This window comes from Microcaecilia unicolor, chromosome 3 (assembly GCF_901765095.1).
Source record: "Microcaecilia unicolor chromosome 3, aMicUni1.1, whole genome shotgun sequence".
Classification (NCBI taxonomy): Eukaryota; Metazoa; Chordata; class Amphibia; order Gymnophiona; family Siphonopidae; genus Microcaecilia; species Microcaecilia unicolor.
In genome coordinates, this window is record NC_044033.1 from 487,397,523 (window position 1) to 487,541,701 (window position 144,179).

At 45.1% G+C, this 144,179-nt stretch overlaps 1 protein-coding gene across 2 annotated transcripts; it reads left to right on the top strand.

Moving 5' to 3' along the window:
• Window positions 1-30,797: 30,797 nt before the first annotated feature.
• SH3BGRL2 (SH3 domain binding glutamate rich protein like 2) lies at window positions 30,798-103,002 on the top strand. 2 transcript variants are annotated; one of them, XM_030199067.1, is made up of 4 exons: window positions 30,798-31,024; window positions 67,996-68,181; window positions 98,517-98,597; window positions 99,994-103,002. In XM_030199067.1, the coding sequence occupies exons 1-4, from the start codon at window positions 30,980-30,982 to the stop codon at window positions 100,006-100,008; spliced, it is 327 nt and encodes a 108-aa protein (XP_030054927.1). In that variant the 5' UTR covers window positions 30,798-30,979; the 3' UTR covers window positions 100,009-103,002. The 2 variants fall into 2 exon arrangements, with proteins under 2 accessions (XP_030054927.1, XP_030054928.1); XM_030199068.1 differs by lacking the exons at window positions 98,517-98,597; window positions 99,994-103,002 and adding an exon at window positions 95,936-97,931.
• The last annotated feature ends 41,177 nt before the right edge of the window (window positions 103,003-144,179 follow it).

Here is a 144,179-nt window from a genome sequence, read left to right on the forward strand (position 1 = left end):
ATCTCCTTTTTAAAAGTTAGCAGCAGCAGCAGCTGGTCTCCCCCTTTCCTAGAATGCCACCCAGTTCCTAACACCATCGCCTCAAACATGCATTGAGACTTCGGAGCTTTACCTGCGTTTTGGGTCCTGCATGTGGAACAGAGAGCATCTCTGAAAATGCTACCCTGGAGGGTCTGGACTTCAGCTTTCTACCTAACAGCCTAAATTTGGCTTCCAGAACCTCCCTCCCACATTTTCCTATGTCATTGGTACCCACATGTACGAAGACAGCCAGCTTCTCCCCAGTACTATGTAAGATCCAAAACGTCCAAAGTCCAACATAGTCATATCGAAAATGCTCCTCGATATATCTCAATATTTGAGTCTGATTTTATCTATTGTGAGGAATATGAGGGTGAGAGGGAGAATGAAGGCACATGGAGGAACGAGGAGGCTCGAGAGGGAGGGAAACTGGGTAGAGAAAGGAAGGAGTATTTTCCCCTGGGGGATTGGAGAAAAGGAAAAGACTACAATTCCCAGCAGTCCCTGAGTAGGTCCCATGGTAGAAACAGGGACTTCAATCCCCAACAGCCCCCAGAGGAGGTCAGGAGAAGGGCAAGAGAAGGGAGTTGGAAAAACCTGTCCCAGAAAGCCAGGATGAGGGAAGGAATTCTGAACCTGCCCAATCAAGCAAATGGAGAGCAGCTGAGCAATGGGTGTGGGGAGGAACCTATGGACTGGCAAGAAAAGGGGGAGGAACTAGAGCAAGGGGAGCAGATGGAGATTGCTGCTCTGACTAAACTGGAAGGAAAGGAGGTGAAACAGGAAAGGGCTGCTCGGGAGGAGAGCCTGGTAGAAGGGAAAAGGTGGCTATCCCATGAGGGGAGCTGAGAGAACAGGTTTACCACAGAAGGGTCATGCGGGTGGTAGTCAGGGTATAATGCTGGCATGGTTGGGGAGGGACCCTTGCCACTCTCCCTAGGTTGATTTCTTTTGAAAGGGAGAGAGGAGGAGTGGTGGTTTTGGGCATAACTGCTATACACGAACTGCTGGGAGTTTGAACCCTTTCTGAACTGCTGTGTTTGGGCAATTGTTTTGCCTAACTGCTAACATGAACTGCTGGGGAGGGTTTGAACCCTTTCTGGAGCTACCGTGTTTGGAGAATGACTTTGCATACCTGCTATACATGAACTGCTGGGAGTTTGAGCCCTTTTTGAGCTACTTTGTTTGAAGAATTGCTTTGCATAACTGCTTTATATGAACTGCTGAGATTTTGGAACCTTTTGTTTTTGTTTTGTTTTGAATACTATGCTGTTGAACTGCTATGCTGTGGTGGGAACTACCTTTGGAGGAGCAGTTGACACAAAGGGATTACAATAAAGTATAATGATCTGACCTTGTGGATTGCCGTGTGCTGTTTAGCAGTGGATTACAGCACACAGCTCAGCTAAAGGGCCGAGGGACTCAAGAGTCTCCCGGTGGTGGAGACCTTACACTATATTAAATTAAAGTTATTTGGAACATCAATTGGAATGGGTGTGTTGCTTTTGATGAAGGAGAGTTGCTGCAGTAAGTGTTTCTCCTGAGTTCAAGTGAACAGTGTGATTCCATTTAGATGCTATCCCAGACCCAGGTGTTACACATACATATTAACAACCTTGGGGGGGGGGGGGGGGTGTTCAATGTGGGCTACTGTTAGTTGGGTTAGTTTAGCACAGGGTCTCACTGCATAAAATGGAAAAGCATATAAATGGAATTATTAGGAAGACATTTGCTAATCTAAAATTTATTGCGTAAATCAAACAATTTTTGGATCCATTTTATCTATAATTAGTATTGCAGGCCATTAATGCTGATGCAATTGGATTACTGTAATATAGTTCTGTTAGGTCTCTCAGATCATCAGTTACGTAGACTTCGGATTGTGCAGAATGCTGTGGCCAAAGTGGTTGGGGGGGGGGGGGGGGTAAATCAGCTGATCCTGCTATCCCATTCCTCTTAAAGCTGCATTGGATCCCTAAAAAATTAAGAATTGAGTTTAAGCTCCTATCATTTGTCTTTCAAATCTTACATAGCCTAGCTCCAGAACACTTTTCTCTGTGTTGCTCAGTTAAATTTTTACATTCATCTCAGGAAATCCGCTTAACTATTCCAACAAATTCTTTGTAGTAAAACTACTACCAGACTAAGATTGATTGATTGTTGGTAGAAACCCCAAGTTATGGAACAGGGTACCGGGTACTCTCAGAGGAAGTGACTATTATTTTGTATTTAGATGTTCTTTGAAAGCTTACTTCAAGAAACTGATGTAATGGACTCTTTGGGACCTGGCAGTATTTTCAATATATATATATATATATATATATACTGTATATATATATATTTTTTTTTTTTTTTTTTAATGAGCAGGAAAAACTCTGTATAGATGTTATGATTCTGTTAGAATTCTGCTAGTCAGACAGGGGAATGCTTGGAACCGCTCCTGATTGGTCCGTCAGGGGCTGAGCTGATGTCAGTCTGATCTACTTAAGCTCACCTTTCCCTACAACCCCTGCTTTGGCGTTACTTCAATTCTGCTGAAGCCTTACCTTTGCTCCGTCTGAGCTATTAGCTCTGTGCTTGTGTGGAGTTATTACTCCTTTCCTTGCTTGCAGTGTCTGTTGCTCTGTCTCTGTCTGCCGGCTGCTGCCTGCGTGTGTCTAATTACCTCTCTCATTGCACCTGGGTTTCTCTGTTTGGGCTGTAGTGCTGTCTGGTGAGTTCCTACCTCGATTCTGTTCCAGTTTGTTTGTTTTGCTTCCCCTTCCTTCGGAGTTCCCTTTGTGCCCTGTTTGTTTTCTGCTTGGCAGGTCCTGCCCCGGTCGCAGACTTGGGACCCTTTTGTTTCTCTCCGTGGGGGTTGTTTGTTTGCTGTTTCATTGTACTCCCAATGATTAACTTCTTGTCTGCAGTCTTCACTGCCTCTGGTTGCTGTGTGTGTGCTGAGCTTGGTTTAACCCTTTGTCTGCAGAGCTTCTCTGCTTCTGGCACTTGTCTGTTTACTGCAGTCTTCCCTTTGTGACTTGTTTCAGAGGCAGATGCACTAAAGCTTAATGAGCCTTTAATGACCCTACAACGTTTGGTTGCTGCATCTGCCTCTCAGTCCTTTCTTTGCTGTACTTCCTCCTGTATTACAGAGCACTGTCCCTTTCTGTGTGTGTGTGTGTGGCTCCACACTCCGTTTTGCGGACTTTTCCCTTACCTGTCTGCTGAGGGTCTCTGCCTACAGTATCTTTTATTCCAGTCCCTCTCCTTCTTTGTGTGTGGTGGGCTACGGCTTGATGTGTTTCTGTGTAGGCTTCCCTTTCTCCTTGATTACCAGCGCCGAGGGTGTTGCTGGTGCTCTGGTCCCCGTGGGGGACCCCTTGGTTAATCTCTTTCTCCCCTCCCTAAGTATGAGTCGGTTCCAGTTAGGCCGTGAGGCCCGCATGCTTGAATTCTGAGTGAATCGGTTCCCGAAAGGGCAATCAGGCGGGCCTCACAGCCTCTCTTCCCTTTTCTGGAGGTGCAAGTTGGTTGCTGCATGTGTGTACAGGGCTTGGTAGCTGGGGTAGTGTGTAGTGCCTGCTCGGCCCACCCTTGGCCTTGGCATAATCCCTAAACTAGGCCTTGGCTGGGGCCCAAGGGCTCACAACCAGACTAACAATAATCCAGAGGGAAAAAGGAGAAACAACAGCTTCAGCAGCAAATTCTATTTTATCCTGCCACCAGGCAAGTAGTGTGACCTGACCAGTGTCAATGCAGACCAGGACCAGAACCTGGGGATTGTTCTTGTTATTGACCTCTGTCTCTGCACACTGTAATTTTATTTTACTGTTGTTGCAATAATAAACTCCTCCTTTTTTCTTTCTTTAAAAAAAAAAATTTGCTTTTTAACCTTAACCCATAGATATATTACTTTGGCAACACATGTAATATCCTATATAATAATTTGTACCTCCGACATTCCATGGCTGGCTAGCTGTCTGGGTTCGTAACATCTCCTGATATCAGGCAGCCTGCAGCGTTCCATTCCCTCTCACTGTCCCGCCCTCGCATCAAAATGTAATGACATCAGAGGAGGGCAGAACAGTGAGAGGGAAGGGAACGCTGGAGGTGAGCTGCCTTCCCTACCATTTCGCCAACAGTTCTTTCACATCCTTGCTCTCCAACCAGCGACACACTTTAAGTGGGAGAAAGCGGAAAGTAAACTTTGCAGACAATTTAACATCTCCCTCTGTCATTTTACGCACCACCGCGTTCCGTTGTTATGGAAACTTGCGGGGCAGTGGTTAAACCGCAGAGTAGAAGATCTGTACAGGAAGGAACAAAAGTGAGACGAAAGTCCCTAAAGCCTGTTCAAACTGTCCTGTGGGTTCAGTTCTGTTGGTTATGGTAGCTTTATTATCCCATTTGAACAGTTCAACAGGTTGAGCAAAGCAATTTATAAACACTAGGGCCTGGGAAGACATTGAACCTATGTTTAAATATGAAAGGTATTTGTGCACAAGAAAACAAAAAGTTCCCAAAAGAAAGGAACCTGTGCTGGCGAACATGGGGTGAAGAGGAAAGGAAGTAGATTCAGGATGAAATAATGTCAGGAAATATTTTTTTTCTCTCCAGAAGGATGGTGAATACCTGGAATCCTCTTTTTCTCTCTTAACAGTAACTACCTTAGTAGAGGGACAGGGCTCTATCTAGTCTATCTATATATATAATTTGTACCTCCAATGTTCCATGTCTGTCTGTCTGTCTGTCTGTCTGTCTGGGTTCGTAACATCCTGATGTCAGCCAGCCTTCAGCGTTCCATTTCCTCTCACTGTCCCGCCCTCACGTCAAGACGTAATGACATCAGAAGGCGGAACAGTGAGAGGGAAGGGAATGCTGGAGGCAAGCTGACATCAGGAGGTTACGAACGCAAGCAAGAGAAGTGAAGGCAACGGAACGCTGGACATGGAGGGGAGGACAGAATCGAGGGACGGGGAGGGGAGGGCAGGGCAGCGGAGAATCGACATGGATGGGAAGAGAGGAGAGCAACGCGGGACACGGATGGGAGGGCAGGGCACACAAGAATCGCTGGACATGGAGAGGATGGGAGGCGAGGGGAGAATCGCGGGACATGGAAGGGAGGGCAGGGTACAGGAGAATAGCTGGATATGGAGGGGATGAGAGGAGAGAATCACGGGACATGGAGGAGAATCTACGGACATTGGTGGGAGGAGAGGAGAGAATTATGCAACATGGATGGGAGGGCAGGGTAGAGGACCATCACTGGACATGGAGGGAAGGGGAGGAGAGAATCACGGGACACAGATGGGGAGGGCAGGACAAAGGACAATTGCTGGACATGGAGGGGACACCAGAATCGCGGGACACCAAGGGCAGGGCACTGCAGATGACAATTGCTGGACATGGAGGGGAGGCCAGAATTGCGGGACACCGAAGGAAGGGCAGTGCAGAGGAGAATCACTGGACATGGAGGGGAGGCTAGAATCGTGGGACACGGAGGGAACGGCAGGGTAGAGGACAATCGCTGGACATGGAGGGGATGGAAGGGGAGGAGAGAATCATAGGACAATTGCTGGACATGGAGGGGACGCCAGAATCGCGGTACACCAAGGGCAGGGCAGAGGACAATCGCTGGACATGGAGGGGAGGCCAGAATTGTGGGACACCGAAGCATAGGAGCCGACTCTGTGGGTGCTGTGGGTGCTTGAGCACCCCCAATATTGAGAAAATTCCTTGTATGTGTCCAGGGAGGGGTTATTTCCACTGGGCTTAGCACCCCCAATAATTTTGAAAAGTTGGCTCCTATGCACCGAAGGGAGGGCAGGGCAGAGGAGAATCGTGGACATGGAGGGGAGGCTAGAATTGCGGGACATGGAGGGAACGGCAGGGCAGAGGAGGATTGCTGGAAATGAGGGGAGGCCAGAATCGTGGGACACGGAGGGGACGGCAGGGCAGAGGAGAATCGCTGCATATGGAGGGGAGGTCAGAATCGCAGGATACGGAAAGGATGGGAGGGGAGGGATTGCTGTACATGGAGGGGAGGGCAGGGGAGAGAGGAGAAATCGCTTCAACGAGAGCCTTAAAAACATAATCACCATTACAAGATAGCCTTGCTAGTGCCCGTTTCATTTGTTTGAGAAATGGGCCTTTTTTTTTTACTAGTGATGTCAATAAAGTCATCTTTGAATCAGTTACACAAAAGGACACTAGATGGCGCGTCAGCACTGTAGTTTCTGCTAAAGCCAGCATACGTGGAGAAGGAAGAAACTGAAGTTGTAAAACAGAAGGAAAAAATTCTTTAAATATTTAAATCAGCAAACAAGGAAGAAAAAGTAGCAAATGTACCAGTACAGTGGGAAACACATGAATGGTTCAGGAGAAGTGAATTGAAACCTACAGATCGGCGATGAGAAATTGATCCAGCCCAGGACAGTGGACTAGAGGAAAAATGGTTCACAGCAAGCAAAGAAAAAAAAATAAAATAAAAGACATACCTAGATTCTATAAGGAAGAGTTTGAAGTGGTTACTCATCTTGTATCTGGCTTTGAAGCTCTGATGGGAGAAAATTTGTTTTATTAGGATTTGCAATACTGCCTTTTCTGACAAGCATGTCAAAAGTGGTTTTACATTACATAGAGGACCCTCAGGCTTCCAAATATTGCTCAGCAGAGACCTCTGAACCTAGCAGTAATATGTATGTGACCTTTTGACAGAGAAATTTTTTTTGTTACATTTGTACCCCGCGCTTTCCCACTCATGGCAGGCTCAATGCGGCTTACATGGGGCAATGGAGAGTTAAGTGACTTGCCCAGAGTCACAAGGAGCTGCCTGTGCCTGAAGTGGGAATCAAACTCAGTTCCTCAGGACCAAAGTCCACCACCCTAACCACTAGGCCACTCCTCCACTCTCTCATACCTTCTGGAACAGAAAGCAGCTATCCTGCCTTTGATTGACAGTGGTAGAAGGAGATACCTTTTGGAGAGAGGCTATGTTGGTGTGCATGCCCTGCCCAATAGGAGTAGCTTTGTCTTTGTCTGTCTTTTGCTCCCTGAGCACCATGGATTTAAGGAAGCTTGTGACTGGCTAGTGCAGCTAGTGGACAGGGAAAGAGAAGGAGCATGGAAACAGTAATAGAGCCAATTCAGCTGCTGCAATGATTCCTGGTGGAACCTGGACAGGGTGGGACCAGATCACTGTCACTACACTACCAGGAGAGGAGCAGTAAAAAGATCAGCCTGAGACAGCAAGCAGAGGACCTCCCAGAAAATCTATAAAGATAAAGGAACCAATAGCAGAATTCCATTTATCAAGGACTTTATATTTGAAGGCTCAGAGAACACTACTGAAAGATGAAGGACTTACAGAGGCACTTAACACCTGGGAAAGGGGTCCTAGATAGGGTTAGGCTGTCATGCAGTGTAGTAAATTTAAAACAAATCGGAGAAAACTTTTCTTCACCCAACGCATAATTAAACTCTGGAATTCGTTGCCGGAGAACGTGGTGAAGGCGGTTTGCTTAGCAGAGTTTAAAAAGGGGTTAGACGGTTTCCTAAAGGACAAGTCCATAAACCACTACTAAATGGACTTGGGAAAAATCCACAATTCCAGGAATAACATGTATAGAATGTTTGTACGTTTGGGAAGCTCGCCAGGTGCCCTTGGCTTGGATTGGCCACTGTCGTGGACAGGATGCTGGGCTTGATGGACCTTTGGTCTTTTCCCAGTGTGGCATTACTTATGTACTTATGCATGGCCAGCGTAACCACTGGACCAGGTGAGGCACTGGTTCAAGACACCAGTAATAAAGGGTGCCAAAATCCCCAAGCTCTGATGTCACCTGGTCTAATGATTAAGCCTTCTCTTTCCCCTGCTCTACATAAGAACATAAGCATTGCCATCCTGGTATAGACTGAAGGTCCATCAAGCCCAGTATCCTGACTCCAACAGTGGCCAATCCAGGCCACAAGTACCAATGGGTCCAATATCTCTCCCAGTGGCGTTCCTGGGGGGGGCTGACACCCGGGGCGGATCGCCAATGCGACCCCCCCCCCCCGGCAAAAGGACACCTCCCACCCCGGCGAAAGAACCCCCCCCGGGTGCACGCCGCTGGGGGGGTGCCGCGCGCCGGTCAGCTTCGTTCGTTTTCATGCTCCCTCTGCCCCGGAACAAGTTACTTCCTGTTCCGGGGCAGAGGGAGCATGGAAACGAACGAAGCTGAACTGGCGCGCGGCACCCCCCCCCCTCAGCGGCGTGTGCCCGGGGCGGACCACCCCCACCGCCCCCCCCCTTGGTATGCCACTGATCTCTCCCTACCTCTTTTGGTCCATCATCTCTCCCCAGCTTCCCAGCCCAGTCTTCCTCTCCCTCCTCAACACATTTTCCCCATGGGTCCGGCATCGCTTTTTCTTCTCTCAACTTGTCACCCTCCCTGCTGTGTTCTGTAAATCGTGTTTCACACTTCTTCAAGCCAAGTATCCCTTAAGTCGAACAAATTTCAACCGTGTATCCCTGAGCTCCAAGCAGCAGAACTTGCCCTGAAGTTAATCAATAGAAAGGAATTTCCAGTATTCTTCACTGTGTATTGTGAAATTATTTGATGCCTGATCGGTCACTGCCTTACAGAAATAGAGCTTGTGTAAGGATTTTGTAGAACAGACCAGTTGGAGAAAATGTGCTTTGCAAGTAAGTGGTAAAGAGTAGAGAATGATACGGGGACCCACAGTAACCGTGGGGATGCGGACGGAGAGAGAGTCCGCGGGGATAGGGATAAATCCCACGGGGATGGGGCGGGGATGAGGACAGAGCCCATGGGGACGGGGACAAACTTTGTCCCCATGTCATTTTCTACTTTGAAGCCTGTTAATGAACTGAACTGTTATTTATGTCTGAGTGATGCAGACGACGATATTTTGATTTTTTTGAAAAACATGCTGGCCACAACTAGCAAAATTCGCATGGGGGAACCTGTACATTCCTGCTACCAGCACATCTAAGAAGACGTTGCTCATTTTTATTATTATTTCCTATTTGTGATTACAAACAACAGTTGCACAGCATATTGTTCCTTTTATACCTATAAAAATATTTTAATATAAAATTATAAGTGTTTGAGGATTCTGCAGATGAGGACAGAGCCCACAGGGATGGGATGGGGACAGGGGCAGAACCTGCAGGGACGGGGTGAGGACGGAGACAGAACCCATGGTGACGGGGTGGGGATGGAAACAGAACCCACAGGGACGGGGCGTGGACAGGGCCAAACTGTCACTGTGCCATTCTCTAGTATAGAACTTTGGAGAAAAGTCTCACCCCTGCTCTCAGGACACTTTTCAAAAACTTATGTAGCCCCACAAATCTACTTCTACAGCAATGGGCTCACTAGGAAACCCTGCTAGATAAAATTAAGCTTTTCAAGGACAGCAAAGGCTTTGAGAATCTATAGAACAAAAAGGGGTTTTGGCTTTTAAAAGTAGCTGGTGGAGAAAGTTTGTCCTTTGACCACATGATGCAGATTGAGCAAAACTCAAGCCAGTATAAAACTGAGAAACAACTCTAGGCGAGGAAAAACATTCTTTTTCTGGTGGTGGTGAATTCTTTTAAACTATGTTTACTCAACCATTATTCCAGCATGTCATCAGTACAGTAATGGGGGCAATGGAGGGTTACATGACTTGCCCAGAGACACAAGGAGCTGCAGTGGGAATCGAGCCCAGTTCACTAGAATCAAAGCCTACTACAGCTAACCAGTAGGCTACTCCTCCACTCATCCCCTATCATCTTCTCCCGCTATCCCTACCCTTGCCCCAGGTCAAATATTAATCTCACATAACCAAGGAGTCCTTGTGCTAAATTAAACTCTTTTCCCTCACTTGTTGTGGCTTCTAAAGCCGATTTGTTGGATCCCTGCCATGCTGTATACCTACCTAATTCTCTGAGCCAGAAAACATGTTTTCATGAGAGACCAGAATATAGCTATGAGTCAGCACAATTTGCTTACTTTCTCTCCTTTCCTTTGCTAAAAGCATATTGATTTTATGTTTCTACAATGTGATTTCTGGCAAACTGCTTGGAACACAGCACATGCTTTTTCACATGGAGAAAAATGCATCCAGTGCTATCAGTCTACAAATTCAGGAGCAGTCTGACTTTCTGCAGGGACTCTTTCACACTGTTTCCCCTTGGTATCTATCTCCTCAATAGATCAGGCTTTCAGACAGCTTAACTTTATAAAAACGTAAGAAAAGCCATGCTGAGTCAGATCAAGATCCACTGAGCCCACCATCCCGTCTCTGACAGCAGCCATTCTGGACTGCAAGTACTCAGCAGATCCCAAAAGTAGATTGACTCATTTCCACAGTTAATTTCCAGGGATGAACAGTGGTTCTCCCAAATCTTTACTAGTTGCATTATTGAGATGGTGTGACCGGAACTATACCAGTATTGAACGTGTGGATGAACCAGGCACAAGAAATGTCATCATTATAAAACGTGTACCATGAACCTATACAGAGAGATAAGGAAACTGTGTGTGAAGAAAATAAGAAGCAACATAAGCACTGGCAAGTCAGATGCAAAGCATTAATAAAGAAGGCTAAAAGAGAATATGAAGAGAAACTTGCCAGAGGCTAAAACTCACAGTAACAACTTTTTCAGATACATCAGAAGCAAAAAGCCTGCAAGGGAATCCATGGGACTGTTAGATCACGAAGAGCAAAAGGGGTGCTCAGGGAGGACAAGGCCATAGCGGAGAAAGTGAAACTGAATGAATTCTTTGCTTATGTCTTTACGAAAGAAGATGTAAAGAGATCTGCCTGTACTGGAAATGGTTTTCAAGGATGATGATGCGGAGGAACTGAAACAAATCTCGGTGAACCTGGAAGATGTACTGAGTCAAATTGACAGATTAAAGAGTAGTAAATCACCTGGACTGGATGGCATACATCCAAGGGTACTCAAAGAACTGAAGCATGAAATTGCTGATCTGCTGTTATGTAACCTGTCATTAAAATCATCCGTAATACCTGAAGATTGGAGTGGGGCCAATGTGACGCCTTTTAAAAAAAAAAAGGTTCTAGGGGTGATCTGAGAAATTACAGACCGGTAAGCCTGACATCAGTGCAAGGCAAAATAGTGGAAACTATTATAAAGAATGAAATTATAGAACACATAGACAAACATGGTTTAATGGGCCACTGACCTAGCTGTAAAGTCTCATGCGGTAACCAGGCGGTAATGACTTACACGCGTGAAATCCCACTTGCTGGCCTCCCACTTAGTCACCTCTCCCCTCTCCCGTCAGTTCAAAACTCTGCTGCCCGTCTCGTCTTCCGCCAGGGTCGCTTTAACTCATACTACCCCTCTCCTCAAGTCGCTTCACTGCTCTCTATCCGTTTCGCATCCTGTTCAAACTTCTTCTACTGGCCTGTGGATGTACTCACTCTGCTGCTCCCCAGTATCTCTCCACACTCATCCTTCCCGTGCACTCCGTTCCCTGGATAGGTCCTTCTTATGTGTTCCCTTCTCCGCTACTGCCGACTCCAGACTTTGCTCCTTCTGTCTTGCTGCACCCTACGCCTGGAATGGACTCCTGAGCCCCTACGTCTTGCCCCATCCTTGACCATCTTTAAATCTGGATTGAAAGCCCACCTCTTTGACATTGCTTTTGACTCGTAACCACTTGAATCCATTCGACTCCACCTACCCTCCTCTCCTCTTTCCTCTACACATTAATTGATTTGTTTGCTTTATTTTTGTCTACTAGATTGTAAGCTCTTTGAGCAGGGACTGTCTTTCTTCTATGTTTGTGCAGCGCTGCGTACGCTTTGTAGCGCTATAGAAATGCTAAATAGTAGTAGTAGTAGATTCAGCATGAGTTCAGCCAAGGGAAGTCTTGCTTCACCAGTTTTGCTTCATTTCTTTGAAGGCATGAATAATATGTGGATAAAGGTGAGAAAGTTGATGTAGTGTATGTAGATTTTCAGAAAGCTTGTGATAAAGTTCCTCATGAAAAAATTAGAAAGTCAAGGTTCTGGTGTGGATTAGGAATTGGTTATTGGACAGAAAACAGAGGGTAGGGTTAAATGGTCATTTCTCTCAATGGAGGAGGGTGAACAGTGGAGTGCTGCAGGGATCTGAACTAGGTGAACAGTGGAGTGCAGCAGGGATCTATACTGGGACCGGTGCTATTTAACATATTTATAAATGATATGGAAATCGAAATGATGAGTGAGGTGATTAAATTTACAGATGATACAAAACTATTCAAGGTTTTAAAATATGTGCGGAATGTGAAATATTGCAGGAAGACATTAGGAAATTGGAAGACTGGGCATCCAAATGGCAGATGAAATGTGGACAAATGAAAGGTGATGCACATTGAATAGAATAATCTGAATCATAGTTACCTGATGTTAGGGTCCACTTTGGGGGTCAGCATTCAAGATCTAGGTGGGTTTGTAGATGATACGCTGAAATCTTCTGCTCAGTGTGTGGCAATGGCCCAAAAAGCAAACAGGATGCTAGAAATTATTAGGAAAGGGATAGCGCAGGGTTTCCATGTGAAAATGCCGTACTCTTAGTGACTCATTGACTTTCTTTAAGTCGAGAATGGGCCAAAAGACCCGCCTTTTCACGGCACCACAGAATAAATGGAGTAACTACTGCAGCGCTCTACTTGGTACAAGAACTCACGGGTCTGACAGAATCAGAGAAAATATTTTTCACTCAATGTGTAATTAAACTCTGGAATTCATTGCCAGAGAATGTGGTAAAGGCAGTTAGCTTAGCTGGGTTTAAAAAAAGGTTTGGACGGCTTCCTAAAGGAAAAGTCCATAGACCATTATTAAAATGGATGGGGAAAGTCCACTGCTTATTTCTGGGATAAGCAGCATAAATGTTTTGTACTTTTTTTGAGATCTTGCCAGGTATTTGTGACCTGGATTGGCCACTGTTGGAAAGAGGATGCTGGGCTTGATGGACCTTTGGTCTGTCCCAGTACGGCAATACTTATGTATTTAAGACCCTAAGGTGGATCTTAGCCTGAAGTAAATATGATCTGGAATACTCTTGTCCCAGCTTTCTTGAAGTCAAATAAGGTTTTTGTCGCCACCACCTCCACTGGAAGGCCATGCCACAAATTCACCACTCTTTCCATGAAGAAATATTTCCTCAAGTTACTTTTGAGTCTATCCCCTTTCATCTTCATCCTGTGTCCCCTCATCTTGAATCTAGAGAACATCTGTGCAAAGACTAGAGTATCAGACTAAGCACAGAGCCAGGGGTCTTTAGAGAGACTCTTCAAGTAAATAAATAAATTAGGAAATAAGTTGATACCTTTGTTATTAGACTAACAATACATTTTTGACTAGCTTTTGAAGACAATACCTTCTTTTGTTACCACACCATTTTACAATATATCCCATTGATGCTGTGAGCAAGATTATATATTTTTAATCTGCAGTGACACTCTGCTCCCTGGCAACATGTATACTGTATATATATCTCAAAAGGGAGACTAAATATGGTATAGACAATACACAGTACATTATAGCTAACTCCTGCATAAACTCTCAGACCTTTCATCAAACAAGGCTCATCATAAAAAGCCTAATACATGATCCCAAAAACTAACCTTCCAAGGTTTAATACAGCTTCTATTCAATCAGTCTGATGATTTCTTATCTGTCCTAGGTCATATTAAATTGTATTTAGGCTGAGCCCTCTTGTTATTTCTATGAGCTCCTCACATAAGTCTGGCAAATAGTTTCAGATTTCAAATGTCTGTTTTAATAGTCTAACCAGTCTTTCCACCCACTCCATTTTTACAAACCCTATAATTAAAATTCAACATAACCCATTTTTTAATTCTTTCCAAGCCAATATGTTGGAAAAAAAATATACATGAATGGTTCAGAATGCCTGTCTCTATGCCTGGGGGCATTACATTTTCAAAGAATTATTTTTAAGTGGGACCTAATTTGATGTGGGGGAAAGACTGGTGAAAAGACACATCAATGGGATAGGCCAAAGTGAGCGTTCCACACAAATAAGCTCCCCTGAAAAAAAAGTCCCAAGTATTTCTATGGGATAAACAGTTCCATCTTCAGCAGCATAGAAACTTTGATTAAGTGAAACACAGCAGTTAGCGACCTGAATGGAGGGGGGGGGGGGGGGGGGGGGGGGGGGGACGCAAATTCCTGTTTTATAGAGTTAAAACATATCTTAACTGTTACTATACACACAAATAATAATACACTACTAAGGTTTGGAGAGAGAGAGAGAAAGAGAGAAAAATGTTGGTATATTGGCCGAGGATGCTGAGTGGTTTTTCAGGAATCCATTTCTGAGAAGATTGATTCTCGCTCTGGCCACCAAGTGAAGAATTCAACCCATGGACAGCTATGTTTCAGGCTAGAAAAGAGCTAGGGCAAGAAAAAGTTTATATGTTTTCTTTAGTTCTTGGTTTTATGTGTATGGGAGGAAGAATTCTTCCAAATCAGGAAACAAAACTGTAAACCACAATCTCGTAAAGCTATAGTCAGTGAGAGCTGTAGAGGAACTATAACTTCTCAGCCATGAACCTAGGAAGAATGTAAACCCTGGTAATGAGCCCCTTCCAACAAGGAGAGTATTCTGGGATTTTTAAGTAGTAGTGGCTAAAACTGTGAATGGCAGTTTTATCTGTTACGTCTGGACAGATGAATGTATGGGAAAAGTCATGAACAAAGACGCTGAGAAGAAGGAAGGCATGGAAAGAGCTAATGGATACTCTGTAGGAGGTTCAGAATAAATGGGGGGAGGGAGGTCCATGGTAGGGAGTACAGTAAAATCCACTCTTTGAAATCTGGTCAATGACATCTAATGATTTCATATAGTACCACACTTGGTTTAATTTCATTATTTTTTTTCCAAACCAACAGAATATTTGGGTACTGTACCACTTACGCTGCCCCTTACTCTCTCTTTAATAAATAACACACACACTCATAGATCTGAAAGAATTTCATGAGCCATATTCCGCAGGCTTTGACATTTTTGTTTTGATGTTGATAGTCTTTATTAATATTTTCAAAGGTCCTTTGAAGGGGATATTTTCACCAAAATGACCCCATTGGAGTTTATATTTTGATTACTATACTATCCTATCTATGGTCTTATATTCCGCTTATTTAATTAAAATTCTAAGTGAATCACAATAATATATGTTTCAACATTTTTTATTGATGACAATTCAAAATAAACACATCCAACAATATGAGTAAACAGAAATTTAAATATCAAAACGTACACAATAAAGACAGAATATAAAGGCAGTCATCAAACTTTTAACAATTTTATCCACCCACCCCTACCCTCTCTTTAGTTGAAACAAATTTTATTGAACAAATTAAAAATGAAAAAATGTAATAATCATAGATACATTAGTCAACTGTACAATTCCTAAACAAATCTTTCCTCCCGTTCCCCCTACAATCAAAGAAATGCAAAGAATTAGCAGAGTCTGGAGTGCCCGTACTCTTATACCATTCCAGAAAATCATTAATCAAGACAAAATCTCATAATCCCACCCCAGCTCTAAAAAAAAAAAAGAAAGAAAGGATTTGTTCAACTAGTGAACCCATGGCGTGTGCTGTACAAGGAAGCCCCCCCCCCAAAAAAAAATATGAGAGATAACAAGAAAGTAGGGAAGAACGTTACAATGAATTAACAATTAAACTCTGGGTTCTATGAGTCAGTGATTGAAGATGCACATCCTAAGTGGACAGAAACAGTTTTTTTCCATTTAAGATAATATTTTGCGTGCTTCTGTTCAAGCAGCATCAAAGCATGAAAGCAATTCTTCCAGAGCCAAAAAGATGGGGCTTCATCATTGATCCATACTCCCAAAATGACTTCCTTGCCCTGCATTCCTGCCTTCTGGAGCAAGAGATCATAAAAATGATTGTTAAGAGAAAAGGCCTCATATTTGTCCAGAAGTAACACCACTGGAAAGGACTGAAGAGAACATCTGAATAGATTCTCCATATAACATAATAGGGCCCTCCAGAAAAGCTTTACTTTCAAACAGCTCCACAAGGCATGAAAAACAGAATTAACCCGCTGATGACATTTCCTACAAATAGGTGTGTCCTGCCTTAAATACTCATTCTTGTGTAAAATGCGCCTGATGCAACAAGTGGAATTGACATTCACGTAATTCAGCACTAATGGAGACCTCTGGTATTTGTCGAATTGACCAAAATCTAGAGAATCTGTAGGCAACCCTAAATCTTGACACTACCTAGCCTGAAGCTGAACACGGACTTCTGAGTGGAAAAAGCACTTGCAATGCCTGATGGAGAGGCTACTGACAAGCCGCCATCCTGAAAGGGCTCAAGGAATGCCATCCCTGCAGAATCTAAAGTATGAACATAGTGATGCAATTGTCCGTAAGCAAATAAATCTTGTGGTTCTGCCACTCCTGTAGCAGGTAGGTCCTCCCAACAAGGCATCGTACTTCCATTTTCTAATACTTGCGGCAAATAAAGTACCCCCTTTGCTGCCCAATGGCAGAAACTAGCATTATCATTCCCAGGAAAGAACTGCACATTACCTAAAATAGGTAATGATCAGATACCCAAGGACTGCCTCACAGGAGCAAGACAAAATCCTGCCAAGCATCTCTCAAGGAGTGTAGTGAAAACAGTTTTGTGGAAATACTGTGGTAAGGTTCGCAATGGGCTGTACAAAAGAGAATAAATAGCCACGTATGATAGTAAGCCAGCTCATAGGTGTATAAATCTATTCTCAAGGAACCAATCTCCCAAATGCTGAGCAAACAAGCCAAATTGTATTTCTCCAAATCAGGAAGGCCTAGACCCCTATGTATCCATTAACCCTGAAACTATTTAAAGGGTGTTTTCAGTTTCTTACCATTCCAACAACATTTAGATACAAGTTTCTGCAGAGAGAGTAAAACTCACTTCAACCAATTAGAGGTAAACAATTGCAGAATAAATAGCCATTTGAGAAATAAAACCATATTAAAAAGTCGAATCCTGCCATGAACAGAAATGGGAAGGGACAGTCATCTAGTCAAGCCTTCCTTCATATGGTCTAAAAGATGCAGATGTAACATCTCAAAGCAAAGAGGTTTTATAAGGCAACTGAATTCCTAAATAGCAAAGTCACAGTTGTAACTGTATCCCAGAAATGATAAGTAGTAGTAGTAGTAGTAGTATCCCATGCCTACACTCACCTCGCCTCCTGGTGACCAGGGCCCTATGGCTGCTGTGGACTGTCTTCTTCTTGTTTCCCCAACATGTTCCAGAGTTCATTCCAGTCCTATTCTGATGTTCAGCATTCCAGACTTGCTTTGGGGTTCCTGCAGCCAGCCTCACTTTGGTGCTCTTGCAACCAAGTCGTGCTCTGGTGTTTTTGCTGCCAAGCCTCACCCTTACTTGTGACCTCATCTGCAATTGCCTTTATTAAGCACCTGGGAACTCTCAGGCTTGCTTTTGCAACTGAGGTCTTCAGATGAGTTTTCATCTGTGTGTGTTTGTTGCAGTTCCAGCCCTGCTAGTTCTTGTCTTGCCAGTCTACAACTTCTACTCCAACCCTGCTTGTTCCAGCCCTGCAAGACTTCAGCTTCAGTTCTAAGCCTGCTTGTGTCTGCCCTGTTTGTCTTCAGCTTCGGTTCCTCCACTGTTTGTTCCAACCCTGTCTGCTTTCAGTTTCCATTCCAGCCAGCCCATTTGAGAATCCTGAATCCTGTTCCGCCAAGCCCATTCCAGAATCCGGTTCCAGCCAGCCAAGTCCATTTCAGCATTCCCGTTCCAGCCAAGCCCGTTCCAGAATCCAGTTTTTCTAGTCCTGCTTATTCCAGCCATACTCATCTACCGCTTCAGTTCCCATCTTGCTAGTTCCGATCCTGGTTGTACCAGCCTATCTGTGTTCAGCCTCGCTTCCTGTTTGGGTGGTTCACTGCTGCTGCCGGTAACTGTCAGTGGCCCAAGAGCTCACTATTCCGGGCTTCGTGACAGCTGTGACACCCACTTTAAGGGAAAAAGGGCCCTCCCAACAATGTCATACTGAGGCAACAGTAGGTAATGGAAAGACTTGTCTAGATTAACTTAATGTATTCAGTAAGCTGTCCATCAGCGCTAACATAGAAAGGTGGGGCTCCACAAGGTGGCCCAAGAGATTGTTTGCAAAAGCTGAAAGTTTTGAATTTCTGAGTACCAATTCTCTCCATGTCTGGATTATCCAAAATCTCCTGAATAAGGGGATCTAACGATAGGACAATAATAGTGAGAGCAGACACCCATGATGCATGCCTTTCTGAATGTCAAAGGATCCAAAGAGTTCACCCAGAGTACAGCTATGAGTGACGCATAAACAACCCATACTGCATCCACAAATATCCCTCAGTACCATACTTACACAAAGTAGCAAATAGGAAGTCCCAGTTCATGCATTCAAATGCCTTCTCTGCGTCAAAACTGACCAACAGCGAAGGCAATGCCAACCTCTCCACCTGCTCTGTGGAAGCAAGAAGCATTCTCATATTCTTTGTGATATATCCCCGTACAAACCCCACTTGTGATCAGCCACTTGGTAATACTTGTGCCAAACGATTAGCCAAAATTTTGGCAATTTGGCTTCAACATTTAAAAGAGAAATAGGCCGGTAAGAATTGGTCCAGGTGGGATCTTTCCCAGGTTTCAAGAGCACCACTATCCAAGTGAGTTTGCAATGAATCTGGTAATTCACCATTCACCACAAACTGCATAAACAAGGTGGGTACAATCGAGGAACTTAGAATCTTATAGAATTCCACCTGAAATCCATCAGGGCCCAAAGCTTTATATAAGGCACTCTGCTGAATAGCCAGGCAACCTCATATGCTATAATTGGGGCATTGAGCTCATCTTAGAATCAGTGGAAATTAACGGTAAATTACAAATTTCCAAATAAATGTCACTCTCCAGATCTCCTCCTGAGGGACAAGCATACACGTGTCTACAATAATCCTGAAACAGTATGGCTATTACTCAGTTCCATGCGTATTAACATCTCTCCCATTTATCCACTTGCGCGATGACTCGCGGCCCTTTAGACTTGCCTGATGAGGTTGGCCAAAAGCCATCTATGTTTGTTTTCATGCAGATATAGCTGATACTTGTAATATTGCATGATTTAATAGTACATGCATGAACAAGCTCATTAAGGGCGGCCTAGACTGCCAACAGATAACTTTTTTGCTGAGGAGTAGGGCGAGTGCCATAAAGAATGAGTGTCACAGTGACTTGACGCTCAAGATGTAAAATTTCCCTATCACAGGCTTTCTTTTTAAAACTACCCTGTTTCCCCGAAAGTAAGACATCCCCCGAAAATAAGACCTAGTAGAGGTTTTCCTGAATTGGTAGATATAAGGCCTCCCCCGAAGTAAGACCTAGCAAATTTTTGTTTGAAAGCAGGGCCACCGAGAGCCGGACAAGGCTGCCCCCGGGCCGCCCTCCCACCCGAGGCCACCGGGCCCCCCCTCCACCCACCCTCTGTCGCTCCCGGAACTAACCTTAAACGCCTCCTTTCACCTTTGCAGCAAGCAGCAGCAGGACAGACCTCTCCTTCCTTCCGTGTCCCGCCCTTGCGGACGTTACGTCAGGCGAGGGCGGGACACGGAAGGAAGGAGTGGCCTGCCCTGCTGCTGCTTGCTGCGAAGGTGAAAGGAGGCGTTTTAAGGTTAGTTCCGGGAGCGACGGAGGGCGGGCGGGCCAACCCCGATCCATCCCGATGTTTCCCCCCGAAAATAAGACAGCCCCTGAAAATAAGACCTAGCGCATTTTTGGGGGCAAAATGTAATATAAGACAGTGTCTTATTTTCGGGGAAACACGGTAGTATAAACTAGTATTGTACCCCTGAAGCACCGCCTTAGCAGCCTCCCTGTAAAGAACTGGATTATCGCACTGGATTATCTTGGTAAACAGTGTTATGAAATTGTTACTCAGACCACTGACGTAAGAGGTAGTCTCAGAACGCCAACCCCAATATAACTGCATAGGAAACCTCCACTAATATGTTTTTTTTTTCTGTAGGAGCACCAATCTGCAAAGAACACCATACCAAAGCATGATCAGAGATGCTATAGGGGCCAATTTCCACATCTCGTACGTTAGAAACAAGTGTCTGGAATAACAAACCAATAATCAATTCTAGATTGTGAAGCATAGGCCTGAGATAAATGGATATAGTTCATGTCTTTCAGGATGTACAGTACACCATCCCCAGGATTCTATATATCATGCCAATGATTTCTGCATGGAATCGAAGCATATTCCATAACAGTGTGCATAACTCATGGGGTCTTTTACTAAAGCTCAGCTTGAGTTATCTGCAGCAGGGCCCATAGGAATAAAATGGGTCCTGCTGCAGATAAATCGAGCTAAGCTTTAGTAAAAGACCCCCTTAATTAGTTAACAATCTAATCAGTGCTGATAATTGGATGTAACGAGCAATTATCAGCAGTAATTGGCATTTATTAGAATTTACACGCACTACTTGCTAACCATATTCTGTAATGTGGTCACGTAAATTGAAAAGTAGACGTGGGAATGGGCAGGTCATGGGTGTTTCTAAAATCTGTATGTGTTATAGAATACACCAGCTCCACGTTTAATTTAGGTGTCAGGATTTATACCAGGTTTAGTTCGCATAATTGACCATGACTAAATTTTGTCACGTGGACTAGCGCTCGGCATATTCTATAAAGTACCTCTATATTAAAGCGTACTTTATAAAATACACTTTGATTTCCTGGGATATATAGCACCTAGTCCCAAATGTCTAAAAGACCTAGAGTGGAGCAGAGTAGTGGAATGCCCTTACAGAGATTCAGACTTTCTTGACCAGAGATAGAGGTTCTATCTAGGGTGCGATCATGAATAATATTAAAATCCTCCCCCCACCACACAATAACAGGAATGCCTAGATGACACAGCAGAGTGTGAATCAATGTTCTTATAATTGATATCATTGACATTAGGGGCATAGATGCTGCAAAGGAGTAACTGTTTATTTAAAGTAACTCGTGCTATGATAAAACGCCCCAAAGGAATCTTTCCAACTCTTTGCACCAATACATCCAAGTTCTTATGATAAAGAGTTAAAACTCTGGCTTTACAATGCACGGCTGGAGCCTCTATCAAATCCCCATTCATCATTTTTTTAAATTTCTGATGTTCTGCTGTAGATAAATGGGTTTACTGTAGGAAAACCAGATCTACTTTATGATGATTTAAGATTTGTAAATTTTTTTGTCTCTTAATAGGAGAAGTAACTCCATTAGCATTCCATGAAATAAGTGTAACTGATATCGAGACTAGCTTGAAAAATAGTAAATGAACTAGCCCAGAACTTAGTCATAGATCAAGAGGACTGTCCCAGCCAGCAATCCTCTCTCCACATCCTGATAACTTGTGTGTAGCCGGCAGGAGAGGCCCATTGCACAGCGCAAGCAATATCTCCCCAAAGCAAGAGAATAAAATGAAAATAATCAACTATCTTACCTTAAGGAAAAAAATATAAATAGAAAAAGAAACCCCCCCCAACTGATTCCCCATTCATAGTCATTACAACCTACTACCCCAATGAATTTTCTCCCATCATCCATGTCTAACAGTTACGCCCTAATTAGGACCTAGGTCACTGTGAGATCCATAGCCCCCCCCCACCCCCAACACCTTCTCCCCAAAAGATGGGGCTTCACTGTGTCTGAAACAAGATATAGTGGAATTAAAAAAAGGTACAGAAAAGGGTGATATAAATAATAAAGGTGATGGGAACAACTTCTCTATGAGGAAAGGCTAAATTGTCTAGAGCTCTTCAGCTTGGAAAAGAGATAGCTGAAGGGAAATACGAAATAGATGTCTATAAATACTAAGTAGAGTAGAATGGGTAGACGTGAATCACTTTTATACTCTTTCAACAATACTAGGACTAGGGGGTATGCAATGAAGCTACTAAGTAGTAAATATAAAACCGGGAGAAAATATTTCTTCACTCAATGTGTAATTGAACTCTGAATTTGTTGCCAGAGATGTGGTAAAAGCAGCTAACTTAGTAGGGTTTAAAATAGGTTTGGATAATTTTCTAAAAGAACTCCATAAGCCATTATTAACATGGACTTGGGTAAATCTACTTCGTATTTCTAGGATAAGCAGCATAAAATCTGTTTTACTATTTTGGGATCTTGCCAGATACTTGTGACCTGGATTAGCCACTGTTGGAAACAGGACACTGGGCTTGATGGGTCTTCGGTCTGTCCCATTATGGCAACACTTATGTTCTACTTCTTCTTCATTTAATTTTAAAAGTTGTCTTACCTTGATTCAATAAACTTTGGAATTTTTAGAAAAATTTTAAAATGAAGTGACATGACCAGATGATAGGAACCCATTTAACACCTTTGAGTATTGTGTTCAATTCTGGTCACCGTATCTCAAAAAAGATATAGTAGAATTAGAAAAGGTTCAAAGAAGAGCGACCAAACTGATAAAGGGGATGGAACTCCTCCCATATGAGGAAAGGCTAAAGAGGTTAGGGCTCTTCAACATGGAAAAGATACAGCTGAGGGGAGATATGATTGAGGTCTACAAAATCCTGAGTGTGTAGAACGGGTAAAAGTGAATAAATTCTTCACCCTTTCAAAAAGTACAAAGACCAGGGGACACTCAATGAAACCAAATAGAAATACTTTTAAAATAAATAGAAGAAAATATTTTTTCACTCAAAGGTGTGGAGCCCAAGGATATCCCAGATACCTTAGTTTTTCAGGGTAGGTTCTGGACTGATCTAGCAAAATTCAAGGCAAGGTCATTATCAGGTATGAGTAAATTTCACCTTCCTTGTTCTGCTAAATCAGCACCAAAGCTTATCCCTCAGGGTGATAAAAAGCAGACTTCCTCTAAAATGGCCTTACTAAAATTGCTGTCCCCTCTGGCTCAGACATCAATATTATATCAAGAATGAATGCATGTAGTAATGACCAAGTCACTGCCCTAGAAATATCATCTGGAGTCTCTGCTGTGGCTTTTGCCCAGGAAGTCAATTGAGTTCTCATCAAATGAGCACAGCGACCTTGTGGGACTACCTTCTGGTTGAGAATGTATGTCACTTCAATTGCTGTCTCAGTCCAATGTACCAGAAATGACTGAGGCCACTAACCTCTTATCTGGCCATTAAAAACCCCCCAAAACAAACAAAAGTACCTGCAACTCCAAAATTCCTCTAGTCGAACAGACAGCAACTAGAAAAACCATCTTGAGAGACAGATCCTTTAACGAGGCTGGACAAAGAGGCTCCTAGTATCATCCATTATCCTTTCCTTAATGTTTTTGGTCTCATGCATTAATCTAATGGTCTGTAATGTTTCTCAAACCTCACACTAACACTATTTGCTTTTGTCTCACCTAGGATATAAACCGCACTGAACCCTGGAAAGGGGATATTAGCAGTATACAAGAATTGATTTGAACTGAATTGAACAAGACCAACAGCACTAAATTCAGAGCCCATTCTTATTGAAGGATGAATGAGCTTGAGTGCCTAAAAAAAAAAAAAAGAACCACATCTTGCCCCTGCAAGAAGAGTATTCCACCACTTGTACCTTAAGAGCCAAACCTCGCTCCAATTCAAAAGGAAAATCAACTCTCCAAAGGGATGAGTTTCGAGCCGACCACCAGCATTTAAACACTTTGCAAACCCTCACATAAAAAAAGGAAATAGACTACTTGTGGGCTTTCAATTTAGTAGCAATGACAGAGGCCAAAAGCCCTTCCAGTTGAAATAATGCCTGTCAAGGGCTAAGCTGTAAACCCAAAGGGAGCTGTATCTTCCATGAACCCAGATGGAGGAGGCCTGGTCCTTCTGGCAACAGTAATGGAGGGCCTACAAGGAGATACACTAAACTGAGAATTACCAGGAATGGATGTTTCACTATCTTGCACACTACCCGAGCAATGAGTGACCATGGCAGAAAGACATACAGCAGCTGAAATTCAGGCCAGGGCTGCAGCAGCGGATCCACTATTCCTGAGTGAGCATTCATATTCCGCTGTGCTGCCATGAGGTCGAAAGCTGAAGTTCCCCACCATTCCACTGCTAAGTGAAAAGCTGCTGGACAGAGTTTCCCACTGTACTGGCCCAACAGATGTCTGCTGAGGAAGTCTGCTTTAACAGAGATTAGTCTCTGCTAACTTCAAGCACAAAGCTCATTGATCTGCATTGGTGCCATTGTAGCTTTCTTAAACAACACTCTTAATGCCTCATTTTCCAAAAGAGTCTGAAAATGCAATAAGGTCAACCAAATTGTTCTCACCTCCAAATGACTACTGATAAGCCATGAAGCTTTTTGACTTTACCATTTCCCCTAAATCGACTTCTTCAGGCAATGGTTCCCTAGCTATGCAGCCTGCATCTGTTGTCACTAATATCCAATATGGAGGTTCCAGAGGGACACCCCTCAATAGATGTGGCAGAAGAGACCATTAAGCTAGCTGGCTCTTGAGATTTGCTGAAAGGGGAAGATGAGTCTCAAACATAGTAACATAGTAGATGACGGCAGAAAAAGACCTGCATGGTCCATCCAGTCTGCCCATGACAAACTCATATGTGTATACCTTACCTTGAACTTGTACCTGTCCTTTTCAGGGCACAGACCATATAAGTCTGCCCAGCAGTATTTCCCGCCTCCCAACCACCAGTCCTGCCTCCCATCACCGGCTCTGTTACAGACCGTATAAGTCTGCCCTCCCCTATCCTCGCCTCCCAACCACCACCCCCTCTTCCCCCCAATTGCTCCGCCACCCAATTTCAGCTAAGCTTCTGAGGATCCATTCCTTCTGCACAGGATTCCTCTATGCATATCCCACGCATGTTTTAACTCCGTTACCGTTTTCATCTCCACCACCTCCCGCGGGAGGGCATTCCAAGCGTCCACCACCCTCTCCGTGAAAAAATACTTCCTGACATCTTGCCTGAGTCTGCCCCCCTTCAATCTCATTTCATGTCCTCTCGTTCTACCGCCTTCCCATCTCCGGAAAAGATTCGTTTGCGGATTAATACCTTTCAAATATTTGAACGTCTGTATCATATCACCCCTGTTCCTCCTTTCCTCCAGGGTGTACATGTTCAGGTCAGCAAGCCTCTCTTCATACGTCTTGGAACGTAAATCCCATACCATCCTCGTCGCTTTTCTTTGCACCGCTTCCATTTTTTTAACATCCTTCGCAAGATACGGCCTCCAAAACTGAACACAATACTCCAGGTGGGGCCTCACCAACGTCTTATACAGGGGCATTAAAACTTCAAAGACTGTGAAGACTACCTCAAGAGCCAGGCATATTGAAGCAGCCTCAAATAAGCCCTTGACTACGGCACTATCTCCACTGCCGCTGCTGTGGAGCCATGGAGTTGCACTGGAATATTGGCTTCCCTCTGTTGGATTAGAAATACAGCCCTGATGGATGTTGAAGCAAACACTAAGGTACTCAAGACCTTGTGAGGCAATCAACAATTCCTGATAAAATTCATAACCCTGCTGAGTCATTGCAAAAAAGTGATGGTGTCTGAGGATCTCAAGGTGACGAAACAATGTGACAAGGTGGCGGCCATGGCCAGAAGGATGCTGGGCTGGATAGAGAAGGGTATAACCAGAAGAAAGGAGGTGTTGATGCTTCTGTACAAGTCATAGGTGAGGCCCCAGTTTTGGAGGCCTTATCTCACTAAGAACATAAAAAGACTTCAAGCAGTTAAGAGAAATGCAAGGAAAATGGTATGGGGTTTCTGCCACAAGACATATGATGTAAGACATGATGATCTGACGATGTATGCCCTAGAGAAAAGGCGTGACGGGTAATATGATAGAGACAATTCAAGTAATTGAAAGGTATTAATATACAAGCCTTTTCCAGAGACAGAAAGGCGGTAGAGCTAGAGGACATACAGTGGTGGAAATAAGTATTTGATCCCTTGCTGATTTTGTAAGTTTGCCCACTGACAAAGACATGAGCAGCCCATAATTGAAGGGTAGGTTATTGGTAACAGTGAGAGATAGCACATCACAAATTAAATCCGGAAAATCACATTGTGGAAAGTATATGAATTTATTTGCATTCTGCAGAGGGAAATAAGTATTTAATCCCTCTGGCAAACAAGACCTAATACTTGGTGGCAAAACCCTTGTTGGCAAGCACAGCGGTCAGACGTCTTCTGTAGTTGATGATGAGGTTTGCACACATGTCAGGAGGAATTTTGGTCCACTCCTCTTTGCAGATCATCTCTAAATCATTAAGAGTTCTGGGCTGTCGCTTGGCAACTCGCAGCTTCAGTTCCCTCCATAAGTTTTCAATGGGATTAAGGTCTGGTGACTGGCTAGGCCACTCCATGACCCTAATGTGCTTCTTCCTGAGCCACTCCTTTGTTGCCTTGGCTGTATGTTTGGGTCATTGTCGTGCTGGAAGACCCAGCCACGACCCATTTTTAAGGCCCTGGCGGAGGGAAGGAGGTTGTCACTCAGAATTGTACGGTACATGGCCCCATCCATTCTCCCATTGATGCGGTGAAGTAGTCCTGTGCCCTTAGCAGAGAAACACCCCCAAAACATAACATTTCCACCTCCATGCTTGACAGTGGGGACGGTGTTCTTTGGGTCATAGGCAGCATTTCTCTTCCTCCAAACACGGCGAGTTGAGTTCATGCCAAAGAGCTCAATTTTTGTCTCATCTGACCACAGCACCTTCTCCCAATCACTCTCGGCATCATCCAGGTGTTCACTGGCAAACTTCAGACGGGCCGTCACATGTGCCTTCCGGAGCAGAGGGACCTTGCGGGCACTGCAGGATTGCAATCCGTTATGTCGTAATGTGTTACCAATGGTTTTCGTGGTGACAGTGGTCCCAGCTGCCTTGAGATCATTGACAAGTTCCCCCCTTGTAGTTGTAGGCTGATTTCTAACCTTCCTCATGATCAAGGATACCCCACGAGGTGAGATTTTGCGTGGAGCCCCAGATCTTTGTCGATTGACAGTCATTTTGTACTTCTTCCATTTTCTTACTATGGCACCAACAGTTGTCTCCTTCTCGCCCAGCGTCTTACTGATGGTTTTGTAGCCCATTCCAGCCTTGTGCAGGTGTATGATCTTGTCCCTGACATCCTTAGACAGCTCCTTGCTCTTGGCCATTTTGTAGAGGTTAGAGTCTGACTGATTCACTGAGTCTGTGGACAGGTGTCTTTCATACAGGTGACCATTGCCGACAGCTGTCTGTCATGCAGGTAACGAGTTGATTTGGAGCATCTACCTGGGCTGTAGGGGCCAGATCTCTTACTGGTTGGTGGGGGATCAAATACTTATTTCCCTCTGCAGAATGCAAATAAATTCATATACTTTCCACAATGTGATTTTCCGGATTTAATTTGTGATGTGCTATCTCTCACTGTTACCAATAACCTACCCTTCAATTATGGGCTGCTCATGTCTTTGTCAGTGGGCAAACTTACAAAATCAGCAAGGGATCAAATACTTATTTCCACCACTGTACATTTAGGCTGCAGGGGGGCCGACTCAGGAATAACATCCGGAAGTACTTTTTCACAGAGGGCAGGGCATGGTAGATACCTAGAATGTATCCACTGAAGGCCCTGTGAGGTAGGATTACTCCTTTGCACCAATCGTGCTGTCTGCTCTGTTGTTGACAAAGGAAAGGACCACCAGGATCAAAGGTAAAATAGAATGTTAGGGCTGTGCTGGGGGATTCTGTGAATACTTGAAGGCCCTGACTGCAGTCCACTGATGGTAGCCTAGGGAGACAGCTTCTGGAAGAGGGCAGCAGAGCAACAAATGCAAAAATATTTAATTCAGATATTATGTCCAATTATGTACTTTTTTAGGATTGTTGTGGAAGTTGTGAAACGATTCATAATTGTTGAGTAAAGTTTATCAAAATATTGGGGGAGGGGCAGGATCTTGTAGCCTGTAATTTAAGTCAGAGGGACACATCTGAAAAGTCACCTAGGACGCTTCCACTAGCCCTGCCCAAAATCACATGCAAATATCAGTCTGGCCAGATGATGTTTAATGAATAATGTTTATTTCCCCCAATATAGGGGGATTACTGAGAGTATGAGTCCCTGTTGAGAGTAATTGAGGGGAGTAACTGGGATGTCCTTGGGTAGGAGGAAGGCTCAGCCCATAAGGAGTAGTTTTGAAATAGAATGCAGAGAAATAGTGATGGGGGGAACAGTAGGAAAGTATATAAAGCTAGAGTTATGCCCTTTGGAGGGGGGTGTCTTTGGTTACCTGCAGGTCTGGAGCATAGGCGCCAACTCTGTGAGTGCTCAGGCACCCCCAATATTTTGGGACCCAACCAGAACGCATCGGAACTATGGCTGCCGACCCCTGTGGCAATGTTGTAGTTGCACTCTGAGTCCCCGCTTTGCTCGAAGCGAAAAAAAAAAAAACAACAACCCAAAAACCCCCCAGAGCGGCCAGAATACTGTAGAATGATCATGTGATATCTGCAGCCAATAGAAAAAGGGCAGGAAGTGGGAACCCAATCTTCCTATTCCTGCTGCCCATTCGCTCCCTTCTTTACTTACCCGCCTGCCCGACTCGCTACCTCCCTGACTGCAAATGAAGAGAAACCGCACACGGTGCCATAGAGCTGTGCATACTGCTGCCTCTGTGGTCGGTCCTCCCCAAATAGGAACTTACATCATAGGGGGTGGGACCGGCAGAACCAACAGCAGCATTCACAGCTCTATAACTCTGCATACGGTATCTATTTGCAGTCAGGGAGGCAGCGAGTTGAGCAAATGCAAGCAAACGAGTGAGCGGGTGGGCGATGGGGTGGGAAAGCTCACTGGTGAGGTGCCCATGAGTGAGTGTTCAGGTGGGGAGGAAAATGAGAAAGTAATGGGGTGATACTGGAGGTGAGAAGTAGGAGGTAGGTGAAGATGGATAGTGAGGTGAAGGGAGAGACAAGAGCAATGCTGGATAGTGAGGGAGAGACAGTGGGGTAATGATGGATGGAAGAGAGAGAGAGAGAGAGGGAGGGAGAGAGAGGTGATGATGGATAGAGAAGAGAGAGGGGGCAAAGCTGGATGGTGGGGGGGGGGAGAAGGGTGTAATGCTGGATGGTGGGAGGAGAGGGGCAGTGCTGGATGGTGAAGGGAGAGAGACAGAGGGGGCAATGTTGGATAAGTGTGATGATGGATTGGTGGAAGAAAGAGACAGTGGTGGTCTGGTGGGGGTTAAGATAGAAAGTGGGCAATGTTGGATTGGGGAGAAGAGAGACAGAGAAGACATCCTGGAAGGCCAGGGAAGGGAGAGAAAGACAGAGGTGAGATGTTGGATGGGGAGGGGGGGACAGAGAAGAGATGTTGCATGGCCAGCATGCGAGAGAGAGAGAGAGAGAGAGAGGGGAGATGATGCATGGCGGGGGGGGGGGGGGGGGGGAGGAAGGGACAGGATATCCTTGAATGCAAACTAAGACTTTTTTTTTGTGGCGGCAGATGGAGGGAGAATATTGGGTTGTGTTCAGCACCTCCAATCATTTTGAAAAGTTGTCTCCTATGGTCTGGAGTTGCCTGAACATCCCCTGCCGTTGACTGGGAAGAAAGAGAAGGGAGTTCTGAGAAATGGAGAGATCTACTGGCTGTGAGAGGCAGGCTGCGGCTCTAATAAGTGGCAACTAGGAGACAGTCTGCTACGGGTGGGTAAAAGGCGCCCAACCTGGGAGCTGGGGACCGGAGCCACGGACAGCTTGTCCCAAAACCAGGGTAGACGAAAGGTGAGGGTCACTGCTGGAGGGGGGTCAGATTGAGGGGTGGGGGGTCTGAACCCGCAGAAGTGAATCAGCCTTTGGGGACATCTCCCTACAGGACTGGCATGAACAGGAGAAACTGTATTTATAAATCGCCCTGAATCAGAATTCCCCCTGTACATACACCTGAGGGCGATAGTGGCAAAGGTGTTCCCCCTGGGAACAACAGAAGTTGGAAGTTAAGGTTGATTTGGAGTTTATCAAGTGACTGTACTGGAAAGGAAGTTAAAGTCTGCTTGTTGCAGCAGTTTGCAAATACAAGTTTCGTTATTAAACCTTTGGAGTGCTGTGTGGTTTCTGGACTGAAGAGCTGAGTGGAACCAAGAACTGGTGAATCTGACCTCCCAAATCCCTGGACTGCTATTCCGGACCATAGACCCACTCCCAAACTAGACTGCAGGCGAACTAGGATGGATGAGTGAGGTGTGAGTGAATGGCCCTGAATGTGAGACTGAACTAAACTGAATTGATCTGCTTTGTGTCCCTGGGCCAGAGCTAGCGAAAGAGACCCAGCTTACAAGAGGAATTTTGGTTTGGAAGTGAAGACTTGCTTTCTTGTAATTTCAGTAGAGGAGTGTGGTAGCCCGTGTTAGTCCACTCTGAAGGTTATCAATAGAAATCAAACATTCTATTGTAATTTCAGAGAACCATTCACTTGAAACTTCGTTTACGTGACCTTACCTGTCCTAAATATTTTCTCAAACTGCCCTCAAGAAACTAATCTCTCCAACAGTTTCCGAACTGACGCAGCTCCCTTTGCTACCTGACAAGCCTCTTTATACAGCAGCATGGGTTACCACCACGACTGTGCAAGATACCCTGCTTCCCTCCCCATCCACGCAGGTCCTCCTAATCCTATGCTAAAAGAGGCGGAGCTCCGTTTTGCTCTTATCCTCGGACGCCAGGCAAGGCGGGGCAGCCAGAGCTCGAGGCGGCTGCGTCTTGTGACGTTCTGGTGGGGAAAGCGCCCGCAGCAGACCTTAGCTCGAAGCCGAGACTGCAACGCAGTTTACACCTGTCTGGTCGGTAATTGCGAGGGGCGGCGCTTTGCTCTCGTCCTCGCGCCAGCAGTAGTAGCTGCGCGCGCAGCAGGAGGTGGCAGTTGCAGTGATAATGGGCATCAGGGTATTTGTTGCTTCTTCTTCGTGTTCCGTGGCGGTGAGTGGTGCTTCTTCCTGACCCCTTGCTATTATTCCCGCTCCCTCTGCCTCTCCGTCTCGTAGGGTCCTGTTAACTGTTTTTAGTATGTGGTTGTTCTAAGGAATGTTTGAAGCATAGTAGGTACCAGTTCTGTGGATGCTTGAGCGCTCCCAGTATTACTCAGACTGGTGAGTTTTCGTTTGTGTTTTGTGTAGTATTTTCAATCATTTTGAAAAGTTAGCTCCCATGGTTTGAAGATACTTGCTGTATTGGACTGGCACGCGTGTAGAATGTACTATTTTGGTGGCGGAGGTGCTAACTTTTCATGGGGCAGGTCCTCTGTGCCACTCACTGCCTTCTTGTTTGCACATCTTGCATGACAAACCCTGCCCTAAGTTATATGATGGGGAGCAATAAAACTTGCATGCATAGCCAGTGGTTTATTCACCGCCTTATCTTTTAGTGCTGTGAAAATAATATATTGGAACTCGTTTTCTTTGCTCTTGGCTTTCAGTTATGGAATGTGGAGTCATAGTACAGAACAGCAACAAACTGTCCCCTCTGTTTACAAAGCTACGTGCACTAGCACAGTTTAATAAAGGGAAATGGGACTTAATATACCGCCTTTCTGAGGTTTTTGCAACTACATTCAAAGCGGTTTACGTATATTCAGGTACTTATTTTGTACCAGGGGCAATGGAGGGTTAAGTGGACTTGCTCAGAGTCACAAGGAGCTACAGTGGGAATCGAACTCAGTTCCTTAGGATCAAAGTCCGCTGCACTAACCACTAGGCTACTCCTCCACTCGCCTGACCAAAGGGGTGGGGGGTGTTTTTTCTTTGTAGGAGAGTTATGGTTTTTTTAAAAAGTCTCTCTAGCCCAGTTAGGCAAGAATGTTTTGCTGGGTTGTGGTTCCCTATCTGAAAACACAACTTGTCTGTGGGGAAAGCACACAAACTTTTTATTGATTTTTAGTTGTCTTAAGTTCTGAAGCAAATAGAGAAGTACATTACAGATATGCTCAAACCCAAGGACATGCAGACATATATAGTTCATCTCTCTTTTGTTTGCAGAAGTAGGGTAATAGTGGCTTTGACTCATCCCCATCCGGTGCAACAGTTCCTGGCAGTAAACACAGGAGAGTGTTGATTATGCTGGTTGACCAGCATATTTTTTATTTTGTTTATTTCTTTATTTTGTTTTGTTATCAATCTCCATAAGGTTGTCGATTTAAGGACACTGTAGTTCCCATTTAATTTTCCTTACTGTATAGGGCGTTTAATTTATTAAATGGAAAACATTTTGAAAAACCTAAGGGGCTTTTTTCCTGGGGAGCTTGGTCCCTCCAGGAAACAGGTCTTCAGATCAATCTCCTGGAGTTGCGAGCGATCTGGAACGCTCTAAAGGCTTTCAGAGATAGGCTGTCCAATCAAATTATTCAAATTTAGGCAGACAGTCAGGTTGCCATGTACTATGTCAACAAGCAGGGGGGCACCGGATCTTGCCCCCTGTGTCGGGAAGCCGTCCAGATGTGGCTTTGGGCTCGCCGTCACGGCATGTTTCTCCAAGCCACGTATCTGGCAAGCATAAACAAGTCTGGCCGACAGGTTGAGCAGGATAATGCAACCTCACGAGTGCTCGCTCAACTCGGGCGTGGTTCGCAAGATCTTCTGGGAGTGGGGCACCCCCTCGGTAGATCTTTTTGCCACTCAGTTCAATCACAAGGTCCCTCAGTTCTGTTCCAGGCTTCAGGCCCACGACAGACTAGCATCAAATGCCTTTCTCTTTCATTGAGGGAGGGGCCTTCTGTATGCATATCCTCCCATACCTCTGGTGGAGAAGACTTTGCTGAAACTCAAGCAAGATTGCGGAACCATGATTCTGATTGCTCCTTTCTGGCCGCGTCAGATTTGGTTCCCTCTTCTTCTGGAGTTATCCTTCGAAGAACCGTGGAGATTGGAGTGTTTTCCAACCCTCATCACTCAGAATGAGGGGGCGCTTCTGCATCCCAACCTCCAGTCTCTGGATCTCACGGCCTGGATGTTGAGAGCGTAGATTTTGCTTCCTTGGGTCTTTCTGAGGGTGTCTCCCGAGTCTTGCTTGCTTCCAGGAAAGATTCCACAAAGAGATGTTACTCTTTTAAATGGAGCAGGTTTGCCATCTGGTGTGATAGCAAGGCCCAAGATCCTTGTTCTTGTCCTACACAGACCCTGCTTGAATACCTTTTGCACTTGTCAGAGTGTGGTCATGGGATCTCAACGTCATTCACACCCAGCTGATGAAACCTCCTTTTGAGCCACAGAATTCCTGCCATCTGAAGTATTTGACCTGGAAGGTCATTTTCTTGGTGGCTGTTACTTCACCTCGTGGAGTCAGTGAGCTCCAAGCCTTGGGTAGCCCATGCTCCGTATACTAAATTTCATCATAACAGAGTAGTCCTCTGCACTCACCCTAAGTTCCTGCCAAAGGTGGTGTCGGAGTTCCATCTGAACCAGTCGATTGTCTTGCCAACATTTTTTCCCCGTCATACCCGCCCTGCTGAACATCAGTTGCACACATTGGACTGCAAGAGAGCATTAGCCTTCTACGTGGAGCGGACAAACCCCTTCAGACAGTCCGCGCAAATGTTTTTCTTTCGACTCCAACAGAAGGGGAGTGGCTGTCGGGAAATGCACCATTTCCAATTGGCTAGCAGATTGCATTTCCTTCACTTACGCCCAAGCTGGGCTGACTCTTGAGGGTCATGTCATGGCTCATAGTGTTAGAGCCATGGCAGCGTCAGTGGCCCACTTGAAGTCAGCCACTATTGAAGAGATTTGCAAGGCTGCGACGTGGTCATCAGTCCACACATTCGCATCTCATTACTGCTTTCAGCAGGATACCCAATGCAACATTCGGTTTGGGTAGTCAGTGCTGCAGAATCTGTTCGGGGTTTAGAATCCAACTCCACCCCCCTAGGCCCATTTTTGTTCTGTTCCAGGCTGCACTCTTAGTTAAGATGCTTCTTTGTAGGTCAATCTCTGTTATGTCCTCATCGTCGTGAGGTCCAATTGACCACTGTTTATTGTTTTGAGTGAGCCTGGGGGCTAGGGATACCCCACATGTGAGAACAAGCAGCCTGCTTGTCCTCGGAGAAAACTACTACTACTACTACTACTATTTAGCATTTCTATAGCGCTACAAGGCATACGCAGCGGGATGGGCGGGAAGATGGCTGCGCAAGTGCGGTGCGCGCACCCATGCGCTCGAACGCTCTAGTAAGCTTTGCTGCTAGGAAGATTTTCCGGACCTGGGGCTGCCGTGGACATCGCCCACTTGTGAGAACAATCAGCCTGCTGTCCTCGGAAAATACCTGCTACAGATATGTATCTTCGCTATGTGTGATGCTGAAAAGAGGATGTGGCTATAGGCGTGGAATGGGTGGGTCATGTGTGTTCCAGAGAACTACACGCAGGGTTATAGAATACACCTGCTCTGAGCCTAACTTGGTGCTGGTATTTACACCAAGTTTTGCTTGGCGTAAATGGCCATACCTAGAGTTAGGTCCTGTCATGGCCGCTCACCGTATTCTATATACTGCATGGAAATTTAGGCTTATTCTATAAAATATGCCTAAATTAAAGTGTACTTTATAGAATGTGCTTAGGTGAATTTCATGTTGGTGCCAAACTTTAGGCGTCATACATAGAACCTAGTCATATATCCCTTTTCTCTGTTCCAATTCTGCCAGGTTGATGACCCACCCCTTTTCCTCAAAGGCAGCAGATTAGACCAGTTACTTATATCTTGTTTAATTGTACAAAGAACTTGCCTAGAGTTCAGCCACCTATCTATTTATCCCAAATGTACCATGCATCTTATCCCCATGTATATATCTACACTTGGTCTCTCGACTACATGGTAAGCTGTTTTGTAGAAAAGCATTAGCATCATGTTATTTGAGTGGTCTAATGTGTGCTTATTAGATGTTTCATTAGTATTATGCTGGCATTATATATCTCTTATTTGAATTTCAGTGCTGTTAAATGTGTATATTTTTGATAGTGTTTCATAGTCCTGTTAGGCTTTAATTTACTGTTCTCGTTTACCTCCTTTATGGTATTCATGTTTATATTTGGCCATTTTTACTATTGTTATGCTGTTATCAAAATTGTAGTTTTGTGTTAAACTGTACCTGCTGTACACTGCCTTGTGTGAATCTGTTTATAAAGGCAGTTCCACTTTCAGGTCCTATTAGTCAAGAGCTTAATGTACTTATGTTTTAAACTGGAAAAGTATGATGCTTTTCTGTATGCTATGGAAGAGTAGCCTGATGGTTAGAGCAGTAGGCTGAGAACCAGGGGAGCCTGGGTGAAATCCCTTTGCAGCTCCTTTTGAGATCTTGGGCAAGTCGCTTAACTCTGCTTTGCCTCCGGTACAAAACTAGATTGTGAGCCCTTCATCTACAGTTAGCGCGTTTTTGTAAACAGGGCACAAAGATTTCTGTTTTCAGAGGGCTGGTTAGCCTTAGATGTTAATCTTGTATGGTCCTCTGTTGGGGAATCTTTCAGCCTTTACAGTTGTATTCCTGTCTCCATGGTGGCACTCTGAATTGTTTAGGGAATTCTTGAGTTCATCTAAATCTACCTTTCTAATGAGGAACTAATGAGCTTCAGTCTAACTGCTGTCATTGTTTCTGTCCACGAGGAATTGCAACTATAAAAGGTAATAGGGTCTTTAAAGACATACATTTTTTTTCTGGGACCCCCCCCTTTTTTTTTTTTTTAAACATTTGCTTTGTGCAATTTTATGTATAGGTCACGTGCTAGCTGACCTGTATCTGCACTGATAGGCACAAACATTTTACTCAAGGTAACAGAAACCTATTATTAATTTTAATAGAACTCTATATAAACAGAGAAGCCTTTCAGACCCTAAAGAATTCCCAGACAATGAGCTTTAATAGTCAGGACACTGCTTCTATTAAAGGGATGACAGCCTCCTCCCCTCCTACAGGAACTTGGATATTTTTATACTTGCAGGTTTACATTTTGCTATAAACAGATGAGTAATGTTAGCGTTCTTAGGAGAAAGCTGGTGTGCAGAAACATTTAAGATTAAAACAGATGTTGAATGTTGGACTTGATTTGCTCAAGATCTCTTTTTAATTTTTACACCGCTTATACTGTATACCTTGCCCAATGCTAATGTCATCTGGATCACAAGTCCTGTTAAGTTGGAATCTGCCACCCTGTACACCTGTGGGATTTTATTTTTTGTTTATTTTTTTGCTTTTCTTGCTTAAAGACAGGTATAAGTAATATCCACTTTTTTCTATCATATTATATGTATAGATTAGTGCTGAAATACAATTAATTTCCAGTAAAAACAAAAATACCCCCTCCCAATTTAGGGCTCCTCTCCATATTATAAGTAATGCCCTTCTAGTAAATGACGGCAGATAAAGACCTGTATGGTCCACCCAGTCTGCCCAACTCATTATATCACTATAGAAATAAGTAGTAGTAGAACAAAATCCAGAAGGGGATAGCTGGGGGCACCCAACACAGGGAGGGGGAGAGACTGAAGCAGCCGGGGGAGAGCCCCATACCTCACATTGGCAGGGAGTGGCGGCCAGAGCGGGAGTGAGAGGAGTCTCCCGCTGTCACTCCTCACCTTCATGGGATCTGCCTGGTACAACTTCTCGGCCACCCGTGTAAATTCCTCCCAGGTCTGGTAATACGGCATAACGACAAGAAGCAGCAGCAGCAGCAACTGACACCTAGGCCCTTATTTGTTTGTTAGTTTTTGGGTTTTTTTTTTACAATATTTCTGAAGTGCTCTACTTTTGCTTAAGTTGTGATTAATGTAATGTATTTCTAATATTTTTAGTTGTGTAATTTGAAAACTGCAATAAAAAATGTTAACCTCAAAATAAGTAAAAGCCATATTTTTGCTGGCACATCAAAGCTATGGAAATTTTACCTCTTGTCTGGTGTTCTGAGGGTTTATTTATGGACAGACACAAGTTTGTATACTTAACAATCATCATTTAAAGGATCAAGGGGGAAGAGGAGTAAGAGAGGAATTTTGTTCTTGATTCCCACTGTGAGGCTGCCAACAGGTCAGGTTGATATCCATAATGAATATGCATGGTATAGATTTGCATGCCTACTGCCTCCATTGTATGTAAATCTTTTTTTTTTTTTTTATGCGTAGTCATAAGGGATGTACCAAAAAACTTGACCTATCGGTGAACCTTGAGAACTGGGAGTGAAGACCAAATTACAGGGTCATAATCAACAGTAAACAGTGTTACATAGATGTCCAATGTACAGCTTACCTAATTTAACACACAAGGACATAAGAATTGCTATAATGGGTCAAACCAAATGTCCATCTAGCCCAATATCTTGTTTCCAAGAGAGGCCAGTCCAGATCACAAGTACCTGGAAGAGTCCCCAAAGCAGCAAGATTCCATGCTACTTAACACCTGGGATAAGCAGTGGCTTTCCCCAGGTCTACCTTAACAGTTTATGGGCTTTTGGGTCCAAAAATGTGTCCAACCCCCCCCCCCCCCTTTTTTTTTTAATCCAGCTAAATTAACTGCTTCTACCACTTGCTCCAGCAATGAGTTACAGAGCTTAACTACACATTGAGTGAAAAAAAATTCCCTATTTTAAATGTGCTACTTCCTTGTCATCTATACCAGACCAGTCCACACTAATGGATTGTGTCCATCTACCAGCAGAAGGAGACAGAGAAAATAGTTCCAAGTAAACTGCCCCTTAAGGGTATCGTGCAGCCTGGAATGGTCAGTATTTTCTCTGTTTCCTAGTGGATGATGGATGGATCGTGCAGCTGCTCTAAATTGCTGGCTGGTAGCTCCTTTCCCAGATTCTTCTGGGGACAGTGGAGCCAGGGGTGTGCTGGTAGCTATGTTGGGGCTAGTTTTAGATGATACTCAGTGGTCCTGAGTTCCTCATCTGCCAGCTAGGGTGATATCCAGTGACCCTGGTTCCCTCCCCTTCCCTACCTCCCCTGGCTCTTTCTAGCAGGGTGATGGTTGATTGTGGCATGGAGTAACTTGTCTCCCCTGTGGGGGTTGTTCTCTTCTGTGGTGGTAGGTATATCTGAATTTCTGCCTCTGAGGTAAGCCTTTCTTTATTCCTGTAACTAGTGAAGAAGGTTGTTTACAAAAAAAAAAAGAAGAAGAAACTTTGTTTTACCTTCTTTCTCTTGCCTGTTACCTGATTTATTTTCCCGCCTTTGGCAGTGTATTCTAGGGGGCCGCTTGCGAAGTTTCTATGAATTTCGCTGATTCTGATCTAGGACCCTTCCGAGCTGGTTCCAGTTGCTTTGATTTTTTTTGTTTGTGGGGCACGGCTCGTGTCTGGATCATGAAACTCAGTTGTTTTTCTCCTCTTCACGGTCCTAGACGGCGGCTGGTTCAGAGGGCGGCCCCGTTGCTGGAACTTGTACCTTTGCGGTTCGGAGGTCTTAGTCTGCCATTTCCAAAGTGGGAGAAGTCTCTCACTGGCTCCGTTTGGCTGCAGGCTCTGTCTTTTTAGTCCAGGGCTATTTTTTCATTCCTGTCAGCGGCTATTGGTCAGTTCTTTTTCAGACCGTCCGGTCCCTGCTGCTTCAGGCATCTTGCTTGAGATGCACGCCCCTGCTATTTGATTCTTGTTTTGGCAGCAGTTTTTCCTCCCTTCTTTAGGGAGATTCTGGTTCTCTCGTACCCCTGGATCCCTCCTGTCTACTTTGATTTGTCTGCAGGGTACTTTCCTTCTGGCGGGGGTCCAAGTTGTCCTTGGTGTGCAACTGCTAGCTCAAATCCCTTTTCTGAGTACCCTTGGGAGTGCCATTCTTGCCAGTCTTTTGCTTGGATTCAGTTCACTGTCCCTTTATAGGAATGTGCCTTTTTAGGACTAGTTTGCCACAGCTCTTCCTTGCTTTCCCTTGCTTTCATGCGGGAATTTTAGCCTGGCACAGGCGGATTTTGCCTTTTCTAGTTTCAGGCACCTCTCTCCTGGCACATTTGGCACTCCTTCCTTTTTCTGTAAGGGGCGCAGTTCTTTCCTGCTGAGCAGATCTATTGCTGTGCATCTGGATTATCGTCTCTTAGCTCTACGCTTTTCTCTACTTTTCTGCAGGGAAGTGGCTCTGTTCTAGGTCTGGAGTTTGACTCTCCCTTAGCTGATTTTTCCTCGGTTTGGTGTTAGTGGCCAGCTTCCTCTTTGTACCTGGCCTGGCGAGAGGAGTTTCTTCCTCACTGCCTTACGGCTGCATTTCGCTCCCTATGGTAGGAGGATTCCAGAGCTGTGATGCTTACCTCCCTCTTGGCGGGAGTTTTCTCTACGTTGACTGCTGCTCCGTCTCGGTTTCCTAGGAGGCGGTCATTGTGACTTGAGACCTCTTAGGGGCCGAGTGTCTCTCTTGGGGCATGGGACTTTCTCTTCTTTTAGTTTTACTCCCTCTGGGCCAGGGGAGTGCAGCGCCAAGTCTGCATTTCCACAAGTTGTGCTCCTTTCTTGTTGGCCTCCTGGCAGCACCTTCTTCTCTGGCTGTTCCCTGGGGCTCCGTCTATGCATTTTGCTTGTTGAGCACAGCTCCATCGCTGCATGTTGAGCACAGCTTCATTATTCCATGCAGTTCCACCATGTTGGGCGCAGTTCCATAGTTCCAGGTTGGCTTGAACTCCATCGCTGTATCTGCAGCCTTTCATCTCTGCATGTTAAGTAGAGGAGTGTGGTAGCCGTGTTAGTCCACTCTTAAGGTTATCAATAGAAATCAAACAAAATAAAACATGGAAAAGATGATAAGATGATCTCCAAGAATATTGCCTCCTCCCTCAAAACACCCAGGGAGAATCTGCTACAGTACAAGGAGAAAAAATCCACAGACAGAATCCCCCTTGTAGTGACATACAATCCAGAGCTGGAAAAACTGAGGAAAATCATAAGAGATCTACAACCTATACTCTAGGAGGATGAATTACTGAAAGAGATATTCCCATCCCCACCAGTACTGGCCTTCCGACAGCCACCCAACTTAAAACACAAGCTAATCAGAAGTAAACTTCCATCACAGACTGAAAAGGAACAGAAGGGCACACTTCCCTGTAATTTATCCAGTTGCAAACTATGCCAAAATATTTCACAGGACCCCACAGTCATCCACAAAGGAAAGATATTCAACATAAAGGAATCTTTCACTTGCTCATCTTCCAATGTGGTATATATCATTCAGTGTAAAAAATGTAACGAAGGATGCTATATTGGAGAAACAGGCCAGATGCTTAAGACAAGATTCAATTTACATAGACATCACATGAACAATACTGGTGCCAGTAGGGCTCCCACCCCTGTTGGTCAGCATTTTACAGGACCAGGACACTGTACCAGTGACTTCACAGTGAGAATCCTGAAAGGTAACTTTAAAACCATACAAGAACGTAAGACCTTTGAAGTCAGAATGATTGAATATTTTAACACCCAACAGAAAGGACTTGACTTAAGGATCTGGGGTTCCTAGCCCATTATAAACCATAAAGCTGTATTTCTCTGTTGATCACCCCACCCCTCACCTATCCACACCCATCCTGTTAGAATATCAATGATATGCTTTGATGTCCCCATGCATACCTCCTACCCACCCCCATCCTCCCACCCTGTCAGACTGTCATAGTAATGCTTGAATGTTTTCACTTATATACACTGTCAGCTAGCACATTTGCTTATTGCCAATCTGACTAAGAAGGGCAACCTTCGAAAGCTAATCAAGAAATGTATTAAGTTATGTCCAATAAAAAAGGTATCATCTTATTTTCTTTTCCATGTTTTATTTTGTTTGATTTCTATTGATAATCTCTGCATGTTGAATACAGCTCCATTGTCACATGTTGAGTGAAGTTCTTTCTCTGCAGGTTTCAGTGTGGGGTGCAGTCCTTTGTCTGTGTGTAGAACACAGCTCTGTGTCTGCCTGTGGAACGCAGCTCCTTGTCTGTGTGTGACACGCAGCTCCACCGCCTGTTGAGTGTAGCTCCATCTCTGTGTGTTTAGCACAACTGTTCTCTGCAGCTTGGGTGCAGTTCCAGGGTGGTATGTGGAGCACAGCTCTGTGATTGCAGGTGCTGCACAGCTTCACGTCTGCGTAGGAAGCATAGCTCCTTGGCAGCGTCCGGAGCGCTGCTCCTTGGCGGCGTTTTATACACAGTTCCATTGCTACCACAGCTTCAGTTCAGTTCTGCAAGTACCTCTAACATCCGGCTCTTTCAGTGGGGCACTGCTCATCCTCTGTCTGTTACTCTCAGCTTCTTTTCTGCTTGTTCAGTGCATTTCTGTCTTTGCCAGAGGTGTGCAACTCTTTCTTTGCCCGTGGTGCGTTGCTCAGTTTGTGTGCTTTGAGTGCAAATCCGTTTGTTCTCGTTGAGTACAGATCCTACTCTGCCTGATGAGCGCAGCTTTGTTTCTGTCCCTTGAGCACAGTTCAGTCTCTCACTGTGGAGCGTATTTTCACCTTTGCCTGTTAGGCACTGTTTCACCTTGTCAGTCAACCCCGGCTCTTTTCTGTGGGTTGGATACAGTAACTTTTTTGTTGTTGTTGTTAACATTTGTACCCCGCGCTTTCCCACTCATGGCAGGCTCAATGCGGCTTACATGGGGCAATGGAGGGTTAAGTGACTTGCCCAGAGTCACAAGGAGCTGCCTGTGCCTGAAGTGGGAATCGAACTCAGTTCCTCAGTTCCCCAGGACCAGAGTCCACCACCCTAACCACTAGGCCACTCCTCCACTCCACTTCTCGGTAGCTGTGGCATACCGCAGTTTAGATTGCTAGACAAGACTGTCTTGTCTCCTGTTAGCTACCATTCCTGTGGCACCTTTTCTTGCCGTAGCCTCTTGGTGGCTGGCAAGAAGCTTCTCCATTGCTGGAGTTTTAATTCGTCTCTGCTCCTTTTGTGCTACTTGGCACCTTGGGGGTCTTTTCTCCACAGTGTGGCTCTCAACTCTTTCTTTTTGTCTCCTTTTCTTCTCTTGGCTCTGTTCTTTCATCCCTAAGTCCAGAGTGAGCTGGTTGAGGAGTACTCTTTCTACGGTTGTACCCTTGTATTCTGCTGCCCTTTTCTTCATGGTTCTCCTGGAGAGACTAGCGCTCCAGTTAGTTGGTTCTCTCGACTCTGGAGTCTCTTCTTCTGTGGAGTTTTTCTCTCACTAGGCGTGGGTATGGGTGGTTCCTGGGCCTTGCTTCCTTTATTCTATGAACTGTGGCGTACTGTTTGGGGTTGCATACTCCTAGTACTTGTTAGGATCGCTTCATCCGACCATCTTGTACTCAAGGCAGGCGGCAGGTTTGGGAGTGAGACTTTGTCCTGCCAGGGTTCGGAGAAGTGGATCCTGGTCTTGGAGAGACAGTTCTTCTCCTTGTTGCTCGGATATGACTGTTGCCTTCCTTCCAAGGGGGGTCCTTTGGCATGAGTATCTTTTGCTGCTTCTATTGCTACTCTTGGGACAGGGGTACGTAATTTTTTTCTTTTGCGCAGGACATTTGTTTTACGTCCTACGGCTTCAGTTCCTTTTGTAGTGTTTAACTCTGTTCCATTATGGTAGCCTGGTAGTTTGGATATTTGAATCCTTTTCTGTTGATCAGTTTTTGCTGTGTATAGCTTTGTTGATTTTTCAACCTTTTGCATTCTACTTTTCTCCCCTCCCTCTTTGGGAAACTGCTTTGCTACATTAGTCTGGACTGGTCTGGTATAGATGAGAAGGAAGGCCCTTGAAGATCTGACAGTTTTAAGTTTTTAGCCCTGAATTTTGTTTTTTGCAGAAATAGTGGGATGGTGATCACATGGCTTACATCCACCTATTTCAGGATTCAGGATTAAATTTATTCTTGATATACTGTTTACATAGAGGCTCAGTTTTCAAAGTACATAGACTTACAAGGTTACATATGTTACTATGGAATTTTGTAAGTCTGTGCTTTGAAAATGAGCAACATAGTAACATAGCAAAGAAGAAAGCCCGATACCGAGTAGACTCCAGTTGTGCTGTTCGGGGTCTAGGGAGATATAATCGATGGTCGTTTATAGAACAAGGAAGACATACTAGGGAATAAGGAATAGTAAGGTTAGAGAGATATGGGGGGATGTCCCAACCATGTATTATGTGAACAAGCAGAGGGGTCGGATTCCTACCCCTTGTGTCAGGAAGCAGTCGGGTTGTGGACTTGGGCCACCAGTCACAGCATGGTGCTTTAAGCCACATATCTGGTGAGGAAACTGAACAGTCTGGTGGACAGGCTGAGCAGAGACTTGCAAACACATGAGTTGTCTCTGAACATGGGCATTGCTCACATGATCTTCTGAAAGTGGGGCACTCCTCAGTGGATCTTTTTGCCAATTATATCAACAACAAAGTCCCTCAGTACTGCTCCAGACTCAGATCACACAGCAGGCTAGCGGCAGATGCCCTTTCTCCTCCATTGGGGAACAGGTCTTCTGTATGCCTTCCTCCTGAGAGTACAATTTGCCTCCTTGCAGCTGCCAGAGGGTGTCTCCAGGGTCTTGCTGACTTCCAGGAAAGATTTAGGAGTTATTCCTTTAAATGGAGGAGGTTTGCCATCTGGTGTGAGAGCAAGGCCCTAGATTTTCTTGCCCCACACAGAACCTGTTTGAATACTTCCTGCATCTTTGAGTCTGGTTGGAAAACAATTCTGTAAGGGATTACTTCAGCACAGTTAGTGCTTATCACCACCATGTAGGAGGTAAATCCATCTCTGGATAGTCTCTAGTTTGCTTCATGTGAGTTTTGTTGTTAATAAAGCCCCCTGTCAAAATCTCCAACTGTATTATGGGACCTCAATGAAATCCTTTCCAGCTGATGAAAGCTCCTTTTTGAGCCATTTGATTCCTGTTATCTGAAGTACCTGACCTGGAAGATCTTGTTTTTGGTGGCGGTCACTTCAGCTCATAGGGTAAGTGAGCCTCGGGTCCTAGTAGCGGATCCACCTTATACAGGGTGCATGTGGAGAAATACTCTGTTCTTCCTAAGGTGGTGTTGAGTTCCATCTTAACCAGTCAGTCGTCTTGCCAACATTTATCCCAAAGCCACATGCCCACCCTGGCGAAAATGCACTGCACACTTTGAACTGCAAGCAAAACTTGGCCTTCTGTCTGGAGCGGACTAAAGCCCTTAGACAGTCCACCCAGCTTTTTGTTTCTTTTGATCCGCATGGAATGGAGACAGCCGTTGTCCAAATGCTAGCAGATTGTATCTCTTTCACTTATGCCCAGGCTGGGCTGACTCTAGAGGGCCTTGCCATGGCTGCAACGGTAGCCCACTCGAGGTCAGTCTATTGAGGAGATCTGCAATTCTCCAATGTGGTCTTCAGTCCACACATTCCCATCTCACTAATTCCTTGAACAGAATACCCAACGTGACAGCCAGTTTCGTCAGATTTTAATGCAAAATATGTTTGGTGTCTAGAATCAAACTGCGCACTCCTAGGTCTGTTATTTCTGTTCTATGCTGAACCTTCAAAACCAGTCTGTATATAGTGTTAGATTGATTTGGTTTCTTAGGCCTTTCCATTGCAAGTCCCTGTGGTCCTAGGGTTTAGTGAGCCTGGTAGCTAGGGATTCCCAATTGTGAAGTTATTATGGCCTGCGTTTCCTCAGAGAAAGTGAAGTTACTTACCTGCAGTAGGTGTTCTCCAAGGACAGCAGGCCAATTATTCTCACAAACCCTCCCTCCTTTTCCCGTTAGCTGGAAAAGACATGTTATAGTTCTGGTCCTGTGCGTGCATATTGGGATGCTGCCAAAGCTTGTTAAAGTGACAGTACACAGGGTAATGTCCAACCTGGTCTTTGTCGGATGATGTTACTCCGTTGTGAGAATAATTGGCCTGCTGTCCTCATAGAAAACCTGTTTTATTGATTTAATATACTGCCTTTCCTTACTAGATAGCAAGGCGGTTTACAGATTGAACTAATTAATCAAAGGAATGACATTGTCGATAGCAACAGAAGATAGAGAAACAGCGAGTTCTAAAAGTCATATTAGTTTTGAAGGTAGCTCTGGAGTAAAGTAGCTTAGTGGTTAAGTAGTGGGCTGATAACTGGGAAAGTAAGGGTAAAATCTCATTGACACTTCCTTGTGACCTTGGGCAAGTTTGTTCACCCTCATTGCCTCAGGTAAAAAAAAACCCAAAAAACATTGTAGACCTTCCAGGGACAGGAAAATATCTGAGTATACCTGAATGTAACTTGCGTGCGCTATATCCAAAATAACTACTAAGGGGTCAATTCTATAAATTGTCACCTCAGTTTAACTACCCCATTGTGTGCTTAGTGACAATCCTATAAAAACATTTTGACACCAAGATTCTGTTATAGAATGCTAACATAAGGTTGGCATTTGTGTGCCCATGTGTAGATACACCCTCATGCCATGTTACTAGCAGGCGTAAGTTTCTACACCTAGGTGTGCCAAGTGACGCACATAGTTTATAGTATTTTATAAACTGCAGTCATACCTGGGAAACATGCCCATGCTGTGTCCAGATGTATGCTCCCCCTTCCAGTTAGGTGCTACCTTTATATAATAGTGCCTAGTGCACACATAGGCATCTGCCTGCCAATTAGTGGCACCTTTTGACGTGCTGAAGTGGTACCTTCCTCTAGGCACCACTTTATAGAATTGCCACGTATGTATCCTGTGATTTTGTTCACTTGGCCAACATAGGAATTATTCAAAGATGATAATACTGTGTTGGTTTTCTCTTCGGAGGTCAGTCCACTGTTTTTTGTTTTTTAATGTGTTTTCACCCATACTTCTCTTTTATGTGGAGTAGATGTGTATACTTGTCTATGCGTTATTGAACTTAATTCAGTAAGCCTAATTAGTAAAGACACCAGTGCCTAGATTTCCTTTATAAAATATGCTTAAAATGGGCTCCTTTTTGGATGTCACATAGGCCTCCTGTTATATAATTACCCTTATAACGCCAGAATCGGTTATCCAAATTTGGGTGTGGATTCCAAATACATGTGTAACCTGATTAGCTAATCCTATATAATAAGCACCTCCAACATTCTGAAGCTGACTCTGTGGCAGTGTAGGGTTCGTAAGTCTCATTAAGCGTTTCATTGGCTCTCACTGTCCCCGCCCTCACGTCGAGGAAACGGAACGCTGCATAGTTGCCAAGCAAACAAACACGACATCACAGGAACGAAGAACCAATCAGACAGAACGGAACTTGGAGGAGGGAAGTGGAGTGGATTGAATCTCTAACAAACAGTCATATACAGGGAGGTACGAACATCAGTGGAGGCAAATGCACAGAACGGAAGGGAAGACAAACGTTTAATCACTTTGTCACACACACACACAATCACTCTGTGTATCTCTCTCTTACACTGTCTGTAGAACACACTGTCACTCTGTCTCTCACATGGGCAACTGTATGTTGCATTCTCACGAGTAAGGAGCTCTTCTGATGTGATTGTTAAACTGATTGAAGGGCCTGAACAAGGAAAACTTTTACCACATTGTAACACAGTTTACACAAAAACTATTGTATATAAAGAAATCTTACACATGTAAACAACAATTATATTCCGAATACAACCGTGGAAACATTAATGGCAGTAACTCATTACATTGCTAGCGCCTGTTTCATTGCGTTAAGAAACGGGCCTTTTTTTACTAGTTATACAATAACTAATTATAGGTGTTAAGCACTTAAATGGAAGTAGTTAGGAATTGTGTCAGATCTACCCTACACCCTATTCTATAATGTGTGCCTAAATTTCATAGCATGCAACTCCAAAGGGGGCGTGGCAGTGGGAGGGGTATGAGTAGATCAGGGATATTCCCGGAAATTTGGCATGATTTTATAGAATACCTGCATTTGTTCACCTAACTTCATCTGGGCACAAGCATTAATACCAGCCTTTTGCAAGCATAAGTGCCCGTGCCAAACCGTAGGTGTGCTGTATGCTAAACTAGTGTTCTATAAAGGTCATTCCATGCAGAGTGCCATTTACAGAATACTAGGTTAGTGCTGATCTTCCCAGCGCTAACTTTGAGCATCATTTTTTAAGAATTTCTCCTTTTTAAGATTCTCAGGTGATTTTTAATCTGTTAACCTCCTGTATTTTGGTTTCAGAATTGAACTAACAAGCAGTTTCATAGATCTTGCCTTTTTCTCTTCTGTTTTTACATTTTATATTTTTATGTATTTGATAATTATGTACTATGTACTCCACCTAGAATTGGTAAAAGAGTGGAGTATGAATGCTGAAAACAAATAAATATTTATGCATGAGGCTCGCCCTTTAAAAAAAAACGTAAAGCAGGACTTAATAAAAATTTAACATTTTACTTTAATTTTAAATTTTATATTCAGAAATACAAATATATATATATATATATATATATATATACCCATTTTTAATCCATCTTTAAATGTTTATGATGTATTTTACATCTAATGAGATGACTATTCTAGGTGTTTGAGTGGCATTAAGTGATAAGGTCAAGAGAGAGAAAGTTAGCTAAAGGGCTGAAAGTGGCTAAGATTACAGAGATGAATGGTAAAAACTTGTGATTTGAGTGAGTGGAAGAAGATTTTTATATTGGCAGGAAACTACTGGAAATGAAAGTGGGGTAAGGAAGGAAGAAAATCGGAACGCATGGATTGATTCCATTCACTAGACTTATGGTCAGGGCTTTTTTTGAGAGGGTACTCGGGGGTACTGAGTACCGGCACCTTTTCCAGTGTCTGCTAAAATTGACCCATGGACCACAAGTTTTAATGAAAAAGCTCAGGCTCAAGACACTAATTCTGCCTTGTCATAGATTCTGTGACTGGTTGCAGGGGGCCTGGCTATTGTGGAGTCAGTAACTCAGTGATCACCCCATCCCTGAAGGGTGGCCTGGCATTTGAGTACCGGCACCTTTTTTGCTAGAAAAATTGCACTGCTTATGGTGCAAGTAACAGAACCATGCTTGATTGGCCGCATGGCAGAGATGAGAGATTTCTTGAGTAGGAAAATCATGTAAAAGTCCATACAAAAAATAGGTCTTGATAGAAGATGCACGAGGGAGGCTTTCCTTTGGGTTAAACTCAAAAATGTGCATAGATTATTCCTGACTTGGACTTACTGAAAGTCACCCTTTGTTATCAGGTGTTAGAGTAATACAGTTTCATTTTTTTGAAATCTGTATGTTAATCTAAGAATATGAATGAATTAGATTCATTTTTACTCTTTTAGGCAAGCATATAAGAATATTCATTTAAAATACCTAGGCATTTTTTTTTCCTCTCTGGAAGACACTACTTCCTGTCACTTGGGATAAAGCATTGCTAAAACTCCAGATGCTATGGCAGGAAATAATCTGTCAACAATGATGCAATATTTTCCAGAGCATTATATTTTCGACCTTGCCTGCAGCACTCTAGGGCATCTCATAGCCATACTTGACCCAGAACAGAGGCTAGCGTCACATACCATTTATATTCCAGTTTTTCTTGATGGATTTTTTTTAAGAGTATGCATTATCCTTTGTTTGCTCTCTCATGACATCTGTTATACATAAGCCATTGCTTACCACAGAGAAAAGATCACCAGCACAATAGCCAGTGGAATGGGGTAGACCACAAGAGCGAAGTCCAACATCTCATACACTGATGCCCAAGGAGTGTTGGTGGAATCTGAGCCCCAACTAACCTGGTTCTTAGCCTTTGCTGCTGCTCTGATTTGTCTTTTCAGTCTCTGGATTGATTTGCTGTTAACTTTCACTATCTAAAAATGTACTATAAAATGACCAGATCTGCTTTTTACCATTTATGGGGTTTTTTTTTTTATAATCTTATGTCAGTTGCTCCTTGGTAGATGAGTACATATTCTTGGCCATTCCTAGCTGATTTGTGCTTGAAAATCTCTGGGAATGATGTTCACCTAATGTATGCTGTCCTTACGAATTTTCAACCAGGGAAAATATTAGCACGAATTTTCTGCTGCTGCAGTGTAAAGAAGAACCCAACTACCAGCCTGCACAGAGGACAAGCCACCACTGTGCCTGTCCCAGAGGCAGAAAAGGAAGCAGACTAATAGGTGGACATAGCAGGAAAAATAATGCAGCAGCTTCATATTTAGCATGAGCTAATTACTACTTTGACAAATATGGAATAGAGTAGAGGCAGGGGCACAGGAATATGCAGTACAGTACTGCATGTTAAATGTTAATGCAGCAAATGCAGTGCAATTACCACAATAGGTGGCATTAACTGATTTACAGATAATGTGGACATACTTAACGCACAGTACTTGTATTGTCTATGTGTTGACTGTATGGAACGATGATGGTTATGCTCCTAATAGTTACCGTTGAGGCTAGATAGAAGATTATAGGGGGGGGGGGGGGTGTCAGGATATTGCAGGCATAGAGCACGCACAGGTCCTCAATGGTCCTATACTGCTTTTCAGAGGATGGAGGTAGGGTGATGGCAGCAATAGGGTGAGGAAAGGAAAGATTATAGATTCGGGGGGGGGGGGGGGGGAGGTGGCGAAGTAAAGATGGACACATGGAAGGAGGTGAATAATTATTTATTATACCACCTTTTGTAAAATCGATAAAATCAATTGAAATAAGGAAAGGAACTCCAACTATGAAGAAAAAGAGAAAATAGTATATAGTGCCTGAAATGAGAAGTACAGGAAGAGCAAAGCAAGGAGCACCAGAGTTAACAAAGCAGTCAGGCCGACCAGCTTAAAAGAGAAGAATGAGCTAAGAAAAATCTTTAGTAAATAAGTGGGTTTTCAGGGCAATTTTGAAACATTGGTATGATCATTGCGGAGGGCAAAAGGGAGAGAGTTCTAGAAGGTCGGGCTAAGTGAGAAAAAGTCAGAATGGCGGGTGGCTTGACGTCAAGTATGTGACAGGACTGGAATAGAAAGTTGGTTTGCTGCTGAAGAGCGAAAGATACTTGAGGGTCTATAGGGTATAATCAAGGAAGAAAAGCACATAACATCTGAAGCTGTCATAGAGGCTGGTATGTACCGTTTCTTTCACATCTTTTGGTGGGGGGGGGGGGGGGGTGAAGGAGTTAGTGACCACTGGGGGAGTAAGGGGAGATTTTGCCTTAATCCCTCCAGTGGCCAACTGGTTATTTAGGGCACCTTTTTGTGACTTAGTCCTTATTGAAACATGTCTAGACCAAGACATCTAACTCTTAGCCCTGGACATTTTCACTTTGTTCCATTATGGCAGAAAAACATCCAAGTTTTGGGAAGCCCATTCTGTGCTTGACACATCTCCTTGTGATTTGCATGCACTGCAGAGAAAAAATGTCTCAAATCCGAGTTCCTTAGTGTCAGCAGCAGATGAATCCAGAGACCTGTGGGTTGTGGCCGTCTACCAGCAGGTGGAGATACAGAGCACTGATTTGCCCTGTGCATATAGGACGTGGTGATGCCTGGTCAGTATTTTCTATCTCCAGCAGGTGGACGGATGTGCTTAACAGGCTCCTGGCTTCATCTGTGGTGGCTCCTGTTCTGGCTTGGCTAGTTCAGTAGAGCTGGGGGTGTTGGCTGAATGGCTCCAGTTTCAGGGGGTACACCTGGTCACCCCAGGTCCCTCCCCAACCCCGTTCTCCACTCCCTAAATTCCTTTGCCAGCACTGCCTTCCTCGCAACTCTTCCTCTTTTACAAAAAAGGGGGGGGAGCTTGTGCTTCAGCTGTTTACGGAGGGAGTTTCCTGCAATTTTACTACCTGCTTTAGTAGGATTCCTTCTTTCTTCAGGCTCCAGTGGTGAGTTTATCTGTTCCTTCAGTATTTAAAAAAAAAAAAAAAAAAAGAGGGAACATAAGCGGGATCTAGCGGACCGCTATTTGCAGGCTGTCTTACGGCTGCAGAGTTAGTGAAATGCTACTCCCGCTGTAGGAAGTGACGAGCAGTGTCTGGCCTCTGTTCTGTGGGGTTTTCTTGCTCCGAGGCCTTAGATGGTGCCGACAATGAGGTGGAAGCAGGGGCACATTTCACCTCGCACTGAAGATGTGGCAGCCATTTTGTCCGGGCAGGAAGTGGTTACTGCAGCTCTTCCTTCTGTAGCAGTTGCTCTCTCCGCTGCTGCAGACTTGGAAGGGCTAGAGGATCCAGACCTTTAGACTTTGAAGACAGATGATCCCACGGTCGTGTGGGTTTTTCATAGGGAGGAGGTGCTGTCCTTTATATCCAAAGCCTTGCATGCTTTGAATATTTCTTCTCCTGAGGTGGAGTCCACATCTGCTGCTAATCATAAAATGGTCAGCACTAAGAAGCGCCCTAGGGATTTTTCGGTTCATGAAGCTATTCATGAACTTATTCCTTAGCATCCCTCCGGACCGGCCCAGAATGTGACAGATGGGTTGTGTACGCCTTCCAGCAGGTGGAGATTGAGATTACATTCACATTCTGGGCTGGTCCGGAGGAACTAAAGGAAAGCAAATTAGCAGGTAAGGTCTAATTTACCCTTTCTGCACAACGGGCCACGCCTGATGCGAACCTCCCTGTAGCAAAGGCCTTTGCTCATCTTTACCCACTTACTCAGGAGGAGTTGAACCACTTACGCTTACCTAGCTTGGATGCCCTGGTAGCAGCTGTGACTGAGAAGCTGCCGGTGGAAGGTGGCATTGCCCTCAAGAATGTACAAGACCAGATGCTGGAATCTGTCTTGAAGATGTCTTTTGAGGTGTCTGTGCCTTGTCTTTTGAAGGTAGCCATCTGTGGGTTGTTTGCTGCCAGTGCTTCCCTTTTGTGGGTGCAACAGGCGGCTGAAGCCCTGTTGTACTCAGGAACTCAGCCATCCTCTGAGTTTCCTGATTTGGAAACAGGGTCCGCATATTTGGCGGACACTTAGTATGATCTGGTAAGAACTTTGGCTAAGCAAATGGCTTTGACTATTTTGAGACATCTGTTGTTGTAGTTATGCCATTTGGCCACAGACGCAGCATCTAAGCAGCGTTTGGTCAATTTATCTTTTAAAGGTAAACTCCTCTTTGGGGAGGACTTGGAGAAGCTGGTCAAAGACATGGGAGGATTCTAAGACTCGGAGCCTGCCGGAAGACAAACCTCGGTCTTTTTCCTTATCAAGCAGATGAAGCCATTACGTATGGGTTGTCTGTCAACCAGCAGGGGGAGATAGAGAGCACTCAACTTTTCTCAGTGCCTCAGGGCCAGCTAGCTCCACTGCCTTTTCAGTATTCTCTATCTCCCCAAGCAGGGTGGCTGCAGCTTCTTCGAGCTCCATCAAAATCTGCCTGGGGGTGGTTCCTGGCTTGCCAGTTGTTAGCCGGGGTGTTAGAGGCTATAGCAGCTTCACTTTGAAGGCACATAGGTCAGCCCTTTCCCTGCCTTACCCATGCCCCCGTGGATGTGGACATATTAGCTTGCTTTTCCCTGTCCTTTCCCACTCAGTGGATGCAGGCACATTGGTTCGCCTTTCCCTGCCTTTCCCACTTATCTGAGCCTCCGGAGTGTTTTTATTTACCTCTTTTGCCTCTGCTTTCCTCACAGCGTTAAAAAAATAAAATAAAATAAATTAAAGTCGCTTCGCGCTTTAGCGCAGCGATCTTGGAAAAGAGGTTTTTTTCTTGAGATTCTTCTGCAGGACCGGAGCTGTGATACTCGGTCCAGTGAGGTAAGAGTGTTTTCGGACTCCTCCGGGGTGAGCCTGCGATCGGGACGTTTTTGACGCGAACTGCCATTTTTTAATTTTACCGCCGTTTTCGGCGATGGCTGCAGAGACTGTAAAGCGCTGTTCTAAATGTGGCAAGCGCAAATCAGCAGCGGGGCTCTGTAATTCGTGCTGTACAGACATAGAGCCGGCCCGAGCATGGCGAGCGGCGATCTTTCACGCTCTGAGCTGGCAGCGGACGCCATTTTGGATTTTCCACATGGCGCGGCATCCGTTGCGATGGAGAGCCCTGAATCCGGGGGGGGGGGGGGGGGGGGGTCCTCTGAGTGAGGCTAATAATAGAACTGATAGCCCTGGGCAGGATCTGGGCGGTCAGGGAGCGGTTTTCTCCCCTGATTTTGTTTTAATGCTGCATAGGGCATATATGCTTAAAAGAGCTCTTCCACAGGGATCTTTGGACCCTCTGCCTGCCCCCCCCCCCCCCCCCCCCGGTGGATCCTGGCCTTTTGGAGTTGGCTTTGCCTGTTTCCTATCCTCCTGATAAACGCAGAAGGGCTAATTCCCCTTCTGAGTGTGGCGCACCCCCCCCCCCCCCCCCCCCGTGGTCGGGCTATGAGGATTCTGAGGGGTCTGGCAGAACTTCTTGGGCTGAGGAGCCAGAGTCGGGTGCAGAATTGCCACAGGAGCTTGATCCGTCTGCGGTGAGGATTTTCCACCGTGATGAGCTGCCAGCGCTTATTTCAGATGCCTTACAAGCCCTCTCGATTGAAGATCCTGGGAGTGGCATAGCCTCCTCTGTTAATCCAAGGATGGCTAGTACCAGAAAGCCTGCTCGAGCCTTTCCTTTGCATGACTCCATCCAAGAGCTTATTTCGGCTCAATGGGCTGACCCCAAGGGACTTTTGAAGGTTGCCAGGGCTATGGGGCAATTATACCCTCTGAGTGAGGAACATTTGACTCGCTTTGCAATGCCTAAAGTGGATGCCCTGGTCACGGCTGTGACAAAGAGAACTACCCTCCCTGTTGAAGGAGGTGTTGCCCTGAAGGATATTCAAGACCGTAGGCTTGATTCAGCTCTGAAGCGGTCCTTTGATTTGGCAGGTCTCACTGTTCGGGCGTCTGCATGCAGTTGTTATGCTGCTAGAGCCTGCCTGGCTTGGTTACAGCAGGCAGTGGAACAGCCCGGTGATGGAGCGGAGACCTTATCTGAAGTGGCTTCGCGGATGGAGTCGGCCTTGTCCTTTTTGGCTGATGCCCTTTATGATATGGTCAGAGCTTCGGCTAAGCAAATGGCTGTAGCAGTGGCGGCTCGCCGCACTCTTTGGCTACAACTTTGGACGGCAGACATGGCCTCTAAGCAAAGGTTGGTGAAGTTGCCCTTTCAAGGCCTTCTCCTGTTTGGTGAGGAGCTGGAAAACATTGTTAAAGGCCTGGGGAATTCCAAACCTCAGCGCTTGCCCGAAGATAGGCCGAAGCCTTCCTCTAAGGATCAGGCGGTCCGCTTCTCTTACAGACCTTGCTTCCGTGAAGCTAGAAGGTACCGCCTGGGGCGTGCTGCTGGGTTCACTTCGCGTGCCCGCTTTCAGCAGAGAAACTCCTTTCGCTCGGACAAATGTTCCGCAGCTGCCGGTTCAAGGCCTGGAGTTCAGGGGCAACCCTCTCAATGATGGTGCGCCAGCCCTCTCCTCGTTTCCTGTCATTGGAGGAAGACTTTCCCTCTTTTTCGAGGAGTGGGCCAAAATCTCTGCAGATCAGTGGGTCTTGGACCTGATCAGAGACGGATACCGAATAGAATTCGATGCCCCGGTGAGAGACGCGTTTGTGGAGTCCTGATGCGGTTCTGCCGCCAAACGGGCGGCGGTAGAGGAGACTCTGCACAGTCTGTGCCAGATAGGGGCTGTGACCCCGGTGCCTCCCGCCGATCAAGGTCTAGGCTGCTACTCCATTTACTTTGTGGTGCCACGAAAAGGCGGGTCTTTTCGCCTGATCCTGGACTTAAAAGAGCTAAACAAGTCCTTAAGAGTGCGGCATTTTTACATGGAAACCCTGTGCTCCGTCATTGTGGCGGTACAGCCAGGAGAGTTTTTCACGTCTCTGGACCTGAAAGAAGCTTACTTGCACATACCAATTTGGCCCCCGCACCAGACGTTTCTGCGGTTTGCGGTGTTGGGAAAACATTTCCAGTTTCGGACCTTGCCTTTTGGCCTCGCCACAGCTCCCCGAACCTTCTCCAAGGTAATGGTGGTAGTAGCTGCCTTTCTCAGGCAAGAGGGTATCCGGGTTCACCCGTACCTAGACGACTGGCTCATCAGAGCAGACTCAGAAAAAGTCATCTAGCTACAGTCAGAGTGATGTCAGTCCTTCAATCTCTGGGCTGGGTCGTCAATATGGCCAAAAGTTACCTGACCCCCTCGCAATCTCTAGAATATTTGGGGGCCAGGTTCGACACAGCCTCGGGCTATGTGTTTCTTCCCGAACAAAGGCGGTGCAAGCTTCAGAATCAGGTCCGTCTGCTCCTGAGGATGCCCCGCCCGTGAGCTTGGGACATTGCCCAGCTGTTGGGATCGATGACAGCCACTTTGGAAGTGGTGCCATGGGCGAGAGCGCACCTGAGACCTCTACAGTATTCTCTACTTCAACGATGGTCTCCAGTATCTCAGGATTATCAGTGCAGACTTTCTTGGCTCCCTGCGGCCCGCCTCAGTATGGGAGTGGTGGCTCTCGGACAGCATGTTGCGGCGGGGAATGCCGCTGGCACTCCCTGATTGGTGCCTAGTGGTGACAGATGCCAGCCTGAAGGGCTGGGGCGCACATTGCCAGGGGAAGCATGCCCAGGGTCTGTGGACGCCCGACGAGTCGGAGTGGTCTATCAACCGCCTGGAGTTGAAAGCGGTGTTTCTGGCTCTTCTGGCCTTTCAAGTGACCCTGGAAGGATTGGCTGTCCGAGTGATGTCGGACAACACGACAGCAGTGGCCTACATAAATCGACAAGGCGGCACTCAGTGCAGAGCTCTAGCCGCGCAGGCCGAACAAATTTGCCAAATGGGGCAAGCCAGTGATGGATCTTATGGCGACCAGTTCCAATGCCAAAGTCCTGTGCTTCTTCAGCAGACGGAGGGATCCTCACGCTGCCGGGTTGGATGCCTTGGCTCAACCCTGGCCCCTGGGCTGGCTGTATGTCTTCCCTCCGTGGCCCTTGATAGGGCGAGTGCTCCTGCGGATTTGGCTGAATCCAGGAGAAGTGGTGCTCATCGCCCCGGATTGGCCCAGGAGGCCTTGGTATGCGGACCTCTGACAGATGCTGTTGGAGGCTCCCTTTCCGTTACCTCTGGTTCCGCACCTGTTGTCACAGGGTCCGGTGGCCATGGAGGATGCCTGCCGCTTTGGTCTTATGGCATGGCGATTTGAGAGGGCGCAATTGAGAGATAAAGGCTACTCAAATAAGGTAATTTCCACTCTGCTGCAGGCCCGTAAGCGCTCCACTTCCATGGCTTATGCCAGGATTTGGCGCCAGTTTGAAGTCTGGTGTGTTTCAAGAGCGCTTTCTCCGTTGCGGGCTCCTGTCTCTCCGATTCTGGACTTTTTGCAGGATGGTGTACACAAAGGCTTGGCCTATAATTCCCTGCGGGTGCAAGTGGCAGCATTGGCCTCCCTGCTTGGCAAGGTTGAAGGCGTGTCTTTAGCTGCTCATCCAGATGTGGCACAGTTTCTTAGAGGGGTGCTTCGGCTCCGTCCTCTCGTGCGGGCACCTTGTCCAGCTTGGAACCTGGGGGTTAGTATTGAAGGCCCTTCAGGGGGCTCCCTTTGAACCGCTTCGGCGTGCTTCAGAGAAAGATTTGACACTGAAGGCCGTCTTTAGTGGCCGTTACCTCGGCGAGACGGGTGTCAGAGCTCCAGGCGCTGTCCTGTAGAGACCCTTTTCTGCAATTCTCAGAGTCAGGGGTCACGGTTCAGAACGTGCCTTCCTTCATGCCTAAGGTGGTTTCAGCGTTTCACCTAAACCAGCCTGTTTTTCTTCCCTCCTTTGTTGAGGAGGAGTTTCCAGATTCATTTGGGCAGTTGCACCTTTTGAATGTGCGCAGGACTCTGTTGCAGTATCTACGAATTACAAATTCTTTCAGGACCTCTGATCATCTTTTTGTGCTGTTTGCAGGTCCTCGCAGAGGGTCTTCAGCGTCTAAAGCCACTATTGCCCGTTGGCTCAAAGAAGCTATCTTTTCAGCATATCTGCTGTCTGGCCGGGCTCCGCCTGGAGCCTTTAAGGCACATTCCACAAGAGCGATTTTCCTCTTCCTGGGCGGAAACTGGAGCACTATCTCTTCATGAGATTTGCAGTGCTGCAACATGGGCTTCTAAGCTCTCTTTCGCCCGACATTACAGGCTGGATGTGGCTGCCAGGAGGGATGCGCGTTTTGGAGCACAGGTGCTAGCGCGTGGTGTGGCTTGTTCCCACCCTATTTAGGGATTGCTTTGTTACATCCCATACGTAATGGCTTCATCTGCTTGATGACAAGGAAGGGAAAATTAGGTTCTTACCATGATAATTTTCTTTCCTTTAGTCATAGCAGATGAAGCCATGAGCCCTCCCTGTATGATTGTCTGTATTGCAGTGATTCTGATTTTAGGTGCTGTTCTTGTTTCCTGAAGTTATATTCCTTCCTTGGGGAGTCAGAAAACAGTCTTCAGGATTCTTGTTACAGTTATAGGAGGATGAGTTCATTCCCTCCAGTTCATGTTTTGGGAGGATGAGTTTATTCCCTCCAGGAGGATGCAAGTATTCCCTCTGTTTATACAAAGTGGAGGGCGAGTTCATTCCCTCCTTTTTTGGAGTTTTTGCCCTTGTTAAGGGGCCATCGTTCGCTGTGAGGAAAGTTCATGTTATTCCCATTGCGGTTTGCCATACTGCTTTAGAAGCTTCAAATACTGAAGAGGCAGTGGAGCTAGCTGGCCATGAGGCACTGAGAAAAGTTGAGTGCTCTCTATCTCCCCCTGCTGGTTGATGGACACAACCCATACGTAATGGCTTCATCTGCTATGACTAAAGGAAAGAAAATTATTATGGTAAGAACCTAATTTTCCCATAATGGTGGCAGCCGCATTGAGGTGGGAAGGAATTCAAGTCCATCCTTATTTGGACTGGCTAATTCGTGCATCCTCAGTCCAGGACATTTTGCGGGCCACCTTGAGTGGTCTCCCTTTTTCAGTCCCTAGGCTGTGGGTGATCAATGTGCCCAAGAGTCACCTCATCCCATCTCAGACCCCAGAATACCTTGGAGTGCTCTTTGACACTGCCCAGGGCTGAGATTTTCTGCCCCGGCATAGGCAGATCAAGCTTCAGCACCAAATTCGACTCCTACTCCAGAATCCTGCACCCAGGGTGTCGGATCATACCCAGGTTTGGGGGTCCATGACATCAACCCTGGAGGTGGTCTTGTGGGTTCCAGCTCGCATGCAACCTCTGCAGCTGTCCTTGTTGAGTCGTTGGTCCCCTGTGATGATGGATTACGAGAGACGTCTGCTTTGGCGACTGTTGGCACGTCGCAGTCTGCACTTGTGGCTCCTGTCCTACAATTTGGCTCTAGGTATTTCCCTGTTAACTCCCTACTCCCGATTGGACGGTGCAGATAGCCGATGGTGAGCACAGAGACTCTCCTGTTACAGACAGGGACTGTGGTCCGCAACGGAGGTGCTTTGGGCGATTAGTCGATTGGCGCTTTGGGCGATTCACAAGACACTGCTCACCTTTCGGGATCTTCTTTGGGGGAAACTGATATGGGTCCTCTCGGACAACATGACAGTAGTAGCATTTATCAGCTGTCGGGGGGGACTCGCAGTCCTCTGTTGACAGAAGAGGCGGATGTCACGTCCCTTACCTGCGCCGCCCTGCCCGCTGTGATGCCTCGCTCCGCGAGCAGGAGAGAGCGGGGTATCGCTGGCTATGGGCGGCGTGTTCGGGGAGTCTTGCCTGCCTCCTGGACGGTGCCGGTTCGCCGCTATAGCGCTGTGGCGGCCGGAGAGCGCCGGCGCTCACAAGCTGGAGAGTCTCTTCCGGGTGCGGGACCCGGGAGCATAGAGAACGCCCCTTCTGGGCCCGGATTGGCTGGTCGCGGCTGGACTCCGCCTTCTCTCTGTGACCAGCCTATCCAGAGCCCTGGGGCTGGTTGTTGGCTCCACCTCCCGGACAGCTGATGGTTGTCTTCCTGATGGAGGGGGCTATTTAAGTGCAGACGCTGGCAGAACACTTTGCTTCGGCTTCTGCTTGTGTGGATACCTGAGTTCTGTGTGTTTGGATTGTTTTCCTGCTGTGAACCTCTGTTTGGACCTGGACTTTGCTTTTGCCTGCCGCCTGCCTTGAACCTCTGGTTGGACCTGGTCTTTGCTTTTGCCTGCCGCCTGCCCTGAACCTCTGTTTGGACCTGGACTTTGCTTTTGCCTGCCGCCTGCCTTGAACCTCTGTTTGGACCTGGACTTTGCTTTTGCCTGCCGCCTGCCTTGAACCTCTGTTTGGACCTGGACTTTGCTTTTGCCTGCCGCCTGCCTTGAACCTCTGTTTGGACCTGGACTTTGCTTTTGCCTGCCGCCTGCCTTGAACCTCTGCTTGGACTTTGCCTTTGCCTTTGCCTGCCTTGAACCTTTGGTTGGACCTGGACCTTGTCTTTGGCCATCTGTCTGCTGTCCATCCTGTGTACCGTCCTGCCCTCCTTTGGAAGTTCCTGTCCTGACTCTCCAGGTAAGATCAGAACTGTCTGGCTGCCAGACGTTGTTTGGCACAGGGGCTCACATATCGTGGTATAGGCCTGACAGAAAGCCGAAGCCATGAGCTCGCCAGATAAGCCTGATCTGACCGACTTGGCCCAAGCTCTTCAACAACAACAGGCCCAGCTCAACAGATTGTCTGGAGTACTGCAAGATGTGTGCTCACAGATGTCAGCGCAGCGAGGACCGTCTCCCGGAGCAAGTAGGACATCTCCATCTCAACCTGCCTTTCGTCTGCCTGAACCTCCCCGGTTTGACGGCACACCCTCCGCATGCCGCGGATTCTTGAACCAATGTCAAATGCTCTTTGACATGCAACCTGCTTCTTTTCCTACGGACAAATTAAAGATTACCTACATCATTTCGTTACTCTCCGGTCCGGCCCTGGCATGGGCTTCACCCCTCTGGGAACAACAGGATCCTCTCCTCTCAGAACTAGGAGAATTCCTGTGTCGGTTCCGCATGGTATTTGATGTTCCAGGGCGCCCCTCTTCTGCTGCAGGTGAGCTACTACGGATTCAGCAAGGGAACAGTTTGGTTGGAGCCTATGCTATTCGATTCCGCACCCTGGCTGCGGAACTTAAATGGAATCAAGAGGCTCTTACGGCCATTTTCTGGCAAGGCTTGAGTGGGCGCATTAAGGACGAGTTAGCTGGCCGTGAGATTCCTAGTACTCTGGACGCTCTAATCTCCCTATGTATCCGGATTGATGTCCGCTTCCAGGAACGGGCACGAGAACAGGTTGCCTCTCGTCCGTCTCGAAGGATCTCCCCTCAAAGACAACGTACAGTCTCTCCTCAGGAAGCTGCGGGCCCGGCTGCGGAGGGATCGGAAGAGCCTATGGTGATTGGCAGGCACCGACTGTCAGCTGTTGAACGGGCCCACCGGAGGGATAATAAATTATGTATGTACTGTGGGAAACCTGGTCATTTTGTGAAGGGGTGTCCCAACTAGGGTTACCATACGTCCGGATTTCCCCGGACATGTCCTCTTTTTGAGGACATGTCCGGGGCGTCCGGCGGATTTTGCCCGCGCCCACGTTTGTCCGGATTTCTGGACAAACGTGAGCGCGGGTGCGGGGAGGCGCGCGCGTGCGTGCGGTGGGCGGGCGATCGGCGCCGTGGGTCACCTGGTCTCCCGTCCTCTCCCCTTCCTTACCATGTTCCCTGGTGGTCTAGTGACGTCTTCGGGGCAGGAAAGAGCCCCCTCTTTCCTGCCCGGAGCGCTGCCTCCCCTGTCTATCATCCTTCTCGGTCTGGCTGGGGATTCAAAATGGCCGCCGAGAGTTGAACTCTCGCGAGGCCGCTTCAACTCTCGGTGGCCATTTTGAATCCCCAGCCAGACCGAGGAGGATGCAGCAGGCAAGGGCAGGCAGCGCTCCGGGCAGGAAAGAGGGGGCTCTTTCCTGCCCCGAAGAGAAGACACTACTAGACCACCAGGGCTAGATCGTAAGTGAGGGGGGGGGGGGTATGTGATGGTTGGAGGGGACTATGCGACGGGGGGGGGGGGGGGGGGTAGGGGCGGAACCCGACCTGAAGGGGCGTGGCGGGGGCGTGGCATGAGGCGTGGTGGGGGCGGGGTAGGGACGTGACATGTGTCCTCTTTTTCAGAGGACACAAAATGGTAACCCTAGTCCCAACAAGCCGGGAAATGCTTAGACCCTAGCCTTGTGGAGGGGGTGGTTTTGGGTCAATCAGGAACCCTTCCGGATAATTTAATGACAGTACCGATTATCTTACTTTGGCAAGAATACAGAATAAACACCCTAGCCTTGCTGGATTCAGGAGCAGGAGGCAACTTTATTGATGCTAGCCTACTTCAGGGCCTAGGAAGGCCGGTTATTCCCTGTAAACCAGCTCTTCAAGTGACGTCCATTCATGGCTCTACTCTTCCCCAGCCGATTACTCATCTCACCCTTCCGCTTCGGATGCAGGTGGGCCGCCTTCATCATGAGGAGATACAGTTTCTTATTTTACCTCAAGCCATTCATCCTGTAATTTTAGGTATGCCCTGGCTGCGGCTGCACGCGCCCTGCATAGACTGGCCTTCGGGAGAGATCAGTCAATGGAGTGTTCGTTGTTTTGAGACCTGTCTGACACCAGTGCACCCTCCTCCTACTAAGGTGCCAGCTCTACCTGGAGTCCTCCATCCCTGTGAGGCCTGTCTTCCGAGGGAATATGATGAGTTTTCTGATGTCTTTGATGCCCGGGAGGCGGATTCCCTCCCACCCCATCGCCCTTTTGATTGTCCCATTGATTTGTTGCCCGGCACAATGCCTCCTAGAGGAAGATTATATGCCTTGTCCCGGGATGAATCTGCTGCCATGCGGGACTACATTTAGGAGAATCTTCGTAAAGGATTCATTCGACCGTCTTCTTCTCCTGCCGGGGCGGGGTTCTTTTTTGTCTCCAAAAAGGATGGGTCCTTGCGGCCCTGCATTGACTATCGAGGGCTTAACAACATCACAGTCAAGAACCGTTATCCCCTTCCGCTTATCCCGGAGCTTTTTGATCGACTCCAGGGGGCGGTTATTTTTACTAAGTTGGATCTCCGAGGGGCCTACAACTTGATTCGTATCCGCCAGGGGGACGAGTGGAAGACTGCGTTTAATACTCACGAAGGCCATTTTGAGTATCGTGTCATGCCTTTTGGTCTTTGTAATGCCCCGGCTGTGTTTCAAGATTTCATCAACTTCATTTTCCTGGACCTCCTTTATTCTTCAGTCATTGTTTACTTGGACGATATTCTGATCTTCTCTGCTTCCCCTCAGGATCATCCCAGGCATGTGCGCACAGTGCTTCAACGGCTCCGGGATCATCGACTGTTTGCCAAATTGGAAAAATGTGCGTTTCATCAATCCACTATTCCTTTTTTGGGAGATATTATCTCTGCTGTTGGATTACAAATGGATCCTGCTAAACTGCAGGCTATCCGTGACTGGCCTCTTCCCCAAGGTCTCCGGGCTCTGCAGCGTTTCCTTGGCTTTGCTAACTACTACAGACAATTCATTCCTCATTATTCGCTCCTCACGGCTCCTTTGACAGCCCTTACTCGGAAGGGGGCGGATGTTCGGCACTGGTCTCCAGCTGCTCTGGAGGCCTTTTCTGCCTTGAAGACGGCTTTCTTGTCTGCATCTGTGCTCCGTAGTCCTGATGTTACGAAGCCTTTCATTGTGGAGGTGGATGCCTCTGCTTTGGGGGTTGGGGCTGTGCTGTCCCAGACGACTTCTTCTGGTAAAAGACACCCTTGTTTTTTTTTTTCTAAGAAGTTTTCTCCAGCAGAACGTAATTATACCATCGGTGACAGAGAGCTGCTGGCTCTGAAGCTCGCCTTTCAGGAGTGGCGATACCTGCTGGAGGGGGCTGCTCACCCTATTACAGTCATTACTGATCACAAGAACCTGCTTTATTTGCAAGATGCCAAACGCTTGAATCCCCGGCAAGCCCGATGGTCACTGTTTTTTGCTCGTTTTACCTTTCACTTGGTGTTCCGTCCCGCGGAGAAGAATATACAGGCGGATGCTCTCTCCCGAGCTTTTGATGTACCTGAGGAGCTCTATCCTATGCTCAATCCTGCTTGCCTTTCCTCTACTGTGGGGGCACCCGCCTGCCTTAAGACTTCTGTTCCTGCCCGGTCTCGTCGCAAGGTCCTTCAGTGGGGTCATTCTGCTGCTTTTTCGGGACATTTTGGGTTTCGTAAAACCTATCATCTTATTTCCCGTTATTTTTGGTGGCCTCACATGGCTCAGGAGATTCGGCAGTTTGTCTCTACATGTCCTACTTGTGCCCGTACCAAGTCTTTGCCAGGCAAGCCGTGGGGGCTTCTTCAACCATTGCCTGTACCCCACCTACCGTGGCAGGAGGTCTCGATGGACTTTATAACTGATCTTCCTTGTTCCAAGGGCAACACGATCATCTGGGTGGTGGTGGATCGTTTTTCTCGCATGGCACACTTCGTACCCATGCGGTCCCTGCCATCCGCGACGGCTCTTGCTTCCCATTTTATCCAGCACATTTTTCGGTTGCATGGACTGCCGCAACGTATCATCAGTGATAGAGGGTCTCAATTCACCTCTAAATTTTGGAGATCTTTATGCTCAGTCTTTGGGGTTACCACGCATTTCTCTTCAGCTTACCATCCTCAGACCAACGGCATGGCAGAGCGTACTAACCAGACCCTTAAAGCTTTTCTTTGGGCCTTCACTAATGCTCGTCAAGATAATTGGACTGATCTCCTGTCCTGGGCTGAATTTGCTTACAACAATAGTTTCCATTCTGCTTCTCGGACATCACCCTTCTTTACTGTTTTTGGACGTCATCCTCGTCTTCCACCTCCGATTCCTTTGACTGAGGTCTCTCCACTGATCCGGTCTACCCTCACCACCATTCATGCCACTTGGAGGACAGTTCGTCAGCAGTTGGGGAGGGCGGCCGCACGGTACAAGCAGTTTGCTGACCGGCTTCGATGTGCCGCTCCCGTATTCCAGCCAGGACAGAGAGTATGGCTCAGCACCAAGTACCTCAAACTTCGTCTTCCCTCCCTTAAGTTTGCTCCTCGCTTCATCGGTCCATTTTCTGTGAAATCTAGAGTGGGGACGGTGGTCTATCGTCTTCACTTACCTGGTAATCTTCGCATTCACAATGCTTTCCATGTGTCTCTGCTTAAGCCTTTTAGGACTTCCCACTGGTATCCTGCACCAAAGAAGATTCTGGTTCCAGACTCTGACCCTGATCCTGAGTTTGAGGTAAAGGAGATTCTTGACTCTAAAATTCAACGAGGTCGATTATTTTACTTGATCTCGTGGAAGAACTTTGGTCCTGAAGATAACTCCTGGGAGCCAGTTGATAATATCCTTGCTCCTGATTTGTTGCACGAGTTCCACTCTCGCTACCCTAAAAAACCAGGACCGAGACGGAGGAGGGGGGCTTACGGGGGGGGGGGTACTGTCACGTCCCTTACCTGCGCCGCCCTGCCCGCTGTGATGCCTCGCTCCGCGAGCAGGAGAGAGCGGGGTATCGCTGGCTATGGGCGGCGTGTTCGGGGAGTCTTGCCTGCCTCCTGGACGGTGCCGGTTCGCCGCTATAGCGCTGTGGCGGCTGGAGAGCGCCAGCGCTGCCAAAATGGCCGGCGCTCACAAGCTGGAGAGTCTCTTCCGGGTGCGGGACCCGGGAGCATAGAGAACGCCCCTTCTGGGCCCGGATTGGCTGGTCGCGGCTGGACTCCGCCTTCTCTCTGTGACCAGCCTATCCAGAGCCCTGGGGCTGGTTGTTGGCTCCACCTCCCGGACAGCTGATGGTTGTCTTCCTGATGGAGGGGGCTATTTAAGTGCAGACGCTGGCAGAACACTTTGCTTCGGCTTCTGCTTGTGTGGATACCTGAGTTCTGTGTGTTTGGATTGTTTTCCTGCTGTGAACCTCTGTTTGGACCTGGACTTTGCTTTTGCCTGCCGCCTGCCTTGAACCTCTGGTTGGACCTGGTCTTTGCTTTTGCCTGCCGCCTGCCCTGAACCTCTGTTTGGACCTGGACTTTGCTTTTGCCTGCCGCCTGCCTTGAACCTCTGTTTGGACCTGGACTTTGCTTTTGCCTGCCGCCTGCCTTGAACCTCTGTTTGGACCTGGACTTTGCTTTTGCCTGCCGCCTGCCTTGAACCTCTGTTTGGACCTGGACTTTGCTTTTGCCTGCCGCCTGCCTTGAACCTCTGTTTGGACCTGGACTTTGCTTTTGCCTGCCGCCTGCCTTGAACCTCTGTTTGGACCTGGACTTTGCTTTTGCCTGTCGCCTGCCTTGAACCTCTGGTTGGACCTGGACTTTGCTTTTGCCTGCCGCCTGCCTTGAACCTCTGTTTGGACCTGGACTTTGCTTTTGCCTTTGCCTGCCTTGAACCTTTGGTTGGACCCGGACTTTGCCTTTGCCTTTGCCTGCCTTGAACCTTTGGTTGGACCTGGACCTTGTCTTTGGCCATCTGTCTGCTGTCCATCCTGTGTACCGTCCTGCCCTCCTTTGGAAGTTCCTGTCCTGACTCTCCAGGTAAGATCAGAACTGGCTGCCAGACGTTGTTTGGCACAGGGGCTCACATATCGTGGTATAGGCCTGACAGCGGACTTGCGCCTATTTTGGGCGGAGGAGAATCTTCAGCAGCTGTCCATGGCACACATTGCCAGGGTGGACAATGTGCAGGCCAACTTTCTAAGATGCACCACTCTGGATCCGGGAGAATGAGAACTTTCGCCAACGGCCTTTCACTTGGTCGTGCAATGCTGGGGGACTCCTGCACTGGACTTCATGGCAACATGCACCAATGCCAAAGCTTCTTGGTTCTTCAGCAGAGAAATGGAGCACGGTGTAGGACTGGATGCTCTTCTGCAGCCATGGCCAGCAGAGGTTATTCTTTCTTTCCTCCGTGGTCGTTGATCAGCAGGGTTCTGCATTGAGTCCAGGATCATCTGGGCCGTGTGGTACTTGTGGCTCCCGACTGTCCCAGACGTCCATGGTTTGCGGATCTCAGGCTGTTGATGGACAAGCCATTCCTCCTCTCTCTGTCCTCTGATCTTCTACATCAGGAGCCGGTTCTCATGAAGGATCCCTCCCTCTTTGGTCTTATGGCCTGGCTCTTGAGCGGGTGAAGTTGAGAAAGAGAAAATTATTTGGATTCTATTGTTACTATGCAGCTTCAGGCTAAGAAGTGATCCACCTCTTTGGCTTATGCATGGGTCTGGTGCATTTTTTGAGGCATGGTTCTCTGAGCAGGCCATTTTGCTCTTTCAGATTTTTTTGGCCGCATATCTTAGCCTTTCTACAGCAGTCGCTGCTCTTGCCTGTTATCGTGGTCACATTGCTCAACTTACTCTGGCTTCTCATCCGGATGTAGTCAGTTTCCTTAAAGGAGTCACACGTCTTAGGCCTCCACTTATTTATTTTTATTTTTGTTACATTTTTACCCCACGCTTTCCCACTCATGGCAGGCTCAATTCGGCTTACATATTGTATACAGGTACTTATTTGTACCTGGGGCAATGGATGGTTAAGTGACTTGCCCAGAGTCACAAGGAGCTGCCTGTGCCTGAAGTGGGAATCGAACTCGGTTCTTCAGTTCCCCAGGACCAAAGTCCACCACCCTAACCACTAGGCCACTCCTCCACTCTGGCCTAATCCTAATTGGAGCTTGAATCTGGTGCTACAGGCACTTCAGGCGCCTCCCTTCGAGCCACTACGCTCGGCCTCTGTGAAAGATCTCAAGGCAATTTTTCCAATGGCCATTTCTTCAGCCCTTAGGGTATCGGAGCTTCAGGTGCTCTCTTGTAGAGACTCCTTACTTTGTTTTTCGAAAGCAGGGGTGGTTGTTTGAACTGTTCCTTCATTCCTTCCGAAGGTGGTTTCCACCTTTCACCTTAATCAGCCGTTGTTCCTACCTTCTTTTGATGTGGATCAATATCCGACGAGGGAATTTCGCCACTTACTCTATCTGGATGTGTGTCGTACTCTGAGTCAGTACTTTGAGGTTACTAATGACTTTCGTCAGTCAGTTCATCTCTTTGTGCTTTTTGCGGGACCGTGGAAAGGACAGGCCACATTGAAGCCTACTATTGCACGGTGGTTGCGGGAAGCCATCTTGGCGGCCTATATCTTGGCTGGCCGTTCCCCTCCGGGGCAAATAAAGGCTCATTCTGTGCGGGCTTTGGCGTCTTCCTGGGCGGAGACTTGTACTGGAAACGTCAGAAATTTGCTCGGCAGCTATGTGGTTCTCTATGCACACCTTTGTCAGACATCATATAGACATTTCAGCCAGTGCGGATTCCGCTTTTGGCTGTGCGGTTCTTGCTGCCAGGCTTTCTTCTGCCCACCCTGTTTAGATACTGCTCTGCTACATCCCACAGATCTTTGGATTCATCTGCTGCTGACGCTAAGGAATGAAAAATTGTCTTATCTGATAATTTTCTTCAGTCGCAGCAGATGAATCCAGAGTCCCGCCCTTTTATTCTGCGTGTTCTTCAGTTTTGGTAGAAGGTTTCTGTCCTTTGCAGGGTTTTGTTGCAGGGTTCTGGGAGGAGGGGACCATTTTCCTTTGTGATTTTTTTTTTTTTTTTTCTAGATGTTCAATTTTTTTGTTGATACCTGAGAGGCATGTCTGTGATGGTGTGTTGGTTTCTATCCTTTGCTTTGTCATGAGATATAATAACTGGCCAGGCAGCATCACATCCTATATGCACAGGGCAAATCAGTGCTCTCTATCTCCACCTGCTGGCAGATGGATACAACCCATAGGTCTCTGGATTCATTTGCTGCGACTAAAGGAAAGAAAATCATTAGGTAAGACATACTTTTTCATTTTGAAAAACATGATTCAGACGTTTCTGGGAGAAAAACGTCTAAATGCCAATCTATGCTGTTTTTAAAATCTTTTTCTCTTTTGAGAATGAACCCCTTTATGTATTTGAAGTGTTGTAATACTGTTTTAATGAAAAAATTGCATCTGAAACCAAATCATGAATTATTTTATTGCCATGCTCCTAATTATATTTTGGAGATTGAGAGATTAAATAAAATACTGATTGATTTTATTTTTGTTCTGCAGATCAAGAAAAAGCAACATGATGTGGTGCAGTTTCTGGAAGCCAACAGAATAGAGTTTGAGGAGGTGGATATCACCATGTCAGAGGAACAGAGACTCTGGATGTACAGGAACATTCCTGAGGAAAAGCAGCCTGCCCAGGGCAACCCACTACCACCGCAAATCTTTAATGGTGACCATTACTGTGGAGTAAGTTTTGTTACATATAGTATGAGCCCTTAAAAGTTCATTAGTGGTTCAGGCCTTCTAGGGAGCAATTTTAAAATGGAACGGTTAAACTTTGGCCATATAAGTCACCGTGGAAGTAATTTTACGAGGCACCTAGGTTTAGGAGCTGTATGCTGATATTTTGGGAGCTTCTGTATTTTTAGAGAAAGAGTACCTTGCCATTGCACTTTGAAAGATCTGTCAGTGAGAGAGGACTTTAAACCAATTAAGAACAGTAACAGATGTTGATTTCTGATCATCTGCAAAGGATGGACTGCTCTACAAAATTAAAACCAGTTAAGAGGTTCAAGGAAAAGATCTGTTGGCCTGCATCTAGATTGAGTTTGAGCAAGTTTCCCATTGCCTCAAGTACTTGCTTAAATTGTAAGCTCTTTGGGGTAGATAAGTATTGTACCTGAACACTTTTTTTTTTGTTACATTTGTACCCCGCGCTTTCCCATTCATGGCAGGCTCAATGCGACTTACATGGGACAATGGAGGGTTAAGTGACTTGCCCAGAGTCACAAAGAGCTGCCTGTGCCTGAAGTACATAATAACATAAGAAAAGCCATATTGGGTCAGACCAATGGTCCATCTAGCCAAGTATCCTGTTTCCAACAGTGGCCAATCCAGGTCACAAGTACCTGGTAGAAACCCAAATAGTGGCAACATTCCATGCTACCAATCCCAGGGCAAACAGTAGTTTCCCCATGTCTGTCTCAATAGCAGACTATGAACGTTTCCTCCAGGAACTTGTCCAAACCTTTATTTTAAATCCAGGTACGCTAACTGCTGTTACTACATGCTCCGGCAAAGAGTTCTAGAGCTTAACTATTTGTTGAGTGAAAAAATATTTCCTCCTATTTGTTTTAAAAATATTCCCATGTAACTTCCTTGTGTATCCCCTAGTCTTTGTGCTTTTGGAATGAGTAAAAAAATCATTCACTAATACTCATTCTATACCACTCAGGATTTTGTAGACCTTGATCTTATTTCCCCTCATCTGTCTCTTTTCCAAGCTGAAGAGCCCTAACCTTTTTAATCATTCTTCATATGAGAGGAGTTACTAGAAATGTTAAGTAGTAGAACATTTCTAGAGCGCTACTAGAAATGTTAAGTTGGGGCAGTCTAGATTTCCTGAATAGAGGTATAGTGGTTAGGTGCCGAAGGCGACATTGAAGAGGTGGGCTTTGAGCAACGATTTGAAGATGGGCAGGGAGGGGGCCTGGCGTATGGGCTCAGGGAGTTCATTCCAAGCATGAGGTGAGGCGATGCAGATAGGGCGGAGCCTGGAGTTAGCGGTGGTGGAGAAGGGTACTGATAGGAGTGATTTGTCTTGAGAGCGGAGGTTACGGATAGGAACGTAAGGGAAGATGAGGGTAGAGAGGTAAGGAGGGGCTGCAGATTGAGTGCATTTGTAAGTTAGTAGGAGAAGCTTGAACTGTATGCGGTACCTGATCGGAAGCCAGTGAAGTGACTTGAGGAGAGGGGTGATATGAGTATATCGGTCCAGGCGGAAGATAAGACATGCAGCAGAGTTCTGTACGGATTGAAAGGGGGGATAGATGGCTAAGTGGGAGGCCAGTGAGGAGTAGGTTGCAGTAGTCAAGGCGAGAGGTAATGAGAGAGTGGATGAGAGTTCGGGTGTTGTGCTCAGAGAGGAAAGGGCGAATTTTGCTGATGTTATAGAGGAAGAAGCGACAGGTCTTGGCTGTCTGCTGGATTTGCACAGAGAAGGAGAGGGAGGAGTCGAAGATGACTCTGAGGTTGCGGGCAGATGAGACAGGGAGGATGAGGGTGTTATCAACTGAGGTAGAGAGTGGAGGGAGAGGAGAAGTGGGTTTGGGTGGGAAGACAATAAGCTCGGTCTTGGCCATGTTCAGTTTCAGGTGGCGGTTGGACATCCAGGCAGCAGTGTCGGATAAGCAGGCCGATACTTTGTCCTGGGTTTCCGCAGTGATGTCTGGTGTGGAGAGATAAAGCTGGCTGTCGTTAGCATAAAGATGATATTGGAAGCCATGAGATGAAATCAGCGAGCCCAGGGAAGAGGTGTAGATTGAAAAAAGAAGGGGTCCAAGGACAGATCCCTGAGGAACTCCAACAGAGAGCGGGATGGGGGTGGAGGAAGAACCATGAGAATGTACTCTGAAGGTACGGTGGGAGAGATAAGAGGAGAACCAGGAGAGGACAGAGCCCTGGAACCCAAATGAGGACAGTGTGGCATGAAGTAAATTGTGATTGACAGTGTCAAAAGCGGCGGATAGGTCGAGGAGGAGAAGGATGGAGTAGTGGCCTTTGGATTTGGCAAGGAAGAGGTCTTTGCAGACTTTAGATAGCGCCGTTTCTGTCGAGTGTAAGGGGCGAAAGCCAGATTGAAGCGGATCGAGGATGGCATGAGAGGAGAGAAAATCAAGGCAGCAGCTGTGAACGGCGCGGTCAAGTAACTTGGAGAGGAAGGGTAGGAGGGAAATGGGGCGGTAGTTGGAGGGACAGGTAGGGTCAAGTGATGGTTTTTTGAGGAGTGGTGTGACTACAGCATGCTTGACGGTGTCAGTGACAGTTCCAGTGGAGAGAGAGGTTGAGGATATGACAGATGGGGGGGGGGGGGGGGGTGACAGTAGGAGAGATGGTGTTAAGTAAGTTGGTGGGGATGGGGTCAGAGGAACGGGTGGTGCATTTTGAGGAGGAAAGAAGATGGGCAGTTTCCTCTTCTGTGATATCAGGAAACGAGGAGGAGGAGGCCTGGGTTGGTTGGTTGAGGGAGTGGGTTATAGGTTGAAGAGGAGGAGATGGTTTGGTGGTGAATTCGAGGTTGATTTTCTGCACCTTGTCGCGGAAGTATTCAGCCAGTGATTGAGGAGAGAGTGAGGGGGGGGGGTGGGAGCGGAGGGCACTTTGAGGAGGGAGTTAAGGGTGGCGAAGAGACGACGAGGGTTAGAGCTGAGGGAATTAGTCAATTGAGTGTAATAGTCCTGTTTGGCGAGGAATAGGGAGGACTGGAAGGAGGATAGCATGAATTTGGAATGAATGAAATTAGTATGGGTGTGAGATTTTCTCCAGAGGCGTTCAGCCGATCCGGTGCAGGAGCGAAGGTAGCGGGTGCAAGGGGTCAGCCAGGGCTTGGGATTAGTGCGCCTTGTGGGACGGGAGATGGATGGTGCAAGGGTGTCTAGCACAGAGGAGAGAGTGGCATTGTAAGTGGAGACAGCCTTGTCGACAGACTCGGAGGACATGAAGGAAGGGAGGAGATTAGAGATACTAGAGGATAAGGTGGGAGGGTCGACAGCCTGGAGATTCCTGGAAGTAGTGGTTAGTGTTGGGCGGGACTGAGGGGGAGGGTGATGAAGTGTGAAGGTGATCAGGTGATGGTCGGAGAGAGGAAGAGCTGAGGCGCAGAAATTGGAGGGTGAGCAGGTAGAGGAGAGTACGAGGTCAAGACAGTGGCCAGATTGGTGAGTAGGGGTGGTGGAGCTCAGTTGGAGGTTGAAGGAGGAGGTTAGAGTGAGGAACTGAGAAGCATATGAGTCGGATGGGTTATCAGTGTGTATGGTAAAGTCTCCAAGAATGAGGGATGGGGATGAGGGCTCGAGAAAAACAGAGAGCCAGGCATCGAAGTCGGTGAGGAGTTCATCCCTTTATCATTTTGGTCGCTCTTCTTTGAACCTTTAATTTCACTATATCTTTTTTGAGATACGGTGGCCAGAACTGAACGCAGTACTCGAGGTGAGGTTGCACCAGGGAGCGATACAGAGGCATTAAAGTATTTTCAGTCTTATTTAAATTAAATTAAGTCTTTTGTATACTTCTATTATCCCCTTTCCAGGGTTCAGTGCGGTTTACATTCTAGGTGAGACAGAAGCCAATAATGTTAGTGTAAGGTATGAGAACAATTAAGAGACCATTGGTGGGAAATTGTGGGATATAAGTGCTGTAAATAAATAAATAATGTATGAGACAAAACATTATAGGAAAGGATAATGAATGATACTAGGAGGTAGAAGTCAATGGATTGTTATGAAGCAGTCTTTGGGAAGAGAGAGATTTTTAGCCTCTACCGAAGCTAAGTTAGCTGTTTTCTGTTCTGATGGCAATAGGTAGAGTTCCATATCTTAACTCCAAGTACAGGAAATAGAGAGCTGAAAATCTTCTGATTCAAATTGACTTTTGAAACAGTGACGCTAGCATCAGTTGTTCTATGTCTGTTCGACTGGACCAAACGTAGTGAAATGGTCTTAGCAGTTCAGAGGTGGAACCCTGTAAGATTTGAAAAACTAAACAAGCAGCTTTGAACCTGAGTCTTTCTTCTATGGGAAGCCATCCATTTCCTAAGAATTCCTTGCATCCTGTTTGCTTTTTTGGCCGCTGCCTCACACTGAGCAGAAGATTTCAGCATATTATCTACAACATCACCTAGATCTTTTGCATGGGTGCTGACACCCAAGGTGGATCCTAGCATTATCTAACTATGATTCGGATTATTCTTTCCAAAAGAACATAAGAGTAGCCATACTGGGTCAGACCAATGGTCCACCTAGCCCAGTATTCTCTTTTACAAACAGTGCCCAAGCCAGGTCACAAGTACCTGCAGGAACCCAAATTGTGGCAACACTCCATACTACAAATCCCAGGGCAAGTAGTTGCTTCCCAGATACGCTAACTGCTGTTAACCCATCCTCCGGCAAAGAGTTCCAGAGCTTAACTATTCGTTGAGTGAAAAAATATTTCCTCCTATTTATTTTAAAAGTATTTCCATGTAACTTCCTCGAGGGTGCCCTAGTCTTTGTACTTTAGGAAGGAGTAAAAAATCGATTTACTTCTACTCGTTCTACACCACTCAGAATTTTGTAGACCTTAATCATCTCCCCTCATCTGTCTCTTTTCCAAGCTGAAGAGCCCTAACCTCTTTAGCCTTTCCTCATAAGAGAGGAGTTCCATCCCCTTTATCATTTTAGTTGCTCTTCTTTGAACCTTTTCTAATTCCGCTATATCTTTTTTGAGATGCAGCGACCAGAACTGAACGCAATACTGAAGGTATGGACGCACCATGGAGCGATATAAAGGCATTATAATATTTTCAGTCTTATTCACCATCCTTTTCCTAATAATTCCTAATAATGCCGCCACACACTGAGCAGAAGATTTCAGCGTATTATCTACAGCGACACCCAGATCTTTTTCTTAAGCGCTGACTTCCAAGGCGGGCCCTAGTATCAGGTAATTATAATTCGGATTATTCTTTCCAATGTGCATCACCTTGCATTTGTCCACATTAAATTTCATCTGCCATTTGGATTCCCAGTCTTCCAATTTCCTAAGGTCTGCCTGCAATATTTCACAGTCCGCACATATTTTAACAACCTTGAATACTTTTGTATCATCTGCAAATTTGATCACCTCACTTGTCATTCTGATTTGCATATCATTTATAAATATGTTAAATAGTACTGGTCCCAGTACAGATCCCTGCAGCACTCCACTCCATTGAGAGAAATGATTATTTAACCCTACCCTCTGTTTTCTGTCCAATAACCAATTCCTAATCCACACCAGAACCTTTCCTCCTATCCAATGACTCTTTAATTTTCTTAGGAGTCTCTCATGAGGAACTGTATCAGAAGCTTTCTGAAAATCTAGATACACTACATCAACCAGCTCACCTTTATCCACATGTTTATTCATACCTTCAAAGAAATGAAGCAAATTGGTGAGGCAAGACTTCCCTCGTTTGAACCCATGCTGACTTTGTCCCATTAAATCATGTTTGTCTTCGTGTTCTGTAAGTTTATTCTTTATAATAGTTTCCGGCAGGCTTACCGGTCTATAATTTCCAGGATCACCCCTAGAATCCTTTCTAAAAATCGGTGTCACATTGGCCATCCTCCAGTCTTCAGGTACTATGGATGATTTTAATGACAGGTTACATATTGCTAACAGCAGATCAGCAATTTCATGCTTGAATTCTTTAAGTACCCTTGGATGTATGCTATCCAGTCCAGGCAATTTACTATTCTTTAATTTATCAATTTGGCTCAGTACATCTTCCAGGTTCACTGAGATTTCTTTCAGTTCCTCCGTATCATCATCCTTGAAAACAATTTCTGGTACAGGCAGGTCTCTTACATCTTCTTCCGTAAAGACAGAAGCAAAGGGTTCATTCATTTTCTCCGAGGACAAGCAGGCTGCTTGTTCTCACTGATGGGTGACGTCCACGGCAGCCCCTCCAATCGGAATCTTCACTAGCAAAGTCCTTTGCTAGCCCTCGCGCGCCCGCGCGCACCGCGCATGCGCGGCCGTCTTCCCGCCCGAAACCGGCTCGAGCCGGCCAGTCTTCTTTCGTCCGCACTCGGTACGGCTGTGTTTTTGCCGTGTCGAGCCCCGGAGAGTCGACCTCGCGCGTCCATTGTTTAAATCGACGTGTTTTTTTCTTCAGAAAAGAATAAATTCGTTCGGAAAGTGCTCCGAAAACCCTCTTGGGTTTCGTTTGCCCTTCCCCTATTTCCAGTTTTTGCCCCGGTAAGTTTTCTTTCGTCGTCGGGGTAGGCCTCTTTTCGGCCTCGGTCGAGATTTTTCTCCCTCACAGTTTTTGGTGCTCAAATTCGTCATTTCGGATTTTGATTTCGCCGGCGTGATTTTTCCGCCCATGACATCGAAGCCTTCCAGCGGCTTCAAGAAGTGCACCCAGTGCGCCCGGGTAATCTCGCTCACTGATAGGCACTCTTCGTGTCTTCAGTGTCTGGGGGCCGAGCACCGCCCTCAGAACTGTAGTCTGTGTTCCCTGTTACAAAGGCGGACTCAGGTAGCGAGATTGGCCCAGTGGAACGTTTTGTTCTCGGGCTCTTCGTCGGCATCGGCACCGGGGTCATCGAGTGCATCGACGTCATCAGCGTCCAGACCTTCATCCTCGGCCGCCAGTGCATCGAGTGCATCGAGGCATCGGCCCTCTGCATCGGCGCCGAGACATCGGATAGCTGTATCGACGTCGGTGGTACCGGGACCTCGTCTCCTGATGTCGTCGGACGGTGGTGCATCGTCAGGAGTGCAGGTGAGGGCTGTCCATTCCCCTGCTGGTGGCGGTGAGCCTTCGGGTGGGTCTCCCCCTACCCTGAGGGCTCCTGCGGTACAGCCCCCCCGGGATCGACCTGCTTCGACCTCGGCCCCGAGGAAGCGACGGATGGATTCTACGTCCTCCTCGTCGGTGCCGGGGAGCTCCGGTGACATGCTTCGGAAGAAGTCGAAGAAGCATCGACACCGGTCTCCTCCCCGCGTCGGCACCGAGAGCTCTGGGTCGCCGAGGGAGTCGGCACCCAGCAGGCATCGGCACCGAGAGGACCGCTCACCCTCTGTTCAGGAGGTGTCGATGCGCTCCACTCTGGACAGCCCGGAACAGCCTCCACGCCCGGAACAGGTTCTGACGTCGACGCCTGCATCGGCCTCCATGCCTTTCTCTGCAGCCGCTCTGAACGAGAGCCTCCGGGCCGTTCTCCCAGAGATTCTGGGAGAGCTGTTGCGCCCTACCCCTCCGGTACCGGCGGTGCTTGCGCCTCCGGTACCGTCGAGCGTGGCGCCGGCTAGCCCATCGCCTGGGGTGAGGTCCCCGACGTCGGTACCGCGTGCGGTGCCGACTGCGGCCACCTCCCAGGAGGGCTCCCCGACTACGTCGGCGGAGGGAGCTTCGCCGATGCGGGCGAGGGAGTCTACCTCTCGACACCCCCATCGTGGACGTGGCTCCACTGAGTCGAGCCGGGCGAGGTTGCAGACACAGGTCCGTGAACTTGTGTCTGACACCGAGGGTGAGGCCTCGTGGGAAGAGGAAGAAGACCCCAGATATTTCTCTGACGAGGAGTCTGAGGGTCTTCCTTCCGATCCCACTCCCTCTCCTGAGAGACAGCTTTCTCCTCCCGAGAGTCTGTCTTTCGCTTCCTTTGTCCGGGAGATGTCTACGGCCATCCCCTTCCCGGTGGTTGTGGAGGACGAGCCCAGGGCTGAAATGTTTGAGCTCCTGGACTATCCTTCTCCACCTAAGGAAGCGTCCACTGTTCCCTTGCACCATGTCCTGAAAAAGACATTGCTTGCGAACTGGACCAAGCCACTAAGTAATCCCCACATCCCCAAGAAGATCGAGTCCCAGTACCGGATCCATGGGGACCCAGAGCTGATGCGCACTCAGTTGCCTCACGACTCTGGAGTTGTGGATCTGGCCCTAAAGAAGGCTAAGAGTTCTAGGGAGCATGCTTCGGCGCCCCCGGGCAAAGACTCTAGAACCTTAGACTCCTTTGGGAGGAAGGCCTACCATTCCTCTATGCTCGTGGCCAAAATCCAGTCTTACCAGCTCTACACGAGCATCCACATGCGGAACAATGTGCGGCAGTTGGCGGGCTTGGTTGATGCTCTCCCCCCTGAGCAAGCCAAGCCTTTTCAGGAGGTGGTCAGGCAGCTGAAGGCGTGCAGAAAATTCCTGGCCAGAGGGGTGTATGACACCTTTGATGTTGCGTCCAGGGCCGCTGCTCAAGGTGTGGTGATGCGCAGGCTCTCATGGCTGCGTGCCTCCGACCTGGAGAATAGACTCCAGCAGCGGATTGCGGACTCGCCTTGCCGTGCGGACAATATTTTTGGAGAGAAGGTCGAGCAGGTGGTAGAGCATCTCCACCAGCGGGATACCGCATTCGACAAGTTCTCCCGCCGGCAGCCTTCAGCATCTACCTCTACAGGTAGAAGATTTTTTTGGGGAAGGAGGACTGTTCCCTACTCTTCTGGCAAGCGTAGGTACAATCCTCCTTCTCGACAGCCTGCGGCCCAGGCTAAGCCCCAGCGCGCTCGCTCTCGTCAGCAGCGTGCGCCTCAGCAAGGCCCCGCGGCTCCCCAGCAAAAGCAAGGGGCGAGCTTTTGACTGGCTCCAGCAGAGCATAGCCGACATCCAAGTGTCAGTGCCGGGCGACCTGCCGGTCGGGGGGAGGTTGAAAGCTTTTCACCAAAGGTGGCCTCTCATAACCTCCGATCAGTGGGTTCTGCAAATAGTCCGGCAAGGATACACCCTCAATTTGGCCTCAAAACCTCCAAATTGTCCACCGGGAGCTCAGTCTTACAGCTTCCAGCACAAGCAGGTACTTGCAGAGGAACTCTCCGCCCTTCTCAGCGCCAATGCGGTCGAGCCCGTGCCATCCGGGCAAGAAGGGCTGGGATTCTATTCCAGGTACTTCCTTGTGGAAAAGAAAACAGGGGGGATGCGTCCCATCCTAGACCTGAGGGCCCTGAACAAATATCTCGTAAAAGAAAAGTTCAGGATGCTTTCCCTGGGCACCCTCCTTCCCATGATTCAGGAAAACGATTGGCTATGCTCTCTGGACTTGAAGGATGCCTATACACACATCCCGATACTGCCAGCTCACAGACAGTATCTGCGATTTCAGCTGGGCACACGTCACTTCCAGTACTGTGTGCTACCCTTTGGGCTCGCCTCTGCGCCCAGGGTGTTCACAAAGTGCTTGGCTGTAGTAGCAGCAGCACTTCGCAGGCTGGGGGTGCACGTGTTCCCATATCTCGACGATTGGCTGGTGAAGAACACGTCCGAGGCAGGAGCCCTGCAGTCCATGCAGATGACTATTCGCCTACTGGAGCTACTGGGGTTTGTGATAAATTACCCAAAGTCCCATCTTCTCCCAGCACAGAGACTCGAATTCATAGGAGCTCTGCTGGATTCTCGGACGGCTCGCGCCTATCTCCCAGAGGCGAGAGCCAACAACTTGTTGTCCCTCGTCTCGCGGGTGCGAGCGTCCCAGCAGATCACAGCTCGGCAGATGTTGAGATTGCTGGGCCACATGGCCTCCACAGTTCATGTGACTCCCATGGCCCGCCTTCACATGAGATCTGCTCAATGGACCCTAGCTTCCCAGTGGTTTCAAGCTGCTGGGGATCTAGAAGACGTGATCCACCTGTCCACGAGTTTTCTCGAATCCCTGTATTGGTGGACGATTTGGTCCAATTTGACTCTGGGACGTCCTTTCCAAATTCCTCAGCCACAAAAAGTGCTGACCACGGATGCGTCTCTCCTGGGATGGGGAGCTCATGTCGATGGGCTTCACACCCAAGGAAGCTGGTCCCTCCAGGAACGCGATCTACAGATCAATCTTCTGGAGTTGCGAGCGATCTGGAACGCTCTGAAGGCTTTCAGAGATCGGCTGTCCCACCAAATTATCCAAATTCAGACAGACAACCAGGTTGCCATGTACTATGTCAACAAGCAGGGGGGCACCGGATCTCGCCTCCTGTGTCAGGAAGCCGTCAGCATGTGGCTCTGGGCTCGCCGTCACGGCATGGTGCTCCAAGCCACATATCTGGCAGGCGTAAACAGTCTGGCCGACAGACTGAGCAGGATTATGCAACCTCACGAGTGGTCGCTCAACTCCCGAGTGGTGCGCCAGATCTTCCAAGCGTGGGGCACCCCCTTGATGGATCTCTTCGCATCTCGAGCAAACCACAAAGTCCCTCAGTTCTGTTCCAGGCTTCAGGCCCCCGGCAGACTGGCATCGGATGCCTTCCTCCTGTTTTGGGGGGAGGGCCTGCTGTATGCTTATCCTCCCATTCCTCTGGTGGGGAAGACTTTGTTGAAACTCAAGCAAGACCGAGGCACCATGATTCTGATTGCTCCTTTTTGGCCGCGTCAGATCTGGTTTCCTCTTCTTCTGGAGTTATCCTCCGAAGAACCGTGGAGATTGGAGTGTTTTCCGACCCTCATCACGCAGGACGAAGGGGCTCTTCTGCATCCCAACCTCCGGTCCCTGGCTCTCACGGCCTGGATGTTGAGAGCGTAGACTTTGCCTCTTTGGGTCTGCCAGAGGGTGTCTCCCGTATCTTGCTTGCTTCCAGGAAAGATTCCACTAAGAGGAGTTACTTCTTTCTATGGAGGAGGTTTGCCGTCTGGTGTGACAGCAAGGCCCTAGATCCTCGCTCTTGTCCTACACAGACCCTGCTTGAATACCTTCTGCACTTGTCTGAGTCTGGTCTCAAGACCAACTCTGTAAGGGTTCACCTTAGTGCAATCAGTGCATACCATTACCATGTGGAAGGTAAGCCGATCTCAGGACAGCCTTTAGTTCGCTTCATGAGAGGTTTGCTTTTGTCAAAGCCCCCTGTCAAAGCCTCCTACAGTGTCATGGGATCTCAATGTCGTTCTCACCCAGCTGATGAAACCTCCTTTTGAGCCATTGAACTCCTGCCATCTGAAGTACTTGACCTGGAAGGTCATTTTCTTGGTGGCAGTTACTTCAGCTCGTAGAGTCAGTGAGCTTCAGGCCCTGGTAGCCCAGGCCCCTTACACCAAATTTCATCATAACAGAGTAGTCCTCTGCACTCACCCTAAGTTCTTGCCAAAGGTCGTGTCGGAGTTCCATCTGAACCAGTCAATTGTCTTGCCAACATTCTTTCCCCGTCCTCATTCCTGCCCTGCTGAACGTCAGCTGCACACATTGGACTGCAAGAGAGCATTGGCCTTCTACCTGGAGCGGACACAGCCCAACAGACAGTCCGCCCAATTGTTTGTTTCTTTTGATCCCAATAGGAGGGGAGTGGCTGTAGGGAAACGCACCATATCCAATTGGCTAGCAGATTGCATTTCCTTCACTTACGCCCAGGCGGGGCTGGCTCTTGAGGGTCATGTCACGGCTCATAATGTTAGAGCCATGGCTGCGTTGGTAGCCCACTTGAAGTCAGCCTCCATTGAAGAAATTTGCAAAGCTGCGACGTGGTCATCTGTCCACACATTCACATCTCATTACTGCCTGCAGCAGGATACCCGACGCGACAGTCGGTTCGGGCAGTCAGTTCTTCAGAACCTGTTTGGGCTTTAGGATCCAACTCCACCCCCCGAGGGCCCTGTTTGTTCTGTTCCAGGCTGCACTCTCAGTTAGTTGGTAAATTTTTTAGGTCAATCTCAGTTATGTCCTCGCAGTTGCGAGGCCCAATTGACCATGGTTGTTGTTTTGAGTGAGCCTGGGGGCTAGGGATAACCCATCAGTGAGAACAAGCAGCCTGCTTGTCCTCGGAGAAAGCGAATGCTACATACCTGTAGAAGGTATTCTCCGAGGACAGCAGGCTGATTGTTCTCACAAACCCGCCCGCCTCCCCTTTGGAGTTGAGTCTTCCCTTGTTTCTCTTTTGCTACATACGAGACTGGCCGGCTCGAGCCGGTTTTGGGCGGGAAGACGGCCGCGCATGCGCGGTGCGCGCGGGCGCGCGAGGGCTAGCAAAGGACTTTGCTGGTGAAGATTCCGATTGGAGGGGCTGCCGTGGACGTCACCCATCAGTGAGAACAATCAGCCTGCTGTCCTCGGAGAATACCTTCTACAGGTATGTAGCATTCGCTTTCTCCGCTATGGTCTTGTCCTCCCTGAGCGCCTCTTTTGCTCCTTCGTGATATAACTGTCCCACAGATTCCCTCACAGGCTTTCTGCTTCTGATGTAACTGAAAAAGTTGTTACTATGACTTTTAGCCTGTGTGACAAGTTCCTTTTCATATTCTCTTTTAGCCTTCTTTATTAATGCTTTGTCTCTGACTTGCCAGTGCTTATGTTGCTTCTTATTTTCTTCATTTGGGTCCTTTTTCCATTTTTTGAAGGACAATCTTTTGGCTGTAATGGCCTCTTTTACTTCATCTTTTAATCATGCTGGCTGTTGTTTTCTCTTCTTTCCACTTTTACAAATACATGGAATGCATCTGGATTGGGCTTCCAAGATGGTACTTTTGAAAAATGTCCATGTCTGATTTAGTGTCCTAACCTTAGCAGCTGATCCTTTTAGTTTCTGTTTAACCATTTTCCTCATTTTATTATAGTTGCCCTTTTGAAAATTAAATAAGTACATAAGCATCACCATGCCGGGACAGACCAAGGGTCCATCGAGCCCAGCACCCTGTCTCCGACAGCGGCCAAAAGAACAAACAATTTGTCCCGCCCATCCCAGAAATAGTGGATTATTCCCATGTCCATTCAATAACATTCTATGGCCTTTTCCTCCAGGAAGCCATCCAACCCTTTTTTAAAGTCCGCGAAGTCAACCGCCTTAACCACTTTTTCCATCAACGAATTCCAGAGTCTAACTACGTGTTGAGTGAAGAAAGGTTTCATCTTTGTTGCCCTTCTCTGCACCTTTTCTAATTCCACTATATCTTTTTGAGGTGCGGCAACCAGAATTGAACACAATACTTGACCATGGAGCGATACAACGGCAGAATAATATCCTCATTTTTGTTTTCCATCCCTTTCCTAATAATACCCAACATTTTATTTGCTTTCCTAGCCGCAGCAGCACATTGAGCAGAAGGTTTCAATATATCATCAACGATGACACCTAGATCCCTTTCTTGGTCCGTGATTCCTAACGCTGAACCCTGCATGACGTAGTTATAGTTTGGGTTCCTCTTTCCCACATGCATCACTTTGCACTTGTTCACATTAAATGTCATCTGCCATTTAGATGCCCAGTTTCCCAGTCTCGTAAGATCCTCTTGTAATTTTTCACAATCTTCCCGCGATTTGACGACTTTGAATAACTTTTGTGTCATCAGCAAATTTGATTAGCTCACTAGTTATCTCCATCTCTAGGTCATTTATGAATATGTTAAAATGCAGCTACAGTAGATTTCCTTTCTGGGTTCATCCCAGATAGTAGCTCAGACTTGATCATGTTATTATCACTGTTTCCCAGGGGACCCAATACCGCCACCTCTCGCACGATGCCCTGCACGCCACCAAGGACCAGATCCAAAAAGGCTCCCCCTCTCGTCGGTTCCTGGACCAGCTGCTCCAAGAAGCAGTCATTCATTGCATCTAGAAATTTATCTCCGTGGCACTCCTTGATGTAACATTTATCCAGGCAATATCGGGGTAATTGAAATCATCCATTATTATAGCGTTGCCCAATTTGCCTGCTTTCCTAACTTCTGTAAACATTTCTTCATCCATCTGTTCATTGTGTCCCGCTGGATGGTAGTACAGCCGTACAAGAATACTCCTTTCGTCCACACATGGAATTTCTATCCATAATGATTCCACGCTTCTATCTTTGTCATGTGGAATGTTTATTTTGACTCAATTCCCTCTTTAACATATAGTGCAACTCTGCCTCCAATTTGATCCTCTCTATCATTGCGATACAATCTGTACCCATTAACAGTGTCCCATTGATTGATTGTCCTCTTTCCATCAAGTTTCTGAGATTCCTATTACATCTACCTCATCGTTTAGTGCTATATGTTCTAACTCTCCCATCTTATTTTTTAGGCTTCTAGCATTTGTATACAGGCATTTCATATTGTGTTTTTTCCTTAGACGTTGACGGAGATAATGTGCATCCTTTACCCTGGTGTCTCCTTAAACACACCTGGCTTTGTTTCAGCATTGTTGAAACCTCTCTACTGGGATTCCCTGAATGTCCTGTTTTAATAGTATCCTTCAAGGATACTCCACACCGAGCCATACACTCCTAGGTGACTTCCCCCCATTCTAGTTTAAATGCTGCTCTATCTCCTTTTTAAAAGTTAGTGCCAGCAGCCTGATTCCATCCCGGTTAAGATGGAGTCCATCCTTTCAGAACAGTCTCCCTCTTTCCCAGAATGTCGCCCAGTTCCTAACAAATCTAAATTCCTCATCCCTGCACCATCGTCTCAACCATGCATGGAGACTTCAGAGCTCTGCCTGCCTCTTGGGTTGTGAGCGTGGAATGGGGATCATAGTGCTGGGCAGACTTCTACGGTCTGTGCCCTGAAAATGGCAGATACAAATCAGTCAGGTATACACATAAAGTAGCACATATGAGTTTATCTTGTTGGGCAGACTGGATTGACCATACAGGTATTTCTCTGCCGTCATCTACTATGTTACTATGTTATTTCTGAAAATGCTACCCTGGAGGATCTGGACTTCAGCTTTCTACCTAGGATCCTAAATTTGACTTGCAGAACCTCTCTCCCACATTTTCCTATGTCATTGGTACTCGCATGTACCACGACAGCTGGCTTCTCCCCAGCACTATCTAAGATCCTGCACTATCTAAGATCCTGTCTAGGTGATATGTGAGGTCTGCCACCTTCGCATCAGGCAGGCAAGCGACCATACGATCCTCACATCCACCAGCCATCTAGCTATCTACATGCCTAGTGATCAAATCACCAACTACAACAGCTATCCTAACCGTTCCCTCCTGAATAGAAGTTCTTGGAGACATATCCTCGGTTCCAGAGGATAGTACATCCCCTGGTGGGTGGGTCCTGGCTTAAGTTCTCAGGTTTAGTTAAAATTTGATATACTGCTCAGTCAGAGGACGTTGTTGCTGGTTTACAGAATCTAAAGTAAATAGAATAGCAGAAAAAAAGTCCTAGTTGTTGATTGGGGGATCTTCTAGAGTAGAGGGGGATGTCATTTGGCATGGGAGGGGTGGAGGGGGAGGTGGGGCTACTGCTCCATTAAGAAGCACTTGGGCATATTGCCTGTATATACTATGTAAACCGCTTTGAATGTAGTTGCAAAAACCACAGAAAGTCGGTATATCAAGTCCCTTTCCCCCCTTTATGGCCCAATGATCCTGGACAGTAAAATAATGCTACTTTTGACGTTGAGCGAATGCAGCAGCATTCTTGAACCCTGAATGTGAGTAATCTGACATTTTGAACCTACTGCAGGTTAGCCACTCCTGTGGTAAATGAAGCTGCAATAAAAGCTCAATTTTTGTTGAACATTTGTACCGTCTCTGGGATTTTTGCAGAGTAATGTGGCTTGGCAACACAGCTTGATGTCTTCACTCGCTTCTCTTAGCCATACAAAACAGTAACACTGTCTCAAAGAACATTCAGTAAAAGCAAAAAAATAAATAAATAAACCAACATAATACAGGACTAGGTTTTTCTAAAGTCAGTCATAGATATATAGTCTGTCAGCCTCTTGATGAGAATGGCCTTCCTGTACTGTGCAATACATCATCTGCTGATGCAGCCTGTTTTCCTACAGCAAAGCTTCCTAATTGAGGGCTGTATATCTTTCAAATTGCCATGTACGTTCAGGCAGGTTTTGAGAGTTAATCCTTGTGCACTGGCTGTGCTGAGTCAGTTACCACTGGAATCTTAATCTGGTATTAGCTCTGAGCTCCTCTGCTTGAAAGAATATTTGCAGTAGGTCGGGTTAGTGTTGGTTCTGTGGGAAAATGATACTGGACTGTATTCATGTGAACAGAAAGGGAATTTTAAACAGCAATCCATGTGAATAACTTTTTTTTTTTTTTTGCATGAAATGTATTGTTCTATAGTCCTGTCTGTTATACAGTACAAAATTTTTGTAGCCCTGAGGTACCCCCTGAGTGGGAGCCAAGGTCACCAAGAGGCCAATGAAATAAAATGCTTAAGGTTTATCACAGAGCTTAGTGCAGGTTCTGTACAGTTTTCTGCACCATTATGGCCAGTTCGTGCAAAATATTTAGTTCACAAAAGTACTGTCCAGGGACTTGGCATTGGCCCCAAAACCGAGCCTGGTGTCTATCTTAACATTTTCTTAGCCCCATTCTATGAGTAGAGGTCCTAGGACTTCAGTTTTATATTTATGTGTTTTCCATTTGTCTCATTCTAAAGATTCTCTTTCTGAAATTTCAGATAAGGTTTGCTAGGGACATGGCTAGTTGATGATGGATTAAAAATGAAAATCTCTACACTAAAATTCTTAAGATGTCCAGATGACCTAAAGACCTACTCCTTTTCTTAAGGCTTTTGCGATCTCTTGATCACTGAGAAATAGGATGAGAGCTGCGGTCTTTTACATCTTTGGTTGTTTGATTTGGCTTCTAGTGTATTTATGATACCATTCCTGTCGGAAAATTAAGTTCCCTTCTTTGTAATGTTTTTGATTTTTAATTGTACATTGTTTGGTCATGGCTAGTCCAATTTTTGGCGATTTAATCAAGTTTTAGCAATAAACATAAACATCTACCTTCAGAGTTCTGTGTGGATCACAAAGAAGAATAAACAGGCAGACCCTGCAAATTAACAACAAATTAGAAAAAGTACAGTCAGAATTAAATTATAATATAAAAGCTCAAAGAGAGAGATGGCTCTCTCTCTCTCTCTTTCTCTGTGCAGCAGAGCACAGAGCTCAGCTTGGGGTCTACTGCCCCCCCCCCCTTTCTCTGTCCGGGGCACTGCTCTCTGTCCAGGGGCATCTCTGCCCTCTGTCCCTGCAAGCAGAGCACACCGGGCTCTGCATGCACTACTTCTTTCTCTCTCTTCCTTAAACACACACAGATACAGGCATATACCAGTTACCTGTACTAAATGCTGTGAATAATATACTTTATATATCCAAATCTGTGTGGATTGTGTATTCTTTGGGAACCCACTGCCTCTGTGAAGTGGACTCCGGGACCAACCCTAGACAACGATAGCTGACATCTTGGGTGCCACGTCTTGTACTTTGAGAAAATTGTTTTCACTTGTCTGCATTCATAAGACTGTTCAGCGGGAAGGATTATGTTTGGTATCATCCTATAAATGTACTTGAAAGTGTTATGCTACCCTTTGGGGCTCCCCTTCCTCCCCCCAAAAGGGTATTGTCTGGTACTGAGCACCAGCAACCTTCTTTCTTTGCTAAAATTTACCCATGTTGTCCAAGTGTTAATGCACACCCAAACCAAAAACACACGCTGGATATAGTTCTCACAAATGGAGGAAGTGTTATGGTTTGATATAAGAGTGAAAGCAGAGTGCAGACGTACAAAACTCAAAGTATTAGATTTCAGATGTACCGATTTTTGGTAAAATGGAGGAATACCTGAAGAAAGAACAGATGGCTTGGGGAGGTGTGGGTGAAGTGGAAGCGCAGTGGTCCAAGCTGAAAACTGCTATAAATATGGCAGCTGATCTTTACACAAGGAAAGTAAACAAAAACAAGAGAAATAGGAAGCCTATATGGTTCTCCAAACAAGTGACTGAAAGAATAAGGACAAAAGAGGCTGCATTCAAGAAATACAGAAGAACACAACAAGAGGATCACAGACAAAATTGTCGGATTTAACTCAAAGAAGTGAAGAGGGAAATACGGCTAGCAAAAATGCAGGCAGAAGAAAAAATGGTTAAAGATGTTGAGAGTTGACAGTACCTTTTTCAGATATATTGGGGGAAGGAGAAAAGATAGGAATGGAATTGGTAGACTGAAAGATGCTGAGAATGGCTATGTGGAAAGTGATGAGGATAAAGCGAACCTGCTAAAAAAAAAATACTTCTCGGTGTTCACGGAAGAAAATCGTGGAGCAAGACCGCAGTTGTCTGCCGAGGAAGTATCTGGGAATGGAGAGGATATTGTACTGTTCACCGAAGAAAGCGTTTATAAACAGCTTGAGAAACTGAAAGTGGACAAAGCTATGGGGCTGGATGGGATACATTCCAGGACATTGAGGGAGCTCAGAAGTCCTGGCGGGACCTCTTAAGGATTTATTTAATAGATCTTTAGAGGTGGGAGAAGTTCCCTGGGACTGGAGACGAGCTGATGTGGTTCCTCTTCACAAAAGCAGAGACGGGGAAGAAGTGGGAAACTATAGGCTGGTAAGCTTCATGTTTGTGGTAGGAAAAATAATGGAGTCACTGTTGATGGCAAGGATAGTTAACTTCCTAGAAGCCAACGGGTTACAGGATCCAAGGCAACATGGCTTTACTAAAGGAAAATCCTGCCAAATGAATCTTAGTGTGACTTCTTTGACTGGGTGACCAAAGAATTGGATGATGTAATCTACTTGGATTTCAGCAAAGTCTTTGTTACGGTCTGTCGCATAAGATATTTGAATAAGCTGAGAGGACTGAACTTAGGACCCGAAGTGGTGAACTGGATTGGGAAACTGGTTGACCAACATGTGGCAGAGGGTAGTGGTAAATGGAATCCGCTCAGAGGAAAAGAAAGTGAGTAATGGAGTTCCTCAGGGGTCAGTGCTGGGGCCGATTCTGGTTAATATATTTGTAAGAGACACTGCTGAAGGATTAGAAGGAAAATGTTTTTTGCCTTTTTGCGGATGACACAAAGATAGCCAATAGAGTAGATGCCTTGGAGGGAGTAGAAACCATGAGAAGGGATCTCAAAATGTTAGAAAAATAGTCAAGGGTCTGGCAGTTAAAATCTAATGTGAAGAAATGCAGAGTGATGCACTTGGGGTGCAGATATCCAAAAGAGAGATACTGGATAGGAAGGTAGAGTGGTAAGCTCAGCTCAGGAGAGGGACCTTGGGGTGATGGTTGCCAGAAGGATTCTAAGCTGTGTAGAGAAGGGGTATAACCAGTAGAAGAAAGGAGGTATTGATGCTCCTCTCAAATCGTTGGTGAGGCCCCACTTAGAGTATTGTATTCAGTTTTGGAGGCCGTATCTTTAAGGATGTAAAAAGACTGGAAGCGGTTCAGAGAATAGCAACGAAAATGGTATAGAATTTGCATTGCAGGACGTACAAGGAGAGACTTACTGACCTGAACATGTATACCCTGGAGGAAAGGAGAAACAGGTGACAGATGTTCAAATATTTGATCCGCAAATGAACCTTTTCCAGAGACGGGAAGGCACTAGAACGAGAGAACATGAATTGAGGTTGAAAAGGGAAAGACTCAGGAATAATGTCAGGAAGTATTTTTTCATAGAGAGGGTGGTGGATACCTGGAATGCCCTCCCACACAGAGCCGTAGCGAGGGGAGCTGACACCCGGGGCGGGTCGCCGCTGCACCTCCCCCCCCCCCCCCGGTGCAGCACGGCGCACCCTCCTCCCGCTCAAGCGCACCCCCCCCCCCCCCCCGGAGCTCATACCTGTGGCGAGGGACGGGCGGGAGGGCCGATCTGCCCCGACTGCACGTTGCTGGGGTGTGTCGGCTCCGTGCTGGTGCACTGCTCTCTCTGTCCCGGAACAGGAAGTAACCTGTTCCAGGGCAGAGAGGGCAGTGCACCAGCGCGGAGCCGACACCCCCCCAGCGGAGTGCACCCGGGGCGGACCGCCCCCCCCCCCTTCCTACGCCACTGCTTTCGCGGGAGGTAGTGGAGATGAAAATGGAATTCAAAAAAGCATGGGAAAAAACATAAATGAAACCTGTTTTAGAAGGAATTGATCCAAAGAAGCTTAGCGGAGATCAGGAAGCAAAACCGGTAACTGGGAAGCAAAATCAGTATTGGGCAGACTTCTACGGTCTGTGCTGTGATCATGGTTAGTCACATTCAGCTTCAACTTCAGAAGCTGGAGAACAAGGTCAGCGCTGGGCAGGCTTCTAAGGTCTGTGCTCTGATTGTGGCTGAATAGATTTGGATGGGATGAAGTGGAGCTGTTCAGGGGCTTCGACATTAACTTCACAAATTTTAAAACAAGGACAGTGCTGGGCAGACTTCTACGGTCTATGCCCTGAAAATGGCAAGGATAAATCAAAATCAAAAGCTGAAAAATGCTTCACTAAAAACTCATCATTCACACTCTGAAACTTCAAGTCTTGAATATAATTAATGGAGGAAAACCTCAAAAGTCTCAGCACAACAGCAAGTATAATGTCTTAGTGCAGGTTCATAACAGACTCCAGTATTACCATAGGTCAAAAAACATCCACATCTTTTAATTTATGTTTAAATATATTTATTGTTAACAGTAACCAACACAATACTGTCCCTGGAGAAATACTCCATACATCACTGGCACCTTCACGGCAAGGACAAATACCAAACAGTACAAATACATTTTCTTTTTTCCCCACCCCCCCCTATTCCCCCTCTAGACTCCTCATAAAGTGTACTTAGGAGTTCAAAATTCTACTTCGTGCTACTGCAGTCAATGAATCCCAGAAAGGGGACCAAACTTGGCAGAATTTGTCTCCTGTTGTCGAGGTTAGATCTTCTATTCCCTTACGCTCCATTGCACATAGATGTATCATGTTAGATCTCCACTGTTGCAAAGTAGGCGGGTCTTCAGATATCCACTGTTGAAGAATCGATTTCTTCCCGATCAAGACTGATTTTTTTAAGAAGCATTTGAGGCCCCGAGGAGCAAATGACAACACTCTAAACATCTCAAACAGTTGTGTTGGAGCTGGTCTCCAAACTACCCCCCATAACCCAGACACATGCTGACTAACTTGGCGCCAAAACCCCAGTACCTCGGGACACTTCCAAAACATATGCCCTAGGTCAGCTGGGGATTGAGCGCACTTCTTACATCTGTCCTCCACCCCCATCGCCGCTCTTTGAGCTCTATGAGGGGAAATATACATCCTCATTACAAATTTATAATGTGTTTCTTGCAACGTCACATTCTCTGTCAGTCTTTTAGCACCCAAAAGACAGACTTTTACAGTTTCCCTCTGTAGATTCATCTTAAGTTCTGCATTCCAGCAAGTGGCCAATTTACCATAATCCACCTCTCCCAAGTGTTCCCGCAATAAAGCATGGTAATATTTAAGTGGAACCCTTAATTGTGCATCTAGTCCCAACACAGTAACCAGGAGTTCCCATGCCTGTTTTGTCAAGGTGACGGCTGGCAAAGATCTCAGATAGTGGCGCAACTGGAACATAGCAAAGAAATTTGGCCTCCTGACCCCATACTCCAACTGGAGTTCTGCCGAGGTCCTCAAAACGCCCTCTGAGTCATATAACTGATATAAATATTGTAAATTGTTCCTCCCCCACCTAACAAATTCCTCAGAATTGATGCCCGGCAAGAAGTCTTTATTGCCCTGTATTGGCAGTAACAAAGAGGATTCTGCAGATATACCATAAAACTTACAGACCCACCTCCAAGCTTTTCTCAGGGGAAGCACTATTGGTGCAAATGTCGGCGGGGTCCGGAGACTCCCCGGCTTAGCATGCAACCAGGCGCTGAAGTGGTCCGGGGCAAACAGTTTCGTCTCAGCTCCTGTACATGAAAAATAAGATGATCCCCGGAACCAATCCGTGAGATGACGCATGTTACTAGCAATTGAGAGAAGTCTAATACTCAACAATCCCAGCCCCCCCGCTATTCTTGGGAGAAAAAGCTGAGCCGCTCGCATGCGGGGCTTTTTACCCTGCCATATAAACCTTGCTACCAACCTTGTTACCCACTGATCATCCCTTTGCGACAGGCACAACGGCACCATTTGGAGCACATAGATCCATTTTGGTATCAATATCATGTTATATAATGCAATTCTCCCCATGAGGGACAACGGCAACAAATGCCAGCTTTGCAAAGTACGCTGTGTACTGCGCCTTAACGGCTCAACATTTATATTATACAAATCTGACAGATCTGCAGGGATTAGTACTCCCAAGTATTTCAAGGGGCCCCTAGACCATGTAAGGGGAAATTCCCCCACCCACTTCTCTCTAATCGAGCCCTGCACTGGATATGCCACTGATTTCTGTAAGTTAAGGGTAAACCCTGAAAAGAAGCTAAATTCCCCAATAGTATCTAGGAGGCCTTGTAGCGACTTGCAGGGGTTTGTCAAAGTCAGCAAAATATCATCTGCAAATGCTAAAGTTTTAACTGAGAGGGAGGGCATCTCAACTCCCGCCACCCCAGGGTCTCTTTGAATCGTGCGTAACAAGGGTTCTAGATAGAGCAGGAACAGCAACGGGGAAAGAGGGCACCCCTGTCTCGTTCCCCTCAATATCCGGAACCTATCAGAGCAGGCCCCATTTACCAGTATAGCAGCCTGCGGGCAAAAATACAAGGCAGCAATCGCTCGTGCAAACCATCCTCTCAAGCCCACGTATTCCAAGACTCCAAACAGGTAATCCCAGTGTACTTTATCAAATGCCTTCTCTGCGTCCAGACTCACCAAGAGCAATGGTTCATGTGAGCTGCGACTATGAGCTATGGCCATGCACACTTTGCGTACATTAACAGAAGAATGTCTACCCTTCACAAATCCCACCTGTCCCTCTCCCACCAATGTGGCCATATGGGGACTTAACCTCTCTGCTAACACCCTAGCTAATATTTTCAGATCCACATTGATGAGAGAAATTGGCCTATACGATTCCGGAAGTTCTGGATCTTTCCCCGGCTTCGGTATCAAAGTTATCCACGCCTCATTGGAATGCCTTGGAACTCCTCCCCCCTCCACTGAGGCGTCAAAAAAGGAGACCAAAGCTCCACACACTTGCGGTAACATACACTGGTAATATTCTGCCGTGTACCCATCTGGGCCTGGGGCCGTGCCCCTCCTTAACGCTTTAACCACTTTCTGAATTTCTGTAGCACTCAAGGGAGAGTTCAACCGATCTCTCACCTCTTCCGTTAATTGTGGGATACCTGAATCTTCTAAATAGTCTACCAAGTCAGGTCCACTCCGCTCGCCTGGGTTATTATAGAGGGATGCATAAAAATCATGCAAGATCTGTATAATCCCTCCCTGTCGAGTCTCTCGAGTGCCATCAGACTTTTTCAAGGATGGGATAAACCTATTACCCCCCCACCTCTTTACCACTCTAGCCAATAGTTTCCCTGATCTATTACCATATCTGTGAAATGTAAATGATCTATGTAACAACTGTTTCTTTGTGCGTTCATGAATGAGAGAATTCAGTGCCGCAAGCGACGCTACCATCTCTTCCCTGTTTCTGGCCGAGGGGGCCGCCAAGAATTTACGTTTTGCTTCCTGAAATTTATGTTCCAGTTGGACAATACCCCGAGCTAACCTTCTTGCCCTGGCACACTTGTAAGAAATGACCTCCCCTCTCATAACTGCCTTAGATGTTTCCCAATAAAGAAGAGCATCATCCTCATGCTGTATGTTAGTATCTGCATATAACTGCCATTTTTGCCTAAGATGTTCCTGAAAGTGTACTTCACCCACTATATGTGACGGAAATTTCCATTGCTGCCCTCTAGATCCACCCGCTCCTATCTCCATCTCCACCCATATCATAGCGTGATCCGACACCTCCATAGGCCCTATCTCTGGTTTCACAATCTGTGGATATAAATTACCCTCCACTAGAATGTAGTCCAACCTAGACCACGTGCCATGTGCCCTAGAGAGATGAGTATAGTCTCGTGCAGTGGGGTTGCTCAAACGCCAGGGATCAATTAGGTTCAGAGTCCTACACAGATGTTGTATGCCCTTACCTCTACTCAATGCCATCCCCGCTGACGGCGCCGATCTGTCTAGTTTCCCATCCATCACCTGGTTAAAATCACCTGCTAGGAGCCAAGGGGCTGTAGTGTGTTGCAGACTTAACTGTATAATGTGGTGAAAAAATTTTGGATCATAGACATTTGGGCCATAAATATTAAGCAAAAACATTTCTTGCCCCATTATATTCAAGTGTATAAGAATATACCTCCCTTGTGAGTCTCGGGCAACCACTCTGGCCTTACATTGCAGGGATTTATGGATCAGGATTGCCACACCTCCTCTACGGCCATCTGCTGGTGCAAAAAGACATTCCCCCACCCACTTTTGCTTGAGCTTTTGACTTTCCTCCTCAGACAACTTTGTCTCCTGTAAACAGGCTATGGCTACTTTGTGACGTTGCAAAGCATTTAAAATTTTTGTTCTTTTTATAGGAGATCCAATTCCAGCCACATTCCACGATATTAATCTAACCGAATGCATCTACCCCGGATCCCAGGTGTACCTCTCTCCCCTCTTTAGATACAGCAGTGTCTCCAAGACTCCTGGGTGCCCAGCCCCCACCCTGGAACCTTCCCCTTTCTTCCATCTCACATAGCGTGCACGTTCCCCTTCACCTAAGTACAATTTCCAGTACAGCATTAATATCCTCTTCATTCCCCTCAAACTCCCCTCTTGCTTCCCCCACCCTCCCACCTTCCCTAATTTCTCACCCCCTTTATGAACCCACATCAGTGAATCTCCCATGTCTCCTGGGTCACAACATGCTGCGATCCCCACCCCACCCCCACCCTCCAACTGTCCTTTTACTGTAGTAAACTTTCTCAAACCCAAACTTCAAAACATTGCATTTTCTGCCCCTGTAGGCTGCAAATACATAATTCTTACGTGTCCGACCGACCCGCTGGGTCAATGTTCACTTTCAAGTGTGTGCCCCAGTTGCACTCAGCTCTTTGTTAATAAACTGCATGGCTGCTTGGTCAGATAAAAACGGGAACCATTTCCCTTCGTGTTGAATCTTTAAAGTAGCTGGATACATCAACATGAAACGCTGCTTTCTTTCCACTAGCAAAGTACAGACTGGATGGAACTTCCTTCTCTTCTCCTGTAAGTTAGCGGAGTAATCCTGAAAGATTCTTATTTGTGCTCAAGCATATGTCAAAGATTCCCGCTTCAAACGGTAGCCCCGGAGAATCTCTTCCTTGTGAATATAATTCAGAACTTTTATAATAACAACTCTGGGGCGCTGAATGTTCTGGTGCTGTCTCCCAATCCTGTGCGCTCTCTCTAGGCAGAGCGGCCCACGGCTGTCCGATAAGGCAAATTCCTTTACTAGCCACTCCTCCAGCACTGTGCTCAAGCTTTTCTCTGGAATGGTTTCCGGCAATCCCACCAGGCGGAGATTACTTCTTCTAGCCCGGTTTTCCAACTCCTCTAGTTTTTCCGCATGCTGTTGTATTTTATCCTTAAGGCCTTCCACCTCCGGGCCACACTGCTGCCATGCGTCCTCCAGTGCAGACACCCTCGTTTCCACCTCAGTTGTACGGCTTACCAGCGTTGCCATCAGCTCATCAACTTTTCCCAGTCGATCGTTCAACGACGTGAACTTAGGCTCTAGCGCTGTTTCCATCGCCGCAATTAGCTGTGATACTTGGCGGGCCGAAAACTCCGCTTCACTTCTCGGCGTTGCAGGCGCCATCTTGGAATCGCTACTCGTTCCAGCCGCTTTGTCTTTCTCCGGTTTTGAACTTTTTCTGGTTGTTCCCGGCGACATGGCCACTAAATATTGGTCCATGCACTCCCAGGTAGCCGTACTCTCCCAGATCGGTCGGTTTTCAGGGCGATTTGTCAGCGATATCGGGCGGGAATCGGGCAGGGATCGCGGAGCAGTGCAAAAGCGTGGCTACTGCTCCTTCAGCATCACGTGACCTCTAACCACATCTTTTAATTTAATCAATATTTCTGGCTTAACAAGTAACACTTTCTTCAATTTTTCTTCTGTTTTTAGCTTTCATTTTGCCCAACGGGTCTCTCCGTTTCACTCTTTATGGAGCTTCTTCAGGGGTCTAAGTGCTTCTAAAACCTACAAAGAAAATTTGATGAAGTCAACCAACAGTGCATAAGAAACATATTGCAAAGCAAAAAATCACAAATGGAATGACTCACTCATCTACTCATATGCACTAGTTTTAAAGAAGGCGCTCAATAACATCAAGACACCGACCTTTTTATGTGAAGCAGAACAGGAATTATATCGCTTTTCAGTCAAAAAAAATAAATTTTATGAAGATAATTTGATTTAAGGCAGCTTATTAAAAAGCAGTCCATTCAATCTGTGAATTTAAACCGTGTGGTTCAAGGGATTTCAATGTAAATATCCAACGTTGTTCCCTTCTTACTAACATTCTATTTCTGTCTCCTCTTCTGTCACTCAGTGGGACCTGGTTAATGATGAAGCAATGAAATGCCTCAAATCCATGTTTTTCTAAACAACTTGTTACCAATGGTGCTCCCTTTTTCTGTTTCTTCACACAAGAACGATGTTCTGTAATTCTTAGATGTAGATTTCTGGTGGTTTTACCTATATATAATTTTTGGCAGCTACACTGTAGAATGTAAATCACATATGAAGACTGACCATCTGTATTATATTTTAACTGAAAACTTTCCCATCAACTAGATGTATGAATTCTGTAATTTCTACTGTCATAGAGCATGTTTTGCATTGGCCACACTTTTTATGTCCACCCACAATACCAGTATTCATATCTAGATTTAAAGAAGGAAAGTAGGCTGGACTGAGAATTTCCTTAAGGTTTCGTGATCTTGAAAATGCCATTCTGACTTCCTGATCGTGAAAAAGGTCATGTGATTGCATCACAGCCCAATTGCACTTTATAATTCTAATCAAACCTTCTTCTCCATTTGAAAATTGAGCAACAAATGTATTTCATCTTATCCAAATCTTCAACATCATAATGAGGGTTTTGTAATAGGAGCTCCCTATTATTACGTTTAGCTCTTCTATATGCTAATTTGACTACTTCAGTAGGATACCCTCTTTCATCCAAATCTTTCATAAATCTTTTAGTGCAGAGCTTTAAATCCTCTTTTCTTTTAAATCTCAGAAATTGAGAGAACGGTTAGTTGTTTTTCAACGGCACAGGATGGCAACTTTGATAGTGAAGGAACGTGTTCCGATCTGTGTGCTTACAAGAAACACACAGGTTGGAACACATTCCTTCAGAATTCATAAATCCATTTCATTGCTTCATCATTGACCAGGTCCCATTGAGTGACAGAAGACGAGACAGAAATAGAACATTAGTAAGAAGGGAACAACGTTGGATATTTACATTGAAATCCCTTGAACCACATGGTTTAAATTCACAGATTGAATGGACTGCTTTTTAATAAGCTGCCTTAAATTATGTTCATAACATTTTTTTTGACTAACAAGCGATATAATTCCTGTTCTGCTTCCAGTTCACATAAAAAGGTCAGCGTCCTGATGTTATTGAGTGCCTTCTTTAAAGCTAGCGCATATGAGTAGATGAGTAAGTGAGTCATTCCACTGTGATTTTTTTGCTTTGTGATGTTTCTTCTGCACTGTTGGTTGACTACTTTGAATTTTCTTTGTAGGTTTTAGAAGCACTTAGACCCCTGAAGAAGCTCCATAAAGAGTGAAACGGAGAGACCCGTTGGGCAAAATGAAAGCTAAGTGACTTCATGTGTCTTCATTATAATGTATTAATCATGATGTAGTTTTTGAAAACAAAAATTAAAAACAGAAGAAAATTCGAAGAAAGTGTTGTTAAGCCAGAAACATTGATTAAAGATGTGGAGGTTTTTTGACCTATGATAATACTGGCGTCTGTTATGTTCTGGCACTAAGCCATTATACTTGCTGCCGTGCTGAGACTTTTGAGGTCTTTTTTCCTCAATTATATTCAAGACTTGAAGTTTCAAAGTGTGAATGATTTTTTAGTGAAGTGAAGTATTTTTCAGCTTTTGATATTGTTTACACAAGTGACTTTTGCTGAATTTAGTGTCAAGGAACGTTTTGAAAGGATAAATCAAGACCAGGTGTACATATGAAGTATCACATACCATAAGTAATGAGTTTACCTTGTTGGGCAGACTGGATGGACCCTACAAGTCTTTATCTGCCGTTATCTACAATGTTACACAGAGAATGCCATCCCTCTCTCCAGTGGGAGAAGCAGTGTTTTCAGCTAGCCTCCATAGGGTACATGGGAGAATGTGGTGCACATAATAGCTTAACCCCTGAAAAATATGGTGGAGACAGGTTACACAAGCTGAACTTTCCAGACAATAAAGGAAGAAAAAAGTTTTGGTTTAATGATGTGAATATGCCATCTATGATTGTATTTTGCACAGTACTGGAGGAAATGCGTTTCTGTTTTTCTTTCTCAACTGTTGTACTACATACAGAATATGGCTTGGGATTTGTAGTTGTGTGTACTTTTCTGTTTATAATCTCTGGTCACTTATTATTGGGCGAGGGTCTCCCTGTTGTATAAATTAACAAGATCAGATATTTTGCTAGTGTGTAATTTCTCTTTAGAAACGTGTAGCAATCCAGCTTGTTCTTTTTTCTAAGTGTATTTTGTAGAGGCTGGCATATTCAATGTTAATTTTTTATATACTGCCTGCAAGCCCAAAAGCTTGGTATACATTCAGCAGTAGGGTTTTGGGGTTTTTTTTTTATCCCCAGAGGATTCACAATATGAGTTTATACTTGAGGCAATGGAGGATTAAGTTACTTGCCCAAGATCAGAAAGGAGCTGTTAGTGGTATTTGAACCACTAGGCTACTCCTAATATTTGCAGTGCCATCTTTACATAGACTCTGTGGGCAGTTACAAGTAGCATGGCTGTTTATAGAAGTGGGTCCTTCAGTGATCACCCCACATCTTAAGGACAGCCCTCCATATCAGTACTGGCACTAGAGAGTGACCAGAACCTTTTTTTCAGTTTCATCCAAAACTGAATCTGCGGCCAAAATTCACTGCGCATTTTCGGCCGAAACCAAAAACACAGAAGCTATCCCCCCCCCCCCCCCCCCCCAAGCAGGCCCCACTCTGGTGTGAGCAAAATCAAAATTAAATTTTACTCTTCTCCCAAACAAAAAAATGGGCCTACTTTACAAACCCTAATGGTGTAATGACTTTGTGAGGGCAGGAGCAATCCCTAGTTGCTCCTGCCCGTGCCAGCTCCACAGTCAAAATGGGTACTGCAACTTCCTGCAGCAATCTTGCAAGGCTGCTGTGGGCAGTAGCGGCAGCCATTTTGACTGTGGAACCAGCATAGGTAGGAGCAATAGGGGACCACTCCTGTCCCGACGAGGCCAATGGACCATTAGTGTTCCTAAGGCAGGTCAGGGGCCGCCTACAGGTGGGGCCCATTATTGGGGGAGGGGTGCAGTGGGGCCTGCTTTTTGAAGGGGGGAGAAGGAAGTCTCAGCAGAAAATGCACTTTTTTGGCTGAAACTGAAACAAGGCCAGATTTGAATTTTGGGGATAGTTTCAGTGCTGAAGATGAAGAGCCGCATAGATTTAGGTGGCAAGTAAGCAAGTAAATGCTGGTATTGGTCTTTTACATGCGTATGTGAGTATATATATATATATATATATATATATATATATATATATATATATATATATATATATATAATATGCATAAATGACAGTAAGTACATGCTAGTTTCAGTAGCACATACTTTGCAGGTAGGCACACACACACAATTATAAAATATAATAATTTCCATGCTTATCTGTTCAATCTAGGCACGAGCACTTACACCAGCTCTCTATGTTTGACAGTGATTACATGTAAAAACCTATGCACATATTTACCCAGTTATGCTTGTGTTCTGTAAAGAAAATTAGGTGTCTAAATGTGCCCTCGTGCAAATCCCCTACACCTGTGCACTTTTGAGCTTTGTTTTCTTGCATATTATCTGTGCAGAGGAAGCACAAACTTATAGTGTGATGCAAAGAATTCACCATCGCACCATCAGCAAAATAGTTACGACTGTGATAAACCCCAAATCTATTCCAAGTTTTGCAGATGTAGAAGCTGATTTTATACATTTTTGTTTCCTGGGATGACATTAGATGTCATTTTTCATACCAGTTCATGGAAATGTGAAACATGCATGTTATCAGTATTGCTCAGCCTGGTTTGTTTTTTTTGTCTAGGATTATGACTCCTTTTTTGACTCAAAAGAAAACAACACCGTCTTTTCATTCCTAGGACTGAAACCCAGGTCAGCAACGAAGGTAAGATTGTTTTTTGTTGTATTTTTATTAGAGAATTGAGCATACACAATGGCTGTAACTTGCTTTCCAAAGTAATTTGGCCAGGTCTGAAATCCCTGAATGCATAATGTATAATGGGGCAGCTTTGTGAGCCCGAAATCACTAAGAGGATGGATGTTAAGCAGTATTGGTTTCTCTGGTTCTAGAAGTTGCATCTCCAGGAAGATATACTGTAGTCATGAGATCCACCAAGCCAAGCTATCTTCATTTTTTCAAATTGTCCTTTTAAAATTAAGGAAATGATTTTATAAAGGCCATCTACATGTAAAAACAAAGAAGGGTTGTACATGCAGAGCATTTTATAAAATTTGTCACAATATACACAAGAATATACACAGGGAGTAATCCATTGTTCTGGGGTAGAGTTTGTTTATTATGTATACTTTATAGAATGTAAAGGTGTTAATTATATAGTTGGCAAAGGTGCATATGTGTATTTATGCCTGCTCTAGACCAGCTGCAAAATTTTGCATTTTACTTTGTAGCTGGTTGCACACACAGATAATAATTGTATAAAAGGGAGCAAACATTTGTTCCTTATAAAATTGCTGCTTTTTCTGTGTCTACCAGTTGCAGCCTTTTATGCCACACATTATAAAATCATCACCAAAATGTTGAAACTTGGCCCAAAATAACATATTGGTCAATATTCAGAAACCAATTATATGGTTGGCAACAGTGCCACTTCAGTGTAAAATACAAGACCAAGTTAACACTATATCGAAAAGAATATAACCAACCCACGAGTATAAACTGAATATTCTCAAAATAGGTTTTCTGCAACCTGGAGAAACAACAGTGCCAACCATTTAAGAGCTTTATAAACAAAATATTAACCATTTACTGTATATGGATAACTTTGGCTGTCAAGGAACAGTGCTGCTAAAAATCCATGTAACTGTGTAAATGAATATCTTGTATCCACGGGCCACTGGAATTTGACCTGAGAATTTTTAATTAGCTGTGTAAGGTTGGGGGACAAAATGAGAAGGATCTAGAATATGCAGTCAGCTTTTTATGATTTTTGTAAGGTAAGGATTTTGATGTAATCTAGTTTCATTTGTGATCTGATGTAATTTAATGCAGCTTGGAATCTAATTCTTAAGACATCTGAAAGCTGGCTGTTCAGTTCTACAACAAAGTATTGACTTCAGGGACATTAGGCAAGTCATGTTCTGAGTTATAGCCTAAACACTGAACAATATGGAAGCTTCAAGGCTGCCGCAATTGGCAGCAGCCTAAAGGAAATCTGTTATGCTGGAAACCTTGGAGCTCCCTTTTGGGCTTCAAGTTTTGGGAAATTAAAATCCTCCATTTTATCTTATTGCTGGTGACAGTCCTTTCTCTTCCTCTCCAGGAGGCCGAGCTTTAGAAGGCATCTTGGCATGTTCAACAAACCCAACAAAGCACATCTTGGTGAAAAATACTCTCGCTGCTCAGCACAAATCTGCTTCCCAAACTGATCACTGTGATTTACGTTGTTTGCACCATCGGTAATCTGCTTGCCACAGAAGAGGATGTTCCCGAAGATAAAAGACTGCAGGGATAAACATGGCATATTAATGAAATGGGGGGAGGAGGGGGGCTAATGAAGGATTCATCTGCTCTTCCAGAATTCCCTTAGGTGGTGTTTGAGCTAGCCTTGTATTAGTGCTGGATTGGTATGGCTTTCTGTCGAAGATAATGACAAAAGGGAAATGCAGAGTGGGTTGAACTTCATTCAGGGAAGGTGTTATATAAATCAGTGTAGCATCTGGAGTGTGGTATAGTACTTAACTGATATTTTCTCTTTTGTATGCTCCACCGCTCTTCCTAACCTCTCCCCCCTCACCACCACCACCAAAACTAGTCCCCCTGTGATCATACCATCACAGAGTCAAAATATCAGTACCTGAGGGGCAACAGAAAACTGCAGGACAATGAAACAAGGTTAACAAGCTGATGATTACTGAACTTTTAAACAGCATTTCTTAAATGTAACAGGAGTGTCATGCAGATTTTGGTATAGGTCAGGGTTTCCCAGACCTGTCTCATGTACCTCACAGCCAGTCAGTTTTTCAGAATATCCATGATGAATATTCATGGCATGGGTTTTCAACATATACAGATCTACCACATGCCTATTTGTTGTGGATATCCTGGAAACCTGACTGGATGTGGGGTCTATAAGATAGGTTTGGGAAGTCCTGGTATGGGGGGAGGGGGGTCACAGGTGCCAAGCAAGCTCCCAGTTTTAATGTGAAGAGAGTCCATCCATATAAATGCTGCTGGCAAACTTCCCATTATTAAAACTTGAGGAGTGTCTGTTAACAAACTAGATGCACCCTTTCCAAGGAAATATTGCTAGCATTTTTCACAGCTAGATTGTTTGATTTCTGTATTGTGATTTAAATAGACATAATATAAAATATATTTACTTGGGATTTTTTAAAATGTAAAGTTTTGTCTCCTGTATTTCACTTGTTCCTAATTTTTATGGGAATATGTTTGAAACCAGGTTGGGGAGGGAGGGTTGTGGGTTGTTGGGTTTTTGGGGTTTTTTTTGCCACCAGAATTTTTCTTTTTGTCCCTTTTATATTTTCAGCTCAGCTGGAGCCAACACTAGGATTTGGCACTGTGCAGATAATTCTATAAAGTCAGCACTAACCTTTATGCACCAGTTTTGTGTAAATGTTTAGAATACTAGCATTTACACGCATATGCATTAGATATGCCCTTAAACCAGCCATTCCCCAACTCGGTCCTCGGGGAACACCTAGTCCCTTTGGGTTTTCAGGATATCCACAATGAATATGCATGAGAGAGATTTGCATTCACTGCAACTCAATTGCATACAACTCTAACTCACGAATATTCATTATGGATATCCTGAAAACTCGATGGGACTATGTGTGCCCCGAGGACCGGGTTGGGTTGGCTGCCATAAATACTATATTCTATAACTGTGTGCATACATCTGATAGCATGCAGTTTGGGCAGACCATGGGTAGAGTGCAAAGTGGTACACAGAACTTAAGTTATGCGTGTATCTCATATCTCCAGAACATAGGCGCACATGCTAACTATATGTACCCACTTAAACTAGTATTCTACAAAGGAAAGTAGGTGTCTCCTTTGCTTTACAGAATATGTAGCAATCAGGTGTACAGTTATAGAATTACCCCCCTATGACTTTTAATTTACAGCTATCCAGAGGGTTTTCCTCTTTTGTATTCTCTCCATTCCCAACATACCTAGTCTAAGCATTGCCATGACACGTACTAAAACTCCTTCTGGAACCCTGCAGTCTTGGGCCCTGAACCTGGCCACCAGGCATTGCCCTTAAGTTAGTGACCATGACTCCTCCCACCCTTCCCAGGAGCTATGAATGCTGCCTATGCACTATGTCCAGCTTCCAGAAAGAAGAAAATTCAATTCAGATCAAAGGCATGACATTCGATGTAGCAGTGCACAACTTTTGAAACTTTAGCCATCAGACTGGTGTTAGAAATTAGGTTTCTTACCATTTTAAATAAAGTCCATAAACAGTGCCATGAACTATTTAATTTCCAACACATTTTCAAGTAGCAACAGATGTAATTGGCATTCATTCTGTTCTAGCAGGTACAAATTCCGTTTTTATTGTTAAAACACCATAAAATCATAATATAGGATTTTGCAGCAGAACTGAAGACTCCCTTTCCCTTCCCCCACTACCTAAACACATGTTTCCTATGATTTGTGCCAGATGATTATGTATCATCCCCTGTTGCGTGAAAACATTTGGAACCAGTTTACTAATTCCTTGGGAAAGGATTGTGCTTGATATTGTGTAGGTTGGCTCTTAATTGCTAGGTCTGCATGCCAAACATTTTGCAGTACAGTTGTCCTATGAAATAGTGACATAAAGGAGTAAGAGTATATAATCATTACTTGCACCAAAGCAAAACATAGTTTTGTTAATAGTTTCATAACTCCATTTTTAAAGATCTACGGAGATACTTAATAACAAAGATTTTTGCCCCAACTGACTCTGCATAGAAAATCATCCTAGCACATGTGTGCCAAAACAGTTGGTATAAACATACATTTCCTTACATTCCAGTCAGCTGAAAGAAAGGGGAGGATGAAGGCAAATAAGCATTTCAGGGAACACAGAATGTCACCTGATGTTGGACCCCATCCAAGCACATCCATATGAATTAGAATTGTGATATGGTTTTATCTGACTTTACCCAGGTTTAATTAGTGTCCAATGTAAACATATAGGCTGTAAATGATATTCCATTTTCATAGTCTATACAGTGTATGGTATGAATTGTTTTATGTGATAATGGAAAAGGTGTTGGTGTGTTCTTTTTAAATAAAAACTAGAGATTTAAAAATATTCAACATCAATTTTCTTTCATTTGTTCCTGTCTGTTTATATTTATAATTGCTTGAACTGATGGGCTGTCTGTTTCTTCATGTAAAAAAATGGGGTCATTCATTTTTGCTTAATAATTTGGAAAATAATGTGTTACTTCTCTTTAATGTTCTGTTAATACCTTGAATAGCTTTTTGTTTTTGTGGGGTTTTTTTTAAGGGTGTGGAACATTGGATTCTTAGTTTAAGATGATGGTAACATAACTATGAAATAACATACATTAAAGACCTTAAAGACGCATCTCTCTTAATTCTAGATGTTTTCCAGCAGTGAATAGGAAAGCTAATCAGAGCAGAGTTATTTCCTCTCTAGCTGCTAAGGATCTGGAACAGAGGAGAGCAGAGCAGGCACTGTGGTTCATGTCTCCCCCCCCCCCCCCCCCCACCCCCATTTCTGTTTGCAGTGTTGTACTGGGCATGTGGAGAATGGCCAACATGACCACATCCATTGTGATTCCAGGCATGTATCAGATTTTAAGTTGGTCCATGTGGTATATACAGTGTGTGTGTGTGTGATTTTTATAAATTGGTGCTCAAAATGAACAAGTTGCATACTCTGCCTGTTCACAGTCACATTTTAAAGTTCTGCTTTGATTTAAAAAAATGCTAAATTTTACTAAAGCTTAGCACCAAGTGGCCCATAGGTATAAAATAGAACATGCAGCATTTAGTATATGCCAAGCTTTAGTAAAAGGGCCTTTTAGTGATAAGCTTCCATGCATGACTGATTGTTGGTATTCTTCCTTCAGGAGTTTGAAGCTACTTTGAATCTATAATGTGTGAAGGAGGGTAAAGGAGCAGTCACCTAACTGAAGCACATGCTCTTAAAGGTGCAAAAATGCACTACAGACATAGCAGTATTTGTGAAGTTGGGGACAAAGGCAGTTCTACTGCTGAATAAATGGATAGATTCATGGACTTCTCATAGATATCATGGGCCCTTTTAGTTATTTGAAATATTCTTTGTGCGTCTTTTGTTTGAGCTCCTTCAGCCCCCATATAGGGCCTTCAGTGCATGCCATGCACCATTGTGGTGGCCCTTCTTTGAATTGCCTCTACCCTATCAGTGTTATTTTGTAGATGGGGCCCCCAAAACTAAAGCAGTAACTAAAGTTTGGATCGCAGAAGAGGTGTATATGGAAGTACAGTAACATTGTAAGCCGCATTGAGCCTGCCATGAGTGGGAAAGCACGGGGTACAAATGTAACAAAAAAAAAAAATTATTTTATTTATTTATTTTATTTGTTACATTTGTATCCCACATTTTCCCACCTATTTGTAGGCTCAATGTGGCTTACTTAGTACCGGAGAGGGTGTTTGCAGACTCCGGTGTGAACAAATACAAAGTGATGTTGTGGTAAGATAAAGTTCATGTGGCACAGCCACATTAGGGCATCGTATAACGGAAGAGTTGTGGTATGTCCATTACGTACTTTAGTTTTGTTGTGTTGCAGATATCAGGCATTTATGTTGGATCGGCCAGGTATGCCTTTTTAAACAGGTTAGTTTTTAGTGTTTTCCGGAAGTTTAGGTGATTGTACATAGTTTTCAAGACTTTTGGTAATGCGTTCCACAGTTGTGTGCTAATGTAGGAAAAACTGGATGCATAGGTTGATTTGTATTTGAGTCCTTTGCAGCTTGGGTAGTGCAGATTTAGGTACGTTCGTGTTGATTCGGATGTGTTTCTAGTTGGTAGGTCAATCAAGTCTGTCATGTATCCCGGGGCTTCACTGTAGATAATTTTGTGAACTAGAGTGCAGATTTTGAATGCAATGCGTTCTTTGATTGGGAGCCAGTGTAGTTTTTCGCGGAGGGGTTTTGCGCTTTCAAATCGCGTTTTTCTGAAGATAAGCCTAGCTGCCGTGTTTTGAGCGGTCTGAAGTTTATTTAAGGTTCGTTCTTTACATCCCGCATAGATCCCATTGCAGTAGTCTGCATGGCTTAGTACCATTGATTGTACCAGGTTGCGAAATGTTTCCCTCGGGAAGAATTGCTTCACGCGTTTGAGCTTCCACATTGAGTGGAACATTTTCTTTGTCGTGGATGTCACTTGGCTCTCTAGTGTTAAGTAGTGGCCCATAGAAATGCCGAGGATTATCAGGCTGTCTGAGATGGGGAGGGTGTAATCTGGGGTGTTGATTGTGGGGTTGTCCGCGCTGTGTTTGGATGAGAGGATGAGACAGTGTGTGTTTTCTTTGTTGAGTTTTAGTTGAAATGCATTAGCCCAAGAGTCCATGATGATCAAGCTGTTCTTGATTTCGTTGGCGATTTCTGTCGGGTTAGATTTGTAAGGTATGTATATTGTGACATTGTTTGCATACATTTCTCTGTATACCCAACTGCATAAAGAAATATATTACTAGTAGAATATCATCTCTCCCAATTCTTCAACACACTTGACAGCCTGGAAGTCATCAGATGATCAACTTCCAATTTGTGACTGGATCTTTTCCTCCAAAATGTTCGGCCATTTCTGCACCTCAAATGTACAATCAGCTTTAAGTTTTCATTAAAGTATAGTCATCAAGAGGGTTTTTCAAGATGGCGATCGTGTGAGGGCGAGAGTCACATAAGCTCCCGAACGACGGTATCTGCCTTAGTAGCGCTTACCTTTTCTACTTTCGCCTGTGATAATGGTGAAGAGAAAGGGGAAAGTCGGGGCTAAAGCCGCTGCGAGCCCCGGCGGTAATTTAGCGCTCCGACAGCCGACTCTGGAATCGTTTGGTCTTTGTGCTCCGGGCGCCCTGGCTCCTGCTTTGGTTGGGTCCCCAGTACAACAGGGGGACCTTAGCGTTGAGGCGACTTCTCTAAGTCCGCCACTGCAAGCTGTGCCGCCGAGGCCGAGCGGGAAACAAGGAGAGATGGGAGAACTTCAGACGACCCTTGCTGAGGTTAGCGGCGGCCCCATCGGCTTTTCGACCCCGGGAGGAGTGTCAACAGAAGAGGGGGCGGGAGGTTTTGATTCCTCGCCCTCTCCTACCCTGGAAATCCCGCTCCATGCACTCGGAGTAAAGAGTAGACCCACAGCAGTAACTTTAGAGGCCCTCTGGGAGGTGATTCAGACTATTAATTCGTCACTGCTCCAACTAACAACTTCTTTTAATACTGAAGTTAAGGAATTAAAAGATTTTCGTCAAACGATGGAATCAAAGGCCCAGGAACAAGAAGTAAAAAGTGAGTTAAATCTACAAGAAATAAAGAACTTACAATCTGCTGTAGCTAATATGGTTGTTGAAAAAGATTTGACCCGAAGGAAAATTGAATTTTTTGATAATCAACTCAGGCGTAACAACCTGAGATTTTTGAATTTTCCTAAGACTCCTTTAATATCATCCATAGAAATGCTGAAAAAATATTTCCTTGAAGTACTTGCTATTCCAAAAGAAGCTATGCCTCCTATTGTGAAAGCATTCTATGTTACAGGAGCTAATGTAGCTCAGATAGAGTCTCCGGAAATGAATTTGACACAACTCTTAGAAACATCATCTTTAGAAGTCGTAACTGAGCGTACAACTCTTCTTGCTACCTTCGCTTTTGAAACAGATCGGAATCATGTTTTCAGACTTTACTTCAGACATATGGCTGCCCAGTTTTTTGGATCTAAAATACAAATTTTTCCTGATCTTAGCAAAAATACTCAGAGAAGGAGACGAGAATTTCTGGGACTTAGGCCCCGAGTTCTCGCCCTAGGAGGCACATTTAAATTGAAATTTGCTTGTAGATGTATAATTTCCTTAAATACAATGTTTTATGTATTTTTTGAACCAGATAAGCTGAGACAGTTTATAATTGTTAAAGAGAGTGGTGGCGAAAAAGTTCTGGTCACCCCAGTAGGGAGCTGAAACCGCTAGCAGGAACTGGGCTCTGCCCTTATAATTAGTTTTTTTTTTTTTCCCTAATTTCATTTCCTTATATCTTGATTTCATATTGTGGACTAAGTAACAATGTAATTTCCTTTATCACTCCCTGAGTTATAGGGGAGGGGGAAAATATGCCTTTGAATATTTACCTGATTTTCCTATGTTTACTTAAATGTAAATTGTATTTTGAAAATGATAAATAAAAATTAAAAAAAAAAAAAAAAAAAGTATAGTCATCAAACTCTTAATCGCTTTTCCAGTTTTTCTCTGTCTTATTTATCCTCACTGGTATTTCTGTACTGTCGCATGTTTTCAGATCATCTGCAAACAGGCACACTTTTCTTTTAAACCCTTTCCCAATGTCACTTATAAAGCCATTGAACGTAAGAAAAGCCATACTGAATCAGACCAAGTTCCATTGAGCCCAGCATCCTGTCAGGGTCACCGGAACTTGGCAGATCCCAAAAAGTAGATCAGCTTCTTATAGTTTACTTACAGAAATTGATTTGATTTTTTATTTTTGATAAGTGATGGGTTTCCCAAGTCCTCCTGGCTAATACTTTTATTGACTTTCCCTAATGTCCAAGCTGCTTTTGAATCCCACGGTGTTGGTTACCTTGAATCTGTTGCTGGAAGATATGGTCAATATCTTAATTGTGTGTAACATTTGTTTGTGAATTTAGCTTACACCTTTTCAGTAGTGGCTCAAGGCAAGTTACACTGAGGTATTTTCCTGATCCCAATGGCTTACAATCTATGGAGCTCTCTTGCTAAAGTGTTCTAAACAGTGCAGGTTTTAGGGCATACTAATCATTAGCTTAGCTTGGAAGGCTGCTGCCATAAGACCCAAGCTGAAAGACCCTAGAAAATCAGTTAGCGACTGGTAATTATCGCCCCATTGCCAACCTCTCACAGCTAAGATTTTGGAATGTGTTGTCCATACTCAATTGCTGGACTTCCTTGATTAAAGTCATGTCCTTCACCCAAATCGGATTGGCTTCAGCCAACACCACAGTACAGAAATGACCCTTTTGGACATCACCACATCTATTTGTTACCATTTAGGTTGCTACAGATCTGCTCTCCTCTCTATTGATGTCTCTGCAGCCTTTGACCTGGTAAACCACTCCCTTTTTTTTTTTTTGCACCGACTTTAGCAGGTAGGTACCCCAGCCAATCAGGTTTTCAGGATATTCTTAATATTGAGAGAGATTTGTGTGCAAATCTCTTGCATGAATATTCATTGTGAATATCCTGAAAACCTGATTGGCTGGGGAGCCCCAGGATAGGTATGAGAACCACTGGCTTATTTTAAAATGGATCTGGGTGTCCGGATTCCATTACATAGTGTGAAAGGTAGGAGGAGAACCATTCTAGTGCTGTGTTCCTCAAACTTATCTGCTGAAGTTGGGTAAAAAAAAAAAAAAGGGTGTGGTCTACCAGGTAAAAGGCTGCAGAGAGATCAATAGAGAGAAGAACAGACTTGGAGACCCCAGGACGGGTGTGGGAACCACTGGATTAGACTAACTGTATGGCATCAGGGCACCTAAATGGAGGTGCCCACTTATAGAATTACCCCCTTAGGCAGTGGAAATTAATAAGGTGCAGTAAAAGTCAAGCTTTTACTGCACTTTGATTTATCATGGGAGTTACCAATATGTAGTATCACAGTGCCACAGTTATGCCCATGGTTCTGGGAGCATCTTAAAAGTGCCGCCACAATAACCATGAGGGCCTCCCCCCCCCCCCCCCCCCCCCAAATAAGGGCTCTCTCCGAGGGTCTAGTAGGGTCCAGGCAGGAGCAATCTCCAGATGTTCTTGCCCTCACAGGCACTGGGATTTAACATGGCACCAGCAACTCCTAGTGTTAGTCTTGTGATACTTCCACTAGGGGGGTCATGTTTCCATATAAAGGCATCTGCCTAGACCTCACTATACACTAGGGATTTGTTACACGGTAGGCATTCAAGAGAGTGGGGATACTTAGTGAGGGGCATCTGCCCAGACCTCACTATACACTAGGGATTTGTTACATGGTAGGCCTAGGGTGGCATTCAGGAGAGTGGGGATACCTAGTTGGGGGTTCTATTCTAGGGGGCTTCAATAAGGGGGGAACTTCTGTTGGTGCACTTGTCCTTGGGGCCACTTGTCTTTGGGGGATTCAGGATGGAAAAGTTCTAGTTGAGGGGGGCTAATATTGGGGGTGCCCTTGGGAGGAACCTCAGGAGGGGGGGGTGTGCTTGGTGAGAGGGGGAATGGAGTCACCTCATGGGTGCTGTGGTTGCCCCTTTAAGATACAGCCCAGGAGCATCAAGCAAGTTTTTACTGCCCGATGCTCCAGGGACAGTAAAATAACCCAAGGTTTTTGCTGGGATTATTTTTCTGGTTATAATGCAACTTTTGGTTTCACTGGAAGCTGGATTACAGAATTTAATTAGTAATGAGCTGCTATACATGCATTTGCATGTTTTACATCTCATTACTATTTACCCTATGATGACCTAAAAAAAACAGCTTTACAGTGTCACAACCTACATTAGTGCCATTCAACATACATTAATGGGCAAATAATGCAAGTTAGAGCTGTAATGCAGCATGATAAAATGCCCCTCTTAAAGCATTAGTAGAAGGGAGACCTTATTTAAAAAGTGGTCAGCCAAACTCCCCCAAACCCCTCCAATGCTCACAAAAATTCCCTGGTGGTCCATTGGAGCCTGATATCTTGGCCCCCCTGGTCCCCCCCCCCCCCCAGGACACTCCTTGCACAGATATCCAGCAAAGGGATGTCCTTGACCCTCCAATACTGCAAAGGGAGGTCCTTGACCCTCCAGTACTTGCCTGATCTGGAGAGATGTCCAGCAGCATTACTGTTCTCAGGCTACCATCTTGGAAAATGGCAGCACATGACCCTGTGTTTATAAGAACGCAAGAATAGCTATACTGGGTCAAACCAATGGTCCATCTGGCCCAGTATCCTTCTTCCCAACAGTGGCCAATCCAAGTCGCATGTACCTGACAGAATACCAAAGAGTAGCAACCTTCCATGGTACCAATCTCAGGGATAAGTAGTGGCTTTCCCCTTAACTATTTTAATAGCAGATTATGGACTTTTCTTCTAAACTTTTTTAAAAACCCAGACATGCTAACTAATGAGGCATGTGGACAACTAAGGTGGTTGGTTGCCTTCCTCTTGTGCTGGTCCATGGAATTCACAAAATTGAGACACTAAGGTACCACACAGTTAAGTATGATAAATTCCATGGGAATTTTCTTATAACACATCAACACAGCAGTGTTCTGTTATACCTCAGCTTAGTAAATAGGCCCCTTAGTAAACTGAAACCCGGCTGATACTTAGCACTATTTGACCAGCCAGGAACAGCTCCTGACAGGTTAAATAGCATGTAGCCGGCTAACCGCTAATATTTGGCGGGAGATAGCAGGTTATCTCTGTTATATATATATATATATATATATATATATATATATATATATATACAGTTAGTGCATAGCAGCTTAAACAATTATATTGTGCAATTAAACCGACTATCCACAAATATCCAAGTGGCCAAATTACTGCCTAAATAGCAACTATCTTTGACAACTATAACCTGTAATTGGTCAGCACTGAATATTGACATAGCCGGTTAAGTTTGAACTAGCCAAAAAAAAAAAAACCAACCCCAGATGTTTAATGCTGGTCATTGGAAACAGCCCAACATTGAATATCCATGGTCAGCTGCCTCCTGCAGGCTGAATATCAGCCTCAGCCATGTTTTACCAGCACAATCAAAATTTTCTTTTTTTTTTCTTGGCTATATTATAAGCTCTAAAGAGCAAGTAACTCTCTGGAGTGGACTAATGCAGTGGCCTGAAAACCAGGGTAATTGGATTCAATTCCTACTACAGCTCCTTGTGACTCTGGGCAAGTCACTTAACCTTCCCTTGCTCCAGGTACAAAATAAGTACCTGTATATAATGTATAAACCACTTTGATTTGTGTAAACAGGCAATATATCAAATCCTGCCCCCTTTTCCGTTCCCTTCTTTCATGTGTTCATACAGCACAGTGTACATAGTGCTATAGAAATGATCAGTAACAGTAGTGGTAAATTATATTTTTGTGTACAATTTTGAAACCCAAATTACAGGACAAATGTCTAGGAACATGGGTTGTATGCAGTATTATAGGAAATGGGAGACCCCTACTGTAGGCTCTTGAAAGCCCATTGAGTGCCATCTGTACTGTAGACAATTGGTTTCATACGTTTTGTATTCTATCAACAGGGTTTGTCTTACTTGGGACATATTCTTTCTTTTTCCCTGCTGCACTCGTATTGATGTAATGTCTCTTTGTCTGGTCTTTCAAGGAACGCCTGTGGTAAGTACAATCAAAACTTTGGAGGTTCTAAGTGCCTAATTGGTCATGAAGAATGGGAAATGTATTTATTGTTTCTTCTCGTTTCCATTTTTAATTCAGGCTTATGCCCCACTTTTCTCACAAAGATCCAGAACAGCTCACCTAGCTCTAAAGATCTCCTAGGATCATTTCACATTTTTATGTTTAAGTATTTGACAATGCAATTTAGAACTAATTAGAAAAGCAGAGTAGAGGAATTTAATGTTTATTTGTAGACAATCAAAAAAATTCCTTGCTTTCCAAATGTGAAGATGCAGATGGAGACAGCTGGCTGGGAGAATAGTCATTCCCCAGCGCTGTGGGATTCTATTTAAGCAGATAAGTAAAACTGTGAGGGGAAAGGAACAACATTTGCAGCATATAAAATAAGCCATCTGGCTACAGAGGGAACCAGAGTGATAAATAGTTGCTTGTTTTCAGCTAAGCTTAGTTTAAAAAACAAAGGAATAAAGAGAGATCATGTGAGGCAAGACCCACAGCTCAGCCATAGTACCACATTCTGCACCGCAAGAATTGTGCTTGAGTTTCCCCTGTACAGGTAGCTAAAGCTTGCAATGCTGACTTCAAAGAGAACAGGGAATCAGGACAAGGTCGTCATAAGCTGCAAAGAGAACAAGGAACAGGACAAGGTCATAACAAGCTGCAAACCTTACCAAAAAGTGGCCCGCGCTAGTTTCGGTGCATGAAATTGGCACACGCTAGTCCGCTTTCTACTGCGGCAGGGAAAGGGTCCTTTTTTTTTCAGAATAGGGCATTAAACGGCCGTGCGCTCCTAATAAAATTAGTGTGTGGCCATTTACTGCCTGAGCCCAGGTGGTAAGGGTTCACATGCTACCCCTGTGGTAATCGGGCTGCGCATGGCAATGTAGGTGCACTGCCAATTACAGCCAGGAACACCTCCCGCAGTAGAAAATAGAAAATAATTTTCTACCACAGGAAGCTGTGCACGCCAAACTTAGAACTACCGCCAGGTGCCCGCGGTAGTACTGCTTTGATGATTCCTACCGCACATTTGTAAAAGGGCCTCTTAATATATTGAAGTATCACATATAATATTGGGAAATTAATTTGAAATGGCTGGAAGGCAGTAAACTTATACTCCAAAACAAATGTCTCACAGATAAGCTATTTTAAATACTTTAGGGGTCCTTTTACTAAACTTAAGTAAAAAGTGGCCTTAGCATGCCCTTACACAGGTTATTTCCTGCGTGTGCTAAGGCTATTTTTACCGCAAGTGGAAAATGGCTGATTTTCTATTTTTCCTATTCATGTTGCCATTATTGCATGAACAAACAAAAAAAACAGCACCACGGGCCTTTAAAAATGGAACACAGTTCTTTAATGAATGAGCCTTGACAAAAAGACCCGACACGGGCCGTGTTTCGGTGACTAGCACCTGCGTCAGGGGTCACAGTGATGACGTGGAAAACTTGGGGAATAACTCGAATATATTCCTCTACAATATATTATTCCTTACCCCACGTCTCATGTAGTAAAAGCTACAAAGCACCAAGGGCTCACATGGCAATCATGCACTAGCCAGTTAACGAGCGATATAACTGATTAGTGCAGGAGTGCCTTCTCTCTGCCCCCAAATATACCCCCTCCGACAAATCAAAATATTTTTATGTGCATGGTTAGTGCACGCCAATTTGAAACTGTATCAATTGTATCTGTACTCTGAAATGGCATCTGTCATGACGGAAATTGTAAGCCACATTGAGCCTGCAAATAGGTGGGAAAATGTGGGCTAGAAATGCAACAAATAAATAAATAAACTTAACGCAGGACACCTGAGCATGTCCTGCAGTAAGCCATTCTCAGCTGTGGTAAGTGCATGCCACTAGCACTTACCACAGCTTAGTAAAAAGGCCCCTTAGATAATTCTTTAATTTGAACAAAAGTTTGAAGTAAAGTGCTTATGTTATAGAGAGTCTGCCACAAGCACAAAACTCAACTGTGTATAATCATCAGCACTTAAATAGCCCATAAATTTATTTTTAACAAATGCACTTATCTGAAAGATGCTATACTTTTCTAATATCTTCACAGACAAGGGACTCGACATGGTCCGTGTTTCACATACCATTTCTTTAGAGTAGCCACTTAAACATCATCACACAAAAATTAAGGCAAAATCTGTGCACTATAGTATAAAGTCCTGCATTTGGATGGGCAGAAATCCAAGCAAGCAATACATGAAATGTGTGTGAGGTACCAGTTTGCACCAAATAAGAGAGAGATTTCTAGAGGAACACACCCAATGATCTCATGAGTGGCAGGGCAGTGGTGAGAGCCAGAATAAATAGATCATACCAGGTTTTCAGCTACTGAAGCTGGCTTAGAAAAAAACACTATATTAAACAGGTGGAAAGTGAAAATAACAAATGTTCAAATTAATTTTTGTGAGCATCATATGCAAACAAAACATACTTAAAACATTTTTAAACCACCATTATGCTAAGAGTGGGGATCTATCGAATGTAATATAGAAATTCAAACTATTATGTGTTCAAATTATAAGAAACTTTAGGATCATACCCTCGATTCACAAATACAGAAGAACAATATTGTTAATTCTAATCATAGACCCCATCTCATCATATTTGGTTAATTTTTCATTTATATATTACAAAATCTTCTAAATATTTAAGCAAAGAAAAGTTGTGTTGAGAGAGTCCCAACACAGCTATGTTTCAGTTTACAGATAGACATTGAGGATGATTGCCAATGCCAACACAAGTCTTGAAGTGATTGATGCTGTGAGGGAATCTATAGATTGCTGTCACTTCCCCTTAATAACACACCCTCACAGTGTCAGGACCACCTTAAACTCCCTAGTCCCGTCCAAGGGGGAAGTGACATGAGAGGGGTGGAAACAAGAGGGCATGACCCCGGAAGTATAAAAGACTGGGCCAGAGCTAGGATAAGGAGACCCAGAGCAGTGTTGCCAGGTGGGCGGTTTTACCGCCCAATTGGGCGGTTTTCCGCGACACGCCGCAGGAAATTTTTGCCCACGGCGGGTTGCGGTTTTTTGGGCGGTTTTTTGGCGGTTTTTTCGGCCACGGGGGGCGGGGTTAGTGACGTTTTGGGCGGGGCCGATGACGGCGGGGGTGGGGTTGATGACGGCGGGGGCGGGGTTGATGGCAGGGGCGGGGGTGGGGGTTGTCGGGGGCGGGGTTTGAGTTTGGGTGGGTTTTGGGCTGGATTTAGGCTGGTTTGGGTGGGAAAAAAATGTTCCACCTGGCAACATTGACCCAGAGAGAAGCAGTGACACCCAGTACAGATGTCTCTACCCTAAAGCTGAGAAACTGCAACCACTGCATTCGGGTAGGCTAAGTTCAGCTTGCAAACCTGGAAGAATTTATGTGTTGAAGCCTTGTGTGCCTGCTAGAGACTGCTGATAACGCTAAGAATTGCTGCTGAAAGAAAGACATTCATGTATGCTGTGGCCCTGCAGGTGTCATTCTTTATTAATAACTATCTAAGTTGGAACATCTTTTTTGTCTTTGTTGTTTTTTTTTTTTCAAAAGGGGTTCCTTCTGCTTTTTGTTTTCCTACAGGAAACCCCTGAGGACACTGTTATATTTACAGAACTAGTTCCAGTGTTGATTCCTCCCTCCCTGTGAAGTGAATAGGAGCCCTTTCCAGATACCTTTAATAAATATTGTTTGGTTTCACTGCAACTTGCTGAGTGTATGTGGCTCATCTTACCTGGCCCCTCAAATCCATGTCCAGCGATTTTCCTTTCTCCCCTCCCCTCTCATCCATGTCCAACGATTCTCTTCCCTGCCCTCCCCTCCCCTCCCATCCATGTCCAGTATGTCTCCTCCTCCTCTTCTGCCCTCCCCTCCCATCCATGTCCAGTATGTCTCCTCCTCCCCTGCCCTCCCCTCCAATCCATGTCCAGCAATTCTCTCTCCCCTGCCCTGCCCTCCCATCCATGTCCAGTGATTCTCCTGTCTCCCCTGCCCTTCTCTCCCATCCACGTCCAGCGATTCTCCTCTCTCCCCTGCCCTCCCATCCATGTCCAGCGATTCTCTCTTCCCTGCCCTCCCCTCCCATCCATGTCCAGTATGTCTCCTCCTCCCCTGCCCTCCCCTCCCATCCATGTCCACTATGTCTCCTCCTCTGCCCTCCCCTCCCATCCATGTCCAGTATGTCTCCTCCTCCCCTGCCCTCCCTCCAATCCATGTCCAGCAATTCTCTCTCCCATCCACGTCCAGCGATTCTCCTCTCTCCCCTGCCCTCCCATCCATGTCCAGCAATTCTCCTCTCTCCCCTCCATGTCCTGCAATTCTCTGTCTTCCCTGCCCTTCCCTCTCCCATGATGTCCAGCGATTCTTCTTCCCCCAGCCCATCCTCTTTCTCCCAGCCCGTCCTCCTTCTCCACTGCCTGGCAGCGTCGGACTCAGCAGCGCGAACGATGCAGGCAGCGATTGAGAGAGACTGGCAGCATCGGAGCTTCCCTCTGCAAGTCCCGCCTGTGCGGAAACAGGAAGTTGAAACAATGTAGGCGGGACTCGCAGAGGGAAGCTCCGATGCTGCCAGCCTCTCTCAATCGCTGCTTGCACTGTTCACGCTGCCGAGTCTGACGTAGTAGTAAGTAGGGCAGTGAGAGGAAGGGTACAGGACTCGCCGTGGGGAGGGGGGGTGTACCGGTGCATACCAGCAGAAAAAAAGCACTTCGTGTATCTGTTCACCAAGAATTGCAACCAGCTTCAACTTCATCTCCACATCAAAGTGACCCAACACATCACTTTTCAGTTTGGCTGGAGACCAGTAACCAATTCAACGAACACAGGCATCTCCAAGGCTATTATTTACGGAACAGTAAAATTTAAGATGAGATGATCCACCATTTGCATGACGAGGTTTGCAATAGCAAAATCCTGTTCCAGGTTTTGCTGTTTTATGTGGCTTAACAAGGAATCATTTATGATTTGCTTCCGCTTTTACTTTTTACTTTCTTCATCAGATCGGAAATAAGCAAATGTTGGTAGATGACAGTATATATAAGTGAAACGTCAAAGCATTTCAGTGACAGTCTAACAGGATGGGGGTGGGTAGGTGAGAGGTATGCATGGAAACAACCTTCGAAAGCTAATCAAGAAATGTAGTAAGTTATGTCCAATAAAAAAGGTATCATCTTTTCTTTTCCATGTTTTATTTTATTTCTATTGATTACCTTTAAAAGTGGACTAACACGACTACCACACCTCTCTCATTTTTACTTTGAATTGCAAGCATCAGATGTAATTGAGACAAAGTAGTAAAAACTGAAGAAATTATACTTTGGGAAAAATAACAAATGTTTACCAGTTAGTTACGGTACGTAACTAACTGGTAGTTCTAAAACACAGCCAAGTCTGGACTGCCTCAATATATTTCTTTGCTTCTACTAAGAACATTTATGTGATTATATGGAAGATTTTATATGTACAAAACCTAAATTTAAAAAATGTGATACATATTTGCTATTGAATTACATATGCATGAGTGTGAGATATTTTAAAACTATTGAAGTCCATTTTGTCAGCCTTGGCTCAGCATCGTTATGCTAGTACTGAGCAGCATGCCCATACAAAAGCACAAAATAGCTTGTTTTTGTACAGATTATTAATCCTTTTCACCTCTGTTCTCCTCTTTGTTGCCTAGGATGGCTGCTGGAGCTGTTTGGTGATTTTCATCTCCTGTCTAAAGATGCAGTGTCAGTTTTCATGTTTGGCACACAAATCATTTATGACCCACTTAAAGCCAAGCTCCCAACCTGCACTTTATTCAATGGTGAAAAGGTTAGCAGTGATTACAGACAAGTCTGACTTAAATGGTGTGCTTTTGGAGTTAGTCTTTGCCTGTTCATCAGGAAATAGTCACTTTGGGCATCAGATGCAATAGTGCTTTGTCTTTTAAATCACAGATAAGCCAGGTTGTGAAATCATACTTTTATTATTTGCGAATGCTGAGACGACTGAAGTCCATCTTGACTAAAGATAATTTGTTAAAATTAGTACATGCTTTTATCACTAGTAGGTTAGATTTTTTTTTATTTTTTTGTTACATTTGTACCTCGCGCTTTCCCACTCATGGCAGGCTCAATGCGGCAGGCAATGGAGGGTTAAGTGACTTGCCCAGAATCACAAGGAGCTGCCTGTGCTGGGAATTGAACTCAGTTCCCCAGGACCAAAGTCCACCACCCTAACCACTAGGCCACTCCTCCACTCCATTGCAATTCATTGTTAATTAACTCCAGTAAGGTGAATTCACGGAGATTACAACTTGTGCAAAATACAGCTGCACAGCTTGTTACAGGAGACAAAATAATTGAACACATTATTCCTATTTTACATGAATTTTGCATTAGTTGCCTGTATCAAAGCACATTGAGTTTAAGATATTGTGTTTCATATTTAAAGTCCAGTGTATCTTTCTAGAAAGATATCTTAAGTATTCACTGTTAAGGACTTTACATTCTGTACAAAAAGGATTGCTTCAATTGCCTGGTCTTGACATTATAAAGTTGTTTTCAACTAGAATGCACGCATTCTCTTATATTGGACCATTTTTATGGAATTCTTAGAACATAAGCATTGCCATAAGACCAAAGGTCCATCACGCCCAGTATCCTGTTTCCAACAGTGGCCAATCCAGATCACAAGTACCTGGCAAGATCCCAAAACAGTACAATATATTTTACTAGTAAAAAAGGCCCGTTTCTGACACAAATGAAACGGGCGCTAGCAAGGTTTTCCTCATTTAGCAGTTGCCTGTGAGGTGCGATGCCCCCCCTCCCGGCGCCATCCCACCCACGGCGATGCATCTGGCCGCAGCCAGCCGACCCACCGTGCCCATCGCACCCACCTTCGCGTTGGTTTGGCGGCGGGGGACCCGGAACCCCGCCACCACAAGTCCTGTGTGCTGACTACGGCGTCATCGTCGGCGTTGGTAGCTGTGCAGGGCGGAGTTCTGTGCGTCTGACGTCATGCACGTGCAGGACGTCAGACGCACAGAAGCCCTGCCTCCACAGGCTAGGAACGCCGAAGATGACGCCGTAGTGAGCAGACAGGGCTTGTGCTGGCGGGGTTTCGGGTCCCCCGCCGGCAAAGCAACGCGAAGGTGGGTGTCTCAGGAGGGGGTTGTTGCGGGGGGGGTACTGGAGGTCCTTGTGTTCAGCTGCAGCTTTAGGGGGGGTCTACGAATCTGTGGGCGGGGCTTGTATTTTTTGAGGTTTGGTGCGCGGGGAGGGGTGGTGTTTGATGTGGGAACAGCTTGAATGTTTTGAGGTTTGGTGCGGGGGGGGGGGGAGTGTTGGATGTGGTAACAGTGTCTCCGGAGTCATTTGCACTCCGGAGCTTTGGAGGTGCGTCCCCTTTGTGGTTTGGCAGGGGGAGGAGCTCCTATTCCTCCTCTCCCTGCGTGGGTGCGAACCGTTTGTTTAGTTGAGTTTTTTTTTTTCCTGCCCTCGACATCATGACATTTGACGCGAGGGCGGGGCACGGGTCAGTGGGGTGGCTTCACCACCATGAATCCACGAACGGTTCTGGGAGACTGACTGACTTCAGTGACGTCAGTGTCCTCAGAACGTTGAGGTTGCTTTTTATTATAGTAGATGCTGCTTATCCTAGAAAAAAAAAGCAGTGGATTTTCCCATCCATCTTAATAATGGCTTATGGACTTTTCTTTTAGGAAAAATATCCAAACCTTTTTAAACCCTGCTAAGCTAACTGCTTTTACCATATTCTTTGGCAAAGAATTCCAGAATTTAATTACACATTGAGTGAAGACATATTTTCTCCGATTTGATTTAAATTTACTATTTTGTAACTTCATTTCGTGCCCCCTAGTCCTAGTATTTTTGAAAAAAGTAAACAAGTGATTCATGTCTAACCGTTCCACTCCACTCATTATTTGATATACCTCTCTCATATTTCCCTCAGTTGTCTTTTTCCAAGCTGAGGAGCCCTAACTGCTTCAGCCTTTCCTCATAGAGAAGTTGATTCATTCCCCCCCCCCCCCCCAATCATTTTTGTCACCCTTCTTTGTTCCTTTTCTAATTCCACTATATCTCTTTTGAAATGTGGTGACCAGAACTGCACACAATATTCAAGGTGCGGTCACACCATGCAGCAATGCAAAGGCACTGTTACATCCTCATTTTTATTTTCCATTCCTTTCCTAATAATACCTAACATTCTATTTGGTTTCTTTGCAGCTTCTGCAAACTGAGCAGAAGATTTCAATGTATCATCGGCGATGACACCTAGATCCTTTTCCTTGTCGGTGACTCCTAATGTGGAACCTTGCAGCACATAGCTATAATTTGGGTTCCTCTTTCCCACATGCATCACTTTGCACTTGCTCACATTAAACGCCATTTGGATGTTCAATTTCTTAAGGTCCTCTTGCAATTTTTCACAATCCTCTTGTGATTTAACAACTTTGAATAACTTTGTGTTGTCAGCAAATTTAATTACCTCACCAGTTCTTCCCATCTCTAGATCATTTATAAACATATTAAAATCAGTCCTAGCACAGACCCCTGGGGAACCCCACCATCTACCCTTCTCCTTTGAGAATACTGATCATTTAACCCTACTCTCTGTTTTCTATCCTTTAACCAGTTTTTAATCCACAATGACATAGTAACATAGTAGATGACGGCAGAAAAAGACCTGCATGGTCCATCCAGTCTGCCCAAGACAAACTCATATGTGTATACCTTACCTTGAATTTGTACCTGTCCTTTTCAGGGCACAGACCGTATAAGTCTGCCCAGCAGTATTTCCCGCCTCCCAACCACCAGTCCCGCCTCCCATCATCGGCTCCGGTACAGACCGTATAAGTCTGTCCTCCCCTATCCTAGCCTCCCAACCACCAACCCCTCTTCCCCCCACCTGCTCCGCCACTCAATTTCAGCTAAGCTTCTGAGGATCCATTCCTTATGCACAGGATTCCTTTATGCATATCCCACGCATGTTTGAATTCCGTTACCGTTTTCATCTCCACCACCTCCCGCGGGAGGGCATTCCAAGCATCCACCACCCTCTCCGTGAAAAAATACTTCCTGACATCTTTTTTGAGTCTGCCCCCCTTCAATCTCATTTCATGTCCTCTCGTTCTACCGCCTTCCCATCTCCGGAAAAGATTTTTTTGCCTCCTATCCTACGACTGTACAATTTCTTCTAGGGTCTTTCATGAGGTACTTTGTCTGTCAAACGCCTTTTGAAAATCCAGATACACAATATCAACCGGCTTGCCTTTATCCATATGTTTGTTCACCCCTTCAAAGAAATGTAGTAGATTGGTGAGGCAAAATTTCCCTTCACTAAATTCATGCTTTTGAATATGCTCTGTAATTTTGTTCTTTATAATAGTCTCTACCATTCTGCCCGGCCCCATCAGCCTCACCGGTCTATAATTTCCCGGATCACCTCTGGAACCTTTTTAAAATATCAGTGTTATGCTGCCCACCCTCCAATCTTCTGGTACCAAGCTCGATTTTAAAGAAAAATTACATATTACTAACAATACTTCCACAAGTTCATTTTTCAATTCTATCAGTACCATGTTCTCTTTCCCTGACTTAAATATGTATCTGAGTCCACATCCTCTCTTAAAAGCATGTGGCTTGAGGATTCTTGCAAGTTCTTATAGTCAGGCGAGGACTAAGGCAATTTTCCGCTGGTCAGTTTACCCAGGTAAAAATTGTCCTATGTGTAAAGCACTTACCCCTTCCCTCCCCTCCCTGTAAACTGTCTCATGGGCATTCAATAGTGGAAATCAAACAGTTTTACATAATTTGGGAGATTATCAACATGTATTTGTTATTACAAGGTGCATCAAAGTCACCGATTTATGAGGTCTAAGCTGGTTGCTTATTTCTAACACCAACATCTAAAAACTTACACCACTTTATTTATAGGAAATTTGTGTTTGAGACTTGCCGACCTGAACATGTATACCTTGGAGGAAAGGAGAAACAGGGGTGATATGATACAGAAAGGTATTAATCTGCAAACAAACCTTTTCCGGAGACGGGAAAGCAGTAGAACTAGAGGACATGAATTAAGGTTGAAGGGGGGCAGACTCAGGAGTAATGTCAGGAAGTATTTTTTTCACAGAGAGGGTGGTGGATACATGGAATGCTCTCCCGTAGGAGGTGGTGGAGATGAAAACTGTAATGGAATTGAAACATGCGTGGGATAAATACAAAGGAATCCTGTTCAGAAGGAATGGATCCATGGAATCTTAGCAGAGATTGGGTGGCAACGCCAGTAATTGGGAAGTAAAACAGGTGCTGGGCAGACTTCTACGGTCTACGCCAGAGAGGGCACGCAGAGCCCTCTTTGTTGGCATGCGCGCCGTCGCTGCTCCGCCCGCCCTTCCCTCCCACCAAGCACCAGGCCGCCTGCCTGCTGTCCCTCCGAGCATCAGGGCCCCCCCTCCGAAATTTAAAGGGCATACCTGGTCGGGGTTAAGGTGGTGTCGGCAGCGGCAGCAAAAAGTGTGTTGTTTGCTCGGTGCGCCTTGAGGGCGGGACCAGAGTTTGAGAGACAGAAGGGAAGGCCGAAGGCGCGCCGAGCAAACAAAACACTTTTCGCTGCCGACGCCGCCTTAACCCCGACCAAGTATGCCTTTTAAATTTCTGAGGAGTGGGGGGGCCCTGGTGCTCGGAGGGAGGGCGGGCGGGCGGCCTGGTGCTGGGTGGGAGGGAGGCAGGCCTGATGCTGGATGCTGGGTGGGATGCCTGATGCCTGGTACTAGGTGGGATTGCTGTTTGGGCACTCGGTCTCTGAAAGGTTCGCCATCACTGGTCTATGCCCTGATCATGACTGAACAGATATGGATGGGCTTGAGTGTAAATTTTAAGGGTCTTCGACATTAACTTCCGAACTTTAGTACAAGAAGAGTGCTGGGCACACTTCTACAGTCTGTGCCCTGAGAATGGCAAGGACAAATTAAACTCTGGTACACATATAAAGTATCACATACCATGTAAAATGAGTTTATCTTGTTGGGCTGACTGGATAGACCATACAGGTCTTTATCTGCCGTCATTTACTATGTTAATATGCTAAAAGGAATGAATATTGAAAACAGTAGTAACTCTCTTTGGTTTTCAGGAATGCCACAAGACAACTGTCAGTTTTCGCTGTTAAGTTTTTCATAGTTGCCATGATGGGATAGTAGATTCCAACACTGCTGAATTCTTTTTTTTTGAATAATGACCTAAAATCTATAAAATGTCAGTCTGCTGAGCTGTAGATTTACGTTTACACGACCACATGGAAGAGCAGGTCAAGTTCTTGCTCTGCAGGGTATCTGCTTAATGCACAACCAGATGAGCCAAATCCTACAGATGAACTTTCGCAACAAGCAATGTGCATCTAGCACCCATCTGCTTCTGGGATTGGAAATGCATTGTACTAGAAGAAACTACACAGTGAGGTGCATCACTTCTTCTTAGCCACACAACAAATGTCTCTGTGACACTGAATGCTGCAAACACCAGAAGACAAACCTCCAAAAAGTCACTGAACAGCTAAGACAACCAGCTAGTTTGACGGCTCATTTTAGGATAATATTCAGTCAGAATCTAGCTGGCACATTTGTGGCTCAAAATTCTCCTCAATTGACTGAGCAATAATTTAACAGGAAATCTAGTAAGAATGCTTACTGAAATTTACCCTTCCCTTTGAAAAAACACCCCTCCCTCACTATCTTGATTCTAAAATGTTTTCTTCTCCCCTGGATCACAAATCCTCCCCACACCTAATGTATTCAAGAAATGATCATAGGACAGCTCCCTACTATATAATATGTCATGGGCAATGCTGGATGTCAACTTGACAGTAGAAAAACGGTCATGTCTGTAATGAAGGCCTCTTAAGGCCTTCAGGATCACACAGTTGATACAATCTCTGTTTATTAGATGATTCTTATACTGCCTTTCTGTGGTACAACCAAAGAGGTTCACATTTTATATCTAGGTACTTAGAAATGCTCAAGATTCTAGTTATATCGCTACATTTCTGTACAGTTTTTGATTTGCAGTGACCTCCTTTTTTTTCCTTGTGCTTTTATTAATTAATTTTATTGCACCACTGCAATTGCTTTCACAACCTGCATTAATTATAAAGGGGCCTTTTTACCATTCCATTGTAAAAGGTGGCCTCAGCGTGCTCTTAAAAGGGTCATTCCCGCATGCTAAAGCCATTTTTACTGCTGGGGTAAAATGTGCGATTTTCCTGGTTTTTTTTTTTTTCATATTAATGGCCATGTGCTAATTTTCCCATTAGCGAGTGGCCATTACCACAAGAGCCCCTACTGCCCTTTCTATAATGGAATCTTAGTGCTTAATTTCCTTTATAGAATACTAGTAAAAAAAGGCCCGTTTCTGACACAAATGAAACGGGCGCTAGCAAGGTTTTCCTCAGAGTGTGTGTTTGAGAGAGAGTGTGTGTGAGAGATGGTGTGTGTGTCATAGAATGAGAGAGAGAGACAGCGTGTGTGTGTGTGTGTGTGTGTGTGACAGAGAGATAGAGTGTGTCAGAGAGTGTAAGTGAGAGACAGTGAGTGTGAGCCCCCCTCCCCACCCCCACCTCTCTGGTCTCAGGATCCCCTCCCCACCTCCCTCTCCCCTGCCCCGCCTCCAGCCATCCACGTCCAGCGACCCTCCTCTCCCCCCACCCCGGCGCATCAAACCCCCTCGCCACCCGCAGCTGCCAGTGGTAATGCTGTCTGGCCGCTGCTGCTTCCCCTGTTGAGCAGCAGCGGCCGCTACAAAAAGAAAAGAAGCAATAAATGTTTTTAAACCGAGCCCAAATCATTCGCAAATGCCCGAGTCTTACAATGCAGTCTCTGCAGCTGCTCCTCCTCTCGCCTGTCACGTTTACTCTAGGGGCAGTGATGTGGAGGCGAGAGGAGAAGCGGCTGCAGAGACTGCGTTGGCATTTGCGAATGATTTTATCGCTTCTTTTCTTTTTGTAGTGGCCGCTGCTGCTCAACAGGAGAAGCAGCGGCGGCCGGACAGCGTTACTACTGGCATCTGCGGGTGGCGATGGGGTTTGATGCGCCGGGGGGGGTGTTGATGTGCTTCGGGTGGGGGGAGGGGGTGTTTGATGTGCTTGGGGGGGGGGGTTGATGTGCCGGTGGGGGGGGGGACTGGGTGATGCGCTGAGAGGGGAGGGTTCTGTGGTGCCGTGCTTGTAGTTTTTTGATGCGCCACTCCCTGCCACTTGCTCCGAAGTGGCAGGGAGCGGCGCACTGACAGCTGATTCCCAGGCAGGGGGAGGAGTAGGGAAACATGCTCCATGTGTTTCCCTACTCCTCCCCCTGCCTGGGAATCAGCTGTTAGTGACATCATCCTGGCTACGGAGCCTAGCTCATCAAACTCCAGGAGCCATGGACACAGGCAGTCCCACATTAGAACGTTGCTGGTGAGAATTATTATTTAGGACTAGTATAACCCAGTATTGGTGTGCTTAACACCTAGGTGCCTGCACTTTCACCAGCCTAAGGGGTCCTTTTTATTAAGCTGCGGTAAAACGTGGCCTATGGTAGTGTAGGCGTATGTTGTGGGCACGCACCAGACCACTTTTTACTGCGTCTGCAAAAAAGGGCTTTTTTTTTTAATGGAACAGTAATAGAGTATGCGGTAAAGCTGAAACCAGAACGTGCCTAAAACTGGCCTGAGCTCTTAACGCCATCCATTGATCTAGCGGTAAGGGCTCCTGCGCTACACTCGCAGTGACTGGTTGGCGTGCGCCAACTGCCGGTTACTGGCAGAAATGCTGTGCATGGGAGGAAATAAGTCATTCAGGCATTACAGGCATGCAGCAAATCTGAAATTACTGCCAGGGGGAAACAGTAGTCTGGCACTTGGCCTGCGCTGCACGTGCATAGAGCCTAACATGCATTTGTAAAAGGGCCTTCAAATGCAGAACTTGGATTCGTAAGAAACATTTTTAGTGAAGCCACCACCAGAGTTCATTTTAATTGATTTTATAAAGCAGAAACTTAAAAAAAAAATGCAAGGAATTACTGAGGGGTTGGTGGTTGAGAGGCTAGGATAGGGGAGGGCAGACCTACACGGGGTCTGTGCCAGAGCCGGTGATGGGAGGCGGGACTGGTGGTTGGGAGGCGGGAAATACTGCTGGACAGACTTATACGATCTGTGCCCTGAAAAAGACAGGTACAAATCAAGGTAAGGTATACACATATGAGTTTATCGTGGGCAGACTAGATGGACCGTGCAGGTCTTTTTCTGCCGTCATCTACTATGTTACTATGTTACTGTGAGCGCTTCTCAGTAAGACAGGCCTTGCCCTTTACTTGGAATGATTTATTGATGTCTCTTACCGAAAAAAAGATTATGCTGCCTCCCTGGAGTTGGAGAAGGGATCCAGGCTTTCTTCACTGCTTTCAGAAGACAGAAGGAAGTTCTGACCAGAGCTGTGTGCAATTCTTCTGCTAAGGGCAGTGCTTTCTATCACTCACGTTTGCCTGACTTTGCATGTGCACAGCCAATTGCATCTGTTACAACCTCATCGTGTCCAGAAAACCTTGGGAAGGTAATTTTATAACATACTCCCTTACAACCGTATTTTTAAGTATTTGCAATTTACCCCCTCCCCTCTTTTAACAAAGTCACACTAGCGGCTGCTGGTGTGGTAATACCGACACAACCCATTCAAAGTGAATGGGCTGTGTTGGTATTGCCGTGTGGCTTTGTAAAAAAAAAAAAAGGGGGGGGGGGGGAGTTAGGCAGCAACTTCTGCAGCAAACCAAAATTGCAATAGTCCAGAATAGGTAAGACCATGGCATGCACCATTAAATTAAAATCCTTAAAAAAAAAACCTGAAGCGTATTGATCTAAGCTGCTTCAATGTGAAAAAGACTTTAAGCATATAATTAATTTGTGTCTCAAAAGATAATGTTGAATCCAAAAAAACTCCCAACACCCAGGCTTCCTGCGTGCTTAACGCAGGTTAAAGTGTACTATTGCGGGGCGTGCCCCGGCATCTTGCAGTAGTCTGTGCATGTGTATACACTACCCATGCGCTAAAAAATAAAATAAAAATACATTTCATTTTTAACACTGGGGGCTTGTTTGAGGGTGGAGAGTGGGCACAGTTATGCTAAGCAGCACATGGACATTGCTGTGCGCTAACTGATTAGTGCAGGATTAGCGCACGAGCCCTTACTACCTACATGGCCATACACTAATAGGGAAATTAGTACATGGCCACTATTGGAAAAATAGAAAAATCTACTACTACTACTTAACATTTCTATAGCAATACTAGACGTACGCAGCTCTGTACACTGGATATAAAGAGACAGTCCCTGCTCAACAAAGCTTGCAATCTAATTAGGCCAGACAAACAGGACAAATAAGAGATAAGGGAATTACTAAGGTGGGAATAATAAAACATGGGTACTGAACAAATAAGTAAGGGGTTAGGTGTTAAAAGCAGCATCCAAAAGGTGGGCATTAAAAGTGGCTTCAGCGCACATGAAAGACTTGCTGGGGCTAATGCAGGCCCCTTTTTAGCACTGTTTTTTAAAAGGGTCCCTAAGTATTAAACATTTCATTTGAAGGTTTTTATGCCTATGACTGTTTTGCACCAATATAGGTTTTTAAACCTGTCTGTTCTAAGGCATTTTCTCCAAATAGTAGAAACAATTTTTATGAAGTTTGGGAGTATGTGTTTGCAGTATTTCGCTTTACCCCCTTTTATTGTTGTTTAAATCATTTTATGTCATCTATGTGTGCAAGAGAAGTAAAGGAGCAACAAGTCCTCACTGGTGAGCAACACGAAGAAGAAGCGTGGGTCCAACGAAACAAAGAATCACTGTTTCGCTCGTGAATGAACCAGTCTCCTACACTTGCCACGTGTACTCTGGTCAATAGTCCAAACCTATTTTTACTCAGGTAAACATAAGTTAAGCCAAATCAATACCTTTGATTATCGCATCCGAAGGAATTAAGGGCATTCTGTATTTGTGGACCTTCAGAGTGTTTATATGCTTTGAATTCTGGTACGATTGTTCTGAACCTTTGCAAACAAAGAGGGCCTATTCCTTCAATTTTTCTGCTCCATTGGTAAGAAAACACCGTTAATTGATTCAAGCCTCTGTTTCTTTGTTGGAATGGTTTATTGTCATAATAACATTGTTCTCATTCCAGGTTTTGCTACAGCCCATGGGTCACTTGAATGATATTAAGAAAATAAATAAAAGATGTCTGCAGACTTATTTGCAGCAATACAATGGGGAGTTTGGCAACCAAAAGTTACAACTTAACTAGTCAGAAAATGTCATCGTCCAGATCATGCGTATCCACAGAGAATCCTGGCCTATGAGAACAGGTAAGGAAGAAGAAAGCAGGATAATGAGCTTGATGGACCTTTGGTCTGATCCAGTATGGTATTCTTTTCTTCCTTTGATATTATTTGTTTGTTTAAGGGAAGGTGTGGATGTGGTGATTTTTCTAAACACACCACATCCGCATTGCCTTTTATCCATTTTTATGTATATAAGAAACAGGAAAAAGTAATCACTTTTATTGAGAGTTGAAGCAGGTTTTGATTGGTTTTCAGTCTCGTATGAATCTGTGATTAAGGGTCTAAAGAGTCCTAGTATAAGGAAACAAGTGCATAACCGTGAAGGAGACTAAAAAGGTCCTTACACCAATGGTGTCCGAATGAGTACTTTATTGAAGCCTTCACAAAGACCCGACACAACTTGTGTTACGGCCAGATAGGCTGGCCTCTGGGGTCTACAGCATATAGTAAAAGCACATCTATACTTGATTTGTCATACATATAATCAATTCAAACAATAAAATAACAGCCATATGATAGAAATATCCAGGTTTAAAAGAAAAAAACAAAAGGTACATTAATAAAAAAAATATATTGATAAAAAATCATTTTAAAATACCATATGTGGCTTCTATAATAATATTACTAGGGAAGTATTCTGTTCGCTGCATCTCAATAAAGATATAGTGGAATTAGAAAAGGTTCAGAGGAGGGCGACAAAATGATAAAGGGGATGGGAAGATTTCCCTATAAGGAAAGGCTGAAGCGGCTAGGGCTCTTCAGCTTAGAGAAAAGATGGCTGAGGTGAGATCTGATAGAGGTCTATAAAATTATGAGTGGAGTGGAATGAGTAGACCTGGTTTACTCTTTCCAATAATATTAGGACTAGGGTGCATGCGATGAAGCTACAAAGTAGTAAAATTGAAACGAATCCTCTTCACCTCTTTAGGCCCTTCCCCCTAGTTCCAGAAAGGTCCAGGACCAGAACTCTCTCCATCTTTCCATCTCCTGTTCTGAGAGTTCCCCCTGGTGGCCTCTTCAGGGAAGGGCAGGTCCTATACCATATTTAATTTATTTATTTTGTTGCATTTGTATCCCACATTTTCCCACCTATTTGCAGGCTCAATGTGGCTTACAATGTTCCGTTATGGCATTCGCCATACCAGCGTAGAAGATAACAATTGGTGTTACATAGAGAACATGGATGACATAATAGAATTAGGCAAACAGATATAGGCAGAGATTAGTTCAGAAAATAAGGTAAAGTGGTGATGTGTTACATTTACAATTGTTGATCGTTGTGGTAGGCCGTGTTGAAGAGATAGATCTTCAGAGATTTACGAAAGTTAATTAATTCGTGAATTGTTTTTAGGTTAAGCGGCAGTGCATTCCACAGTTGCGTACTCATGTAGGAAAAGCTGGATGTATGTGTTAATCTGTATTTTAGACCTTTACAGCTGGGGAAGTGAAGATTAAGGAATATGCGTGATGATCTTTTAGCGTTTCTGGGTGGCAAGTCAACCAGGTCTAGCATGTAGGCCGGGGCATCTCCGTGAATGATTTTATGAACTAGTGTGCAAACCTTGAACGCGATGCGTTCTTTAAGTGGAAGCCAATGTAACTTTTCTCTTAGGGATTTAGCGCTTTCGTATTTTGTTTTTCCGAATATACGTCTGGCTGCAGTGTTCTGGGCTGTTTGAAGTTTTTTGATGATTTGTTCTTTGCAACCAGCGTATAGTGCGTTGCAGTAGTCTAGGTGACTCAGCACCATTGGCTGTACCAGATTGCAAAAGATGTTTCTTGGGAAGAAAGGTCTGACTCTTTTAAGTTTCCACATCGAGTGGAACATCTTCTTAGTTGTCTTCTTCACATGACTTTCAAGTGTAAGATTTCAATCAATGGTTACTCCAAGAATTTTCAAGATATCTGAAACGGGAAGGGAGAAGTTTGATGTGGTTATGGTGGTGAATTTGCTTGTGTTATGTTGTGAAGAAAGTATAAGATGTGTTTTTTTCTGCATTAAGTTTCAGTTGAAATGCATCCGCCCATGAGTGCATGATTTGGAAGCTTTGGTTGATGTCATTGGTGATTTCCTTTAAATCATGTTTGAACGGGATGTAGATCGTGACGTCATCTGCATATATGTATGGATTGAGGTTTTGATTAGATAGTAGCCTGGCCAGGGGTGTCATCATTAGGTTGAAGAGAGTCGGCGAGAGGGGAGATCCTTGAGGAACTCCACATTCCGGTATCCATGGGGCTGATGTAGCTGAGTTGGATATCACTTGGTATGATCTTGTGGTCAGGAAGCCTCTAAACCAGTTGAGAATGTTACCTCCAACTCCGAAGTATTCTAGGGTGTGTAGTAGTATTCCATGATCGACCATGTCGAAAGCACTGGACATGTCGAATTGTAGTACAAGTATGTTTTTGCCAGTTGCGATAGCTTGTTTAAATTTAGTCAGGGGAGTAACTAGTACTGTTTCAGTGCTATGATTAGACCGAAATCCTGATTGGGAGTCGTGAAGTATTGAAAATTTATTTATGTAGTTGGTAAGTTGTTTGGTCACCATTCCTTCCGTTAGTTTGGTTATTAGAGGGACAGATGCTACTGAGCAATTGTTGGTTAGGTCACTTGTACTTTTCTTTGCATCCTTAGGTATAGGGGTGAGTAGAATATTTCCTTTATCCTTTGGGAAGAGTCCATTTTTTAACATATAGTTCAAGTGTTTCGTGAGGTTTGATATGTTAAGTAAGGACCTTATGGGACACAAAGATCCAAGTACTAATTCACCAAGACTCCTTCCTATTCGGCAACAACTGGATCTACTGTGCAGGGGATACATTAGAGTAATAATTTCTAATAGAAGCATAGTTAACAACATGGGCTACTGTTGAGCAGGGCTGGCCTTTAGCAGGGGGACGGGGTAGCCGCACAGGGCCCCTCGAGGCCCCACGTTAACCAAGTCAGATTTGCAACTTGTGGCTGACCAAAAATTAAAGTTTTTTTTTCTCTTTCCATCAAAATCTACAAAAATAGTCCCACCCATATAAGGAAATATATCTCAAAGATAATCAAAAAGCCAGTATTTATACCAAATAAGGAAGGAAAAGCTTCAAAGGAGCTCCAAGTCAGAACTGTCTTATAGAGCTATAACGATCAAAAACAGTTTTTGATTATATTGTTTGTCACCATTCCCAGTTTTGACTTTTGTAGTGGTTTCTCTTTCTATCACCATCTCCTTCTCTCTCCCTCCCCTTCCCCCTTGGTAATGGTGTCTGTTCTTTATTTTTGCTATTGTACTTCCTCTGGGGTCCAGGGTAGCCTGAGCTTATAAATCAGTATGATTACAACAGTAGTCAGCGATTAAAGAATTCTTTTAAAATAATTAAATCCTTGATACCTCATTTGAAATCTTAAATCCTGGGTGGGGCGCTGAACCACCAAGCTGGTCCTCAGAGGACCAGTAGCTAAGGCTGACCCTGGTTAAGATGGGTTATTTTACCACTAATTCGTGCTATTTTAGCACAGGTCCCGCTTTATGCAATGAGACCTAGTTACTAATAACTGGGGTTAACAGTTAAATTGCACGACTTAGCAGTAGCTTACGTTGATACTACCCCCTCCCCCCCAAATGCACAGATAATGCTACAATATCAGGTCACAAGTACTGTCTAATACTGGACCCCCACATTTTATTTTATAAAGAATGTATCCTTTCCTACTGATCTAATGGACAAATAAAATGTTTGTTTTTACTAAGGGCTTCCTAAAAGAAAAGTCCATAGACTTTTATAACTATAAAAGGAGTGGAGGAGTGGCCTAGTGGTAAGAGCACCAGTCTTGCAATCCAGAGGTGGCCAGTTCAACTCCCACTGCTGCTCCTTGTGATCTTGGGCAAGTCACTTAACCCTCCATTGCCTCAGGTACAAACTTAGATTGTGAGCCCTCCTGGGACAGAGAAATATCCAGAGTTCCTGAATGTAACTCACCCATAGGAGCCAACTTTTCAGAATTATTGGGGGTGCTAAGCCCAGTGGAAATAACCCTTCCCTATACATATACAAGGAATTTTCTCAATATTGGGGGTGCTCAAGCACCCACAGAGTTGGCTCCTATGCCTTGAGCTACTAGTGAACGGTGTGAGCAAAAAATCTAAATAGATAGACCATTATTAAAATGGACTTGGGGAAAATTCACTGCTTATTTCAAGAATAAGCAGCATAAAGTGTATTGCACTGTTTTGGGATCTTGCCAGATATTTGTGACCTGGATTGGCCACTTTTGGAAACATGATGCTAGGCTTGATGGACCTTTGGCCTGTCCCAGTTTTGCGATATTTATGTAGTTATGGCTTCTGGCTTCTGAATTAAAAAGCTCTTCTTTCCAGTAACGTTTAAAAAGATCCAAACCAGAACTTACAAAAGAATAGATTGTCTTTGAATTTTCATACCAGTGTTATGATGCCCTGTGGAAACATAAACATCTTAATCAAATACAACAGCAAGTACCTTGACTGTAAAAGCATTTAGGTACTCCATATCAGCATTTGGTCTCTCTCCTTCTGAGCCATAACCCACCTGAGATGTGTGAGGTGCATACATTATTCATAGTTATAGAGCTGTGATTTCATTCCTGTCAAGAGAAAAGGCCATGAATAACTTGCCAGGTTAAATCAGCCTCTTTCTTCCATGCCTGCTACTATATGAATATAAGAATCCAGCTAAAATTGCGACTCGGCAGGAACGGGTTGTCATTTGTGTACACCTGCACAGTGGTTCACAGATGTTCGTCTTATCGAGAAAAGAGTACACACTCTTCATACCTAGGGGTCAGTTCTAAAAAGATCACCCAAATTTGGGCATCAAAATGCTCCGAGCGTGATTCTATAACAGTATCTGGGCATCCAGATTCCGTTATAAAACAGAGCAATGGTTCCCAAACCTGGTCCTGGAGGCACCCCAGCCAGTCAGGTTTTAGGATATCCACAATGAATATTCATCCATATACATTTGCTGATTACACTAATCCCAATATAATTCCTAGAACACTATTGTCGTTAATACCTATCTGCTAAATGTGTGAATTAGTGCTGAATACAGCCTCATCATTCCAACCCTGGAACAAGATGGCTGTTGGATAGATGACCATCATCGCAAAGACAGTTATGCTTAAATATGAAAATAGATAAATGATTTTACTTATCTTTTGAAAATGATGAAGTTGACTTTCTCAGTGCTATTTCTTCACTGCCTTCAGTATATTTATATATCACTAGTAAAAAAAGGCCCGTTTCCGAAACCAATGAAACGGGCACTAGCATGTGGCTTTTTTTTTTGTGTGTATGTGTCACAGAGTTGTTTTGTGTGTGTATGTGAGGGTGGTGTGTGTGTGTGCAGGTTGTTGATGTGTGTCTTTTTTTTTTGTTTTGTTTTTTTGCTTGGGGGGTTGGGGGATGTGCTGTGCTGTGCTGGCAAAGTGGGTTGGATTGGTGTGTGGCTTTGAGGGTGAGTTTCTGTTGTATTGTGTGTGTGTGTGGTTTTGTCTGTCAAGGAGGTTTGTGGAGGGGGGTCTTTCTGTTGGTGAAATGTAAATGTGGTTGCAGGGGGGTCAGCCTTTGCTGAGTGGTGGATTGTTTTTTCCGGGTTGTTTTTTTTTTTTTTTGTGTGTTGTGCTGAGGCAGCAGTGTTGTTTTAGATGGGCGGAAGGTAGAGGAGCATGTTCTTGGTCTGTCAGTATTTTTTGGCCGTTTCAGGGCTGCTGTAGGGGAACGCTGGAAGAGAAATGTGCTGTGGGAAGCAGTGTCGTCGTTTTCCGTTGGACTGGGGTTCTGGGCATCCTGGAGGTGGGAGACAGCTTGCCTGAGGACGGGGATGGTTGTTTTAAGTTGGCGGAAGGGAGAGGAGCACGGTCTCGGGCCATCGGGGGGGGGGTGATCTGGTATGTTTGGTCCATTTCAGGCCGGCTGCAGGGGAATGCTGGAACATTTATGCGCTGTGGGAAGCAGCGCTGTCTTTTTCGGGGTGCTCGGGGAATCCCCGAGGTGGGAGACGGCTTGCCTGAGGCTGGGGATGGTTGGGCACGTCCTTGGCCGCTTCGGCAAAAGGGGAAGAGGAAGGGGGTGGGGAGTTACCTGCAGCCGCGTGAGAAACCAGGTATTCTTTGTTTGTTTTGTATTATTAGTTTGCATTTCTGTTGAAGAAAGAGTGGATGCCTTTTGAATGATGGAGGTGGTGTGTCGGTGTGCGGTTGTTTTGTTAGTTTGGCAGCCAGTCTCCAGCGATTCCTAGGCAGGGAAGGAGTACCTACTCCTCCCCCTTCCTTGGTCGCTGTTTGCTGCTGGCTGGGTCGCGGATAATCCTTCCAGCTGGGCCGCAGCTTGTCCTGTTCACCCATGTCCCAGATGGTGAGGGGCACGCTGTTCTCCAGCTCCATCGACTCCACGTCAAGCGAACCCAAATATAGTCTGTGCTATAGGCCCTCCGGCACTCTTCAGTACCGGCATTAGGCATTTAAAAATCCCCCCCCCCCCCCCGGTCTATTTTTGCACATACCTACAGCAGGAATATTCTTCTCTCGTTCAAGCGGTGGTTCTGTGCTCTCCGTGCTGCACAGATAATGAGCCATTCTGCTGGTGAATGCTCCTCCCTTATTGCCACATAGTTTCCTCTGATAGGTCCGTCTTATGTTGCCTAGCGTTGCCTGGGAACGGTTTTGTGATGGTACTTTGTGTTTCAGAACGTTGAGGGTGTTTTTTCTGATTGGTCCGTCATGCGAGGGCGGGGCAGAGAGACATGGTCAGTGTTGTGGCTTCACCACCATGAACTGACGAACCCTTCAGGGAGTGACTGAGTGACTTCAGAACGTTGTCTTCAGAATGTTGAGGGTGAGTTTTATTATAGTAGATACAATTTCCAGAGAAGGAGAATTTCACCCTTTTCATGAGTAATCGCCTCCTGAGCTGAATCCTATCAGGTGTCCCGCACAAAAAATATTGGTGATCAAGTCCTCCAAAAACAAGGTCCACTAACAAACAGTCACTTCCTCATGTTCTGTCCCAGTGATACCCAAACCTGGTCCTGGAGGCACCCCCAGCCAGTCAGGTTGTAGTCCAACTGCAAATATTCTGCCTGCTCTAATCATTTCTTTCTGCTGCCCACCTTTTCAAGCAGAGAAAAGGGGCCAACTTCGATTTGAGATAATGTGAGTTCTTCTACGGGAGCGTGAAGTGCCTTGTTAGTCTCACCAAAGGACCTGGAAATGTAGCTTCCCACTAACAGGAAAGAACCCAGAGACCTCTTTTCATAAGGAATAGGAAAAGGATTGGTTTTCCTTCTTTTCTCTTTTATTTTCTTGGATTCATGCATCTATACTCTATACTCTGCCTTCAGTGTTTTCCGTTAAAAAGGCGGTAAATAAATCCTAATAAATAAATAAACTAATAAATAAATATATTAGTGGACTTAGTAAACCGAGCATTGTTTCCAAGTTGTTGTTTTTTTTCCCTTTGTCTTCCTTTTCTCTGTTATTTCTTGGTCTGATTAGTCTTTCTGTAGATGTTGTTGTTATTTGGTTTGTAAATGAAATGGTTGTAAATAATATAAAAAGGAAGGGGGTTGTGTTTAGTTTGGTTGAGTGCACACCTTTTCAGCGGTAGCTTAAAGCAAGCTATATCCAAGTACAGTAAACATTTCCCTATCTGTGAATATCCTGACGTGTGCCTGCTGTGTTAACGGTAAATAGGTCCCATTTTATATAAAGGGATAATTAATGTGGTATGCACTTTAGGAAATCTAGCTCTGTTAGTACCTAAGGCAGTGGAGAATGAAGTAGCTTAGTCAAGGTCACAAGGGGTGTTAACAGGATTTGAACTAGAGAATGACACGGTGACAAAGTTTGTCCCTGCTCCATCCCCATGGGCTCTGCCCTCATCTGCAGAATCCTCCAACAATTATGATTTTATATTTAAATCTTCTTGTTAAAGTATAAAAAGGAACAATATTGTGTATAAATTACAAATAGGAAACAATAATGACAGCGAGCAGCTATAATAACCCTCCTCATCACTACCCTCTATCCTTCCAACCCCAACAATAGCTGATTTCTATTACCCCGAGAAATCCCAATCCACCCTGTTAAAATGTCCAGCGAACAAAATACAACCCGTTCTGTATGCCCTAGAGGGGAGAAATAGGCCCTATGAAGCACTGTTATGATTTTTTAATCTGAAGTCATCAACAATATCTGCATTCAGTCTAGCTCTCCTGTCTTCCACAGTCCTGCCTGCAATAGAAGATGTCGTTGGTAGCAGGATGTACAGGATCCGCCATGCAAATTTTGCTACTTGTGGGGCCAGCATGTTAGCTTGTTTTTCCAAAAAATCAAAAATCGTTGTCTGCATCACTCAAACATAAATAACAGTCCAGTTCATTAACAGGCTTCTAAGTAGAAAATGACACGGGGACAAAGTTTGTCCCTGCAAGCTCTGTCCCCATCCCCGCGGTTACTGTGGGACCCCGTCCCCTTGTCATTCTCTAATTTTTTTTTGTATATATACAGTGGTGGAAATAAGTATTTGATCCCTTGCTGATTTTGTAAGTTTGCCCACTGACTAAGACATGAGCAGCCCATAATTGAAGGGTAGGTTATTGGTAACAGTGAGAGATAGCACATCACAAATTAAATCCGGAAAATCACATTGTGGAAAGTATATGAATTTATTTGCATTCTGCAGAGGGAAATAAGTATTTAATCCCTCTGGCAAACAAGACCTAATACTTGGTGGCAAAACCCTTGTTGGCAAGCACAGCGGTCAGACGTCTTCTGTAGTTGATGATGAGGTTTGCACACATGTCAGGAGGAATTTTGGTCCACTCCTCTTTGCAGATCATCTCTAAATCATTAAGAGTTCTGGGCTGTCGCTTGGCAACTCGCAGCTTCAGCTCCCTCCATAAGTTTTCAATGGGATTAAGGTCTGGTGACTGGCTAGGCCACTCCATGACCCTAATGTGCTTCTTCCTGAGCCACTCTTTTGTTGCCTTGGCTGTATGTTTTGGGTCATTGTCGTGCTGGAAGACCCAGCCACGACCCATTTTTAAGGCCCTGGCGGAGGGAAGGAGGTTGTCACTCAGAATTGTACGGTACATGGCCCCATCCATTCTCCCATTGATGCGGTGAAGTAGTCCTGTGCCCTTAGCAGAGAAACACCCCCAAAACATAACATTTCCACCTCCATGCTTGACAGTGGGGACGGTGTTCTTTGGGTCATAGGCAGCATTTCTCTTCCTCCAAACACGGCGAGTTGAGTTCATGCCAAAGAGCTCAATTTTTGTCTCATCTGACCACAGCACCTTCTCCCAATCACTCTCGGCATCATCCAGGTGTTCACTGGCAAACTTCAGACGGGCCGTCACATGTGCCTTCCGGAGCAGGGGGACCTTGCGGGCACTGCAGGATTGCAATCCGTTATGTCGTAATGTGTTACCAATGGTTTTCGTGGTGACAGTGGTCCCAGCTGCCTTGAGATCATTGACAAGTTCCCCCCTTGTAGTTGTAGGCTGATTTCTAACCTTCCTCATGATCAAGGATACCCCACGAGGTGAGATTTTGCGTGGAGCCCCAGATCTTTGTCGATTGACAGTCATTTTGTACTTCTTCCATTTTCTTACTATGGCACCAACAGTTGTCTCCTTCTCGCCCAGCGTCTTACTGATGGTTTTGTAGCCCATTCCAGCCTTGTGCAGGTGTATGATCTTGTCCCTGACATCCTTAGACAGCTCCTTGCTCTTGGCCATTTTGTAGAGGTTAGAGTCTGACTGATTCACTGAGTCTGTGGACAGGTGTCTTTTATACAGGTGACCATTGCCGACAGCTGTCTGTCATGCAGGTAACGAGTTGATTTGGAGCATCTACCTGGTCTGTAGAGGCCAGATCTCTTACTGGTTGGTGGGGGATCAAATACTTATTTCCCTCTGCAGAATGCAAATAAATTCATATACTTTCCACAATGTGATTTTCCGGATTTAATTTGTGATGTGCTATCTCTCACTGTTACCAATAACCTACCCTTCAATTATGGGCTGCTCATGTCTTTGTCAGTGGGCAAACTTACAAAATCAGCAAGGGATCAAATACTTATTTCCACCACTGTATATATATATATTTTTTTTTAATTAATTTCCATAATGAGTAAAGTAACAGCAACGTCATCTCAACACTTGTAAGCTTCTTATACGTCATTCTCTAATTTGAACCTAGGCTTTTCTTCTACTCCATTGTCATTGTGTAGGTGTTTTCTTTCTGGTAATACGGAGCTTGTAATTACAAGAGTTCTCTTCACTCACATTTATTACATTTTATAATAAGTAGCTGAGGGCGGCTACCAGGATTACTTCATTCGCAGAAACATTTTGAGTTCATGTAATGATTACTACACCCCTTAACTGTACTTTTGTAAATACCACATATTCTTGTAGTTTTGGCCCTTCTGCCCAGCCCTGGGGCCTTGAAAAGACTGTATTCACCTTCCCCCTATGTAATCAAGCATTGCTTCTACTCAAAAGTTGAATACAGTACTGTCTGTCTCAGATTTTCAAGCATGCCAGAGGCAGATACTACAGTTTCCAGGCCTCAGTGTGATGTGAGTATAGTGTTCTGCTTACAGCTACAGAATAAGAAACGCAGCTCAGCACACACTGGTTGTTTCACCTGCACATTTCTAACTGAAGGATGGCAATGCCCACAAAGCTTGTCAGTTTATTAAGTCTCTATTCAGCTGCTCATTTTCAGCCAGTGGAGATTGTAACAAACCAGCACAGAAACATGTACCAGAGCCCTCTTGAAGTGTATAAAAACAGGAATGCGAATACATTTTTAAAAACCATCGTTCTCCTACGTTTGTGAGTGTAGAAAAAAAAAGAAACTAAAACATCTTTGATTTTACTTAGCATTTTAATTTTCTTTAATCAGGTATCAAAGTCAGTTTGCTAAATTGTCGGTGTAGCCTTCATGCTTCAATACAGAGGCTGTTAATAACATTCCTTTCATTTGTCAGTTTCATGCCAGCCATGTAGTAGATGAAGAATAATTCAAGCTGATGGCATGACAGAGATCAATATGTGACAAGTCAGTCTGTCCTTCAGAGAACCATGAAAACCAAGCTCTGTCTGCATAGGAGCTGTAGCAAAGTATGAAATATTGTCAGCCATAGCGCTCTGCAGATCCTGAAATCCTTTAGACCATGACTCTGGAGTCTGTACTTGCTAGAGGGTATTGGGAAGATTTATTAGGATTTCAAAAATGCCAAGCAAATTGCTTTTACATTGCCAAGGTCTGGTAATGTACACAAGTAAATGCAATAGATTTCTTAATATCATGTATTGGTACAAAATGTGTACATACTTTATACCCACAGGCTTTCCATCGATATTTAAAGGGAATGGATGCTAGGGATGTCCCATTTCCCATGTCAGATATAGCCCAAAATGGCAGGAAAAAAAAGCAAAATTACCATTGTCCCCGTGTCATAAATATTATGCACCCTTGTAAAGAGTGTACACTATTAATGACTGTCCCCAAAACAAAAAAATTAAAATACTTTCAGGATTTTTCATTTTATTTTATTCTGTAACATAAGAAACTAAGCAGAAAGAAAATATTTTGCTCTGCACAATCTTAATGAATGCATTTTACAAAGACACATAAAAAGATGCAGAAATGATGGACACTTAGGAGCAGGTATAAATGTTTGTGCATATAGAATGCATGAATGTGTGGGTTTTTTTTTATAGTATGTGCACATCAATTGTGACTAAATCATACTTCACCCCTGAACATCCTTGCACAAGTCACGTAAAAATACATGCATTCTTGTCATTACACACACTTTTAATGGGGTGATGATATAAGTGACACTTTATGAACATACTAGTAAAAAAGGCCCGTTTCTGACACAAATGAAACGGGCGCTAGCAAGGTTTTCCTCGGAGTGTGTATGTTTGAGAGTGTGTGTGAGAGATGGAGTGTGAGTGTCAGAGAGAGGATGAGAGAGAGAGACAGAGACAGCGTGTGTGTGTGTGTTTGTGTGAGAGAGACAGAGTGTCTGTGTGTGTGAGACTGTGTGTGTGTGACAGAGAGATAGAGTGTGATAGGGAGTGTGTCAGAGACAGTGTATGTGAGAGTGAGTGAGTATGAGACCCCCCCTCTCGCAGGGCCCCCCTCCCCGGTCTCAGGACCCCCTCCCCACCTCCCTCTCCCCTGCCCCGCCTCCAGCCATCCATGTCCAGTGACCCTCCTCTCCTCCTGCCCCCCTCCAGCTACCCATGTCCAGCAACCCCCCCTCCCCCCCGGCGCATCAAACCCCCTCGCCACCCACAGCTGCCAGTGGTAACGCAGTCTGGCCACTGCTGCTTCCCCTGTTGAGCAGCAGTGGCCACTACAAAAAGAAAAGAAGCGATAAATGTTTTTCAACCCAGCCCAAATCATTTGCAAATGCCCGAGTCTTACAACGCAGTCTCTGCAGCCGCTCCTCCTCTCGCCTGTCACGTCACTGCGCTCCTCTGGGGTCTTACTCCAGGGGCAGTGACGTGGAGGTGAGAGGAGGAGCGGTGCAGAGACTTAGGGAAAATACAACTCATTCTCTTATACAAAGTAAAAAAAAAATTATTATGAAACTACATAAGCACATTTATCTCTTCCTTAGACCACCAATAACGGGAGAGTGGCTAGTAAGAGAAACAAAAATCAATAGGTATATAATCAATAAGTAAAGCCCAAGCCAATATCCACAGCTACATTTCACATACAGCTAGTTAAGCAGATGTTACATCCCCAGTCACCCCCTTCAAGTCTATGAAAGCTCTAAGCCGGTCTCGTACAAAGAATTTACTCCCAAATACCGCACTATACATTTACATGGATATGCTAGAAAAAAAAGTAGCCCCCAAAGTCTTTACTACTTCTCTTTTGTCCAGAAAACTTTTTTTGTCTATCTTGAGTGGATCTGGTAACATCAGGAAATATCCACAACTTTTGCCCGCAGAACTTTTGATAGGCATTCTTAAAGTATAATTTCAAAATTGCATTGAAATCTTGCTCAAATACAAATGAAACCCTCCTGGGCCTGTTCTATATCTTCAGGAGACCCTCCTAACTTCTTTATAGGGAGGAAATATAGCTTATTTATAGGAGGAAATTTTTCAGAAGGAATTTTTAAATTTTCAGTAAGATATTTCTTAAAGAATTCTAATGGGAGGACGCCAATTGGCCTTGGAAAGTTTAATATCCTCATATTCAAACGTCTATTATAGTTTTCAGTTTGTTCAATTTTCTGATGTATAATCAAGTTATCTTTCATGACAGCTGCCATATTATCCTTAATCTTGGAAACATCAATTTGAGATTTTTGTATCTGATCATTAAAGTCCTGCTTTAATTTATCCATCGACTCGGAGAGCTGCTCCACTGTAAAAACAAGGTTCACAGTTTCCTGAGTTGATTTTGTAACTGAGGAATTCAGTCTTTCAACTGCCTGCCAGAGGGTGTATAGCGTAACCACCACAGGAGGGTTCAACATTCCCTTCCTATCAGAAGTTACAAATCCCGCCGCAGATGCCAGTGATCCATCTTAAGTGCATAAGTACATAAGTAATGCCATACTGGGAAAAGACCAAGGGTCCACTGAGCCCAGCATCTTGTCCACGACAGCGGCCAATCCAGGCCAAGGGCACCTGGCAAGCTTCCCAAACGTACAAACATTCTATACATGTTATTCCTGGGATTTTGGATTTTTCCAAGTCCGTTTAGTAGCGGTTTATGAACTTGTCCTTTAGGAAACCGTCCAACCCCTTTTTAAACTCTGCTAAGCTAACCGCCTTCACCACTTTCTCCGGCAACGAATTCCAGAGTTTAATTATACGTTGGGTGAAGAAACATTTTATCCGATTTGTTTTAAATTTACTACACTGTAGTTTCATCGCATGCCCCCTAGTCCTAGTATTTTTGGAAAGCGTGAACAGATGCTTCACATCCACCTGTTCCACTCCACTCATTATTTTATATACCTCTATCATGTCTCCCCTCAGCGGTCTCTTCTCCAAGCTGAATAGCCCTAGCCTCCTTAGTCTTTCTTCATAGGGAAGTCGTCCCATCCCCGCTATCATTCTAGTCGCCCTTCGCTTAACCTTTTCCAATTCTACTATATCTTTCTTGAGATGCGGCAACCAGAATTGAACACAATACTCTAGGTGCGGTCGCACCATGGAGCGATACAACGGCATTATAACATCCTCACACCTGTTTTCCATACCTTTCCTAATAATACCCAACATTCTATTCGCTTTCCTAGCCGCAGCAGCACACTGAGCAGAAGGTTTCAGCGTGTTATTGACGACAACACCCAGATCCCTTTCTTGGTCCGTAACTCCTAACGTGGAACCTTGCGTGACGTAGCTATAATTCGGGTTCTTTTTTTCCCACATGCATCACCTTGCACTTGCTCACATGAAACGTCATCTGCCATCTAGCCGCCCAGTCTCCCAGTCTCGTAAGGTCCTCTTGTAATTTTTCACAATCCTGTTGCGAGTTAACGATCTTAAGTGGAAACCTTGGAAAATGCTGCCAGGCTTCTCAATTTAAGGTTTTTACACTTCCCTGTTACTCATTATTTCTCTCCTCTTGAATTCTTGGACTCTCTGGTATAGTACATGCTCGGTTTACTTCGTTCCTGTCTCACCATTCTTTCAAGGTTATAACCCACACTTCCAGTTCTGAAATTCGAGATTTATGTATAAACGGTTTTTATTGATGAACAGACTTCAATACAGACATATTAAAAGCACACAGTCTGTAATCATGCTAACATTTCTGTTAAGGCAACGTATCTTACATCGTGTCTGTCCCATCACTTTTTTTTAACATTTGCCCCCTCCCCTCCCCCCCCAAACAACAACCTCTGAACTTTGAGCTTCATACTTCATGTTAACAATTTCTGCCGTACCTTAATCCACTTACACGAGGGTGCTTATTACTGCATTATAGCATTCCTAGCCTATTGAGTACAGCACTTCTGGCTTTATGAGATACTAGGAAAAAATGCCCGTTTCTGAGTGCAATGAAACGGGCGCTAGCAAGGGGCCCCCTCCCTCCGTCCCTCGGAGCTACTTGTGTTACTTGTTGGGGGTTCGCGTTCGCCTCGCGTTTCGGCCCTTGAGTGTTATAGCTCCGCCCTCGACGTCATGATGTTTTGACGCGAGGGCGGTGCAGACACTCCAGGGCACACCGGATATCTCGGGGTGCCTCAACTTCCGTGGAGGCTTCAGAACGTTGGGGTTGCCTTTTATATAGAGAGATGTTTTGCAAATAGAGATTCCAAACATTAAGAAATGTCTTTCTTCTCCTCAAGTGTCCATAGGCCTCCCTTGCCTCCCACATTAGCTCGTGTAGCTTATTCCTCCATAGCCAAACAGAGGGTGGTTCTGCCTGCATCCAGTGTCTCAATATGCATTTTTTGCCCACTGCAAATGCCTTACATAAAAATACCTCCAGGTTTTTATCCGATATCCCGTTTGCATTGCTTTTGTTCAAAAGTACTCCTCTCCAGGAGGGGGTGCAACTTTTGCCCTAATACCTGTTCCAAGTACCTGAAATTTGAGATTTAACCTGCGGAGTGCCTCAAGGTTCGATTCTTTTGCCTTTATTACTGAATCTTTTCCTAATTCTCTTAGGTGCTGTTATATAGTCAACTGGTATTTCAGTCTATTTTTATGCCGATATCCTTCTTCTTTGCCTCAACTTTCCTCATGCCCCATCAATTAACCCTCTTCAACAGTGCCTTGAACAATCAGAAACTCATGTTAAATAAAGAAAAAAACTGTAATTTGTTGGTTTTCAGGATCCCTTCCCTCCCCTTCACCTGTCAATCTTTTTGGAACATTAATCACCCCAGTAAGTCATTTTTGGTATTTAGGTATTATTTTCAACTCTACACCCACATTTTTACCTCAGATTTCACATCTGACTAAAGTTGTTTTTATTTTTTTTTCACAAACTTCAAGCCATTTGACATTACTTTAGTCACAATAACGTCATGCTTTCTTTATTGTAATATTGTCTACGCTGGTATTCCGCGATCCATAATAAAAAGACATCAAATGCTCCAAAACACTGCTGTTCATCTCCCATCTTCTGAAAGCTCACTATTGGTTACCAGTAAAACAACGTATCATTCATAAAGTAGCTACGCTTACTTTTAAGACTTTCCATTTAGTCACACCTGATTACCTAGTGTCTCACAATCCTATATTCTACCGTCAGACTTCTCTGTTCACTTGGTGATCATCGCCTGGTTCTTCCTGGTCCTAAATTTGCTCAAGTTGAATCAACTAGACACTGTGCCTTCTTTTTTCTTGCTCCATTTATCTGGAATGGGCTTCCCATCTTTCTTCGCAGCATTCTCTCTTTTAAAAAGTTTAAAGATGAATTAAAAATGTAGCTTTTTTTTCCCCCGATGCCTTCAGCTAGGGTATTGGATTA

What these genes read in the sequence shown, in the direction of transcription:
- SH3BGRL2 (XM_030199067.1), top strand. Translation starts at nt 30,980, where the DNA reads ATGGGCATCAGGGTATTTGTTGCTTCTTCTTCGTGTTCCGTGGCG. An exon ending in CTTCTTCGTGTTCCGTGGCG is followed by an intron (nt 31,025 to 67,995) that starts GTGAGTGGTGCT and finishes TTTGTTCTGCAG; the next exon opens with ATCAAGAAAAAGCAACATGA. An exon ending in ATGGTGACCATTACTGTGGA is followed by an intron (nt 68,182 to 98,516) that starts GTAAGTTTTGTT and finishes TTTTTTGTCTAG; the next exon opens with GATTATGACTCCTTTTTTGA.